A 144,179-nucleotide genomic window follows, 5' to 3' on the forward strand; every position below is an offset into this window, starting at 1 on the left:
GCACAGTAGTGGGGAGTCTGGAAAAATGGATTGTAAGTGGGCATCTTTTTATAGTAAATGTTGTAATTTCCATGCAGCTTCCCTTATCACCTCTAGATTTAGATTGTAGGTGGCTACTAGAGGCAACCGATTATATTCTTCTTTAGCTTTGTAATGTATAAAGTGATTCCTTGATATTCTAGTTGCTCTTGTTATTTGGTTTTGAATTTTCTTGGATGGTGGCCCAGATTCAAAAAGGTCTTTCTGAGGAGACCAAGGTGTTCATCCCTATCCATGGGGTTGGAACATATACTGTACAATTGTATCTGATGGAGACCATAGAGTTTTTATGTGTTTTGGATGGAAACTGTCCCATTTAAGATATGTAGGGCAGTAGATTGGCTTCTGATACAGGAATGTCTCTATTTAATTCTTCTGCAGCTTAATGATGGTGTCCAAAAAGTTAATTTCAGTACAGGAGTAGTTGAGTGTTAAGTTAACGGTAAGATAAAATTGATAAAACTATGCATGGAACGTCTTTAGCTGTGGCTCAGACTCCATCCAAATGATTGAAATGTCATCAATGTAGCGGTAGTAGGCAAGAGGCCTGATGGGACATGAGGACAAATATTCGCTTTGAAGCTTGGCCATGAAAAGATTTGCATACTGTGGGGCCATTTTACTTCCCATTGCTGTGCCAGTCTCCTGTAGATATATCTTGTTGTCAAATTCAAAGTAATTGCGTGTGAGGAAGAATTTTATAAGTTTCACCACAGAATCAGCATCAGTCCCTGTTTTTTCCAGGAAGAATTTGGACCGGAGTAGTCTTGAAAGCTTGCAATTTGTTGCCATCTTTTCAGTTAGCCATTAAAAGGTATCAACCACTGAGGACTCTCAATTCTAAATATTTTTCTATCCACTGGCTAACACAGTACCAAGATATACATCTTTCGTGGACCCTAAGAGGAAGAATTTGTATAGCTCACTCCATGCTTGCATGTGTTTCAGCATAGATGTTGAAAGCAAAAGATATATAGTCTGTTGGGAATTTACAGATAATACTGGCATTTAACAAGTCTCAAAAAGCCTACTGGTGTACATAAAGTACCGAAATATATAGGCACTTCAGGCTGTCTGAGCTCAAAAACGTAATTCTAAGCAGCTACGGGCAGCATAGCATTGCACTACATTTCATCCCAACTTTTGGAGTAGATTATTATTATTATTATTATTTATTTATATAGCACCATTAATTCCATGGTGCTGTACATGAGAAGGGGTTACATACAAATTACAGATATCACTTACAGTAAGCAAACTAACAAACTAACAATTACAACCCTTGCGGGCTTACATTCTAAAGGATGGTGGGGATGGAGACAATAGGTTGAGGGTTTTAGGAGCTCCGATGTTGATGAAGCGGTAGCTTCGGTAGTGGTGAGGAGGCAGCAGGGTCCGTGCAGGCTGTAGGCTTTCCTGAAGAGGTGAGTTTTCAGGTTCTGTCTGAAGGATCTGAATGTGGTTGATAGTCGGATGTGCTGGGGCAGAGAATTCCATAGGATGGTGGATATTCTGGAGAAGTCTTTGAGGCAGTTGCATGAGGAGCAAATAAGTGTGGAGGAGAGAAGGAGGTCTTGGGAGGACCGGAGATTACGTGAGGGAAGATATTGGGAGATTAGTTCAGAGTTATATGGAGGAGACAGGTTATGGATGGCTTTGTAGGCCTGTATTAGTAATTTGTATATAAGAAAAAACCTGGCAACTTATATATAGGCGGTGTATTATTCAAGTAACAAAAACGTTTTGGTCACCAATTTGACCTTCATCAGTTACTGTAAGCATAATATGATAACACTCAGTGAAAAGAAACCAGTGTAAAACAAAGAAAAATAAATAAAGCATATACAAATATTAATTACCAATAGATCAGATCAATAATATGACATGATAATGGAACTACAGAAAAAAACGTACAGGAAAAACTGATCTTGGCACAATAGTGGTGGAGAGAGAGGGAGGGTGGTAAAGTAGTGGAGGAGGGGTCACATACCGTATTGTAGATGGTGGTGGGGAAAATGTGCCAGAATAGGCAAGTCGTGATAAGCTTCTGTAATATAAGGGTAATAAAATATAAATAAAGAGCCAAGTGGCGTGATGTTATATATGGGAATGAGAACATACCCTTTGTTTGTAGGAAGAAGTGTGGTATAGGTAATGGTTAATCCAGCCTGATGGATAAAAAGCATTGGTGGTTAAGTATAGGCACCTACTGATAAATCAAGACGTAAGTATGGAGGCATCTTACCGAATGTATGGCGCTGCAGACGCAGTGTTCACCTCTTGTCTTGCGTCCTGTGTGAAGCCGCATGTGTTATATGCACCTGGAGACGCAGCTGGAAAAGACCGCGTATCGCCGACCGGAAGTGGGCGTGTCCGGCATAGTGCAATGTTACCTGGAGCCGGAAATGACATCACCAATATGGTGGTGCGTTCCAAAGTACAGCACTTGCGTACCAAAGTATAGCGCCTGCGTTCCGCTAATGATATGTGGCTATAGTAGGGTATGTGATAGGTGCTATAATCAGTGCCTAAATGAAATGTGCTATATGATAGGTGCTATAATCAGTGCCTAAATGAAATATACTATATGGGGCTGGAATAGGGATAAAAAGGGGGCAGATAATATTAATGACGGAATGTAAAAATCGTCAGGACCCCAAAAGAGATTTGAAGAAATGAAAGAAGAAACTGGAAAAAATAGTAATGGTACTCCATTGTTGAGCACATGCAGGAAGATTATGGTGAGCCGTCGGTGAATAGTGAGTACCCATAGGAGGACTGAGTCTGGGGATCAGTAAAGACAACTCTAAGAATTTAGAGAAGACATCATTAGAAGTCAGACATAATATAATATTATGTCATATTTAAATAAAGGCAAGTAAATCGTATTCCCTGTTTAACCCCTTCGGGGTTAAGGTTTCCAGTGTGTGGATCCAGAAGGCTTCACGCTTCTTTAGGAGTGAGATCCTGACGCCTTTTCCCCCCCCCGGTCATTGTGGTGAAACTGAATCGATTACTTGGTATTTTAGTTGTGAAATAGTATGCCCGTGTGTCACAAAATGATGAGGGATGGGATGAAGCAGATTTTTACACCGAATGGTGGATTTATGCTTGGACACTCTATCCCGTAACGATTGTGTGGTCTCCCCAATGTATAATAAGCTGCATGGGCACTTAATTAGGTAAATGACAAAAGATGACTCACATGTAGTGTTGAGCATTCCGATACCACAAGTATCGGGTATCGGCCGATACTTGCGGTATCGGAATTCCGATACCGAGTTCCGATACTTTTGTGGTATCGGGAATCGGTATCGGATCCATAGTGATGTGTAAAATAAAGAATTAAAATAAAAAATATTGATATATTCACCTCTCCGGCGGCCCCTGGACATCACCGCTGGTAACCGGCAGGCTTCTTTGTTGAAAATGAGCGCGTTTAGGACCTGAGAATGACGTCGCGGCTTCTGATTGGTCGCGTGCCGCTCATGTGACCGCCACGCGACCAATCACAAGCCGCGACGTCATTCTCAGGCACTAAACTCCTCATTCTAGGAATTTAGGACCTGCTAATGACGTCGGGGCTTCTGATTGGTCGCGTGGCGGTCACGTGAGCGGCACGCGACCAATCAGAAGCCGCGACGTCATTCTCAGGTCCTAAACACGCTCATTTTAAACAAAGAAACCTGCCGGTTACCCGCGGTGATGTCCAGGGGCCGCCGGAGAGGTGAATATATCAATATTTTTTATTTTAATTCTTTATTTTACACATTAATATGGCTCCCAGGGCCTGAAGGAGAGTTTCCTCTCCTTCAGACCCTGGGAACCACCAGGATACCTTCCGATACTTGGTGTCCCATTGACTTGTATTGGTATCGGATATCGGTATCGGAGATATCCGATACTTTTCGGGTATCGGCCGATACTATCCGATACCGATACTTTCAAGTATCGGACGTATCGCTCAACACTACTCACATGTGTAGTAGTCTTTAATCTGAAAACTTTTACCTGTATGGGGTTTTTGGATGGTGTACCCTTTTGTACATTGCTGCACTGCGCACAGTGTAGGCAGGGGAACGTGCCCATTCTGGGTTGTGATAGGGATCGGGGTTTTTTGGATTGTGTGGAACACACCAAATTATCCCTTAGGTTTTGAGGTCTCCTAAAGCATGGAAGAAATGGGAGTTTAAACTCCGGGACATTGGGGTATGCTGTAGTCAGTAGGTACTAATGTTTCCTAATATTTTTGTGGAGGATAGAGGTGAATGGATGGTAGGTGTGTACAAATGGAATATGTCTATTGTGATTGTCCTCCCGAGTTCGGGGGGGAGGATCTAATTGTTTGTTTAGAACCCTTGTGGGGTAGCCTCGATGGAGAAACTTAGATGTCATGTCCTGAAGGCGTTGGTCCCGTGTTATGCTTTTCGAAACAATACGATTGACGCGTTGATATTGGGATCTAGGTATAGAGCGTTTGACCGCTGGGGGGTGAAAACTCTGAGAGTGTAAGATGCTTTTACGATCAGTGGGTTTTATGTGGAGGTCAGTAGTTAGATGGCCACCCTCATCTTTAAGGACAACTGTGTCTAAAAAACTGACTGACCCAGCATCATGGGTCATCGTGAATTGTATGCCTGGCCATGCCCCATTCAAAAATTCAAAGAATGATTGGAGGGATTCCAACGTACCCCCATAGACAAAAAACATCATCTATATAGTGTGTCCAATAAAGGACAATTGAGATGAACAGAGGATGTTTATAGATAACTAACTCCTCAAAGTGAGCCATGTAGGTGTTAGCATAGGGGGTGCTACATTGGAACCCATAGCGGTCCCACGTGTTTGGAGAAACAACTGGTCCTGAAAAAGGAAGAAGTTGTTAAATAGGACCAATGTAAGAAGGTCCACACATAGGTAGATTTGATTAATATCCATACCAGCTGATGTTAAGAGGTGATGTACCGAGTTGATGCCCTCAACATGGGGAATCGAGGTATAGAGATCTTTGACATCCATCGTAACCAAAATGGTATGGGATGGTATAGTATCTAATGTGCGAATCCTATTCAAGAATGCCCCAGTGTCAAGAAGAAAAGATGGGGTGGATTGGATAATGGGTGTAAGAATCTTTTCTAAAAAGATGGAAATTCGGGACAGGATGGATTCAGTGGAGGCCAGTATGGGTCTCCCAGGGGGATTCTGAAGATTTTTATGAATCTTTGGTGGAGTGTAAAATACCGGTATGACCGGATTTCTTTTAGTTAGGAACTCCACAGTTCTGATGTCCAGAATCCCAAGTTGGGAGTTTTTTTGTAAAATGGCCTCTATTTTGACACGGATGTCGTTGGTGGGGTCCCTAGTACGTTTTGCATAAATGGATTCATCTTGTAATTGTCGTGTAATTTCTGATAGATAGCTGGATCTATCCATTACTACTAGGGCACCCCCTTATCGCTGATTTGATTATTAAATTCCCATCATCCCGAAGTGCCCTAAGGGCTTGATTCTCAACAATGGATAAGTTAGGAGGAAAGAAGAGTCTCCCCTTCTCAATGTCATCACGTACATCCTGAAAGGATTTTTGTATAAAATTGATAAAGGTCTCCACAGCATGCGACCCTTGGGGTGGACGGAAATTACTTTTGTTACGTAACCCTAATTGGGCAATAGACAGGGGATTGGGGGGTATGTTAGTGCTGGGAGATAGAGAGGGGAAAGTGGAAAAATGGACTTTTAATCTGAGAAGACGAAAGAAGCATTGTAAGTCCATTTGTAATTGGAATGTCCGACACTTAAAGGAGGGGCAAAAAGAGAGACCCTTCTGTAATACACTTAATTCCACAATACCCAACGACCTCGATGAAATGTTTACCACCAGCGATTCTGTACCTGGGTGCCAGGTTTTTTTTATATATGATTAAGATGTTGGAACCTACCTGGGCACCTCCTATTGAAGCTGTGCACGCATTTATTTGCTAAAAAGTATTAGTAATTTGAACTGGATACGCTGAGGGAATGGGAGCCAGTGTAGAGATTTGCAGAGGGGGGAAGTGGAGGAGCAGCGAGGAGAGAGATGAATTAGTCAGGCAGCAGAGTTAAGGATGGACTGGAGAGGTGCAAGGTTGTTAGCAGGGAGGCTACAGAAAAGGATGTTGATTGAAGGTTGAGGAAAGGACAGATTTTGGAGATATTTTTGAGCTGGAGGCGACAGGAGGTGGAAAGAGCTTGGATGTGCGGTTTGAAGGACAGGGCAGAGTCAAAGGTTACTCCGAGGCAACAGACTTCTGGTACGGGGGAAGACGTGATGTCGTTAATTGCGATAGATAGGTCAGATACGGAAGATCTATGAGATGGAGGAAAGATGATGAGTTCAGATTTGTCCACATTGAGTTTGAGGAAGCGAGAGGAGAAGAAGGAGGATATGGCTGATAGACACTCTGGGATTCTGGACAGCAGAGAGGAAATATCTGGACCAGAAAGGTAGGTCTGAGTGTCATCAGCATAAAGATGGTACTGGAATCCATGGGACTTTATGAGTTGTCCCAGGTCAAGTGTATAGATTGAGAAGAGTAGGGGTCCTAGAACAGAGCCTTGGGGGATTTCAACAGAGAGAGGGTGGGATGAGGAGGTAGTGTGGGAGTGGGACATGCTGAATGTGCGGTTGGAAAGGTATGAGGAGATCCAGGATAGGGCGAGGTCTTTGATGCCAAATGAGGAGAGGATCTGTAGTAGGAGGCAATGATCAACTGTGTCAAAAGCAGAGGACAGGTCTAGGATGAGGAGTACAGAGTATTGTCCGTTAGCTTTGGCTGTAAGTAGGTCATTAGTGATTTTGGTCAGGGCTGTCTCAGTTGAGTGATGGAGCGGAAATCAGATTGTAGTTTGTCAAATAGCAAATTAGATGAGAGGTGGGAGGAAAGTTCAGCGTGGATGTGCTGCTCAATGATTTTGGAGCGAATGGAAGCAGCAATATTGGGCGATAGCTGGACATAGCTGCTGGGTCGAGGGTTGGCTTTTTAAGGATAGGCGTGATTGTTACATGTTTGAAAGCAGAAGGAAAGGTGCCAGAAGTTAGTGATAGGATGAAGAAGTGGGTTAGGGATGGGATAAGTGTGGTGGGTAGGGGAGGAGGTGGGATGGGATGGGGTCAAGCGCACAGGTGGTGAGGTGCAATTTGGAGAGGAGACAATTAAGCCCCCTTCAGTAATCTTGGAGAGGGAGGTTATGGGGTTTGGGCATTGGTCTGGTATATAAAGGGATAGTGGTGGTTGAACAATGAAGACTTGCCTTGCTTGGTCGATCTTATTTTTAAAGTATGTGGCAAAGTCCTCAGCAGAGATGCGGGAGGTTGGAGGGGGCAATGGGTGGCGGAGGAGGAAGTTAAAGGTTTTGAATAACTGTTTATTGGTAATTGTTTTGACCTGTGTGACACCAAGCCACATGTTTCTATTGCTTTTAACAAAAATAGATACAGATTATGTCAAAAATATGGGGTGCCCAATAATTTGTGACTTTTTAAGGCAAAGAACTGGAGTTGGGGAAATGGAAACTTTTACTCTGTTTGTATATTGTATGATCATGTGACCAAAGATAAACTGAGATTATAACATTCATGTGTATTAAAAATTATTTTTCTATTTGTCGATCTTTAATCCCTTTACCCCCAAGGGAGGTTTGCATGTTAATTCCCGGTCCAATTTTTTGCAATTCTGACCACTGTCCCTTTATGAGGTTATAATTTTGGAGCGCTTCTACGGATACTGATGATTCTGACATTATTTTCTCATAAAATATTGTACTTTATGATAGTAGTAAAATTTCTTTGACATTACCTGCACTTACTTGCAAAAAAAATGGAAATTTGGCGAAAATTTCCAAAATTTTGCAATTTTCCAAATTTGAATTTTTATGCCCTTAAATCACAGAGATATGTCACACAAAATACTTAATAAGTAACATTTCCCACATATCTACTTTACATCAGCACAATTTTGGAACCAAATTTTTTTTTGTTAGTGAGTTATAAGGGTTAAAATTTGACCAGCAATTTTTCATTTTTGCAACACCATTTTTTTTAGGGACCACATCACATATGAAGTCACTTTCAGGGATCTATATGATGGAAAATACCCAAGTGTGACACCATTCTAAAAAATGCAAATCTAAAGGTACTCAAAACCACATTCAAGAAGTTTATTAACCCTTTAGGTGTTTCACAGGAATTTATGGAATGTTTAAAAAAATGAACATTTCATTTTTTTTTACAAAAAATTTACTTCAGCTCCAATTTGTTTCATTTTACCAAGGGTAACAGGAGAAATTGGACCCTAAAAGTTGTTGTCCAATATGACCTGAGTATGCTGATACCCTATATGTGGGGGTAAACCACTGTTTGGGTGCATGGCAGATCACCATTTGACTTTTCAATGCAATATTGACTGGAATTGAGATTGGACACCATGTCGCGTTTGGAGAGCCCCTGATGTGCCTAAACATTGAAACCCCCCACAATTGGCACCATTTTGGAAAGTAGATCCCCTGAGGAACTTATCTAGATTGTGGTGAGCACTTTGACCCACCAAGTGCTTCACAGCAGTTTATAATGTAGAGCACGTACAAATAAAAAAATCATATTTTTTCACAAAAATGATGTTTTTTCCCCCATTTTTTTATTTTCTCAAGGGTAGCAGAAGACACCGGACCTCAAAAGTTGTTGTGCAATTTGTCCAGAGTACTATAGTACCCCATATGTGGGGGTAAACCACTGTTTTGGCGCATTGCAGAGCTCAGAAGGGAAGGAGCGCCATTTGACTTTTCAATGCAAAATTGACTGGAATTGAGATTGGACACCATGTCGCGTTTGGAGAGCCCCTGATGTGCCTAAACATTGAGAACCCCCACAAGTGACACCATTTTGGAAAGTAGACCCCCTAAGGAACTTATCTAGATGTGTGTTGAGCACTTTGACCCACCAAGTGCTTCACAGAAGTTTATAATTTAGAGCCGTAAAAATAAAAAATAATATTTTTTCACAAAAATTATCTTTTTTCCCCCAGTTTTTTATTTTCCCAAGAGTAACAGAAGATACTGGACCCTAAAAGTTGTTGTGCAATTTCTTCTGAGAATGCTGATACCCCATATGTGGGGGTAAATCACTGTTTGGGTGCATGGCAGAGCTCGGAAGGGAAGGAGCGCCATTTGACTTCTCAATGCAAAATTGACTGGAATTAAAGGGAACCTGTCACCCCGTTTTTTCAAGAAGAGCTAAAAAATAGCGTTAAATAGGGGCAGAGCTGGGCTTTACATTAGTGTATTTTGGAGCCTTTATTCTCCACCTATGCTGCCGAAATACCTTTGTAAAGTCGCCATTTTGGGCTGTCACTCACGCTGGTCAGGTCATATGGGCTGTTTCTCCCCCAAATCTCCGTTGGTGGTGTTGTGGTGTGCGCATGTCCAAGTGGCAAATCCACTGCGCAGCTTCAAGGAAAATAGCCATTTATCGGTGGGCGCACCATCTTTGTGAGGCCGCGCGTGCGCAGATGGTTCTTCTCGGCTTCCCGGTGCTTCATGAAAATGGCAGCGGGATGCCGCGCATGCGAAGATGGAGATCGCGGCGGCCATTTTCCTGCAGCCGAGATGCGAACTCGGCTTCAGGAAAATGGTCGTCGAGATTGCCATCTGCGCACGCGCGGTATCCCGCTGCCATTTTCCTGAAGCCCCGGGAAGCCGAGAAGAACCATCTGCGCACGCGCGGCCTCACAAAGATGGCCTCGCCCACCGACAAACGGCTGAATAGCACAGATCGCGCTATTTTCCTTGAAGCTGCGCAGTGGATTCGCCACTTGGACATGCGCACACCACTACGCCACCAACGGAGATCTGGGGGAGAAACAGCGCTGTCACCACGCCCATATGACCTGACCAGCGTGAGTGACAGCCCAAAACGGCGACTTTACAAAGGTATTTCGGCAGCATAGGTGGGGAATAAAGGCTCCAAAATACACTAATGTAAACCCAGCTCTGCCCCTATTTAACGCTATTTTTAGCTCTTCTTAAAAAAACGGGGTGACAGGTTCCCTTTATGATGGGACGCTATGTCGCGTTAGGGAGAGCTACTGTTGTGCCTAAACTTTGAAACCCCCACAAGTGACACCATTTTGGAAAGAAGACCCCCTATAAAACTTATCTAGATGTGTTGTGAAAACTTTGAACCTCCAAGTGTTTCATTACAGTTTATAACGCAGAGCCGTGAAAATAAAAATAATTTTTTTTCCTCAAAAATTATTTTTTTACCCCCCAGTTTTGTATTTTCTCAAGGGTAACATGAAAAATTGGACCCCAAATGTTGTTGTCCAATTTGTCCTGAGTGTGCTGATACCTCATATGTGAGGGGAACCACCGTTTGGGTGCATGGCAGAGCTCGGAAGGAAGGCGCGCCGTTTGGAATGCAGACTTAGATGGATTGGTTTGCAGGCGTCACGTTGCATTTGCAGAGTCCCTGATGTACCTAAACAGTAGAAAACCCCCACAAGTGACCCCATATCGGAAACTAGTCCCCCCAAGGAAGGAACTTATCTAGATGTGTTGTGAGAACTTTGAACCCCCAAATGTTTCACTACAGTTGATAACGCAGAGCCACAAAAATAAAAAATCTTTTTTTCCACAAATATTATATTTTAGCCCCAGGTTTTGTATTTTCCCAAGGGTAACAGGAGAAATTGGACCACAAAAGTTGTTGTGCAATTTGTCCGGAGTACGCTGATACCCGATATGTTTGGGTAAACCTCTGTTTGGGCACACGGGAGAGCTCGGAAGGGAAGGAGCACTGTTTTACTTTTTCAAGCAGAATTGGCTGGAATTGAGATCAGACGCCATGTCTCATTTGGAGAGCCCCTGATGTGCCTAAACACTGGAAACCCCTCAATTCTAACTGAAACCCTAACCCTAATCCCAACCATGACCCTAACCACACCCCTAACCCTAATCCCAACCATAAATGTAATCCAAACTCTAACTTTAGCCCCAACCCTAACCCTAACTTTAGCCCCAACCCTAACTTTAGCCCCACCCTAACTTTAGACACAACCCTAACCCCAACCCTAACCCTAACCCCAACTCTAACTTTAGCCTCAACCTTAACCCTAACTTTAGCCCCAACCCTAACCCAACTTTAGCCCCAACCCTAACCCTAACACTAACTTTAGCCCCAACCCTAACTACAACCTTAATGGGAAAATGGAAATAAACACTTTTTTTAAATGTTATTATTTTTCCCTAACAAAGGGGGTGATGAAGGGGGGTTTGATTTACTTTTATAGCTTTTTTTGGTGGATTTTTATGATTGGCAGCCGTCACACACTAAAAGACGCTTTTTTTTGCAAAAAATAGTTTTTGTGTCTCCACATTTTGAGAGCTATAATTTTTCCATATTTTGGTTCACAGAGTCATATGAGGTCTTGTTTTTTGCTGGACGAATTGACATTTTTATTGGTACCATTTTCGGGCACTTGACATTTTTTGATCGCTTTTTATTAAGATTTTTGTGAGGTAGAATGAACAAAACCAAAAATTCATGATTTTCTTTTGGGGATGCGCTAATACCGTTCCACATTTGGTAAAATTGATAAAGCAGTTTTTTTCTTTGGGTCAGTACGATTACAGAGATACCTCATTTATATAATTTATTTATGTTTTGGCGCCTTTTTACGATAAAAAACTATTTTATATATAAAGTAATTATTTTTGCATCGCTTTATTCTGAGGACTATAACTTTTTTATTTTTTCATTGATGACGCGATATTGCGGCTCGTTTTTTGTGGGTCAAGATGATGTTTTCAGTGGTACCATGGTTATTTATATCCGTCTTTTTGATCGTGTGTTATTCCACTTTTTGTTTGGCATTATGATAATAAAGCGTCACTTTTTGCCTCGTTTTTCTTTTTTTTACGGTGATCACTGAAGGGGTTAAGTAGGGGGACAGTTTTATAGGTTGGGTCATTACGGACGTGGCAATACTAAATATGTGGACTTTTATTGTTTTTTTATTTAAAGAAATGTATTTATTGGAACTATATATATATATATACATATATATATATATATATATTTATTTATTTTTACTTTATTTAGGATTTTTTTTTTTTTTACACATGCAAATATTTTTTTTTTTTACTTTTTTACTTTGTCCCAGGGGGGGACATGACTATAGAGGCTCAGATTGCTGAATTGGAAGGCCCCCGCTGCCATTTTGTATCTGGGCCTGCAGGGAGGAGGAGGTAAGAGACCCTCAGAGCAATGCGATCACATCGCGTTGCTCCGAGGGTCTCAGGGAAGCATACAAGGAGCCACCTCCCTGCGCAATGCTTCCCTATGCCGCCTGAACGCTGCAATCATGTTTGATCGCAGTGTGCTGGGGTTAATGTGCCAGGAGTGGTCGGTGACAGCTCTTGGCACATAGTGCTGGATGTCAGCTGCGATAGTCAGCTGACACCAGGCCCCGATCGGCCGCGCTCCCCCTGTGAGCGCAGCTGATCGGTGATGACGTACAATCCCGTCTATGGTCATACGGGCCCATACCACCTAGATGGGATAGTACGTCCGATGTCAGAAAGGGGTTTAAATATTTTAGAAAAATGCAAGCTTTTATTTTACTATTTTTTCTACGCCTGCAAAATAAGAGTGAAAATTAGTTACAATAGCACTGTGGGCCTAATAACAGACCGTGGCCTGCTACATTATGCTTTTGTTCTCTTATTAAGCCTGGATGACTTAACAGGAATCTGGCACAAGGTTTTTGCTATCTCATCTGAGAGCCGCAAAATGAAGGAATAGAGACCCTGATTCTAGCGATGTATCACTTAGGCTAGTTTCACATTTGCTTTAGAATCCACAGCGTTTAATCCGCAACCGCAAATGCCGTAAAAACCGCATTGAAACGCGTACAAATGCAGCGTTTTTTAGATGCATACATTAACTCATGCATTTAAAAAACATGGCGTTTTCACGCTTTTCCATGCATTTTGCATGCGTTTGCGTTTTCTGTACGCATGTTGAAAAATTTAACAGGAACAAAATCTAGATAAACAGACACTGCCATTGGGACTACAGTGGGCGTGTATTATGGGATATCTATGTATAGACCCATTGGACTGCTGAAATCTTCACAGTTTGCTACTGTATCCTGTGTCATGATGGATCTTCGCATGGAGAGCTTTTATTTCAACCTGAATTTAAGCATCAAGCTGTTTCTTGCCTGTGCGTTTGCTTGGGAGCAACAAAGAAATAGAGAACGACAGAGAAGGACACGGCATCGGCGGTTTCGGAGACACCCCATTATTGAACTCCGGGAGAGCCGTGGAGCCTATCACATGCTATATGGCTAGCTTAATGCCAACCCGGACAAATTCCCGGAATATACCAGGATGTCTCAAGACTCTTTCCGGGAATTGCTTGGTCGTGTCCAAGGAGCCATCCGGAGACCGGACACCCAGCTCTATAGAGCGAGTTCCAGCAGAAGAACGTCTCCTAGTCACACTAAGGTACGTAATAATTCTAAACAAATGCCAGTCATAATTATTATTGGTCTACCATGTATTATTTGTATTTTCCTTTATGTCTGTAGCTAAACACCACCATAAATGGAATTGATAATATTGTAATATTATTATTTTTTTTTTTTCAGATTTCTGGCAACTGGAGAGTTCTTATCATCCCTCCAATTTCAGTACCGGCTTGGAATTTCCACCCTGCCTGGAATAGTTGCGGACATCTGCCGGGCTTTGTGGAATATTCTCCGGGATGAGTTTATACCCCTACCTACAGAGGATATGTGGATTGAAATTGCAAAAAAATTCTGGATTGTGCGTGATTTCCCCAACTGTTTGGGAGCGGTGAAAAAAATATTTTTCAGTTGTGCTCACGGCAATAGCAGATGTGGACTGTCGCTTCATCGCCATGGACATTGCAGCTTTTGGCCATGGCAACGACTCACAGACTTTCAAGAACTTTGATATGGGCCGACGTGTGTATGGAAGAAATTTTAATTTTCCACTGCCACGACCTCTCCCAAACACTCAAGGCCCACTCAAGGCCCACCGATGCCATTTGTTATGGTTGGGGATGAGGCCTTTCATATGTTTGAAAACCTATTGAAGCCATATTCCAGTCGGAACTTGAACCACACTAAAAGGATTTATAACTACAGACTGACCAGGGCCCGAAGAACAGTAGAGTGTACCTCTCAAAATCTCAAGTCTCAAAATGGCGCATTCTTGCGACAGCCATTAATCTAAAAATGGAGACAGTCAATGAGGTGGTCAAAACCTGTGTGGTTCTCCACAATTACATAATGGCTATGGAGCGACTCAACATTGAACTGGATGAACCATTTGCAAACCCATTGCCAGATTACCAGCATCACCCGCTGCGGTCAAGTGTTGAAGTTGGCCACATGCAGGACCAATTTGCTGCCTATTTTGATTCTGATATTGGACGTGTGGCATGGCAAAACAATATTGTGTAAAATTTCCAGTTGGGTTTGGGCCTGTACCAGTTATGTTTTAAATATTAATAATATTTTTTTGTTAATAAAATTCGTGTTGTGATATCTTGACTGACTCTCCTATGTATTTCCTCTAAAAACCACTTATGTTGTTTTTTGGAAAGGTAGTTGACATCATTACGTCCTGATTCTGTTCTGCAGTATCGATTGGATACAGACTGAAGATACGATAGAGGTATAATACAAAGCAGATCTACACTCATCAAGTCAGGTGTCATATATAATGAATTCATGATGCACAAATAAGAGCCTAATGAATTCACTATTTCTGACACCTGTCCAGGTGAGTATAGATATGCCTTGTATGACCTCCATCGTCTCTTCAGTTTGTGTGAAATAGATTACGTACACTGAAGAAAAAATGGAGGTTATATACGGCAGTTCTCTTCTCACCAGGTCAGGTGTAATAAATATTATTTTGAAATATGACCTGTTGAGTACAGTTCTGCTTTGTATTACCGCCATTTTCTCTTCAGTCTGCGACAAAGATTAATCAGACTAAAGAGATTATGGAGAAAATACAAGTAATTTTGTTTTTTGGGGCCACCTCATAGCTCTATACCAAACACACAAAGGTGCATTGTTCTACTTTATAACTATTGGAGTTATGAGTTGCCCAAAAAATAAAGTGTGCGGCGCAGTGTTTTATTCGGCGCACGGTGTGTGTTGCCGGCGGCGAAATACACAATTAACCAAACATTATTAGGGGCAAAAAACATTATTATTTATTTTTTAACAAACAAATTAATTTAACTACGCCTGCTTGGGGTAGAGTGGCGTAAATGGGGTGTGTGTAGCTGTGAGGCCTGGCTTAATGTGGACGACGCAGGGGTGGCAGGAGAAGGGGCAATTAAAGTAATGGGGTCTGGGAGTTCGGTGATGGGGCTTGATTCACGAGAGGGCAGAGACACACTGGAAGGGTGAGTCAAACCTGACATTACAGACACATTGTGAGGTGAGAGGGTAAGAATTGAGATAGTCTTTTGCTTTTTATTTTTTTGAGGATCAGCACTGCAGTCTGATGAGCCTCGGTGGGCTCATTTGTTGCGGCCTGGTCGTGGTGGCCGACCTGTCAGGGTCTGTGTGCCGCTGCATGGTTGTGGTGGTGGTGAAGGCTATGCCAGGGACCGGGTGTTGCTGCTGCATCCTGGTGGTGGTGAAAGCCATTCCAGGGTCTGGGTGCTGCTGCATGCTGGTGTTGAAAAGCATGCCAGGATATGGGTGCTGCTGCTGCATACTGTTGCTGAACATCATGACAGGATCCGGGTGCTGCTGCAGCTGAGACCTGGTGATGGTGGCCGACCTGTCCTGATCGGGTGCTGCTGCTGCATGGTGGTGGCACTGAAGGAGGTCCAAGCAGGAGCAGCAGTTGTCATGGTGGTTGCGGTGGGCTGTCCAACAGCACTCGGCATGGTGGTGGGGCTGTAGTGGTATCCAGCAGTGCTTGGAATGGAGGTGGCCGTGCAGTGGTATGTAGCAGAGCTCGGCATTGATGTCAAGCATGACAGTGTTGGCACAGGTGGATATGCCACCACTGTCTGCTGAAAATACCGACTCTGCTGCATAGCCTGCACGTAAGCATTATTGCAGGCCTGCATGACACTAAGTTGGAGATCAGGAGTAAGGTGTTCCGACATGCCCTGTTCAATCTGATTAAAAAAAAGATGTGCTGGCCTCTGGAGGTCAGCTTTCACTTGGTCAAGGCTTTTGGTGACCTCCTGTATACGTGTATTCATATGGCTAATGGCAGTATACAGTCGGTCACCCATCGCTTTGAGTCCATCATGAAAGACCGAGCTCAAGTGCAAAAACTTGGGCATGAGTGACCTGTCCGAGGCCCTCTGCCACTGCCGGGAAGAGCCCAAAAAAAGAGGCAGAGGACTGGGACAGGGGAACACCTGATGGACCAGCTTCCTGGTCTCCAGTCTATGTGGCAGGCCCATTTGCTGCAGCGCTGCTAGAAGGCTGAGACAGGTCCGTGGCTGTTTGTTGAAGGACCGCTCCAGAACCAGGGTCAAGAGTGCTGCTCCATGTGCTGTGAAAAAAGAAGAAAAAAACACACTACTACCAAACATTTACAATAGTAAAGCGCCAACTCCTGTGGGACAGAAAAATACAGATTAGGCAATCCAACACAACCCATTACACAACAAAAAATACTTACATTCTCTGGGCAAGGAACGGTCTCAAAAATGCTAGGATGCAGTGATAATTGTATTTGCGGATCCTTGCTCCAGAACCACTAGGAAGCCAGCTCTCTTGACGAAGGTCCTTGTTGAAGCGATCCTTCATGGAACGCCAATGTGTTTTGACTTTGAGCACTGTTGAAAAATATAAATAATGGTTAGACAATGCACTTTTGATCATGATCACTTAACTGTGTGTGATGAGAGAAACTCTCAGGAGTTTCTCTCATCACACACAGTTGTGTGGTCCCGGCCAAGGTCACTGCTGCAGCAGACCGCATTGCAATACTTACAAAATGCATTTCTGACCTGAGTTGGGGCGTTGTCCCAGCCATCCCACATCGCTTTGGCCACCTCATTCCATAGCCGCCGGATCGTCATGCTGTCCGAGTGCAGTGGAACCCGGGTGTCCCACAACGGGACTCGCTCATGGACAAAGGAGACGAGGAGGTCATATTCAATGAGGTCCTAATCCCATTCTGGAACCTAAAAAATAAATAAAGATATTAAAGTAGGAGACATTAACATAAGGAAAAGAAAGAAAACAAAGACAGAAAACTGGCATGAATATTGAAAGTCAAGAAAAACAGGAGTCAAGAAGAAAAAGGTAAAGAAAGAGGAAAGTAAAGAAAAGAACATTCAAGAATAGTAAAGTGAGGATACAATAAACAGTCAGCCACGTATACATACACGCTGCCGCCTTGCCACCCAGCTGTAGTTAGAAACACGTGTGCACAACCGTATGAGGTGCACGGGTAGGTTCCCAAACCATAATCAGCAAATAATACAAAACCCGGCACTCAAATTTGTGGTGTGAAGAAACGAAAGATTTATTATCCCAAATCAGAAAACGTTTCGGTCCCACAACTGGACCTTCATCAGTAATGTTTACTGGGACAATGTATAGATTCAAGTGGCTATATGGCCTGCCCGGAGGTTGCTACCAATATAGTATTGGATATCCAGAGAGAAAACTTACAGCCTATATGGGTGCTGTCATCGTGGCATCCACCGCTGAATAGCAAGACTTGCTATTCAGCGGTGGATGCCGCGATAACAGCACCCATATAGGCTGTAACTTTTCTCTCTGGATATCCAATACTATATTGGTAGCAACCTCCGGGCAGGCCATATAGCCACTTGAATCTATACATTGTCCCAGTAAACGTTACTGATGAAGGTCCAGTTGTGGGACCGAAACGTTTTCTGATTTGGGATAATAAATCTTTCGTTTCTTTACACCACAAAGTTGAGTGCCGGGTTTTGTATTATTTGCCACCCAGCTGTGACCCCGCTGCTCCTGCTCAGCCTCTACCGCAGTGGAAGAGGTGCTCTAAAAAAGGAAAAAAAAATTGTCATATGTGTAGATGTGACAGTGAATACTTGCCAATCTGAGGAGGTGAGTACTCACTTCACTGACATGTCCGGCTTGTGCAGGCCCAGGACGTTGCTCCTCAGAAGAAGAAGATGACATTCTGATGCATGCAGAAAGAAAAAATGCCAGAAATTAGGACATAAAGAGACAGAAAATAGAAAATAAATACATTGGCTAGGATATACTCACATTGTTCAGTGTCTTGTTTCCTCCAAGGTTCTTGCCTGCGTCTGCTCTGCTTCTCTGTCTGCTGGGTAGTGATCTGCAAATGCCCACTCCCTCCTTTTATCAGTTTGTATGTGGGGGGTGGCTGCTCAGTGTCTAGACATGTTTTCCTGTGGTGCAACGCATGCGTTCACAAACGCAAGCAAACGCATGTGCTTGCGAACGCATGCGTTCACATAGACCGTAATGGGTTTTTTGCCACATTCCTTCCGCTAACAACCACATACGTTTCTAGGCGGCAAATTGACGCCTCTAAAATTACTATGTGTAGCGTATACAGCGCCAAACCGTAGACGACGAAACAACGCATGCGTCGTCTAATGCGGCAAAATGCAACCGATCGCAGACACATGCGTCCTTAATGTTAACGATAGGAAAACACGACGCATGCGGATAATTGCAGCACAAACGCTGTGGACACAACGGCAAATGTGAAACCGGCCTTAGATTACTGGATGCAGCAGTTATGACCAGGGCTGTGGAGTCAGAGTCACGTGCACCATTCTTTCTGTGTTTCCAGTGATTGATAGGCTACTGTACACACATACAGCAGCCCTGCCCTGCTCTAGGCTCTGTTTAATTATGCACCTGTGTCTCAGCCTGTCTCACCCTTTATCTGTGGTGCTGGATGGGCAGTGTGGAGGTTGGACCTTAAATGTCTATGTCTGGACATGGTCAACCATTATTCTTACCTGCCCCTCTGACGCCATGAGAGTGATTCAGAAATGCTCCGGGTACAGTCTGCATTTAATGTGGTCTTGCTTTTAATTTATATAGGAGGCCTTTATGGCACAGCGAATATAAAAAACGTAGAGTGGGACTGCCCCATTATGAGATTGCCGTGAAGTGGTGGGGTAGCTCAAAGAATTGATCAATTGTTTGCTAAATGTCTCATTTTAAATACAGTTAGAAATCAATATGTGCTTTTGCACTTTATGTATTGCGTTCTGACCATAGGCAGCGCTGGCTTCTCCCATTTCTTGCTTCGATATTGGATCCGTGGCTGACCACCACTGTAGCCGTGCGCGGCTGGACACGTGCGCCATTCTTTCTGTGTTTCCTGTGATTGATTGGCTGCTGTACACACATACAGCAGCCCTGTCCTGCCCTAGGTTCTGTTTAATTATGCACCTTAGGGTTGAGCGAAACGGGTCGTTCATTTTCAAAAGTCGCCGACTTTTGGCAAAGTCGGGTTTCATGAAACCCGATCCGACCCCTGTGCGGGGTCGGCCATGCGGTACGCGACTTTCGCGCCAAAGTCGCGTTTCAATGACGCGAAAAGCGCCATTTCTCAGCCAATGAAGGTAAACGCAGAGTGTGGGCAGCGTGATGACATAGGTCCTGGTCCCCACCATCTTAGAGAAGGGCATTGCAGTGATTGGCTTGCTGTCTGCGGCGTCACAGGAGCTATAAAGGGGCGTTCCCGCCGACCGCCATGTTACTGCTGCTGATCTGAGCTTAGGGAGAGGTTGCTGCCGCTTCGTCAGAAGCAGGGATAGCATTAGGCAGGGTCCATTAACCACCAAACCGCTTGTGCTGTAGCGATTTCCACTGCCCAACACCACCTTCGGTGTGCAGGGACAGTGGAAGCTACATTTTTTTTTTCCCCTTAGCGCTGTAGCTAATTGGGCTGCCCTAGAAGGCTCCCTGATAGCTGCATTGCTGTGTGTACGCCGCTGTGCAAACCAACTGCTTTTTTCAAAGCACAAATCCTCTTGTTCCTTCCTTTCTGCACAGCTATCTTTTTTGTTTGTCCACACTTTTTATTTAATTTGTGCATCAGTCCACTCCTTATTGCTGCCTGCCATACCTGGCTGAGATTACTGCAGGGAGATAGTAATTGTTGGACACTCCCTGTTTTTTTTTTTTTTTTTGTGGGAGATTAAGATTGACATTTCTGCTAGAGTGCCATCCCTGTGTGTGCCATCTCTCACTCAGTGGGCCATAGAAAGCCTATTTATTTTTTTGCTTGATTTGGGTTATAAAATCTACCTGAAAAAATCACTACATCAATCAGTGGGAGAAAAATATTGGCCTCAGGGCTTGTGTGCCACTCTTGACTCCTCTGTGTGCCATCTCTCAGTCAGTGGGCCATAGAAAGCCTATTTATTTTTTTGCTTGATTTGGGTTCTAAAATCTACCTGAAAAAATCACTACATCAATCAGTGGGAGAAAAATATTGGCCTCAGGGCTTGTGTGCCACTCCTGACTCCTGTGTGCATCATCACTCACTCAGTGGGCCATAGAAAGCCCATTTTTTTTTTTTTTTGCTTTATTTGGGTTCTAAATTCTACCTGAAAAAATCAATAAATCAATCAGTGGGAGATTAATATTGGCCTTTGGGCTTGTGTGCCAGTCCTAAGCGTGCCATCTCTCTCTCTCAGATAGTGGGCCATAGAAAGCCTGTTTATAAATTTTCCCTGGAACAAAAAAAAAAAAGTGGGAGATTAATATTGGCCTCTGGGCTTGTGTGCCAGTCCTGAGCGTGCCATCTCTCTCACAAATAGTGGGCCATAGAAAGCCTATTTATTGTTTTGCTTGATTTGGGTTCTAAAATCTACCTGAAAAAATCACTACATCAATCAGTGGGAGAAAAATATTGGCCTCAGGGCTTGTGTGCCACTCCTGACTCATGTGTGCATCATCACTCACTCAGTGGGCCATAGAAAGCCCATTTTTTTTTTTTTTTTGCTTTATTTGCGTTCTAAATTCTACCTGAAAAAATCAATAAATCAATCAGTGGGAGATTAATATTGGCCTTTGGGCTTGTGTGCCAGTCCTAAGCGTGCCATCTCTCTCTCTCAGATAGTGGGCCATAGAAAGCCTATTTATTATTTTTTTTATTGGGTTTATAAATTTTCCCTGAAACAAAAAAAAAAAAAGTGGGAGATTAATATTGGCCTCTGGGCTTGTGTGCCAGTCCTGAGCGTGCCATCTCTCTCACAAATAGTGGGCCATAGAAAGCCTATTTATTTATTTTTTTTTGGTTTTATAAATTCTCCCTGAAAAAAAAAAGGGAGATTAATATTGGCCTTTGGGCTTGTGTGCCAGTCCTATGCGTGCCATCTCTCTCTCTCAGATAGTGGGCCATAGAAAGCCTATTTATTATTTTTTTTATTGGGTTTATAAATTTTCCCTGGAACAAAAAAAAAAAAGTGGGAGATTAATATTGGCCTCTGGGCTTGTGTGCCAGTCCTGAGCGTGCCATCTCTCTCACAAATAGTGGGCCATAGAAAGCCTATTTATTTTTTTTTTTGGGGTTTTATAAATTCTCCCTGAAAAAAAAAGGGAGATTAATATTGGCCTTTGGGCTTGTGTGCCAGTCCTAAGCGTGCCATCTCTCTCTCTCAGATAGTGGGCCATAGAAAGCCTATTTATTTATTTTTTTATTGGGTTTATAAATTTTCCCTGAAAAAAAAATAAAAAGTGGGAGATTAATATTGGCCTCTGGGCTTGTGTGCCAGTCCTGAGCGTGCCATCTCTCTCACAAATAGTGGGCCATAGAAAGCCTATTTATGTTTTTGGTTGATTTGGGTTCTAAATTCTACCTGAAAAAATCAATAAATCAATCAGTGGGAGATAAATATTGGCCTCTGGGCTTGTGTGCCACTCCTGACTCCTGTGTGCGTCATCTCTCACTCAGTGGGCCATAGAAAGCCTTTTTTTGTTTTATTTGTTTTCTAAATTCTCCCTGAAAAAATCATTTTATTTTATTTGGTTTCTAAATTCTTCCTGAAAAAAATCATTTTATTCTATTAGTTTTTTTTCCTAAAGTCTCCCTGAAAAAAAAACAAAAAACAAATCAGTGGGAGATTAATATTGCCCTTTCTGCTTGTGTGCCAGTCTTGACTCCTGGGTGTGCCATCTCTCTCTCTCTCTCTCCAATTGTGGGCCATAGAAAGCCTATTATTTTTTTAGCTTGATTTGGGTTCCAAAATCTACCCGAAAAAATCACTACATCAATCAGTGGGAGATAAATATTGGCCTCTGGGCTTGTGTGCCACTCCTGACTCCTGTGTGCGTCATCTCTCACTCAGTGGGCCATAGAAAGCCTTTTTTTGTTTTATTTGTTTTCTAAATTCTCCCTGAAAAAATCATTTTATTTTATTTGGTTTCTAAATTCTTCCTGAAAAAATCATTTTATTCTATTATTTTTTTTTCCTAAAGTCTCCCTGAAAAAAAAAAAAATCAAATCAGTGGGAGATTAATATTTACATTTGTGCTTCAGTGACAGTCCTGCGTGTGTGGCATCTCTCTCATTTGTTGCCACCAACAACAGAGTGTGTAACATTGTGCCTGATTTTCGTTGTGGTCTCACTCACCTGTAAAGTGGTAGCTAAATCATACTGAAGTTATAGCTCACCGTGTAAGTTGTGTGACAGCAACAAATACCGTTAGTTTGTTTACGTTTTTAAAACAATGAGGAAGTCTGGTGGAAGAAGTCGTGGCCGGGGGCGTTCATTGTCAGCTGGTAATGAGGGTAGTGGTAGTGGTGGAGCATCAGGTGGTCGTGGGAAAAAAAATATTGCACCTAAGTCTGGAGCTGTGGAGCCAGGTTCGTCGTCTGGCTACACAAGGCCTCGAACGCTCCCTTTTCTGGGAGTAGGAAAACCGCTTTTAAAGCTGGAGCAGCAAGAGCAAGTTTTGGCTTATCTTGCTGACTCAGCCTCTAGCTCTTTTGCCTCCTCTCGTGAAACTGGTAAATGTCAAAGCAGCGCGTCGTTAGTGGATGTTCACGGTCAGGGACAAGTCGCTTCCTTGTCCTCTTCAGCAAAAACAACAACAGAGAAGAATGCAGCAGGCGACACAACGGGTTACTCCATGGAGTTTTTTACACATACCGTCCCTGGCTTAGAAAGTGAAGCAGTTAACAGTCCATGCCCATTACAAGTTGAATCTGACATGGAGTGCACTGATGCACAGCCACAGCCAGACTACTATGCTGGTCCTTTGACTCAGACCACAACATTGCCCTCGCAGGGTAATGATCAAGAATCAGACCCTGATGAGACTATGTTGCCCCATCACGAACGCTATACCACCAACCGACACGGTGACACAGACGAAGTTGCACACGAGCTACAAGAAGAGGTAATAGATGACCCAGTTCTTGACCCCGATTGGCAGCCATTGGGGGAACAGGGTGCAGGCGGCAGCAGTTCTGAAGCGGAGGAGGAGGGGCCGCAGCAGGCATCAACATCGCAACAGGTTCCATCTGCCGGGCCCGTATCTTGCCCAAAACGCGTGGCAAAGCCAAAACCTGTTGGAGGACAGCGTGGCCATCCGGTTAAAGCTCAGTCTGCAATGCCTGAAAAGGTATCCGATGCTAGAAAGAGTGCAGTCTGGCATTTTTTTAAACAACATCCAATTGATCAGCGCAAAGTCATCTGTCAAAAATGTTCAACTACCTTAAGCAGAGGACAGAATCTGAAAAGTCTCAATACAAGTTGCATGCATAGACATTTAACCACCATGCATTTGCAAGCCTGGACTAACTACCAAACGTCCCTTAAGGTTGTAGCACCCTCGGCCAATGAAGCTAGTCAGCAATGCAACATCCCTTCCGGCAGTGTAGGGCCACCATTTTCCGCACCACCTGCAGTATCTGTGCAGGTTTCTTTGCCAGGCCAAAGCAGTCAGGGTCAGGGAATCACCAGTTTCGTAGTAGGAAACACTGCATCTAGGGCACCGGCGGCAACAATACCATCTCCCACCGTCTCTCAGTCTGCCATGTCCACCGGCACCCCCGCTAGTTCCACGATCTCCAGCTCTCCAGTCCAGCTCACCCTACATGAGACTATGGTTAGAAAAAGGAAGTACTTAGCCTCGCATCCGCGTACACAGGGTTTGAACGCCCACATAGCTAGACTAATCTCGTTAGAGATGATGCCCTACCGGTTAGTTGAAAGCGAAGCTTTCAAAGCCCTGATGGACTACGCTGTACCACGCTACGAGCTACCCAGTCGACACTTTTTTTCCAGAAAAGCCATCCCAGCCCTCCACCAGAATGTTAAAGAGCGCATCGTCCATGCACTCAGGCAATCTATGAGCACAAAGGTGCACCTGACAACAGATGCATGGACCAGTAGGCATGGCCAGGGACGTTACGTGTCCATCACGGCACACTGGGTGAATGTTGTGGATGCAGGGTCCACAGGGGACAGCAAGTTTGGGACAGTTCTGCCTAGCCCACGGTCTAGGAAACAGTTGGCTGTAGCCGTTCGCACCCCCTCCTCCTCCTCTTCGTCCTCCTGCAGAAGCGAGAGCTCGTCCACAGACCGCAGTCGCACAACCACTCCATCCGCAGCTGCCACTGTTGCACACCAGGTCTCCCATTATGGGGCAGCTACTGGCAAACGTCAGCAGGCTGTATTGGCTATGAAGTGTTTGGGCGACAACAGACACACCGCGGAAGTTCTGTCCGAGTTCTTGCAGAAAGAAACGCAGTCGTGGCTGGGCACTGTAGATCTTGAGGCAGGCAAGGTAGTGAGTGATAACGGAAGGAATATCATGGCTGCCATCTCCCTTTCCCAACTGAAACACATTCCTTGCCTGGCTCACACCTTAAACCTGGTGGTGCAGTGCTTCCTGAAAAGTTATCCGGGGTTATCCGACCTGCTCCTCAAAGTGCGTGGACTTTGCTCACATATCCGGCGTTCGCCCGTACACTCCAGCCGTATGCAGACCTATCAGCGTTCTTTGAACCTTCCCCAGCATTGCCTAATCATAGACGTTGCAACAAGGTGGAACTCAACACTGCACATGCTTCAGAGACTGTGCGAACAGAGGCGGGCTGTTATGTTTTTGTGGGAGGATACACATACACGGGCAGGCAGTAGGATGGCAGACATGGAGATGTCAGGTGTGCAGTGGTCGAAGATTCAAGACATGTGTCAAGTCCTTCAGTGTTTTGAGGAATGCACACGGCTGGTTAGTGCAGACAACGCCATAATAAGCATGAGCATCCCCCTAATGCGTCTGCTGATGCAAAGTTTGACGCACATAAAGGATCAGGCGTCTGCAGCTGAGGAAGAGGAAAGCCTTGATGACAGTCAGCCATTGTCTGGCCAGGGCAGTGTACAGGACGAGTTAGCGGGCGAAGAGGAGGAGGAGGACGAGGAGGATGATGGGGATGATTATATTTTTAATGAGGAAGCTTTTCTGGGGCCACTGGAAATTGGTGGCGCGGCAAGGCCGGTTTCTGGTTTTTGGAGGGACACAAGTGACGTGGATTTGCCTGAAACTGCCCCTCAACCAAGCACAACCGCAGATTTGAGAACTGGAACTTTGGCCCACATGGCGGATTATGCCTTACGTATCCTCAAAAGGGACACACGCATAACTAAAATGATGAATGATGACGATTACTGGTTGGCCTGCCTCCTTGATCCTCGCTATAAAGGCAAATTGCAAAATATAATGCCACATGAGAACTTGGAACTAATATGAGCAACCAAACAATCAACTCTTGTTGACCGTTTGCTTCTGGCATTCCCTGCACACAGCGCCCGTGATCGTTCTCACACGAGCTGCAGGGGCCAGCAGACCAGAGGAGTTAGAGGGGCAGAAATCAGAAGTGGCGTTGGCCAGAGGGGTTTTCTGACCAGGTTGTGGAGTGATTTTGACAACATTTGTCCAGTATGGTTACAAACTATTTTTCATCCCTTATCGATGTTCTCCCTCAACCGTCATTCCCATTTGATTACTGGGCATCAAAATTAGACACCTGGCCAGAATTGGCAGAATATGCATTGCAGGAGCTTGCTTGCCCGGCAGCTAGTGTCCTATCAGAAAGAGTATTCAGTGCTGCAGGTTCAATACTAACAGAAAAAAGGACTCGTCTGGCTACCCAAAATGTAGATGATCTAACCTTCATTAAAATGAACCACAACTGGATTTCGAAATCTTTTGCCCCACCTTGCCCGGCTGACACCTAGCTTTCCTATGAAAAGGTCTTGCCTGTGGACTATTCTGAATGCCTTTTCCAATCTCGTAATTTTCTGCACCTGATTGTCCAGCATACGACATGTTTTCACCTCACTAAATGGCCAAACTCCCCACACGGGGCCGTGGTATCGACACTTGGCGACAGCACCCGTGAGAGTGCTGTTTGTCTGAAGAGGTGGGTGTGCCCGCTTTTGGTTGACGGCACTGCCACTGGGTCCCTCCTACTACAATAAAGTGTCTCTGGCGGTGGTGGTGCGCACCCAACGTCAGACACACCGTTGTAATATGAGGGGCCCTGGGCCTGTACCGCCGGCCACAAGACAGTTTCCCCCCCCCCAGCTCAAACAGTGCTCTACCACTTGCAAAATTATCTCACAGCTCCACCAATGTTTAGTCTATGCGCTGACATCCTTCAATGCCTGCCACTGACAATACCATTGTATTGACATTTTTGTTATGTTAGGCCTTCGAAGCCTGTCTGCGGTCACTCCTTCCACTATGCCTCCACTGACCACACCACTGCTGCCCGTGTACCCCTGGAACCAATTTAAAATTGCCTACAGCCATGTGTTATTATTTTAGGCCTTCGATGCCTGTCTGCGGTCACTCCTTACAATATGCCTCCACTGACCACACCACTGCTGCCCGTGTACCCCTGGAACCAATTTAAAATTGCCTACAGCCAGCCCAATTTTTTTATTTTAGGCCTTCGATGCCTGTCTGCGGTCCGTTCTTTCTACTACTACTACACTGACCAGGCCACTGCTGCCCGTGTACCCCTGGAACCAATTTAAAATTGCCTACAGCCATGTGTTATTATTTTAGGCCTTCGATGCCTGTCTGTGGTCACTCCTTACAATATGCCTCCACTGACCACACCACTGCTGCCCGTGTACCCCTGGAACCAATTTAAAATTGCCTACAGCCAGCCCAATTTTTTTATTTTAGGCCTTCGATGCCTGTCTGCGGTCACTCCTTCCACTAGGCCTCCACTGACCACACCACTGCTGCCCGTGTACCCCTGGAACCAATTTAAAATTGCCTACAGCCATGTGTTATTATTTTAGGCCTTCGATGCCTGTCTGCGGTCACTCCTTACAATATGCCTCCACTGACACACCACTGCTGCCCGTGTACCCCTGGAACCAATTTAAAATTGCCTACAGCCAGCCCAATTTTTTTATTTTAGGCCTTCGATGCCTGTCTGCGGTCCGTTCTTTCTACTACTACTACACTGACCAGGCCACTGCTGCCCGTGTACCCCTGGAACCAATTTAAAATTGCCTACAGCCATGTGTTATTATTTTAGGCCTTCGATGCCTGTCTGCGGTCACTCCTTCCACTAGGCCTCCACTGACCACACCACTGCTGCCCGTGTACCCCTGGAACCAATTTAAAATTGCCTACAGCCAGCCCAATTTTTTTTATTTTAGGCCTTCGATGCCTGTCTGCGGTCCGTTCTTTCTACTACTACTACACTGACCAGGCCACTGCTGCCCGTGTTCCCCTGGAACCAATTTAAAATTGCCAACAGCAATGTGTTATTATGTTAGGCCTTCGATGCCTGTTTGCGGTCACTCCTTCCAATAGTTCTCCACTGACCAGACCAATGCTGGCCGTGTACCCCTGGAACCCAGCTGAAAGTGCATGGAGCCTCCTTTTTTTCTTTGTTTTATATTTAGAAAGCCCAGATGAACTACGCTGTGCAACGGTTCAAGCTACCCAGTCGACATTTCTTTTGCAAGAAAAGCCATCCCAGCCCTCCACCGGCATGAAAAAGTCTGCATTGTCATAGCACTCAGGCAATCAAACAGTAGAAAGGTGCACCTGACAAGAGACGCATGGACCAGTAGGCATGTCCACAAAAAGTTACGTGTCCATTACGGCGCACTGGGTTAATGTGTTGGATGCATGGTCCACAGGGGACAGCCTACAAAGTCTGTCTGCAGTCCCTAATTCCAATTTTCCACCGCTGACCACACCACTGCTGCCCGTGTACCCCTGGAACCAATTTTACAGTGTCTACAGCCTAATTTTGTTATGTTAGGCCTACTACGCCTGTCTGCGGTCCCTCCTTCCAATACTCGTCCACTGACCACACCACTGCTGCCCGTGGACCCCTGGAACCTATTTTTAATTGCATAGAGCATCCTTTTTTTAATAGTAGGCGTACAAAGTCTGTCTGCGGTCCACTATTGAAATTGTCCTCCACTGCCCAGAGCACTGCTGCTTGTGTAACCCTGTAACTTTTTTAAGCTGCAGTGAGCCACATTTTTGGGTTAAGTCCTACTACCTGTGTCTGTCTGCGCCACTCAATTCAGCTGTGTTCCTTTGAAAAAAGCTGAGCGTCAATAGTCTTGTTTTCAGCCTCTAGGAATTTTAAAACTGCATTGGGGGTACAACTTTGGTAGGGCCTACTAACGGTGTCTGCCTCCCCAAGGTGTGCCCCAGGTTTCCTCGCCATTGCTTCGATCTTAATGCTCTCGTTTAGTAGTTGTTGGAAACTACGCTGCATTAGGCCTACAAATTGGGTATGGGGTGTAGAGAGATGGTGTGTTCCACTCCAAGGTGTTCTCCAGGTTACCTTTCCTGAGCTCCGATCTTCCGGCTCTCGTTTAGTAGTTGTTGGAAACTACACTGCATTAGGCCTACAAATTGGGTATGGGGTGTAGAGAGATGGTGTGTTCCACTCCAAGGTGTTCCCCAGGTTTCCTCGCCAATGCTTCGATCTTCATGCTCTCGTTTAGTAGTTGTTGGAAACTACACTGCATTAGGCCTACAAATTGGGTATGGGGTGTAGAGAGATGGTGTGTTCCACTCCAAGGTGTTCTCCAGGTTGCCTTTCCTGAGCTTCGATCTTCCGGCTCTCGTTTAGTAGTTCTTGGAAACTACACTGCATTAGGCCTACAAATTGGGTATGGGGTGTAGAGAGATGGTGTGTTCCACTCCAAGGTGTTCTCCAGGTTGCCTTTCCTGAGCTTCGATCTTCCGGCTCTCGTTTAGTAGTTGTTGGAAACTACGCTGCATTAGGCCTACAAATTGGGTATGGGGTGTAGAGAGATGGTGTGTTCCACTCCAAGGTGTTCCCCAGGTTTCCTCGCCAATGCTTCGATCTTCATGCTCTCGTTTAGTAGTTGTTGGAAACTACACTGCATTAGGCCTACAAATTGGGTATGGGGTGTAGAGAGATGGTGTGTTCCACTCCAAGGTGTTCTCCAGGTTGCCTTTCCTGAGCTTCGATCTTCCGGCTCTCGTTTAGTAGTTGTTGGAAACTACGCTGCATTAGGCCTACAAATTGGGTATGGGGTGTAGAGAGATGGTGTGTTCCACTCCAAGGTGTTCTCCAGGTTGCCTTTCCTGAGCTTCGATCTTCATGCTCTCGTTTAGTAGTTGTTGGAAACTACACTGCATTAGGCCTACAAATTGGGTATGGGGTGTAGAGAGATGGTGTGTTCCACTCCAAGGTGTTCTCCAGGTTGCCTTTCCTGAGCTTCGATCTTCCGGCTCTCGTTTAGTAGTTCTTGGAAACTACACTGCATTAGGCCTACAAATTGGGTATGGGGTGTAGAGAGATGGTGTGTTCCACTCCAAGGTGTTCTCCAGGTTGCCTTTCCTGAGCTTCGATCTTCCGGCTCTCGTTTAGTAGTTGTTGGAATCTACGCTGCATTAGGCCTACAAATTGGGTATGGGGTGTAGAGAGATGGTGTGTTCCACTCCAAGGTGTTCTCCAGGTTGCCTTTCCTGAGCTTCGATCTTCCGGCTCTCAATTAGTAGTTGTTGGAAACTACGCTGCATTAGGCCTACAAATTGGGTATGGGGTGTAGAGAGATGGTGTGTTCCACTCCAAGGTGTTCTCCAGGTTGCCTTTCCTGAGCTTCGATCTTCCGGCTCTCAATTAGTAGTTGTTGGAAACTACGCTGCATTAGGCCTACAAATTGGGTATGGGGTGTAGAGAGATGGTGTGTTCCACTCCAAGGTGTTCTCCAGGTTACCTTTCCTGAGCTCCGATCTTCCGGCTCTCGTTTAGTAGTTGTTGGAAACTACACTGCATTAGGCCTACAAATTGGGTATGGGGTGTAGAGAGATGGTGTGTTCCACTCCAAGGTGTTCTCCAGGTTGCCTTTCCTGAGCTTCGATCTTCATGCTCTCGTTTAGTAGTTGTTGGAAACTACACTGCATTAGGCCTACAAATTGGGTATGGGGTGTAGAGAGATGGTGTGTTCCACTCCAAGGTGTTCTCCAGGTTGCCTTTCCTGAGCTTCGATCTTCCGGCTCTCGTTTAGTAGTTCTTGGAAACTACACTGCATTAGGCCTACAAATTGGGTATGGGGTGTAGAGAGATGGTGTGTTCCACTCCAAGGTGTTCTCCAGGTTGCCTTTCCTGAGCTTCGATCTTCCGGCTCTCGTTTAGTAGTTGTTGGAAACTACGCTGCATTAGGCCTACAAATTGGGTATGGGGTGTAGAGAGATGGTGTGTTCCACTCCAAGGTGTTCCCCAGGTTTCCTCGCCAATGCTTCGATCTTCATGCTCTCGTTTAGTAGTTGTTGGAAACTACACTGCATTAGGCCTACAAATTGGGTATGGGGTGTAGAGAGATGGTGTGTTCCACTCCAAGGTGTTCTCCAGGTTGCCTTTCCTGAGCTTCGATCTTCCGGCTCTCGTTTAGTAGTTCTTGGAAACTACACTGCATTAGGCCTACAAATTGGGTATGGGGTGTAGAGAGATGGTGTGTTCCACTCCAAGGTGTTCTCCAGGTTGCCTTTCCTGAGCTTCGATCTTCCGGCTCTCGTTTAGTAGTTGTTGGAAACTACGCTGCATTAGGCCTACAAATTGGGTATGGGGTGTAGAGAGATGGTGTGTTCCACTCCAAGGTGTTCCCCAGGTTTCCTCGCCAATGCTTCGATCTTTATGCTCTCGTTTAGTAGTTGTTGGAAACTACACTGCATTAGGCCTACAAATTGGGTATGGGGTGTAGAGAGATGGTGTGTTCCACTCCAAGGTGTTCTCCAGGTTGCCTTTCCTGAGCTTCGATCTTCCGGCTCTCGTTTAGTAGTTGTTGGAAACTACGCTGCATTAGGCCTACAAATTGGGTATGGGGTGTAGAGAGATGGTGTGTTACACTCCAAGGTGTTCTCCAGGTTGCCTTTCCTGAACTTCTATCTTCAGGCTCTCATTAAATTGTGGTTAAACGGAACAACTGCATTTGGCGTACTAGTTGGTTTGTGGCCTACTATCGGTGTCTGCCACTCCTTGCTGTTCTCCTGGTTTCCTGTCCTGACATTTCATTTTCAGGCTCTCGTTAAGTAGTTGTTAATGTTAGACTGCATTTGGCCTACTAGTTGGGTTGGGGCCTACTATCGGTGTCTGCCACTCCTTGCTGTTCTCCTCCACTGAACAAAGCTGTGCCGCCTGTTTACTACGGTTGCCAATTTTGAACTGCATTTCGACTACTTACTGATTTGGGCCTACTCTCTGTGTCAGCCTCTCATTCCAGTTGTCCTCCACTGCAATGCCCCCTGGTTAGTCCTGTGTTACCAATTTTGAACTGCATTTAGCCCACTTTATTCTTTGGGCCTATATCTGTGTTTCCTCCTCATCCTGCCCATTGCCCAGCCAGTGATAGATGAGTCTGCTGGTACATTGACCCATAACGCAAAATTCCCCGTGCACGCTACACAGCAAGATTGTGACCCTGCTGAAAGTCAGGTTCCTCTTCCCGCATACCATACCACCTTACACGGGGACAAAGAGGAAGGTGCAGATGAAAGTGCAGGTTCCTTCATCAGGTGGGGGGAGGAATACTAGTTGGCGACGTCACTGGCACAGGGCCTCTCATAGTACGCAAAAGTGTTGCTGCCGGTGGGAGGCGCCCCCGCCATGCAAACACACCGCTGTACTTTGAGGGGCCCTGTGCCAGTGCCAATGCCAACGAGTGGGCCCCCCCTGCTTGCTCAGGATCACAGCACTTGCAAAGTTGAAATACTTACCTCTCCCTGCTCCACTGCCGTGACGTGGTCCAGATTTACTGGGCCCACTAATTACTTGAACCAGCCCTACCCCCCACAACTTTAGCCAAATGACCCCCAATTTCAAATGCCTTCCAATTATTATAAGGTAAATTACGATTGACAAGCTTCTTTAACAAGAATGGATGTTTTTGCCATTAAAATGGGCAGTGTAGGTGTTTTCCTGGCCTCCACTCACTGCCGACTATGCTCCCCCATTGACTTGCATTGGGTTTCGTGTTTCGGGCGATACCCGACTTTTCGCGATAATCGGCCGATTCCACTCGACTCGACTTCTAAGATAGTCGGGTTTCGCGAAACATGGCTCGACTCTAAAAAGGTCAAGGTCGCTCAACCCTAATGCACCTGTGTCTCAGCCTGTCTCACCCTTTATCTGTGGTGCTGGATGGGCAGTGTTGAGGTTGGACCTGAAATGTCTATGTCTGGACCTGGTCAACCTTTATCCTTACCTGCCCCTCTGACACCATGAGAGTGATTCAGAAATGCTCCGGGTAGAGTCTGCATTTAATGTGGTCTTGCTTTTAATTTATTTAGGAGGCTTTTATGGCACAGCGAATATAAAAAACGTAGAGTAGGACTGCCCCATTATGAGATTGCCGTGAAGTGGCGGCGTAGCTCAAAGAATTGATCAATTGTTTGCTAAATGTCTCATTTTAAATACAGTTAGAAATCAATATGTGCATTTGCACTTTATGTATTGCGTTCTGACCATAGGCAGCGCTGGCTTCTCCCCTTTCTTGCTTCGATATTAGTTCCATGGCTGACCACCACTGTAGCCGTGCGCGCCTGGTCACGTGCGCCATTATTTCTGTGTTTCCTTTGATTGATAGGCTGCTGTAAACACTTACAGCAGCCCTGCCCTGCCCTAGGCTCTGTTTAATTATGCACCTGTGTCTCAGCCTGTCTCACCCTTTATCTGAGGTGCTGGATGGACAGTGTGGAGGTTGGAACTGAAATGTCTATGTCTGGACCTGGCAGGGGCGGATTATCAGAGGGTCAATATGGGTGGAAGCCCAGGGCCCAGTGGTGTGGGGAGGCCCGGGGCTACCTCACAGTTTGACCCTCTGATAATCCACCCGACTCGCCCAAGTGTGACTGCCCGCCGGCATTTGTGTGCCCCCGGACCCGGTGGGCAGAGAGAGGGGGCCCGCATCGGGCCCCTTCTCATCTGCTCACCGGGCCCCTTCTGGCGCTGCGGCAGTTTCCTATTGACGTGCGGGCGCGCGCCTGCAAGTCAATAGTTAACAGCTGCCAGCCAATTTGAGGCTGGCAGCTGAAGTCGGCCGAAGCGCACACGTCGCCGGCGTCTGACTTCATTGTCAGTGTGCGCTGCTGGAGCTCGCCGCTGGAGCGCACAGGTCAGGTGAGGAGACTGTTTGTTTTTTTCTTTTGTTTTTTTTATAACGGTGGACACACTGGGGCAGATGAATGCTGGAGGACACACTGGTGCAGATGAATGCTGGAGGACACACTGGGGCAGATGAATGCTGGAGGACACACTGGGGCAATGCTGGAGGACACACTGGGGCAATGCTGGAGGACACACTGGGGCAATGCTGGAGGACACACTGGGGCAATGCTGGAGGACACTGGTGCAATGCTGGAGGACACACTGGGGCAATGCTGGAGGGCACACTGGGGCAATGCTGAAGGGCACACTGGGGCAATCCTGGAGGACACACTGGGGCAATGCTGGAGGACACACTGGGGCAATGCTGGAGACACTGGGGCAGATTGCTGGAGACACTGGGGCAGATTGCTGGGGACACTGGGGCAGATTGCTGGAGACACTGGGGCAATGCTGGAGACACTGGGGCAATGCTGGAGACACTGGGGCAATGCTGGACACACTGGGGCAATGCTGGACACACTGGGACAGATTGCTGGACACACTGGGGCAATGCTGGAGGACACACTGTGGGCAATGCTGGACAATTGGACATACTGGGGCAGATTGCTGGACACACTGGTGGTAATATGCTGGACACACTGGGGGCAATATGCTGGAGACACTGTCTGGGGGCAATGCTGGACACACTGGGGCAGATTGCTGGACATACTGGGGCAGATTTCTGGACACACTGGGGGTAATATGCTGGACACACTGGGGCAGATTGCTGGACATACTGGGGGCAGGACTGGAGGCATGGGCAGAATGTAGACACGGGGCATGATTGGAGACACGGGGCCGAATGAAAGACATGGGGCAGAATTGGAGACACCAGGGGCAGGATTGGAGACAGATTGTGCAGGATCATGGGGCAGGATGAATACGATGGAGACAGATGGGGCAGGATGTGGAGATCATATGGGGTAGAATGGATACTCATGAGGGCAGGATGCGAGAACATGTGGCTGGAGCCAGGAATGAGACACACGGGGCCAGGGTGGGGAATATTATTACCATAGGGGCTAATTAAGGGATATTATTAATGCAGTGATGTATTTATTTTATTTTTTGAGTATACTGTTTTAAATGGGGGGCGGTCCTGTTACTGCGCAGAGTGACACTATATTGCCTTTTTTCCTTCATGTGGTGTAATGTAGAAGTTGTGAAAAATTAAGTAATGTGTTCTGCAAGCGGAGCTCGAGATAACTGTTATTTCCTGCAGAAATGAGTCCTGGCTGGAAGAAATGATGGCGGTCTGTGCTGGATGAAAGATGAAGGACTTCACTTAGAGACGTCACTGGTGAGTCAGTGTTGCCTATACACTGACAATATACACTGTATACTATATACAGAGCTCCTGTGTATAATACCACCAGTGATCTCTGTATTACCTCTACACAGACACTGCATACTAAGTACAGATCTCCTGTGAATACTGGCACTTATGGTGATAGTATTGTGTTATTTTTTTTTTCATTACTGATCAGTATTGTAGTATTCAGTCACTATGTGGTGGTAATATGTGGTCTGGAAATGGTGTTGTGGTATTTGTCCCTTGTATGTGCTATTTGGTCACCAAGTGGTGGTAATATGTGGTCTTGACATGGTGCGGTGGTATTTGTCCTTGTATGTGATATTATTCGATCACTGTGGTTGTAATTTGTGGTCTGGTCATGGTGCGGTGGTATTTGTTCCTTGTATGTGATATTATTGGTCAAAATATACCTAAATTGTATTGCAGATTTTAACAAATATTTAATAGGTTACAGTAGAGTAGGGCCCGGCCATTTTTCTGGAATAATCTGGTTCGGGTATATCATGACCCTGACCCCCGTCACATGACCCCCGTCACATGACCCCCATCACATGACCTCCATCACATGACCCCCATCACATGACCCCCGTCACATGACCGGGGGGGCCCACAGTGTCTGAACAGCCCGGGGCCCTGGCTACCCCTAATCCACCCCTGGGACCTGATCAACCTTTCAGAAATGCTCTGGGTAGAGTCTACATTTAATGTGGTCTTGCTTTTAATTTATTTAGGAAGCCATTATGGCACAGCGAATATAAAAAACGTAGAGAAGGACTGCCCCATTATGAGATTGACGTGAAGTGGCGGGGTAGCTCAAAGAATTGATCAATTGTTTGCTAAATGTCTCATTTTAAATACAGTTAGAAATCAATATGTGCATTTGCACTTTGTGTATTGCGTTCTGACCATAGGCAGTGCTGGCTTCTCCCCTTTCTTGCTTCGATATTCGTTCCGTGGTTGACCACCACTATAGCCGTGCGTGGCTGGTCACGTGCGCATTCTTTCTGTGTTTCCTGTGATTGATAGGCTGCTGTACACACATACAACAGCCCTGCCCTACCCTAGGCTCTGTTTAATTATGCACCTGTGTCTCAGCCTGTCTCACCCTTTATCTGTGGTGCTGGATGGGCAGTGTGGAGGTTGGACCTGAAATGTCTATGTCTGGACCTGGTCAACCTTTATCCTTACCTGCCCCTCTGATGCCATGGGAGTGATTCAGAAATGCTCCGGGTACAGTCTGCATTTAATGTGGTCTTGCTTTTAATGTATTTAGGAGGCCTTTATGGCACAGGGAATATAAAAAACATAGAGTAGGACTGCCCCATTATGGGATTGCCGTGAAGTGGCGGGGTAGCTCAAAGAATTGATCAATTGTTTGCTAAATGTCTCATTTTAAATACAGTTAGAAATCAATATGTGCATTTGCACTTTATGTATTGCGTTCTGACCATAGGCAGCGCTGGCTTCTCCCCTTTCTTGCAGTGATCTGCAAATGCCCACTCCCTCCTTTTAACAGTTTGTATGTGGGGGGTGGGTAATCAGTGTCTAGACATGTTTTCCTGTGATGCAACGCATGCGTTCACAAACGCAAGCAAACGCATGTGCTTGCGAACGCATGCGTTCACATAGACCGTAATGCGTTTTTTTGCAGCATTCCTTCCGCTAACAACCACATACGTTTCTAGGCGGCAAATTGATGCCTCTAAAATTACTTTATGTAGCGTTTACCGCGCCAAACCGCAGACGACAAAACAACGCATGCATCATCTAACGCGGCAAAATGCAACCGATCGCAGACACATGCGTCCCTAATGTTAAAGATAGGAATACACGACGCATGCGGATAATTGCAGCACAAACGCTGTGGACACAACGGCAAATGTGAAACCGGCCTTAGATTACTGGATGCAGCAGTTATGACCCGGGCTGTGGAGTCAGAGTCAATATAAACTGACTCTGACTCCTAAAATATATAATAAATTTGGTACAGTAGCTCAATGCAGAATGTGTTGTAATTTTTTTTATAAGAATTTTGGAAAGTTCTACGGATCTAGGCTTTTAGTTAAGATTAATCTGTTCTGCCCTTTTTATACATGGTCAGTATTAAGCGTAGTATGCCAGTGCTATGGAGTCGAAGTCAGGGAAATTGAAGAGTCAGTGTCAAAGGTTTGGCTTACAGTCTCCTTAGCCCTGGTTTTGACAGAGTTTTAAGATGCAGCCTATAACAGACCTCAAAAGCAGCCCCCGCCCACACCACAGCTTTCTGCGCACATTGTCTTTTGAAAGTAAGCTGCTTATCAGAGGAGGGGTGTGGTCAGACTCGGGCTCATGTGCACTATGGTCCAGGCAGTGATAACCTTCTGGCGAATATATTTTATTGTATAGAATCAATAGCATGCAGCATAGTAAGTGACAAACCCCTATTTCAGCTACAAAAAATGGATATACACAAAATTAGTGGTTTTAATGTTATGGCTGATTGGTGTATAATTTAACAGACTCAATTGCCTTAAATATATTTTGTGCTGACAAAATATAATATTCCTAAAGGAAGTTTTAAGTTATGTCTTTAAGATCCATAATAATATGTCTTACCACAAGTTTGTAATTAAACTATAGTTCCACAATAAAAGCAACTCTGCCGTGGATCTGCTTTCAAATCTATTTTTCCATTTTACTTGTTCCTTTTAGAAAATCAATACTCTTCTCACCTTTGTCAGCATTTCTTACCTCTGCTAAGTATCTCTCTCTTTCCTGTGACATAATCAATATACATATAGCTGAGCAATGAGTTATGAATAATACAAAAAGGAGAGAAAATGAATTGATTTGTATTAAATATTCAAAGTGGAAGTAGTTATTAAAACAAATATAGTTCATAACAGGCCAACTTTTAACCTCCGGGGTATTGAAACATGACATTATTTAGACTACTAAGGCAACCTAATTTAATTTAAGATCAACTGGTGCGCAGTTTTAAGCCATATTAAAACAGTAATATCACTTGGCCCATATACTATTCTTAATGACTGGACTGAGCTTTCCTTCTGCTCAGCTGAATAGCCATTACACTGATTGCACCTCTTGCATTCCATCACTTAATCCATATTCTGTCCTTGTTAATTCAGCAACCTTTAAACATTTGTGCTTCTATGATAAAGTTTTATTGTTAGTCAGCAGTTACTCGCTTTCTTCTCTTTAAAGAAAACTGTTGCCCAAATAAATAATAGTTGGTAAGGCTTTTTAGGCAGTTTCATTTGCTTTAATTACTTATAAAAGTGTTCACGGGATGTTTAATAAATTGGAATTGTTTTGGCAGGGCACATAACATTTTGTACATGACCTTTTATATTTTAGAAGAACAAGATTGACTATATTCAGCAAATGCAATAGAAAATAAATAAAATAAAAATAAAATAAAATAAAACACCTTAACACAGCTGGAAAGAACATAGTTAAAAAAGATACTTTTCTGCAAATCTGCATACACTCTGATGGCTCATGCAAATTAGCCCAAGTATGGCTTTGATTTGTATATAGAGATATGCATCTTTGTCTCCAGGAATTTTCACCCCTAAAACTAATGATTCTAAGGGTAGATGTATACAATATATTTTTTGAGTTTTTCAAGAGGAAGAAACCTAGGAAAAAGCGTATTTTTAAAATGGTAAGATCATTTCTTAAGACTGGAAATCCTACATTGGTTACGAGAAGCCCAAAATAATTGATCATAGGCACAGCAAGTCATTTTTAATTGTTTTTACAATTTGTAAGCACTATATCAGGGGCATATTAGGCTGAATACACCTGAAAAAGTGCACATACCCAAAGTGTCAACTAGGAATTAGACTTTCTAAAGCTCAAGATCAACCCAAGGTTTGATATATTTTATTTTCAGTTTTTTTTCAGATATTTTGAGACATTCAGACTTGCAAATTTTTAGGTTTAAAAAACACAAATGTCACAGAACAACTCCAAAGAAAAACAGTACTGTTAAGAGGCAGTACATACATTTCTATTATCATCATCACCATTGTATTTCATAATGTTTAAATAATAAGCAACAATGGATCTCAAATTGATAGGGTACAGCTAAAACAGCCAACGGAATAAATGTTAATTTTAAATTCCAGATCCAAGTTGTCCAATATAAAACCTCTTAAGTCTGGAATGTTGTCATGTCAATGCGCTTTGCACTTAGCTAGAGTCATGGTGTCCTATACAAAATTCTCAGTTTGTAGTTGTAGTGAGCACCTGAACCTAATAGAATGGTTTGTTTAGAAGTAAAAGTTTGTTTTATAGTTTGTTTTGCTGGAGTTTTACTTTGATTACTTTTACAAACTGATTAAAGGGTTTGTCCACTAGTCATATTATTCAATTACTATAGTTCTTCTTGTAAAATAAGCCGATAATCACCTCTGGTGTCTGTGCAGTTTCAGATGTGCTGGAGCTCTTTTTTCCCAGGCTAGCACGTCACGTAAGTGCTGCAGCCAATGAGCTGCTTCAATCTCCTATCCTTTGGACGTAAACAACAAAGTATAAGACAAGGGAAAAACAATGGGTATACATAAGTGTTAAATATAACCTACATTGTAAATAGTGTAACCCAATGGACTGAACTGTATTATTTTATAGGGACAGTTGGTGAAAATACTTGATGAAAAGAAGAGAGGAAGAACTGACCAAAACAGTCCCAGTCCAAAAGATGGTAATTACAAGAAATACTTTATTGAAACCAGGTAATAACAGGGGTGACAGAGCAATGCTAAAAGTTACTTGTAAAATATATATAAAAACAGGGATGCACACCCAAGATAGTAAAGTCGTTCTGGAGGAGAGCCACTATGGCTAGCACAATATAATTATAGTCATCATAGGAGTAAATGCAATAAATCAAAACAGTAGTATATAGATTCTATAGGGATAAATAAGGTGCAACTGCTGTAAGTCAGAGTATGTTAAACAACTTGGGAATGGTCCATATGTTGTAGGTAGAAATGTATTAGAAAATATATATATGTGAGACAGTGCTCATATTCTAATGGTAATGGACCTATTATAGTGAATCACCTAATAGTGTAAGCCATAAGGCAGTGGAATAGTAAGGATAGTAGACTTCATCTGAGCTCCTTCATCCGAGTGGCGTCCAGACGCAGGGTAACAGTATCCATGTCCCCTTACCTGCTTGAGAATACCAGACCCCAGCTGTCTGCTTCAGCTTGGTTTGTTGTTAAAAATGGGGGGACCAAAAGCCGTTTTTTAAATTATTTATTTAAACAATAAAAAAAATGTAGTGGGACCCCTCTATTCTTGATAACCAGCCTTGCTAAAGCTGAAAGCTGAGGGTTTCAGGCCACAGCTGTCAGTTTTGCTTGGCAGGTTATAAAAAATACAGGGGAATCCATGTAATTAAAAAAAGTATTTATTTATAGTGCAGGCTGATGAATACACCCATCAGAGGCACCTGCTCTTGCTGTTATCATAGAAAGCAGGCTTAGACTGAAGGGAGCAGTATAGTTAGCAAACGTTGAACAATCTGTAAAGCATAATAAACAGTATAAGACCAAAGGTCATGCACAAAAATATGGATGGATCATATAGAAAAATGGTGCAAAAATAGACCATACCACAAAAAATATATAAAAAATACAAAATTTTATTTAAAGAAAATTAGTAAGATACATAAAACATCAGCTGAACCAAATGATGGGACAGGTCACAGAATGGGTTAATCAAATATACGGTTATATGAAAAAGTTTGGGCACCCCTATTATTCTTAAGCTTAATGTTTTATAAAAATTGTTTTTTTTTTGCAACAGCTATTTCAGTTTCATATATCTAATAACTGTTGGACACAGTAATGTTTCTGCCTTGAAACGAGGTTTATTGTACTAACAGAAAATGTGCAATTTGCATTTAAAAAAAATTTGATAAAGAATCAAAATAAAAAATATTGATATACTTACCCTCGGACGCGCCCTGGTTCTCACCGGCAGCCTTCCTTCCTAAGAATGAGCGCCTGAAGGACCTTCGATGACGTCGCGGCTCTTGATTGGTCGCGTGAGCGGTTACATGGGCGTCACGCGACCAATCACAAGCCGCAACGTCATCTAAGGTCCTTCAGGTGCTGATTCTTAGGAAGGAAGGCTGTGGGTTAGAACCAGGGCGTGTCCGAGGGTGAGTATATACCTATTAGGAATATACTCACCCTCGGACGCACCCTCGGACACTTCCTTCCTAAGAATTAGCGCCTGAAGGACCTTAGATGACGTCGCAGCTTGTGATTGGTCACGTGACGCCCATGTGACCACTCACGCGACAAATCACAAGCCGCAACATCATCGAAGGCCCTTCAGGCACTCATTCTTAGGAAGGAAGGCTGCCGGTGAGAACCAGGGCGCGTCCAAGGGTGAGTATATCAATATTTTTTTATTTTTATTCTTTATTTTACACTTAAATATGAATTCCGATACCGATTCCCGATATCTTAAACATATCGGAACTCGGTATTGGAATTCCGATTCCAGATCAGAAGATTGCCGACCTCATGGCCGACCCCACACAGGGTCATGAAACCCGACTTTGCCAAAAGTCGGCGACTTCTGAATCTGGCTGACCCGTTTCGCTCAACCCTAGCCACAAGTATAAAAAACCTTACATTTGTCAAAATTTGTCAGGCATGAATAAGTGCTGACTTTCATTTATATATCGTCCATACCATCTACATATCCTACAGTCTGTTGTTTGTCTTCTACACCATCATGCTGCAACTAGTGCCAACGCCGGCGCTCAGCCAGACATCTATTCCCTTTCCATCGTGTCATCTATACAGTTTTACTGCTACCTCTCGGGCTGCTATTTCTGTCCCTAAGTTGCCAAATATATCCTTGCCTGCCACATCCTAATTGCAAATATGCTATTTCTGTTGCTGCTACTGTACTGCCTCGCCAACAACACATCTCTTGTCTGCCTGCCCAATGTGCATTATAATGGTAGACTGTACTACTGCTGCTGTGACTGCCATTGCTGGCCCTACACTGCCATACATCTCCTTGCCTGCTCCATCCATAAGCTCTACTGTGTAGCATTTGCCATTGCACCACACAGATACACGAGCCACACTTCTACTGGGTGGCTGCCCACTGTGTTTTATAGTGCATGGATCTAAAGCTGACAAGGCTACCATTGCTGTCCATATGCTGCCACACAACTTCTGGTAGTACACTGATTTATAGGGATGTAATGTACTGCCAATATGAAACTATCTTGAGCATTAAATTCAATATCATTCAAACTAGAAATAATAGAGTGTTAGGGTTGGCAGATTGCGCTAAATAAAATAAATAATAAAGCACAATTGTAACTCAGGGTCCACCATGCAGGGATGGAAAACCGCTGCTAGTGTACAATGACGGAACACACGGCGAACGATTACTTGAACACACTGAAACAAAAGATCTGCTCTGCAACTGAGCTGTGTCATTCGCACACAGAAACGAAAGAGATGCTCTGCATCAGAGCTGTGCCACTTGCACACCGAAACAAGAGATGCTCTGCAACAGGGCTGTGTCACTCTCACAAAGAAATGAAATAGCTGCTCTGCAACTGAGCTGTGTGTTGTGAATTCTGTGGTCAAGCTCCCTCCTGTGGTCATGAGTGGTACTTCGGCTGGTTCTGTCTATGAGCTTCCTCTGGTGGATGTGAGTGGGGCTGCGGCTTCTGAGTTTCCTTCCTCAGGTGACGAGGTTAAGTCGTTAGGTGCTGCTCTATTTAACTGCACCTAGTTCTTTGCTCCTGGCCTCCAGTCCATGTTCCAGTATTGGTCTTGCTTTCTCCTGGATCGTTCTTGTGGCCTGTCTGCTCTGCATAAGCTAAGTTCTGCTTGAGTTTCTTTTGTTTGCTATTTTTTCTGTCCAGCTTGCTATATTGGTTTTTCTTGCTTGCTGGAAGCTCTGAGACGCAGAGGGAGCACCTCCGTACCGTTAGTCGGTGCGGAGGGTCTTTTTGCCCCCTCTGCGTGGTTGTTTGTAGGTTTTTGTGCTGACCGCAAAGCTATCTTTCCTATCCTCGGTCTATTCAGTAAGTCGGGCCTCACTTTGCTAAAATCTATTTCATCCCTGTGTTTGTATTTTAATCTTAACTCACAGTCATTATATGTGGGGGGCTGCCTTTTCCTTTGGGGAATTTCTCTGAGGCAAGGTAGGCTTATTTTTCTATCTTCAAGGCTAGCTAGTTTCTCAGGCTGTGCTGAGGCGTCTAGGTCTGGTCAGGAACGCTCCACGGCTACCTTTAGTGTGGTATGATAGGATTAGGAATTGTGGTCAGCAGAGTTCCCACGTCTCAGAGCTCGTCCTATGTGATTAGCAACTATCAGGTCATTTTCTGTGCTCGTAACCACCAGGTCTATTGTGGTTCTGAATCACCTGTTCATAACAGTACTGGAGGTCCAAAGTACTAATGCTTCTCAATAGAGGGAAAAGAGAAGTTCTGAGACCATTTTTTTTTCTTTGCACTGTGTTTTGTCTTTCTTTTCCCCTTTACATCAGGGTGGTTCAGAACACAGGTGTAGACATGGACATTCAAGGTCTGTCCTCTTTGATGGATAATCTCGCTATAAGTGTACAGAACATTCAAGATTTAGTGGTTCAGAATCCTATGTTAGAACCTATAATTCCTATTCCTGAGTTATTTTCTGGAGATAGAGCTAAGTTTCTGAATTTCAAAAATAATTGTAAACTATTTCTGGCTTTGAAACCCCGCTACTCTGGTGACCCAGTTCAACAAGTTAAGATCATTATTTCTTTATTACGTGGCGACCCTCAAGACTGGGCATTTTCCCTTGCGCCAGGAGATCCTGCATTATGTGATATTGATGCGTTTTTTCTAGCGCTCGGGTTGCTTTATGATGAACCTAATTCAGTGGATCAGGCAGAGAAAATCTTGCTGGCTCTGTGTCAGGGTCAGGATGAGGTAGAGATATATTGTCAGAAATTTAGGAAGTGGTCTGTGCTCACTCAATGGAATGAATGTGCTCTGGCAGCAATTTTCAGAAAGGGTCTCTCTGAAGCCCTTAAGGATGTCATGGTGGGATTTCCTATGCCTGCTGGTCTGAATGAGTCTATGTCTTTGGCCATTCAGATCGATCGACGCTTGCGTGAGCGTAAAACTGTGCACCATTTGGCGGTATTACCTGAGTATAAACCTGAGCCCATGCAGTGCGATAGGACTTTGACCAGAGCTGAACGGCAAGAACACAGACGTCAGAATGGGCTGTGTTTTTACTGTGGTGATTCCACTCATGCTATCTCCGATTGTCCTAAGCGCACTAAGCGGTTCGCTAGGTCTGCCACCATTGGTACGGTACAGTCGAAATTTCTTTTGTCCGTTACTTTGATCTGCTCTTTGTCGTCCTATTCTGTCATGGCATTTGTGGATTCAGGCGCTGCCCTGAATTTGATGGACTTGGAGTATGCTAGGCGCTGTGGGTTTTTCTTGGAGCCCTTGCAGCATCCTATTCCATTGAGAGGAATTGATGCTACACCTTTGGCCAAGAATAAGCCTTATTACTGGACCCAGCTGACCATGTGCATGGCTCCTGCGCATCAGGAGGATATTCGCTTTTTGGTGTTGCATAATCTGCATGATGTGGTCGTGTTGGGGTTGCCATGGCTACAAGTGCATAACCCAGTATTGGATTGGAAATCTATGTCAGTGTCCAGCTGGGGTTGTCAGGGGGTACATGGTGATGTTCCATTTCTGTCTATTTCATCATCCACCCCTTCTGAGGTCCCAGAGTTCTTGTCGGATTACTGGGATGTATTTGATGAGCCCAAGTCCAGTGCCCTACCTCCGCATAGGGATTGTGATTGTGCTATCGATTTGATTCCTGGTAGTAAATTTCCTAAAGGTCGACTGTTTAATTTGTTTGTGCCTGAGCACGCCGCTATGCGGAGTTACGTAAAAAAATCCTTGGAGAAGGGTCATATTCGCCCGTCGTCGTCGCCATTGGGAGCAGGGTTTTTTTTTGTGGCCAAGAAGGATGGTTCACTGAGACCTTGTATTGATTACCGCCTTCTAAATAAAATCACGGTCAAATTTCAGTACCCCTTGCCGCTGCTGTCTGATTTGTTTGCTCGGATTAAGGGGGCTAGTTAGTTCACCAAGATAGATCTTCGTGGTGCGTATAATCTTGTGCGTATTAAACAGGGCGATGAATGGAAAACAGCATTTAATACGCCCGAGGGCCATTTTGAGTACCTGGTTATGCCATTCGGGCTTTCTAATGCTCCATCAGTGTTTCAGTCCTTTATGCATGACATCTTCCGAGAGTACCTGGATAAATTCCTGATTGTATACTTGGATGATATTTTGGTCTTCTTGGATGATTGGGAGTCTCACGTGAAGCAGGTCAGAATGGTGTTCCAGGTCCTGCGTGCAAATTCTTTGTTTGTGAAGGGGTCAAAGTGTCTCTTTGGTGTTCTGAAGGTTTCGTTTTTGGGTTTCATTTTTTTCCCTTCTACTATCGAGATGGACCCTGTTAAAGTTCAGGCCATTTATGATTGGACTCAGCCGACATCTCTGAAGAGTCTGCAAAAGTTCCTGGGCTTTGCTAATTTTTATCGTCGCTTCATCAATAATTTTTCTAGTATTGCTAAACCGTTGACTGATTTAACCAAGAATGGTGCTGATGTGGTCAATTGGTCTTCTGCTGCTGTGGAAGCTTTTCAAGAGTTGAAGCGTCGTTTTTCTTCTGCCCCTGTGTTGTGCCAACCAGATGTTTCGCTCCCGTTCCAGGTCGAGGTTGATGCTTCTGTGATTGGAGCAGGGGCTGTTTTGTCGCAAAGAAGTTCTGATGGCTCGGTGATGAAACCATGCGCCTTCTTTTCCAGGAAGTTTTCGCCTGCTGAGCGTAATTATGATGTTGGCAATCGAGAGTTGCTGACCATGAAGTGGGCATTCGAGGAGTGGCATCATTGGCTTGAAGGAGCTAAGCATCGCGTGGTGGTCTTGACTGATCACAAGAACTTGACTTATCTTGAGTCTGCCAAACGGTTGAATCCTAGACAGGCTCGTTGGTCGCTGTTTTTCTCCCGTTTTGACTTTGTGGTTTCGTACCTTCCGGGCTCTAAAAATGTGAAGGCGGATGCCCTGTCCAGGAGTTTTGTGCCCGACTCTCCGGGTTTGTCTGAGCCGGCGGGTATTCTCAAAGAGGGGGTAATTTTGTCTGCCATCTCCCCTGATTTGCGGCGGGTGCTGCAAAAATTTCAGGCTAATAGACCTGACCGTTGCCCAGCGGAGAAACTGTTTGTCCCTGATAAATGGACGAGTAGAGTTATCTCTGAGGTTCATTGTTTGGTGTTGGCTGGTCATCCTGGAATCTTTGGTACCAGAGATTTGGTGGCTAGATGCTTTTGGTGGCCGTCACGGGATGTGGGTTCGTTTGTGCAGTCCTGTGGGATTTGTGCTCGGGCTAAGCCCTGCTGTTCTCGTGCCAGTGGGTTGCTTTTGTCCTTGCCAGTCCCGAAGAGGCCATGGACACATATCTCTATGGATTTTATTTTGGATCTCCCCGTCTCTCAAAAAATGTCGGTCATTTGGGTTGTTTGTGATCGCTTCTCTAAGATGGTCCATTTGGTACCCTTGTCTAAATTGCCTTCCTCCTCTGATTTGGTGCCATTGTTTTTCCAGCATGTGGTTCGTTTACATGGCATTCCGGAGAACATCGTTTCTGACAGATGTTCCCAGTTTGTTTCGAGGTTTTGGCGAGCCTTTTGTGCTAGGATGGGCATTGATTTGTCTTTTTCCTCGGCTTTCCATCCTCAGACAAATGGCCAGACTGAACGAACCAATCAGACCTTGGAAACATATCTGAGATGTTTTGTTTCTGCCGATCAGGATGATTGGGTGTCCTTTTTGCCTTTGGCTGAGTTCGCCCTTAATAATCGGGCCAGCTCGGCTACTTTGGTTTCGCCGTTTTTCTGCAATTCTGGTTTCCATCCTCGTTTCTCTTCAGGGCAGGTTGAGTCTTCTGGCTGTCCTGGTGTGGATACTGTGGTGGATAGGTTGCAGCAGATTTGGACTCATGTGGTGGACAATTTGACATTGTCTCAGGAGAAGGCTCAACGTGTCGCTAACCGCAGGCGCTGTGTGGGTCCCCGACTTCGTGTTGGGGATTTGGTTTGTTTGTCATCTCGTTATATTCCTATGAAAGTTTCCTCTCCTAAGTTTAAGCCTCGTTTCATTGGTCCGTATAGGATTTCTGAGGTTCTTAATCCTGAGTCTTTTCGTTTGACCCTTCCAGCTTCTTTTTCCATGCATAACGTATTCCATAGGTCATTGTTGCGGAGATACGTGGCACCTGTGGTTCCATCCGTTGATCCTCCTGCCCCGGTTTTGGTTGAGGGGGAGTTGGAGTATATAGTGGAGAAGATTTTGGATTCTCGTATTTCGAGACGGAAACTCCAGTACCTGGTTAAGTGGAAGGGTTATGGTCAGGAAGATAATTCCTGGGTCTTTGCCTCTGATGTTCATGCGGCCGATCTGGTTCGTGCCTTTCATTTGGCTCATCCTGGTCGGCCTGGGGGCTCTGATGAGGGTTCGGTGACCCCTCCTCAAGGGGGGGGGTAGTGTTGTGAATTCTGTGGTCAAGCTCCCTCCTGTGGTCATGAGTGGTACTTCGGCTGGTTCTGTCTATGAGCTTCCTCTGGTGGATGTGAGTGGGGCTGCGGCTTCTGAGTTTCCTTCCTCAGGTGACGAGGTTAAGTCGTTAGGTGCTGCTCTATTTAACTCCACCTAGTTCTTTGTTCCTGGCCTCCAGTCTATGTTCCAGTATTGGTCTTGCTTTCTCCTGGATCGTTCTTGTGGCCTGTCTGCTCTGCATAAGCTAAGTTCTGCTTGAGTTTCTTTTGTTTGCTATTTTGGTTTTTCTTGCTTGCTGGAAGCTCTGAGATGCAGAGGGAGCACCTCCGTACCGTTAGTCAGTGCGGAGGGTCTTTTTGCCCCCTCTGCGTGGTTGTTTGTAGGTTTTTGTGCTGACCGCAAAGCTATCTTTCCTATCCTCGGTCTATTCAGTAAGTCAGGCCTCACTTTGCTAAAATCTATTTCATCCCTGTGTTTGTATTTTAATCTTAACTCACAGTCATTATATGTGGGGGGCTGCCTTTTCCTTTGGGGAATTTCTCTGAGGCAAGGTAGGCTTATTTTTCTATCTTCAGGGCTAGCTAGTTTCTCAGGCTGTGCCGAGGTGTCTAGGTCTGGTCAGGAACGCTCCACGGCTACCTTTAGTGTGGTATGATAGGATTAGGAATTGTGGTCAGCAGAGTTCCCACGTCTCAGAGCTCGTCCTATGTGATTAGCAACTATCAGGTCATTTTCTGTGCTCGTAACCACCAGGTCTATTGTGGTTCTAAATCACCTGTTCATAACAGCTGTGTCACTCGCACATAGAAACAAAAGAGATGCTCTGTAACGGAGCTGTGCCATTCGCAAACAGAAACGAAAGGGATGCTCTGAAACGGAGATGTATCACTCACACACAGAAACTAAAGAGATGCTCTGCAATTGAGCTGTGTCACTCGCACACAGAAACGGAACAGATGCTCTGAGCTTAACACCCTGATTAGGGATGTGCTTGCTCTGGATCTCTACTGTGCTAACTGCACACATGTAGGAACCAGATGCTACGCCAAGCTGCTAATTATCCCCACTGACGCTAGCTGCTTGCCTAAGTGTACAGTCCCAAAGTTAGACAGACATACAACACTTGCAGGCAGAGTGGTAGAGTCTCCTCTCACATAGCCAAACATAAATGATACTAGCACAACCGCAGGCATCACTGGGAGCCATTAATACCCAAAGCTCCACTCCAAACACTCACGCTGCCATCGCCCGTGGGTCAATCTTGAACAACTGTATCACCAGAGCAGGCAATATCCAAGCACCAATGAGAAGGTGCCACATCACAGACATGCTCAGTAAAGTGATTTCCGGCGATGTTTGCCAATCTTGATAGCCGCCACAAGCTGGAAGGCATGGATGTGTTTTTGCTGCTCGGCCAATGGTCTAGACGGTACATAAATCCTGCCTGGGGGTACCTTGGCCTTGTGACACAGACTCTCACAAAAACTACCCAATTTTTGTATGCTCCCAGTTTCCCAATCATCCTGGGGAGAATGGAGGCACAGCCATGGCATCCCCAGAAGTACCTCATCCATAACCTTAGAGATAACAAGGAAGGATACTGTTTCCTGATGTTTTGGAAACATGGTGAGGGTCAAACGTATGGTCTGATGGGAAATCGGGGTTGGTAAACTGGACCCATTGGCTACCCGAACAGACAATGGCTTAGGAAGCATTACTAATGGAATTGCGTGCTGTTGGTCAAAAGTAGCGGACATAAAATTTCCCTCAGCCCCAAGCAAGCCTCAGAAGTGAGACTAGTAGACCCAAATGACAAAGAAACCCCTAAGGCCAATTTGGGAGACACATCAACTGGAACTAGTGAGCCTTTCCCTAAGGCCACTTGATGCTGTGACTCCCTCAGACACTTAGGACATTTAATAGCATAATGGCCGACTTGCCAGCAAGCAAAACAAGTCGGTTGTGATTATAAAGAGTGGGTGACAGATTCCGCTTGGGAGACATCCATGGGTTCTACTGAGTTGTCAGCCTGAATTCGAGGACATACAGGATTGATGAAGTTTGGAGCCAATAGAAAGCCAGATTTACTCTGAATTCACTCCAAACCCCGCTCAGCATGCTGCATGGCCAAAGCATCCCTGACATGATCTGCCAACCCCCCCCCCAAAAAATAGGTATCATGACCTTTTCAGGCCACTCCAATTCAGAAGCCAGTGTACGGAATTGGATGGCAAATTGACTGACCATGGACAAACCCTGAGTTAAAGACAGGAATTGCGGTGCAGTACCATGGGTAACTTGTGGCCCCAAAAGACCTTTTTCAAGGGATTCAAAAAATGAAAGGCATAACAAATCAGTTGATCCTCTCGCTCCTATAATGGCGTAGCCCACTCCAATGCCCTACCTGTCAAAAGAGAAATCACGAACCCCACTTTGGTTGGCTCAGTTTGGAATCGTGAAGCCAGTAACTTCAGGTGGACTGAGCACTGATTCATGAACCCTCTGCAGGCCTTGCTGTCCCTAGAAAATTTTCTGGTAGCGAAAAATGGGGTACAGGTGCCACAGCTGAAGCCATAGAGACTGCTTGGCTAGCTGCCTGATTTGCCGTGGCATCAATATCAACAGCTGAAGTCGCTGCTCAAGAGTGGAAAATCTGCTCTCCAGACCCTGGCACTAGTATACTGTTAGGGTTGGTGGATTGCGCTAAATAAATAAAAAGGCGCAATCACAACCCTGGGTCCACCATGCAGAGATGGAAAACTGCTGCAAGAGTATAATAACGGAACACACGGCAAACAATTATTTGAACACACAGAAATCAAACAGCTGCTTTGCATCTGAGCTGTGTCACTTGTGCACCGAAACAAAAGAGTTGCTCTGCAACTGCGCTGTGTCTTTTGCACATGGAAACAAAAGAGATGCTCTGCAACAGAGCTGTGCCATTCGCACACAGAAACTAAATAGATGCTCTGCAACAGAGCTGTGTCACTCGCCAATTACCCTCACTGACGCTAGCTGCCTTCCTAAGTGTACAGTCCCAAAATTAGACAGACATAACACTTGCAGGCAGAGTGGTTGAGTCTCCTCTCACATAGCCGAACATAAATAAAACTGTTGAGACTGCTTGGCTAGCTGCCTGAATTGCCATGGCAGCAACATCAACAACTGAAGTCGCCCGCTCAAGAGTGGACAATCTGCTCTCCAGCTGTTGAATGTACCGCTGAAGTCGCTGCTCGTCCATCATTGCTAGCCAGACCCTGACTCTAGTATAGTTTTAGGGTTGGCAGATTGCACTAAATTAAATAAATAATAAAGCGCAATTGCAACCCGGGGTGGACAAATCCAAAAAAAAATTAGGAAATGACCATGGCAGACATAAGTAAACAAAAAAAATCTCACTCATCGTAACCCATATGTGGAAGTGCCTAAGAAAGCAGCCTCAACACGCGTTTCGCGTGGGCTTCCCCCAAGTACTCCCCCCGAGGAAAGTAACATGAAACGCGCGTTGGGGTTGCTTACTTTTGCACTTCCATATATGGGTTACCATGGGTGAGTTTTTTGTTTATTTATGTTTGCCATGGTCAGTTCCTATTTTTTTTAGGATGCTCACCTGTACATACTATATGAACATTGCATTATACAGTGGACACTTTCCTTGTATATTTATGATTATTGTCATTGACCTCTGGGAGTTTAAAAATGTTTTGAGGTGTTTTTTGTTTTCCAATAATGTATTGTTATTAGGCCTCAATGATGTTTGCACATCTTGTATCCTCTACCCTATACTGTGTTTTGTGGATTTGTGCTAAAGTATTTTTTGACACTGTGCGCCATTCCCCTATATCATTTTATTTCTTTATGCAATTTATTGTTAAGATTTTTATACAATTTGTAATAAAATTATATATTTTTACATCTTGGACTTTGTACTCCATGTCTCTTGTAGAATATTATCTTGAGTATAATATTATTATAGATGTTTTAGCAGATGTCAAATCACAAGAAGAACTCTACAGTGCAATAATGTAATGTAAGAAACACAAAAAAGCCCCAACAAAATATGTGATTATCCAGTATGGTTTTCCAACAGACAGGCACAACAATGAACCAGACAGAAATTCACACGTATGCTGTTTCCACCTGATGAATCAGGTTCCAATAAACAATTTGTGTGTGATGTGTGCACTAAAAGCAGGGATATATACAAGCGCTGATAAATAGGAGGAAATAAGAATTTATTAAGGAATGAATCTTTCAAAAATGTCCTACTATTTGGCCACACTTCTTATATATCTGTTTTTATTATACACATCAATCTCAAATTCTAAAAATCCAAAATTACAGCATACAGTGTTTAGAATGTTAAAAATCTTAATAATCTTTTTTAGTCACAGTGTGAAAAAAATAAATAAAAAAGGGGTTGATTACATCTAAAACATACCAAAGAAAATAAAAAGAGATGGAAGTAATACATCTAGTATTAATAAAGACATGCATAATGAATATTGTAATACTTTACATTAAGGAATAATAAAAATTGTGAAACATATTCAGATGGTAATCATTTAAATCACTATGAGGTCATGCTCTGACCAGTCAGTATTGCAGAGCATACAAGGGATAGGTATAGGTTAATGTCATCATTAATTACTTAGAGGCTAACTTGTGTATCTAACCCTAATATGGAAGAAAACAATGTAAAATATTCCATCTCATGGGTTTTCATTTAAAGTGCAATAAAGTGTGGAAGGGATAATGCCAATGAAATATTTCAATAATATTCAGATATCTGCACATGGTGTATAGCGTTATCAGTCCCTGATAAGTCTAAAAAGTACACATGACATGCAAGTGCATAACCTTAATGGTCCCTAATTAGTACAAAAAATACACATGACATACTGTAAATAATAAGTGAGACACACGCCAAGATGTGATATCTAAGGCTAGGTTCACATTGCGTTATGTGAACCCGTTAAATGGACTACGTTACACCGCGGCATAACGCGGTGTAATGTAGTCTGTTAACGCCGCCATTGCTTGTAATGGCGAACGCATCGCATCAGGCATCTGCGCTAGCAGGATCGGCAAACGCGATCCCTTTTGGGACATTGCGTTAGCGCAGTCCGTAGTGCTATGTGCTAAACGGACTGCCCTAACGCAATGTGAACCTAGCCTTAATCTTATCTTAATTAATTTTCCAAGAGGTGATGACCTGACTCATGACATCACTCACAAATTGTTACTTTTTTGTGGGCAAGTTCTATGCAGCAGACTATTATTTAAAGTTGAAACTTCACATACATTTTTGGGGTGCATTCATACCCATTTTTACTGACTTGACTAGTTAAAAGTATTGCTGCCAGATGTTGAATTTAACTTCATATTGCTATGATGGTTTTCTTTTGAAGCACCATGTATTGCAACATCAAGCAATAATAGATTCAACTCCTCTTATAGGCATTACAAAAAATGTAACAAATAGTTAAAACTGTCTAAAAATCTACATAGATCCCTAAAAAGGTTGCAGGTAAATCACAAAATTATTAAATTATAGAATTATTATTAAATTAATATAAAATAATGAAAATGTATAGCACAAATAAAATACATAGCAATCATAAAGTTGCATCTATCCCCAAATTCTACCAATAAAAGTGACACTTCACTCCAAAAAACAAGCTCTTGGTTGATAAAAAAAAAAGAAAAAAGATGTGTGCAGCAGAATTGGGCGACAGAAACCAATCACTATAAAAAGAGGTTTTCATTTTTTAAAAGCAGTCAAATTTAAGCAATAAATAAAAACTTGATATCAAAGTAATCATAAAGACCTGCAGGGTATAATTAACATGTAATTTGTACCACACATTAAAAGGAGCAAAAGTTGAAAGTTAGGCGCAACAATGGTGGAATTATATTCACACTGCAAAGATTTATTTTCCTGTTTTCTTTACATCAAAGTAAATTTTTTATTCAGAACTACACCTCGTCCAGCAAAATACATCTCATTTAGTTATAAGGTGATGTAAAAAACAACACTTGGAAGATTGTGAAGAAATAATGAAACAGCAAATATTAAAAATTCGCAGAGGCAGATGCTAAAAAATAAAATGTACAATTGGAACCTATAGTAATCTGCAGGCACCGTTATATTTTGCTCAATAGAACTTCCTTTACACTTGTGTTTGAGTATGAAGAAGGATAAAATCTAAATGTTAAAAGTACATTTAGGCCTCAATGTGAATGAACTTCTGTGATATACTGTAAGGCTATTAAATATAAAATCAAGGAAACTGTAAAACTGATTTTATTTCTACTTACTGCATCACATATACACTATTTGGTATAGTATTTATAGAAAATCAATGTAAAAATAATGTATTTTACTCTAAAATGATATGGCTAGAGTAATACTATATTATTATTATTATAGTTTATGAATCAATATAGTATACTTTATGAATCAATATAGTTAGCAGTTAACACAAAGAAATGACCGAGTTAAGGTTTGTTGATGTTTCTGTCTAGACATTGACTAACCTCACCTGACATTATAATCTACCAATGGTTGTCTATATAGGTCTCGGAGATAATTATGACTCAACTAGCTAATTCTTGCTAAATCTTACTTTCAAAGTTTTTAGCATTTTTGGATCAGGTTAAAACCAAGATTTAACTTTTAGCAAAATTTAAAGCCATAAACGGACCCCTATTACGTTTTCATACTTCTGGAAAGGAAGCTGTGGCTTAAACTATACTTTACAATGATGTTGACTTGTGTTTTCAAGGACATTATTTGTTCTTTACCACAAATTCTGGTTCCATCTCTAAATCTTGAGCTTAGCAGCTCAGTGCAATTACAATGAAGATTATATTTCTTTACTCAAATTGAGAATAATAATCCTAAAGATTCACAATTCAGTAGATGATCCTTCATTGCTCATAAAAAAACCCTTAGGACTGAAAAACAATAGTTGATGTAATTAAATAATGAAGATTAATTTTATTAGCTAAATTACCTATCATAAAAATGGCCACAGCCTCTACTTTTAGAACTACAGTATTTCTCTTGCACTCTATAAGCACAGTAAAAGCCATTTCCAAATATAATGGTCTCCTTACCCAAACTCAAGTGTCTCATATTTGCCCCAGCACTGATTGATAGCTGGTTCTGAAGTATATCAGTGTAGAACCAGCTGCAAGTCAGTGTCAGGGCATGCCTGTAGCCACTGCTCACGGTATATAAAGTGATGGTTGTAGCTGCTCTGGACTCATCTTCATGACTGAAAGCTGGCAGCACCCAGGATAAATGAAATTAATTTTCCCCTGGGTATTGGACTCTGTGGCCAGGAAAGCTTCAGCACACAACTTACCTGCAGATTAACCCAATATCTGCAGATTAATAACATTGTAGGACATAAGAGATTTCTTTTCAACATATTTTTTCAATATTATGCATGATTATTATAAATACGGTAGGAGGTACCAGGTAAACGGTGCTCCAACAATATCAGATGTAATCAAATGGAAAAATTAACAAAAAAGTACCAAAAGAATAAAATTAAATAAAAATGTATTTAAAAACACAACACATTCGGCGATATCAAGCCTTCTTTAGCTTTATTTTATTTTTTTTTTCTTTTGGAACTTTTTATGGTAATTTTTCCATTTGATTACATTGTTAACCTGTAGAAGGATGGATATAGCAGAAACGTGTTATATTTTTATGTAAATTATTATTCCATTTTATTCTTAAAATTGTTTTCGAATTGTTTTTCCATTTGATCACAACTGCTATAGTTGGAGTGCCCTTCACCTGGTATCTTAAATATCATTAAAGGGAACCTGTCACCTGAATTTGGCGGGACTGGTTTTTGGTCATATGGGCGGAGTTTTCAGGTGTTTGATTCACCCTTTCCTTACCCGCTGGCTGCATGCTGGCCGCAATATTGGATTGAAGTTCATTCTCTGTCCTCTGTAGTACACGCCTGCGCAAGGCAAGAGTACTATGTGTACTACGTGCACGTGTACGTGTAAGGCGTGTACTACGGAGGACAGAGAATGAACTTCAATCCAATATTGCGGCCAGCATGCAGCCAGTGGGTAAGGAAAGGGTGAATCAAACACCTGAAAACTCCGCCCATATGACCGAAAACCGGTCCCGCCAAATTCAGGTGACAGGTTCCCTTTAAGCACTACTAGTGCTCTCTTGTATGAAATTCCATCAGCATACCAGGTTGGCTGCACTTTATTGGATTTATTTAATGTAATTTAAGAGGTTGTGCACAAATATGCACAAAAACTTCAGGTAAGTAAATTCCTTGCTTTTGACTTTAACCTCCGCTTTTTTAAACTTACTACTGTCATAAAGTGTCATCTCTGCTCATTTTTCCATTAACCCCTTCCCAACCTTTGACGCACCGTATGCATCATGAAAACCTGTGCCATTCAGACCTGTGACGCAGCATATGCGTCATGGCCGGATTGGGCTCCTGCAGGCCGGGTGAAAGGGTTAACTGTAATTTCACCTGGCCTGCAGGGACAGGAGGAGTTGTACTTTAGCCCAGGGGGGTGGCTTCACCCCCTCATGGCTACGATCGCTCTGATTGGCTGTTGAAAGTGAAACTGCCAATCAGAGCGATTTGTAATATTTCACCTAAAAAACTGGTGAAATATTACAATCCAGCCATGGCCGATGCTGCAATCTCATCGGCCATGGCTGGAAACACTGATGTGCCCCCACCCCACCGATCGCCCCCCCAGCCCTCCGATCTGTGGTCCGCTCCCCTCCGTCCTGTGCTCCGCTCCCCCGTCCTCCTGTCCGCTCCCCCGTGCTCCAATCCCACCCCCCGTGCTCCAATCCCACCCCCCTGCACTCCGATCCACCCCCGCACTCCGATCCACCCCCCCGCACTGCGATCCACCGCCCTGCACTGCGATCCACCCCCCGCACTGCGATCCACCACCCCCACACTGCGATCCACCCCCCATGCTCCGATCAACCTCCCCGTGCTCCCCCCCACCCCATCATACTTACCGAGCCTCATGGGGTCCATCCATTTTCTTTCCTGGGCGCCGCCATCTTCCAAAATGGCGGGCGCATGCGCATTGCTCCCGCCGAATCTGCCGGCCGGCAGATTCGTTTCAAGTGCATTTTGATCACTGTGATAAAACCTCACAGTGATCAAAATAAAATAAAATACTAAATGACCCCCCCCCTTTGTCACCCCCATAGGTAGGGACAATAATAAAATAAAGAAAAAAATTTTTTTTCTTCCACTAAGGTTGGGATTAGAACTAGGGTTAGGGTTAGGGTTAGGGTTTCAGTATGTGCACACGTATTCTGGTCCTCTGTGGATTTTTCCACAGCGGATTTGATAAATCCGCAGTGCTAAACCGCTGCAGATTTATCGCGGATTTACCACGGTTTTTCTGCGCATTTCACTGCGGTTTTACAATTGCGGTTTACTATTGGAGCAGTTGTAAAACCGCTGCGGAATCCGCAGAAAGAAGTGACATGCTGCGGAAAAACTGCACGGAAACGCAGGGGTTTACATTCCGCAGCATGTCACTTGTGTACAGCGATTTTTGTTTCCCATAGGTTTACATTGAACTGTACATTGATTCGCAGCATTTTCCGCAGTGTGTGCACATACCTTTAGAATTAGGCTATGTGCACACGGTGCGGATTTGGCTGCGGATCCGCAGCGGATTGGCCGCTGCGGATTCGCAGCAGAGTTCCATCAGGTTTACAGTACCAAGTAAACCTATGGAAAACCAAATTCGCTGTGCCCATGGTGCAGAAAATACAGCGCGGAAACGCTGCGTTGTATTTTCCACAGCATGTCAATTCTTTGTGCGGATTCCGCAGCGTTTTACACCTGTTCCTCAATAGGAATCTGCAGGTGAAATCCGCACAAAAAACACTGGAAATCTGCCATAAATCCACAGGTAAAACGCAGTGCCTTTTACCCACGGATTTTTCAAAAATGGTGCGGAAAAATCTCACACGAATCCGCAACGTGGGCACATAGCCTTAGGGTTTGGGTTGGAATTAGGGTTGTGGTTAGGGTTGTGATTAGGGTTATGGCTACAGTTGGATTAGGGTTAAGGGTGTGTTGGGGTTAGTGTTGGAGGTAGAATTGAGGGGTTTCCACTGTTTAGGCACATCAGGGGTCTCCAAACGCAACATGGCGCCACCATTGATTCCAGCCAATCTTGTATTCAAAATGTCAAATGGTGCTCCCTCACTTCCACATATGTGGTACCAGCATACTCAGGACAAACTGTGCAACAATTATTGGGGTCCAATTTCTCCTGTTACCCTTGTGAAAATAAAAAAATTGCTTGCTAAAACATCATTTTTGAGGAAAGAAAAATGATTTTTTATTTTCACGGCTCTGCGTTGTAAACGTCTGTGAAGCACTTGGGGGTTCAAAGTGCTCATAACATATCTAGATAAGTTCCTTGGGGGGTCTAGTTTCCAAAATGGGGTCACTTGTGGGGAGTTTCTACTGTTTAGGGGCTCTGCAAACGCAACATGACGCCGCAGACCATTCCATCAAAGTCTGCATTTCGAAAGTCACTACTTCCCTTCTGAGCCCCGACGTGTGCCCAAACATTGGTTTACCCCCACACATGGGGTATCAGCGTACTCAGGAGAAACTGGACAACAACTTTTGGGGTCCAATTTCTCCTGTAACCATTGGGAAAATAAAAAATTCTGGGCTAAAAAATTATTTTTGAGGAAAGAAAACGTATTTATTATTTTCACGGCTCTGCGTTATAAACTTCTGTGAAGCACTTGGGGGTTCAAAGTGCTCACCACACATCTAGATAAGTTCCTTAAGGGGTCTAGTTTCCAAAATGGTGTCACTTGTGGGGGTTTCAATGTTTAGGCATCAGGGGCTCTCCAAACCCAACATGGCGTCCCATCTCAATTCCAGTCAATTTGTGCCCAGTTTTTTCCCACATATGGGGTACCAGCGTACTCAGAACAAATTGGACAGCAATTTTTGGGGTCCAATTTCTCCTGTTACCCTTGGGAAAATAAAAAATTGAGGGCTGAAAGATCATTTTTTTAAGAAAAAAAATGAATTTTTTATTTTCACGCCGGGCATCATAGACTTTAGTGAAGCACTTGGAGGTTTAAAATTCTCGCGACACACCTAGATAAGTTCCTTAGGGGGTCAAGTTTCCAAAATGGGGTCACTTGTGGGGAGTTTCTACTGTTTAGCCACATCAGGGGATCACTAAATGGAACATGATGCCCGCAGACAATTCCATCAAAGTCTGCATTCCAAAACGTCACTACTTCCCTTCCGAGCCCCGAAGTGTGCCCAAACAGTAGTTTTCTCCCACATATGGGGTATAACCATACTCAGAAGAAACTGGACAACAACTTTTGGGGTCCAATTTCTCCTGTAACCATTGGGAAAATAAAAAATTCTGGGCTAAAAAATTATTTTTGAGGAAAGAAAACGTATTTATTGTTTTCACGGCTCTGCGTTATAAACTTCTGTGAAGCACTTGGGGGTTCAAAATGCCCACCACACATCTAGATAAGTTCCTTAAGGGGTCTAGTTTCCAAAATGGTATCACTTGTGGGGGTTTCAATGTTTAGGCACATCAGGGGCTCTCCAAACGCAACATGGCGTCCCATCTCAATTCCAGTCAATTTGTGCCCAGTTTTTTCCCACATATGGGGTACCAGCGTACTCAGAACAAATTGGACAGCAATTTTGGGGGTCCAATTTCTCCTGTTACCCTTGGGAAAATAAATAATTGGGGGCTGAAAGATCATTTTTGTGGGAAAAAAATAGAATTTTTTATTTTCACGCCGGGCATCATAGTATTTAGTGAAGCACTTGGAGGTTCAAAATTCTCACGACACACCTAGATAAGTTCCTTAGGGGGTCAAGTTTCCAAAATGGGGTCACTTGTGGGGAGTTTCTACTGTTTAGGCACATCAGGGGCTCCATAAATGGAACATGATGCCCGCAGACAATTCCATCAAAGTCTGCATTCCAAAACGTCACTACTTCCCTTCCGAGCCCCGAAGTGTGCCCAAACAGTAGTTTTCTCCCACATATGGGGTATCACCATACTCAGAAGAAACTGGACAACAACTATTGGGGTCAAATTTCTCCTGTTTCCCTCAGGAAAATTAAAAAATTCTGGGCTAAAAAATTATTTTTGAGGAAAGAAAACGTATTTATTATTTTCACTGCTATGTGTTATAAACTTCTGTGAAGCACTTGGGGGTTCAAAGTGCTCACCACACATCTAGATAAGTTCCTTTGGGGGTCTAGTTTCCACAATGGGGTCACTTGTGGGGGGTTTCTACTCTTTAGCCACAACAGGGGCTCTGCAAACACAACGTGATGCCCGCAGAGCATTCCATCAAAGTCTGCATTTCTATACATCACTACTTCCCTTCCAAACCCCGACGTGTGCCAAAACAGTGGTTTACTTCCACATATGGGGTATCAGCGTATTCAGGACAAACTGGACAACAACATTTGGGGTCCAATTTCTCCTATTACCCTTGGCAAAATAGGAAATTCCAGGCTAAAAAATAATTTTTGAGAATAGAAAAATTATTTTTTATTTTCATGGCTCTGCGTTATAAACTTCTGTGAAGCACCTGGGGGTTTAAAGTGCTCAACATACATCTAGATAAGTTCCTTGGGGGGTCTAGTTTCCAAAATGGGGTCACTTGTGGGGGATCTCCAATGTTTAGGCACACAGGGGCTCTCCAAACGCGACATGGTGTCCGCTAACAATTGGAGCTAATTTTCCATTCAAAAAGTCAAATGGAGCGCCTTCCCTTCCGAGCCCTGCCAAGTGCCCAAACAGTGGTTTACCCCCACATGTGAGGTATCGGCGTACTCGGGAGAAATTGCCCAACAATTTTTATGATCCATTTTATCCTATTGACCATGTGAAAATGAAAAAATTGACGCGAAAAGAAATTTTTGTGAAAAAAAAGGACTTTTTCATTTTTACGGATCAATTTGTGAAGCACCTGAGGGTTTAAAGTGCTCACTAGGCATCTAGATAAGTTCCTTGGGGCATCTAGTTTCCAAAATGGGGTCACTTGTGGGGGAGCTCCAATTTTTAGGCACACGGGGGCTCTCCAAACACGACATGGTGTCCGCTAAAGAGTGCAGCCAATTTTTCATTCAAAAAGTCAAATGGCGCTCCTTCCCTTCCAAGCCCTGCCGTGCGCCCAAACAGTGGTTTACCCCCACATATGCGGTATCAGGGTACTCAGGACAAATTGGACAACAACTTTCGTGGTTCAGTTTCTCCTTTTACCATTGGAAAAATAAAAAAATTGTTGCTAAAAGATCATTTTTGTGACTAAAAAGTTAAATGTTCATTTTTTCCTTCCATGTTGCTTCTGCTGCTGTGAAGCACCTGAAGGGTTAATAAACTTCTTGAATGTGGTTTTGTGCACCTTGAGGGGTGCAGTTTTAGAATGGTGTCAATTTTGGGTATTTTCAGCCATATAGACCCCTCAAACTGACTTCAAATGTGAGGTGGTCCCTAAAAAAAATGGTTTTGTAAATTTCGTTGTAAAAATGAGAAATCGCTGGTCAAATTTTAACCCTTATAACTTCCTAGCAAAAAAAAATGTTGTTTCCAAAATTGTGCTGATGTAAAGTAGACATGTGGGAAATGTTATTTATTCACTATTTTGTGTCACATAACTCTCTGGTTTAACAGAATAAAAATTCAAAATGTGAAAATTGTGAAATTTTAAAATTTTTTGCCAAATTTCCCTTTTTATCACAAATAAACGCAGAATTTATTGACCTAAATTTACCACTAACATGAAGCCCAATATGTCAAGAAAAAACATTCTCAGAACCGCTAGGATCCATTGAAGCGTTCCTGAGTTATTACCTCATAAAGGTACACTGGTCAGAATTGCAAAAAACGGCCAGGTCAATAAGGTCAAAATAGGCTGGGTCATGAAGGGGTTAACGGAATTGCACTATTGGTATATCTATATTAAATAGGAATCCTGAAATAGAGCAGCTTTAATACTCACCACTGAGCATAGTAGTAGACTATTTATGTTTCCTGTTGAGTATAGAAAAAAACAAATGACTAGGGTACAACTAGAGTTTGGATGTAAGGTGCCAGTGAACGGAATCAATAATCCCATAGATACGAAAAGTCTATAATCACTGCACTCATAACAGGAGATTTGCTTCAAGTAAATATTCACGGGGGTTCACGATACTTTATTATTCCTAACAGGACATACCTAGCAAATATATCTTTTTCCAAATTGGATGTACAAGTACGACTTGTTGAAGCACCAATATAACGGATAACGGTATGTCTATTTATTCATTTCTTGTTCTCTACATCTCACCACACTGTACAACTACATCATGTATGAATTTTGTCAACCCTTTTCGCCTAGCCTCCTATTGATGCTCCTTACACCAACGATATGTGTTTCTTTATTCAACTGTAATCAGTTACTAAACAAACTCTTTTGTTATTTAATTCTTCCTGACATGCTTTCATCCTCTCTGTAAATATGTAATATATGCCTTGAATTTCAGTGTTTCACTGTATATATTGTACATTATATATATTTTTTCAATTTTTTTCAGCGACATTGTGATCAAGGCCACAGTGTGGCAGAAACATCAAAATTGCCTGTCGCTTATCACCTATAAATATTCACTTGAAGCAAATATCCTGTAATGAGTGCAGAGATTATAGACTTTACTTTCCTGTTGAGTATAGACTGTTTTTAAAGAGCCATCTCCTTACCAAAGACATCCTGATAGGAAATTTAGATTGTGAGCCTCATCAGGGACAGTGATGATAATGCGTGCAAACTGTAAAGCGCTGCGGAATATGTTAGTGCTGTATAAAAAATAAACATTATTATTACCAATGCAAACAGGATTTCAAAGAAACCGAGAAAAGTAACTGACATTCAAATATAACACAAGATTCACCACTGACAATAGGTTTCGGTTACAGCTTAGATGCTTCCTAATTGTGCACAATAACCTGCAAGTCACAGAACAAACTTTTTCGTAGAAGTCAGTGGGTATCTCCATATTGCAGGATTCTCCTTGACATTTGACTGCTGTAAAGCCCATATTGAAATGTATTTAAAAGTAGCTCAGGCAATAATATTGACTATAATCATAAAAAAGATCCAGGGGGATAAAGTAAAACTGTTACATGATTCAGATGTGCTGGCCATGGGCAACTTTAATCAGAAACTGTTAGGCATTCAGTTCCTGATGCTGCACAGGAGGAATCTTGAGCCATGTCCACTGCGGTCTCCCATTCTTCTCCTGCCACAGTGGAGCCTGCTCAGCAGAGATGTCAGTCCCAGTGTCTGGCCAGGACAGATACTGCACGTTTGGTTACTACTGCTCTTATAGGTTCAGCCATTATAACTAATGATGTTCGGCGGCGAGCTCCTGGGGAAGACCTCTCATTGGAGGTCGGAAGTCACACACTCAGGTCCTGTAGCAGCTCCTATTCGTCCACTAGGAAGGTTCTGAACTGCTACAGCTATAAAAGGCCATGCGTTAGTATCGTTTGTGTTTGGTATCCAGTGGACACTCTGCCACACTGTATACAAGTGGTGTGAGTCTGTTTAGCCTTCGAGCTGTACACTCAGGCAGGCAGCTAGCGTCAGTGGGGGCGATTAGCCTTGGCTTAGCATCTCGTTCCTTCATGTGTGCGGTTAGCACAGAAGGGTTCCAGAGCAAGCACAACTTTTAGTTAGGGTTTTAATCACTGTGTACAGCGTGACTCTGTGAGCCAACAGCGCTCGCTTTCATTTCACACGAGGTGAAGTTTAACCAACGTGTGAGCTCAGTGTCCATCTGCCATTACTTGGAGCAGGTATCTCTGCACAGTGGACCCCGGGCTGCGAACGCACCTCATATCTATCACCCTATTACTTGGTGCGTTCCGCTAGCCCTAACAGAAACTTGCTTTGTTATTACAAACATAAATATTGTAATTTTCAAACTTTGTTATTAACATACCAAATATTTTTCTTTGGTTTCCAAAATTACAATCCAAACAGTCCCTAGCTTCCTTAGAGCTCAGGAAAAGTGCTCACTTTATAAATCACTCAAAGCCTAACAAGGTAGAGGTGAGCCTTTTCTCAACTTCCCAACATAAAGCCCACTACATCTTAGCTTCTTTGGAAAAATCTGGAAAATAGACCTTAAAATCATTAAAACATTAGATCATTTTTCTCTCTGGAATATTTTAACAGTAGATTGTTATCATGGCAGGACAAGAGTTTATTTAAAATTGATCTAGGGCCTTCCCCAGAGGGTGCCAATTTAACCACTTAATGACCGCCGATATGCCCTTTAACTGCAGTAGTTAAGGGTAGTTAAACCACAGCACCGTTAATTAACAGGGCTGTGGAAAAAGTGTATAGCGCCCCCCAGAGTCAGATTTTCTCCGGGGTCTCAGCTGCCTGGGGTAGCCGAGACCCCAGAGAACATGATTTGGTCAGTTCTTACTGACCCTTAGGTTGCGATTGCCGGTATTAACTGTTTATCGGCGACAGCAAAAAAAAAAGTCTGCTGTGCTATTTAATTTCTCTGTCCTCTGATGTGATTGCAGAACAGAGGACAGAGAAATGGGGTCCCTGATCCCACCTGGTACTTCCCAGTGCTCCTCGTGCTTCCCCCCATGGGTGCCACCATCTTCTTCTGGAAAAAAAATGGCAGGCGCATGCACAGTGCGCCCGCCGAGATCTGCCATTTAATTTCTCTGTCCTCCAATGTGATCGCACATCATAGGACAGAGAAATAGGGTCCCCGATCTCCCCCCCAATACTTACCAGTGAGTTGGGCTAAAGTTAAGGTTAGTGTTGGGGATAAAGTTAGGGTTAGGTTTAGGGTTGGGGATAAAGTTAGGGTTAAGGTTAGGGTTGTGGCTAAAGTTAGGGTTAGGGTTGAGGCTAAAGTTAAGGTTGGGGCTAAAGTTAGGGTTAGAGTTGGTATTAGGGTTTGGATTAGGGTTAGGGTTGAGATTAGGGTTTGGGCTGGTGATTATGGTTAGGTTTGGGATTAGGGTTAGGTTTGGATTAGGGTTAGGTTTGGATTAGAGTTAGGCTTGAGATTAGGGTTATAGTTAGGGTTGGGATTAGGGTTAGGGGTGTGTTGGGGTTGGGGTTGTGAATAGGATCGTGGATAGGGTTGGGATTAGGGTTAGGGGTGTGTTGGGGTTAGAATTGGGGGGTTTCCACTGTTTAGGTTCAGGGGGTCTCCAAACTCGACATGGCGTCACCATTGATTCCAGCCAATTTTGAGTTCAAAAAGTCAAATGGTGCTCGATCCCTTGTGAGCTCTGCCTTGCACCCAAACAGTGGTTTACCTCCACATATGAAGCATCAGGGTACTCAGGACAAAATGGAGAACTTTTGGGGTCCAGTTTCTCCTGTTACCCTTGGGAAAATAAAAAATTGTGTGCTAAAATATAATTTTTGTGGAATAAATGATTTTTTTATTTCACGGCTCTGCATTATAAATTTCTGTGAAGCACTTGGGCATTCAAAGTGCTCACGACACATTTAGATAAGCTCCTTGGGGGATCTAGTTTCCAAAGTGAGGTCGCTTGTGGGGGGTTTCTACTGTTTAGGCACATCAAGGGCTCTGTAAATGCAACATGATGCCCCTAGACCATTCCATCAAAGTCTACATTCCAAAACATCACTACTTCCCTTCCGAGCCCCGACGTGTGCCCAAACAGTAGTTTTCTCCCCCATATGGCATACACATATAGCATACTCAGGAAAAATTGGACAACAACTATTAGGTTCTAATTTATACTGTTTCCCTTGGGAAAATAAAATAGTGAGAGCAAAAAAATAAGATTTTTATTTTTAGAGCTCTGCATTATAAACTTCTGTGAAGCACTTGGGCAGTGAAGGTGTTAGGTGTTGAGATCCCGCCTCTGCACAGGGTGAATCTCGAACCATCTCCACTGCGGTCTCCCATTCTTCTCCAGCCACAGTGGAGTCTGCTCAGCTGAGACATTGGTCCCAGCGTCTAGCTCAGGCTGATACTGGATAACTGGTTACTGCTGCCTTTCCAGCTTCTGCCATTGTAGCCAGTATTGGGCAGCGGCAAGCAGATGTGTTTGGGACTAAGTTCTGCTCTTCCCTTTCTGAGCATGCCCAGGGCAAGATCCCTCATTGGAGATCAAGGGTCATATGCTTAGATGCTGCAGCAAATCCCATTGGTCCTTCAGGAAGGTCCTGAAGATGTTCTTCTTCTGTGGCTTACGCCCATTGGTCCTTCTGGGAAGGTCCTGTTCTTGCTGCAGCTATAAAAGGTTCACATGGCCGCACGGCCATGCGCTAGTGTACATTTGGAATCGTATGTGTGTTGATGAGTGCAAGTCGTTCTTTAAAATCCCCTCCCTTGTGTATGACTGTTCGCAAAAGGTGGATGCTTGCAGTCTAGTGCCCGACTAAGCTGTCAAAATAAAGACACACTATACAGCGTCTATTGGTTTAACCACCAGTGCGGCGACATGCACTTATAGAGCGCTTTCCTATACCAAGTCTGGGTGATTAGTGGCGTCCGCCAAAGCGGCACAGCACGCACTCTTGTGCTTTAAGTTATATTTACTGTTACTTTGACACCCCAGTTGCAGTGTCGAGCGCAGGGTGAAGTTGACCCGTGTGTGTATCCACATTGTACCACCATATAGTCCATCATTACTCAGCAGCAGGTTCCATCTCTGCACGGTGGACCCCAGGCTGCGAACGTACCTTATACCATCTTTCTTATAATTTGGTGCGTTCCGCTAGCCCTAACAGAAAGTGCTCACCACTAGGCTTGAGCGAAACGGATCGGACAAATTCAAAAGTTGCCGACTTTTGGCAAAGTCGGGTTTCATGAAACCCGACCCGATCCTAGTGTGGGATCGGCCTTGCGGTCAGCGATCTTCGCACCAAAGTCGCGTTTCGTATGACGTGTTTGGCGCCATTTTTTCAGCCAATGAAGGAGCGTGGGCAGAGTGATGACAAAGGTCTTAGGGGCGTGGATGCTTATCGCCATCTTCTCGCTTGTGCGCTGTAGCGATTTGCAATGTGTAACACCAACTTTTCTGTTCAGGGACGGATGGGATAGAGAGAGAGAGAGAGAGAGAGAGAGAGAGAGGAAAAAAAATGACTTTTCGCCATAATCGGCCGATTTCACTCGACTCAACTTTTGAGATAGTCGGGTTTTGCAAAACCCGACTCGACCCTAAAAGAGTAAAAGTCGCTCAACCCTACTCACCACACATCTAGACAAGTTCTTTAAGGGGTCTAGTTTCCAAAAAAGTGTCACTTGTGGGGGATTTCCACTATTTAGGCACATTAGGGCTCCCCAAAAGCTATATGGCGTCCGATCTCAATTCCAGCCAATTCTGCATTGAAAAAGTTAAACGGCACTCCTTTTCCAAGCTCTGCTGTGCGCCCAAACAGTGGTTTACCCCACATATGGGTTATCAACATATTCATCATATTCAGGAGAAATTGCTCAACAAATGTTGTGGTCCATTTTCTCTTTTTACACTTGTGAAAATAAAATAAATTGGTTCTGAAGTAAAATGTTCGTAAAAAAAGTAAAATGTTAATTTTTTCCTGCTTCAGCTCCCGTGAAGCACGTAAAGGGTTAATACATTTCTTGAATGTGGTTTTGAGCATCTTGAGGGTGTAGTTTTTAGAATGCTGTCACATTTGGGTATTTCCTGTATTGTACACCACACAAAGTGTCTTTAATTGTAAGATGGTACCTAAAAGAAATGGTTTTATAAATTTTGTTGTAAAAATGAGAAATCGTTGGTCAACTTTTAACCCTTATAACATCCTAACAAAAAAAAATTTGATTCCAAAATTGTGCTGATTTAAAGTAGACATGTGGTAAATGTTATTTATTATCTATTTTGTGTGACATATCTCTATGATTTAAGGGCATAAAAACTCAAATTTTGAAAATTGCTAAATTTTAAAAATTTTCACCATATTTCCATTTTTTCATAAATAAATGTAAGTGTGGCACCCCTAGGGGTATTTGCCACAAAAATAGTTACTGACACTAGACACAAATACTAAAATAGCAAAACTGCACTACCACCTCCGGCCAGAAGGGGGAGCTCCAGAGACTCCCCTTAATCCATTCTGGTCTGAGAGAAGAAATGGCAGTTGGGCTAAGGAGCTGAAAGTGAGAGGTCATACAGCTAAATTTCTAACAGCCCTATGACGGTTTCCAGGCCCAAATCACCGGCCTGAGGAGAAGAGGGACAGAGAAAAGGGACATTGTGAGAACCGGGTAGCATTAATCACTACCCAGAACAGGCGCAAAGACGGATACCGGATCCGTGGCTGTATTCATTATATATAATACAGCAACCAGAAAAACGTGAGGTGATATCAGCTTCACTAGGGCCGGACGCAGCAACAGACACAGAGTTCAGCGGTACTCCCTGAGGGGGTAAGCCGATAAAAGGACTCGGGTTGCCCGTCGAACCAGGACCCGGTGGGGACAGATTGGGCCGGCAGCCAGTTCACATACAGCAGCAGGGCCACACAGCAATTGCGCACAATAAGAGGCGAAGACCCCGGCAGGGTCAAAGTAACTCAGAGTTCCCATACAGACTCCGGTGACAGGACTGGTTGTAAATCCTTTTATGTTAAAGTAAACTGGTTAAACGTTTCAGTGCCTCAGTCTTTCATTTGGACAATAGCCATCTATTCAGGATCGGGATCATTGCCGCTGGGAGAACCTGCTGCTGATCAAGTAAGTGCCTGTCCCCTCACGATACCCCTTACACTGTGCATTGCCTGAGGCCACAGCACCGGGTCAAGCCACCCGTGACATCCCCCTCAAGAGACAGACTCCATTGGTCCGGTGCTGGGTATCCCGGTCTCTTGGGCGTCACATAGGTAATATAGAAGAAATTTGACTACTACCATGAAGTACGATATGTCACAAAAATATCCTCAGAATCAGCAGGATCCATTATAGCATGAGTTATAACCTCATAAAGTGACAGTGGTCAGAAGTGTAAAAATTGGCCTGGTCATTAAGCTGCAAATTGGCTCTGTCACTAAGGGGTTAAAGGAATTCTATGTGCCCTTTTAATTTTAATTAAAGGAGAAAAGGAGACAACATTAAAAAGTTCATGTAACCATGTCTTCATATTCTTCACCAGGTCTTCACCACTTTGATAAAAATAAAAAATAAAAAATAGTGTAGGGAGAGCTGCTGCTGAGATAGAGTCAGAATCGTTCTTTTAATAGTTAGTTAGTGTGGGTCTGCTAGTGTTAAGTCCACAAATCCTGATAAATCTAACAGTCCTTTTAGGGCTAATTCGGGGGTACATAGATTGCAGCACTAGGTAGGCAGGGAAGTCTATGTGCACATCAGTGGAAGGGCTGCAGGCACTGTATGTGAGTACATATATCTCACTGCATACCCCAAAAAGCTCCATTACTGTCTGCTGCTGCTTATTTTATATATACCTAGCTGCAGTTATCCGTGGCATTTTTTTTTCAGCTTATACCTGCTCATTTTATTATAAAGCAATCCATAGCCCCCTTTTTTCTACATTTATTTGCTCTGTCACGCTGCAGACTACAGCCACGTCACTGCAATACAAGAGCGTGCAAATCTAGAATGTAGAAAAAAAAAATTTGACCCTGGCATCAGATGTCAGTGCGCCAAAAATGTGTCCTTTTTTGGTACTATCTCATATTTTGTAGCGTCTTACAACATTTTTTATACCATTTTGATGCCCCAAAAATCTGAAGCTGGCCCAAAAATATTTATCTACAGTTCTTATATTTATCACTGTGAGTTGTACGCCAAACGCATCGCATATCATTGCACTTAATATCTTAAAATTTTAGTACCCCAATATTATTTTTGGGTGTCATAGCCTTTTTTTGGCAAAATGTTGGTGTGGCAAAAAAAGGCCACATTTTAATCAGTCTGTTATCTCTGGCTGATGCTTGGTGTATCAGTGGTGTCAAAATCCGTGCTCTGCAGGCATACGTTGCATTCTTCTGTCTGCTACCTTTGGTCTACTCAGTATTTATTGTTTAAAAAATTTAAAAAAAAAATTTAAAAATTATTCAGTCTGCTATCTCCATCACACTCTGTGGTGTAAAAATCTTCTGTTTGCAGGCATAGGTTGCATTGATCTTTCTACTAGCTTTGGTGTACTCAGTATTTATTGTTTTACAAAAAAAAGAAAGAAAGAAAAAAAATGTATACAGTCTGTTATATCACGCTGAGGCCTGGTGTACCTGTGATGGAAAAATTGTTGCTTCACAGGCATAAGTTGCATAGTTCTGTCTGCTAGCCTTGTTCAACTCATTTTTATTTTATTTTTTAAAAAATCAGAAAAAAACAAAAAAATGTATACACTGTTATGTTACGCTGGGGCCTGGTGTATCTGTGGTGGAAAAATCGTAGCTCCGCAGGCATAAGTTGCATAGTTCTGACTGCTAGCCTTGTTCTACTCTGTTTTTCTTTTTTCAAAAATTCACCAAAAAAACCCCAAAAATGTCTTTGACTTCAACCAACACAGCCTGATTCATCTTGATGTGCATTTGCTGTGTGATCTTGAACAGGTTCTGCAGAAGAGCGTTCGCCGCATCCTAAATTCTCCGGGTGTACAAGAGCAGCCAATAATTCATATTTCGGGGGCTGATCAGGAACAACCAATCAGCAAACTGTGGATTATATTCAGCAGATTTGTCTTTTTGCATGATGTATTCCTGGAGGTGCGATTCTCGCTTCGAACTTTAGCAGTTTGGTATTGATATTTAGCCCCCAGTCACGTAGCTCCTTCTGAATGCTCTCATCCATGTGTATGTAGTTCAAGAATGTCCCAACTTGCCGCTCCCTCTGTTCTGTTGGTAAGCAGGTGTGAACAGCCAGGTCTTTTATGTTGAAGTCGTTTCTCATTCTGTCGGTCAGACCTGTTAGGTTACATTAGGTTACAGAACTCTGCCACCAGTACGATGGCTCTGTCTGTGAATCCCGGCTTGGGCCTCCGGGGGATGTTCACGATTAGCGGCTGGATCATGTCTTTCACTTGTTCATTGTATTGGTTCTTATAGTAGCCCACAATACTGATCTCTCTTCCGTCTGACTTCTTGAAGGTGGACGCTGTAGTTATGTTCCATGCGATCTCGTCTATACGGTAGTGTTTTAGTGTTGGACTTGATGATGACGATCTGTCCGATCAACTCCTTGCAGCAGGTGTCCTGGAAACTCTGAGGGCTACATGAGGAGTAGAGGCTGCTCATGATGTCGTGCACAGTCTCGTTCCTGAGGACTTTATGGCTGACGTCAAAGCTCAACATGATGCTGGGCTCGTACTGGAGGATGGAGGTGGAAAACCCCAGGTAGATGGTGAGTTGGTGGGCTCTGACTTCGGTGGCATCGCTTGGGTTATATTAGTTGCGTTCTATCTGCTTCATATCCATTATCTTCAGGAGTTTTCAGAAAATGATTATAGAAATGGAAGCAGGTGGGCGAGGTCGGTGAAAGCTCGTTGGTCAGGGAGATTGGTTATCCGTACTTTCTTTCCATTTCGAGTTTGGCTGAACACCGCGGTGACCTTATTCACTCTTTTTGGTAAAAACAGCATGGTTCCATCAAACGCCTGGGTCTTCCCGATGGTTTCTCCATGCTGGTACAGGAGGCCATGCCGCAAACGCTTGGACTCCATGGCCGGTCTGAAATAAACGTGATACTGGTACAGGGCCAACTGTGGTCAAGACACCAGCTTTATGTGGTTGGTCACAAGAACAAGCTTGGTTCCAGAGGCACTAGCTTTTGATTTTTGGACATGTTCAATAGTCTGCCAGGTGTTCACCCCGACATCATGGAAGTCACGCCTACGGCCACCCTGTTTCCCAATAGACACTTCTGCAAGTCCAGCTGACACCTGCAGAACCTCGGGAGATGGTCTCTCTGCTGCGGCTGCCAGTGGACCTCTCTGGTGCCTTCTTCCGATGAGCAAAGGCTCAGGTGCTGGCTGCTGAGATCTGACTGCTGGCCGATGTCCCTGGGGCAGCTATACCTGTCCAGGTGGTCTTTGTGGGGCCTGCTCCTGCACGGAATCTTGCTCGTCAGCTCATCTTTTACTTCATACACAAACCACACACTATTGTGTATTTTTGCCTATTTTTTAATGAGGCCTTAATCAATGTTTACTCATTCTCCACCACTAGATCACCATGGTGAACATGTTGTATGCTGCTACAGCCATTCAATTTTTGGGCAAGGGTGTCTATGATACTACCCATAGTGTATGGGCATTACAAGTCTAGGAGACACGCTCCTTTACATTGGGCCTAGTTTCTAATGAGGCCTTCCCCACCTCTCTTCATTTTACACCACTTGATCACCAGGGTTCACGTGTTCCGTGCTGCTGCAGACAGTCATGTTTTTGGCAACGGTGTCTGTGATCCCAATTAAATATTTTTTACAAATGTTTCCCCCATGGGGAAATGTTTTTCAGCCTATACACTTAGTGTATGGGCCTTACAAGTCTAGGAGACCCACTGGTTTAAATTGGACCTAGTTTTTAATCAGGCCTTCTTCCACCTCTCATCATTTTCCATCACTAGATTACCAGGGTTCACGTGTTCTGTACTGCTACAGACAGTCAATTTTTTGGCAAGGGTGTCTATAATCTCCATTAAGTATTTTTTAAAATTTACCCCCCATGGGGAAATGTTTGTTAGCCATGCACTTAGCGCATGGGCATTACGAGTCTAGGAGACCGGCTCCCTTGTAATAGGACAGTTTTTTTTATGAGGCCCTCATCCATGTTTCTTTCAAGGGAGATTGGGGTGCGTGCAAATTTGGGTCAAGGTGGCCCTTGCATTCAATGCATAAGGAAACAGTATGGCAGGACCAACTAAAGAATGTGAAGTGGGTTTTCCTGTGGCCATTCAGGCCATACAGTACCTGGGTTCAAAGGCCTATTGGGGAGCATATAACTTGGTAGCAGGGCAGACCTTGCAGTTAATACATAAGAAAACAGTATGGGAGGACCAACTGAAGAACGTGAAGTGGGTTTTCCTGTGGCCATCCAGTACCTGGGTTCAAAGGCTTATTAGGGTGCACATGACTTGGTGGCAGGGTAGGCCTTGTAGATAATACATAAGAAACAAAACAAACTGATGGATGCTTGTGAAAAACTAAGTTTAAAGAGGAGTGCACATCCATAACTATAAACACACCCGTGGCACAAGCTTCTTCATCCTCACCCATGCATATTACCAATAATATCCAAATGTCAGTTGAAAATTATTTGTTGTAGTGTAACGAAGGAATGGCACTAAACATAGATAACCACGACCCTGGGAAACACCAGATTTCCTCTTTACAAGATATGGACAATGACGGTATTGATTACGACTTTGAAATTTACCACATCCAGACAAAGAAGATGAAGATCAGAGCTGCTAAAAATGTGCAAAAAATGCTGTGAATGTCTGAAAAATCATTTTCTCTTGGGCAAACTTTCCCTCTTACTAAAGTGGTACCGAATGATGCATACACAGCTCTCATGTTTATTTAGCGTGAGATGGTTGAAAGATGATGTATTCTGTTTTGTCCATGTCCACTTTTTGAAAGCGAGTAGAAAAGAAGGATGAAATAGCGGGAAGATGTGTGATTTTGGTCAGTAAGGAGGTGATGTCAGGTACAGATAGGTAGATCTGTGTGTCATCGGCGTACTGATAAAATTGCAAACCATGCCATTACATCAGCTGTCCCAGGCCGAAGGTGTAGATGGAGAAGAGTAGGGGTCCTAGAACTGAGCCTTGGGGAACACGACAGACTGGGGTCAAGGTGAGGAGGTGATGTGGGAGAAGGAGACACTGAGTGTCCCCATAACAGCCTGGTTGTTTTTTAAAGACTCTGCCGATAACCCCATAAAGGCCATTTGCACCACCGGCCTTGCCCTCATCAGCAGGGGTAGTAAAACTCCCTTCCTAACCACCACAAGCATGATCAGGCACATGGCAGAAAAGCACTCGACTTTGTTTGTTGAACACAAGGCTCCATGAAAAGTTTCTGCGGGTGATACCACTGCGTCTTCGATGTGCGTGCAAGCCAATCCCCTGTCCATGGTGCATGCAAAGATGCCTCATGCCCTGTATCTGCAGTTGTACACAAACTCAACTAGTCAATGGACTACTGAACTATTTCAAAAACTTAACACAAATGTATTTATTTAGAGCAAAATTATATCTGATCAGTGTGCCTTCAAAGCTACGAATTTTCCATCAAAGATACAACAGGCCTCAGCCTGACATAACAGACTGTACACAATTTTTTTTTGTTTTTTAGAGAATTAAAAAAAAAAAAAAGAGTGGAACAAGGCTAGCAGACAGAACTATGAACTTATGCTTGCGAAGCTACAATTTTTCAAACACAGATACACCAGGCCTCAGCCTGACATATTTTTTTTTGGGGGGGTGAATTTTTCAAAAAAAACAAAAAAACAAAAAAGGAGCACAAGGCTACAAGGCTAGTACACAAAACTATGATACTTATGCCTGTGAAACTACGATCTTTCCACCACCGATACACCAGGCCGCAGCCACAGATAACTGACTGTCTTTCTTTTTTTCTCTTGTATGCGAAATTTGGCAAAAAATTAAAAATGAGTACGACAATGCTAGCAGACAGAACTTATGCCTGTGAAGCTACAATTTTTCCACCACAGATACAACAGGCCTCAGAATGACCTAACAGATTGTATAATTTTTTTTTGGAGGAGGGTGTTGGAGAATTTAAAAAAAAATTTAAAAGTGTAACAAGGCTAGCAGACAGAACTATGGAACTTATGCCTGCGAAGCTACGATTTTTCAGACACAGGTACACCAGGCCTCAGCCTGACATACTAGACTGTATAATTTTTTTGGGGGGGTGGGTGGAGAATTATTAAAATTAAAAAAATGAGTGGAACAAGGCTAGCAGACAGAACTATGAAACTTATGCCTGTGAAGCTACGATTTTTCGCCGATACACCAGCCGTCAGCCTCAGATAACAGAATGATGTAAATGTGGCCTTGATTTTCTTAGCACAACTAAATTGTGTCAATAATTTGGCTATGACACACAAAAAAGTTTTTTTTTGGCGCACTCACATCTGGTGTCTGGGACCCAAAAAAAAAGGAAGATTTGCACGTTCTTAGATTTCAATAACCTGGCTCCAGTAGGCAGCGTGAACAAGCAAATAAATGTTAAAATAAGTGGGCAATGGATTGCTTTAGAATAAAAGGAGCAGGTATCAGATGAAGAAAAAAAAGCTACAGAAAACTGCAGCTAGGTATACATTAAATAAGCAGCAGACAGTAATGGAGCTTTTGGAGGTATGCAGTGAGAGCTATTTACTCACATACAGTGCCTGCAGGCCTTGCACTGATGTGGATATGCGCACATAGACTCCCCTGCCTACCTAGTGCTGCAATCTCGGGACCCCCGAATTAGCCCTAAAAAGGACTGTTGTTTTCTCAGGAGTTGTGGACTGAACAGTTGCAGACCTACACTAACTCTTAAAAGCAAGATTCTAAAGAGCGCCAGAATTGAAGGGCGGAGACCCGAGCTTCCGCCGAATAATCCTGGAAATACTCGGTGCTCGCTGAGTACACCGAGTATAGTCATACTCAGACGAGTAACAAGTAGTGTCGAGCACGTTCACTCATCACTCCTTTTGAGCTTTATACTGTGCACCAAAAGTAGTTTTTTACAACATACGGGGTACCAGTGTACTCAGAAGAAATGGCACAAACAAATTTTATTGTGCAATTTCTCCTGCTACCCTTGTGAAGAAAAAAAATAAATTTTGGGTAAAAAAATGTGATTTTTCTATTTACATGTCTCTGCTTTATGAACTTATGTGAAGCAAATAAGGGTTCAGTTTTCACACCACACATCTATATGCATTTCTTGAGGGGTGTAGTTTCCAAAATGGGGTCACTTGTCAGGAGTTTCCACTCTGTATGCACGCCATAGGCTCTCCAAACCTGACATGGTGTATGCTTTCAATTGCAGCCATTTTTGTGTTCCAAAGTCAAACAGCGATCCATCCCTTGAAAGCCCTACCATGCACCCACGCAGTAATATTCCCCCCATATATAGCTTATTGGTGTAGTGAGCAGAAATTGCACACAAAATTCTGGGGTCCATATTTTCCTTTTACACTTGTGAAAATAAAAAAATTTGGGGATATCAAACATTTTTATGGGATTAATTTGATTTTTTATTTTCTTGGCTCTACGTTATAAACTTCTGTGAAGCACGTGGTGTTTAAAGGTGCTCACCAAACATCTAAATACATTCCTTGAGAGGTTTACTTTACAAAATGGGGTCACTTATGGGGGTTTCCACTGTTTGGCAAATCAGGGAGCTGTCCAGACACGACTTGACGTCAGCTCTCAATTTCAGCCATTTTTGAGTTAAAAAAGTCCATCAGTGCTACTTCCCTTACGAGCCCAGGCATGCATCCAAACAATTAAAAACCAAAAACGCACCATAAAACCAACCATATGTCCAATACAAAATATTTTTTATTAGTATAAAATTCTAGTAATTGTATACCTTTTTGCTGTTGCTTTGATTATTATTTTAGTTTGAAACTTGGGCTGGAAACATGGGCTGAAAGGTGGCAGATGAGGTTTAACAATGATAAATGTAAGGTTATACACATGGGAAGAAGGAATCAATATCACCATTACACACTGAACGGGAAACCACTGGGTAAATCTGACAGGGAGAAGGACTTGGGGATCCTAGTTAATAATAAACTTACCTGGAGCAGCCAGTGCCAGGCAGCAGCTGCCAAGGCAAACAGGATCATGGGGTGCATTAAATGAGGTCTGGATACACATGATGAGAGCATTATACTGCCTCTGTACAAATCCCTAGTTAGACCGCACATGGAGTACTGTGTCCAGTTTTGGGCACCGGTGCTCAGGAAGGATATAATGGAACTAGAGAGAGTACAAAGGAGGGCAACAAAATTAATAAAGGGGATGGGAGAACTACAATACCTAGATAGATTAGCGAAATTAGGATTATTTAGTCTAGAAAAAAGACGACTGAGGGGCGATCTAATAACCATGTATAAGTATATAAGGGGACAATACAAATATCTCGCTGAGGATTTGTTTATACCAAGGAAGGTGACGGGCACAAGGGGGCAGTCTTTGCGTCTGGAGGAGAAAAGGTTTTTCCACCAACATAGAAGAGGATTCTTTACTGTTAGGGCAGTGAGAATCTGGAATTGCTTGCCTGAGGAGGTGGTGATGGCGAACTCAGTCGAGGGGTTCAAGAGAGGCCTGGATGTCTTCCTGGAGCAGAACAATATTGTATCATACAATTATTAGGTTCTGTAGAAGGACGTAAATCTGGGGATTTATTATGATGGAATATAGGCTGAACTGGATGGACAAATGTCTTTTTTCGGCCTTACTAACTATGTTACTATGTTACTATGTTTTACTTATAGGGTAACAATTTTTTAAAATCACATATGAATACTTATTCGTTATACACATTTTTTGAGATTTTTCTCTTGTCCGCTCACATAACTGGGTTGTGATCTCTTTAAAATTTGTATGACTTCATATTTTTGTGGTTTACATAGCTATATCCATAACAAATCATCTCCTGGATATGGGATTTGGATGTTTCGCCCCCAGCAGTTCGCCCCCAGCAGTTCACCCCCAGCAGTTCGCCCCTGGGTACATTTTGCCCCCGAACATTTTGTCCCTAGCATTTAACCCCCAGGATGTTTCGGCACCGCACATTTCACCCCCGCTCATTTTGCCCCCAGCAGTTCACCCCCAGCAGTTCGCCCCCAACAGTTCGCCCCTGGGTACATTTCGTCCTCAGCATTTGGCCCCAGGATGTTTCGCCCCCGCACATTTCACCCCTGCACATTTCGCACCCCAGCAGTACGCCCACAGCATTTCGCCCCTGGGTACATTTCGCCTTCGCACATTTCAACCCCAGCATTTGGCCCCCCCGGATGTTTCGCCCCCCAGCAGTTCACCCCCAGATGTTTGTACCCTTGTGATTCATGAATTCCCATCCATCATCAATGTTTCGCCCCCAGCAGTTTGCCCCCGGTAGTTCGCCCCCAGATGTTTGTACCCTTGTCATTCATGAAGTCCTGTCCGTCATCAGTCTTTCGCCCCCAGCAGAATGCCCCTGGCAGTTCGCCCCAGATGTTTGTACCCTTTTGGTTCATGAATTCCCGTCTGTCATCAATGTTTCACCCCCAGCAGTTCGCCCCGGTAGTTCACCCTCAGATGTTTATACCCTTGTGGTTCATGAATTCCTGTCCATCATCAACCTTTTGCCCCCAGCAGAACGCCCCCGGCATTTCGCCCCCGGATGTTTGTACCCTTGTGATTCATGAATTCCCATCCATCATCAAGGTTTTGCCCCAGCAGTTCGCCCCCGGTAGTTCGCCCCCAGATGGATGTACTCTCGTCATTCATGAAATCCTGTCCATCATCAATCTTTCACCCCCAGCAGAACGCCCCCTGCTGTTCGCCCCAGGATGTTTGTACCCTTGTGGTTCATGAATTCCCGTCCGTCATCAATGTTTCACCCCCAGCAGTTCGCCCCCGGTAGTTCACCCCCAGATGTTTGTACCCTTGTGGCTCATGAATTCCTGTCCATCATCAATCTTTCACCCCCAACAGAACGCCCCCGGCAGTTCGCCCCCGGATGTTTGTACCCTTGTGGTTCATGAATTCCTGTCCGTCATCAATGTTTTGCCCCAAGCATTTCGCCCCGGGTAGTTCTCCCCCAGATGTTTGTATTCTTGTGGTTCATGAATTCCTGTCCATCATCAATCTTTCGCCCCCAGCAGAACGCCCCCGACAGTTTGCCCCAGGATGTTTGTACCCTTGTGGTTCATGAAGTCCTGTCCATCATCAATGTTTCATCCCCAGCAATTCGCCCCCGGATGTTTGTACCCTTGTGGTTCTTGAATTCCTGTCCGTCATCGATCCACATGCCACAAAAGTACTGTACAGAGTGCTGCACATTTGTGACATGTTAAATCAACTGTTTCCATCTGTTAACCTCACAACTGATTGCATTATAGTGTCAGAGCATTTTGCCCGCAAATTTAACAAGACATTTTCCAAAACTTTTCTAAAACGTTTTTGTGTTACAAAAACATAACACGAAAAAAATAAACAGATTAAAAAAATGTAGTATGAATGAGGCCTGATTTAGGTGGGGAATGTAAACCACTCTAAAATCAAAACATTTTGTGAATTTTTACCTGACCTGCTTGTTTGCAAGTTTTGTTGCAGATGTAACAATTTTCATGTCAGGTTTTCTCCTGCAAGTTACCTTAGACTAGCTTTTATTCCATCTTTACATCAGAATATAGCAGTGTCTAAAATCTCTACAAATAGAGAGGTGTACCAGCACAAAAAAATCAGTCAGCTTCCACAGCAATTCACTTTCTACACGTTTGAATTGAGTGCTATCCAAATGTGGGAAGAAGAAGTTGGTCTACGAGAATCAAATTTACGTATTTTTCAAACAAATGGCTGAATATGTCCATTCCATCTGAGTGTGTGAAAAACGGTCGACTTGCAAGGGACGTGTTTGGACCAATGAAGCGGTGAAAGTAACCAATCCCCACAACCACGCAGAACAAGCAGCAAGACCTGAAGCAATCCGATTTGTCAATGAGGCGGTCACCAGGGCAAGGACAACACAGAAGACACCACAACAGATTCTCACAGAAGTCATTTCAGGAGCCCATTCTAATGTTGTAGCACTTCTCCCAAAGAAAGCATCACTGAAGAGAACAATACGATTATCAAGGCAACTTGGCAGTATTCTAAGGTTGCCCCAAACCCTTGATCAGCATGTTATTCCCCAGGAATTCCATGGGATCAATATTGATGGCATTCAGCAGCAGTTCCTTCTGCATGACTCTGGTAAGCATTTAACATTTCCATTATGCAGAATTATTGCAAAGTTTATGTTGCACAAATGTGAACATTTATATACTACAAAGAGCTTATATAGAATACTATGTGATTTTTTTTGCCTTAAAGGGAAACTTTGAGGATAGTATAATGTAGGATGAGACCTACTGATTCCCACTATGCCTCACTTGTTTAGTTGCAGTTTAATTCTCTGCTCAGCTTCAAAGTAGAAGTCCTGCCTTTAAGATATAGTGGTCTACCATGTTCATAAGCAGAGTGGTAACCTTGTCCACCAACCATGATTTGCAGGTATCCAGCCATTGTCAATCACAGCCAGAGGACAAGGTTGTCGCATCAAACCCGCATCAGTATATGTTAATTTTAGTGTAGAATTTTCTACTATAAATTAGCTGCAGATTGTCTGCTGCACCTACTTAGTGCATGTGAATGGATCTTAAAGGGAACCTGTCACCTGTCACCCAATTTTTCACCTATAAGCTGTGGCCATTGGCATCAGGGGCTTATCTACAGCATTCTGTAATGCATTCTGTAATGCTGTAGATAAGCCCCCGATGTATCCTGAAAGATGAGAAAAAGAGGTTAGATTATACTCACCCAGGGGCGGTCCTGGTTCTGTTCTGGTCCGATGGGTGTCCGGTCCGGGGCCTCCCATCTTCTTACGATGACGTCCTCTTCTTGTCTTCACGCTGCGGCTCTGGCACAGGCGTACTTTTCCTGCTCTGATGGGGGCAGAGCAAAGTACTGCAGTGCGCAGGCACCTGGAAAGGTCAGAGAGGCCCGGCGCCTGCGCACTGCAGTACAATCTTCATCTACTGGCCAAAAGTAAAGAGTGGTTTGCTGATGGCATTTTTTCCACTACGCTATCCCTGTTCAAGCATCTTTATACAAGTCATGTAGTCCACAGCGGCCTTGTTGTTCCTGTAGTGTACACCTTACTGACGGACAAGAGCTGTTCAACATACCAGAGATTGCTACAAGAACTGAAGAACATGCAACCTGGACTGCAGCCACACAACCTGATGATGGATTTTGAACTAGCTGCAGGCATTTGAGAATGAATTCCTCAACCTCAAGAAGACCGGTTGCTTCTTCCACCTATCACAGTAAGTTTGGCGTAAAGTTCAAAATGAAGGACTCAAGGTGCAATATTCCAAGTGACCATGAATTTGCTCGTTGGATACGCATGATACCTGCCCTTGCCTTTCTACCAACACAGAATGTTGTGCCTTCATTTGAAGAGTTAGTGGAAAATCCTGAATTTCCACAAGAAACCATACCCATTGCCAACTATTTTGAAGATACCTATATTGGCCAAATGACTCGCAGAGGACGTCAGGCACTTTTGTTTCTAGTTGAACTTTGGAATATGTATGAACGAACATTAAATGATCAACGGCGAACAAATAATAATGTTGAAGGATGGCACCGTAGCTTTCAAGAAACATGTGGTACTCTTTTCCCAAATATATACCGGTTCATTAACTGTCTGAAACATCAGCAAGAGCTTCACAGTTTAGAAATTATTCAGAAAATAGGAAATCCCACCACTGCAAGAAAGAAAAAATACGCTGCAATTTCAGCAAGGGTTAAAGGTTTTGTGCAAGATTTCAGCAATAGAAGCATGATAGATTATCTGAGAGGCATCGCCTACAGCTTTGAATTTTAGTTGATGGTCATATATTTAGCTGTAAAATAATTCAAACATTAACACCTGCAATTTTTCTTTTCTTTCCTCTTTTTCTCTAACCCTTCCCCCTCTATACCATTTATGTTTCTTGTTTAACAGTTTTAATTTATACAGTTAAAGCATAACTCTAAAAAAAACAACAAGTTTTGCTATGTAATAGTACCTGTGGCACTAATCTTCTTTTCCAATGGAGAACCCCTTCCAGCAACTTCACTTCTGTGTGAAAAGTCCCATCCAAGTTCCAGCAGCAGCTCCATGTGTTGTGCAAGATTTCAGTGGCTAATAAGGAGGTCATTTCGCCTTAGTAGCAGAAATTGTGGATCGACTCTAGGGGGCATGGCTACACGGGACGTGCAACTGTCATTCCTCTTTCAGACTGCTGGCGATTATCACAGCAGTTTCAAACCGCGGCCGTAGTCGCCAGAAAAACCACTACATAGCACTCGATTTGCCCCATGCAAGTCAATGGGCTCAAATCGCGGGAAAACTGTGCAGCAAAAGCCGAACGGTTTTCCATTTTAAAACATGTTCTATCTTCCTGGCGATTACCGCCGTGGTTTTAAACTGCCACGGTAATCGCCAGGAAAACAGCAAGTCTGAAAGAGGCATCAATGTGCTCCCTATGATGTATACAGGGCTGCTGGTTCACAGCCCCCTGCAAAGCTCCCCAATGCCCTATGTGCTCAGTCCTTTACTGGCTTTACATAGGGGAAGCCTTCCTCTTGTCCAGGACTTAGCACATGAGGGAAGGGGAAAGGGGAACTTTCCAGAGGGCTGTGATCGAACAGCCCTGAATGTATCACAGGAAGCCTGAATCCACCCACAATTTCTGCTACCAAGGGGCCCGACTTCCTTAGTAACCACTGAAATCCTGCAGCACATAGAGCCTGCTGCTGTAACTCGGATGCAACTTTTCACACAAAGCTAAATAAAATGTAAAAAATATTATATTTAAAAAAATAAACTAAAGATGCTGGAAGGGGTTCTCCATTGGAAAAGATCAGTGACCCAGGTACTATAACATAGCAAAAGTTTTTGGGCTTTTTTTAGAGTTACGCTTTAAATATATTGTTCTGCAATGTTGGTTGGTTTGACCAATTATTAATAATTTTTGGTCTGTTTGTAAAGTTACTTATCTAGAAAACTCAAAGTTTTGGATTTAAAATAAAACTGTAACTTGATCACATTTATACATCTTAGGCTGGTTTCACATTTGCGTTTTTTGCCGCTGCGTTTTAGCGCAAAAAAACGCATGCGTTTTTTTTCTATACTTAAGATTAAAAACGCATGCATTTTTTTGCATGCGTTTTGCCGCGTTTTGACGACGCATGCGTCGTTTCTATGCTTGCGTTTTTTTGCGGAAATGCAACATGTAGTAATTTCTAGAGGCGTTTTTTTCTGCAAAAAAATGTATTGCTGTCTATGTAAATGCATGCGCTTTTAAGCACATGCGTTTGCTTGTGTTTTTAAACGCATGCGTTTTTATAGAAAAACACAAAAATACACACTGAAAAGCCACCCCCCAACCCTAACCCTAAAGGGATCCTAACCCTAACCCTAACCCTAACCCTAGGGATCCTAACCCTAACCCTAACCCTAGGGATCTGTTATGAACTGGTGGTTCAGAAACACAATGGACCTGGTGGTTATTAGCACACAAAATGACCTGAAAGTTACTAATCACATAGGACGAGCTCTGAGACGTGGGAACTCTGCTGACCGCAATCCCTAATCCTATCACACCACACTAGAGGTAGCCGTGGAGCGCTCCTGACCAGACCTAGGTGCCTCGGGCACAGCCTGAGAAACTAGCTAGCCCTGAAGATAGAAAAATAAGCCTACCTTGCCTCAGAGAAATTCCCCAAAGGAAAAGGCAGCCCCCCACATATAATGACTGTGAGTAAAGATGAAAATACAAACAAAGAGATGAAATAGATTTTAGCAAAGTGAGGCCCGACTTACTGAACAGACCGAGGATAGGGAAGATAGCATTGCGGTCAGCACAAAAACCTACAAACAACCACGCAGAGGGCGCAAAAAGACCCTCCGCACCGACTAACGGTACGGAGGTGCTCCCTCTGCGTCCCAGAGCTTCCAGCAAGCAAGACAAACCAATATAGCAAGCTGGACAGAAAAAAATAGCAAACAAAAGTAACACAAGCAGAACTTAGCTTATGCAGGGCAGACAGGCCACAAGAACGATCCAGGAGAAAGCAAGACCAATACTGGAACATGGACTGGAGGCCAGGAACAAAGAACTAGGTGGAGTTAAATAGAGCAGCACCTAACGACTTAACCTCGTCACCTGAGGAAGGAAACTCAGAAGCCGCAGCCCCACTCACATCCACCAAAGGAAGCTCATAGACAGAACCAGCCAAAGTACCACTCATGACCACAGGAGGGAGCTTGACCACAGAATTCACAACAGTTACCCCCCCTTGAGGAGGGGTCACCGAACCCTCACCAGAGCCCCCAGGCCGACCAGGATGAGCCAAATGAAAGGCACGAACCAGATCGGCAGCATGAACATCAGAGGCCAAGACCCAGGAATTATCATCCTGACCATAACCCTTCCACTTAACCAGGTACTGGAGTTTCCGTCTCGAAATACGAGAATCCAAAATCTTCTCCACTATATACTCCAACTCCCCCTCAACCAAAACCGGGGCAGGAGGATCAACGGATGGAACCACAGGTGCCACGTATCTCCGCAACAATGACCTATGGAATACATTATGGATGGAAAAAGAAGCTGGAAGGGTCAAACAAAAAGACACAGGATTAAGAACCTCAGAAATCCTATATGGACCAATGAAACGAGGCTTAATCTTAGGAGAGGAAACTTTCATAGGAATATAACGAGACGACAACCAAACCAAATCCCCAACACGAAGTCGGGGACCCACACAGCGCCTGCGGTTAGCGAAACGTTGAGCCCTCTCCTGGGACAATGTCAAATTGTCCACTACATGAGTCCAAATCTGCTGCAACCTATCCACCACAGTATCCACACCAGGACAGTCTGAAGACTCAACCTGCCCTGAAGAGAAACGAGGATGGAAACCAGAATGGCAGAAAAACGGCGAAACCAAAGTAGCCGAGCTGGCCCGATTATTAAGGGCGAACTCAGCCAAAGGCAAAAATTACACCCAATCATCCTGATCAGCAGAAACAAAACATCTCAGATATGTTTCCAAGGTCTGATTGGTTCGTTCAGTTTGGCCATTTGTCTGAGGATGGAAAGCCGAGGAAAAAGACAAATCAATGCCCATCCTAGCACAAAAGGCTCGCCAAAACCTCGAAACAAACTGGGAACCTCTGTCAGAAACGATGTTCTCCGGAATGCCATGTAAACGAACCACATGCTGGAAAAACAATGGCACCAAATCAGAGGAGGAAGGCAATTTAGACAAGGGTACCAAATGGACCATCTTAGAGAAGCGATCACAAACCACCCAAATGACCGACATCTTTTGAGAGACGGGGAGATCCAAAATAAAATCCATAGAGATATGTGTCCAGGGCCTCTTCGGGACCGGCAAGGGCAAAAGCAACCCACTGGCACGAGAACAGCAGGGCTTAGCCCGAGCACAAATCCCACAGGACTGCACAAACGAACGCACATCCCGCGACAGAGACGGCCACCAAAAGGATCTAGCCACCAAATCTCTGGTACCAAAGATTCAAGGATGGCCAGCCAACACCGAACAATGAACCTCAGAGATAACTCTACTTGTCCATTTATCAGGGACAAACATTTTCTCCGCTGGCAACGGTCAGGTCTATTAGCCTGAAATTTTTGCAGCACCCGCCGCAAATCAAGGGAGATGGCAGACAAAATTACCCCCTTTTTGAGAATACCCGCCAGCTCAGGCAAACCCGGAGAGTCGGGCACAAAACTCCTAGACAGGGCATCCGCCTTCACATTTTTAGAGCCCGGAAGGTACGAAACCACAAAGTCAAAACGGGAGAAAAACAGCGACCAACGAGCCTGTCTAGGATCCAACCGTTTGGCAGACTCGAGATAAGTCAAGTTCTTGTGATCAGTCAAGACCATCACGCGATGCTTAGCTCCTTCAAGCCAATGACGCCACTCCTCGAATGCCCACTTCATGGCCAGCAACTCTCGATTGCCAACATCATAATTACGCTCAGCAGGCGAAAACTTCCTGGAAAAGAAGGCACATGGTTTCATCACCGAGCCATCAGAACTTCTTTGCAACAAAACAGCCCCTGCTCCAATCTCAGAAGCATCAACCTCGACCTGGAACAGGAGCAAAACATCTGGTTGGCACAACAGAGGGGCAGAAGAAAAACGACGCTTCAACTCCTGAAAAGCTTCCACAGCAGCAGAAGACCAATTGACCACATCAGCACCCTTCTTGGTTAAATCAGTCAACGGTTTTGCAACACTAGAAAAATTATTGATGATGCGACGATAAAAATTAGCAAAGCCCAGGAACTTTTGCAGACTCTTCAGAGATGTCGGCTGAGTCCAATCATAAATGGCCTGAACTTTAACAGGGTCCATCTCGATAGTAGAAGGGGAAAAAATGAAACCCAAAAATGAAACCTTCTGAACACCAAAGAGACACTTTGAGCCCTTCACAAACAAAGAATTAGCACGCAGGACCTGGAACACCATTCTATCCTGCTTCACGTGAGACTCCCAATCATCTGAGAAGACCAAAATATCATCCAAGTATACAATCAGGAATTTATCCAGGTACTCTCGGAAGATGTCATGCATAAAGGACTGAAACACTGATGGAGCATTAGAAAGCCCGAATGGCATAACCAGGTACTCAAAATGGCCCTCGGGCGTATTAAATGCTGTTTTCCATTCATCGCCCTGTTTAATACGCACAAGATTATACGCACCACGAAGATCTATCTTGGTGAACCAACTAGCCCCCTTAATCCGAGCAAACAAATCAGACAGCAGCGGCAAGGGGTACTGAAATTTGACTGTGATTTTATTTAGAAGGCGGTAATCAATACAAGATCTCAGCGAACCATCCTTCTTGGCCACAAAAAAGAACCCTGCTTCCAATGGCGACGACGACGGGCGAATATGACCCTTCTCCAAGGATTCCTTTACGTAACTCCGCATAGCGGCGTGCTCAGGCACAGACAAATTAAACAGTCGACCTTTAGGAAACTTACTACCAGGAATCAAATCGATAGCACAATCGCAATCCCTATGCGGAGGTAGGGCACTGGACTTGGGCTCATCAAATACATCCCGGTAATCCGACAAGAACTCTGGGACCTCAGAAGGGGTGGATGATGAAATAGACAGAAATGGAACATCACCATGTACCCCCTGACAACCCCAGCTGGACACAGACATTGATTTCCAATCCAATACTGGGTTATGGACTTGTAGACATGGCAACCCCAACACGACCACATCATGCAGATTATGCAACACCAAAAAGCGAATATCCTCCTGATGCGCAGGAGCCATGCACATGGTCAGTTGGGTCCAGTACTGAGGCTTATTCTTGGCCAAAGGCGTAGCATCAATTCCTCTCAATGGAATAGGATACTGCAAGGGCTCCAAGAAAAACCCACAGCGCCTAGCAAACTCCAAATCCATCAAATTCAGGGCAGCGCCTGAATCCACAAATGCCATGACAGAATAGGATGACAAAGAGCAGATCAAAGTAACGGACAAAAGAAATTTCGACTGTACCGTACCAATGGTGGCAGACATAGCGAACCGCTTAGTGCGCTTAGGACAATCGGAGATAGCATGAGTGGAATCACCACAGTAAAAACACATCCCATTCCGACGTCTGTGTTCTTGCCGTTCAGCTCTGGTCAAAGTCCTATCACATTGCATAGGCTCAGGTTTATGCTCAGATAATACCGCCAAATGGTGCACAGTTTTACGCTCACGCAAGCGTCGATCGATCTGAATGGCCAAAGACATAGACTCATTCAGACCAGCAGGCATAGGAAATCCCACCATGACATCCTTAAGGGCTTCAGAGAGACCCTTTCTGAAAATTGCTGCCAGCGCACATTCATTCCATTGAGTGAGCACAGACCACTTCCTAAACTTCTGACAATATATCTCTACCTCATCCTGACCCTGACACAGAGCCAGCAAATTTTTCTCTGCCTGATCCACTGAATTAGGTTCATCATAAAGCAATCCGAGCGCCAGAAAAAACGCATCAATATTACATAATGCAGGATCTCCTGGCGCAAGGGAAAATGCCCAGTCTTGAGGGTCGCCACGTAATAAAGAAATAATGATCTTAACTTGTTGAACTGGGTCACCAGAGGAGCGGAGTTTCAAAGTCAGACACAGTTTACAATTATTTTTAAAACTCAGAAACTTAGCTCTATCTCCAGAAAACAAATCAGGAATAGGAATTCTTGGTTCTAACATAGAATTCTGAACCACAAAGTCTTGAATATTTTGTACTCTTGCAGTGAGATGATCCACACAAGAAGACAGACCTTTAATGTCCATCACTACACCTGTGTCCTGAACCACCCAAATGTCTAGGGGAAAAGAAAGACAAAACACAGTGCAGAGAAAAAAAAATGGTCTCAGAACTTCTCTTTTCCCTCTATTGAGAAGCATTAGTACTTTGGGCCTCCAGTACTGTTATGAACTGGTGGTTCAGAAACACAATGGACCTGTTGGTTATTAGCACACAAAATGACCTGAAAGTTACTAATCACATAGGACGAGCTCTGAGACGTGGGAACTCTGCTGACCGCAATCCCTAATCCTATCACACCACACTAGAGGTAGCCGTGGAGCGCTCCTGACCAGACCTAGGCGCCTCGGGCACAGCCTGAGAAACTAGCTAGCCCTGAAGATAGAAAAATAAGCCTACCTTGCCTCAGAGAAATTCCCCAAAGGAAAAGGCAGCCCCCCACATATAATGACTGTGAGTAAAGATGAAAATACAAACAAAGAGATGAAATAGATTTTAGCAAAGTGAGGCCCGACTTACTGAACAGACCGAGGATAGGGAAGATAGCTTTGCGGTCAGCACAAAAACCTACAAACAACCACGCAGAGGGCGCAAAAAGACCCTCCGCACCGACTAACGGTACGGAGGTGCTCCATCTGCGTCCCAGAGCTTCCAGCAAGCAAGACAAACCAATATAGCAAGCTGGACAGAAAAAATAGCAAACAAAAGTAACACAAGCAGAACTTAGCTTATGCAGGGCAGACAGGCCACAAGAACGATCCAGGAGAAAGCAAGACCAATACTGGAACATTGACTGGAGGCCAGGAACAAAGAACTAGGTGGAGTTAAATAGAGCAGCACCTAACGACTTAACCTCGTCACCTGAGGAAGGAAACTCAGAAGCCGCAGCCCCACTCACATCCACCAGAGGAAGCTCATAGACAGAACCAGCCGAAGTACCACTCATGACCACAGGAGGGAGCTTGACCACAGAATTCACAACAGGGATCCTAACCCTAACCCCAACCCTAGCTATTTCTGTTTATAGTGGGTTTTCTAGTTGATTTTGATGATTGGCAGCTGTCACACACTTCTCATCATGCATTTCAAAAACGCAAACGCAGGAAAAAACGCATGTAAACACATCAAAACGCCGCATTTTTTTACCACATGCAAATACGCATGTGTCTAAAAAACGCAGCGTTTGCACGCGTTTACATGCGTTTTTTCACCACATGCATTTGCGTTAAAAACGCTGCATTTTTAAACGCAAATGTGAACCTAGCCTTAGACCCAAAATATGATTAGTGAGAGAGAAATGAACCTGCCAGATTCAGCACCCCCAAACTATCATCTCCATTGAACTCACTGGGTATGGAGACTCAGAGGAGTGGAGGATCTGTCCGCCACATCCTCATCACTAACCAGATAGTAAAAAGAAAATGTATATATTGCTACTTACCCCTTTGCTGAGGTACCGGCAGACGCGGAGGGTCCTCTTCCTTGCACTTCCACATTGTGTGAATAGGTCATCCTACCCAAGGGAATCCCTTTCAGGATTCCTTGCTAGGGATTCCCTTGGTCAAGAAGACTCTCCACACAGGTTGGGACCTCAGCAAAAGGGAGAGAAGTAATTTTTATTTTCTGATGAGCAAACTCCGAACATTGCCTGTTTGGGGTTGGTGTGGTTGAACCCGAGCAGGCAATGTTCGATATAAACCCTGAATTTTCCAGATCTGGTTTGCTCATCACTAGATACAGTATGATATGTAATGGATAACAAAACGAAGCCATTAAGTGTAACACCACTATTACATGACAGTAAAATGATGGTCACTTGTCTTAGATCAGTGGTTTCAAACTCATATTCACCAAGAGCAACACTAATTTAATGGTTGTCCCCAAAGAGGTAGAAGAAAAAGCCGGTCATAGGAGCGCAGAAAAAAGGACTCTGACACCAGGTTGAGTTGAGCCGTCTTCTTCAGGTGGACCACCTGAAGAAGACGGTGTATGCCATTGAAACACATTGTGGCTCAACTCAATCTGGTGTCAGAGTCCATTTTTCTGTGCTCCTAGGACCGGCTTTTTCTTAGATAACCAGTTATTATATCCTCTATTGGGGTGCCCGGCTGGAGCTGCGGGGACTCGGCTGTCTACCTTCCCCTTCCTGGGACTACTGCCAGCGCTCTACTTACAAACTGCCAACTATTGATCTATATATGCAATTCCTTGGTGACAGGAGAGGCATCCTGCCCCCTGGATTGACTGATCAATGGGATCCAGGGAAGATGAAAAGACAGCCAGAAGCAGGAGAAGACATCACGGGGAACTGCTAGACTGTTCTCCGTGACCCAAGGAGCTGCAGCTGCGAAAGGTAAGTATGTCCATATTTTTGTTCAAGAGATACTACTCCTTTAAGGCCAGCCAGAAGAGACACTGGATAAGCTGCTGAAAAGGCAGCCACAGGAATCCCCAGCAATTGGGTTCCTGTATATTTTACCCTCAGGTATGTTCAGCCCTAGATGTTTTGATCCCTGCATGTTGACCCCAAAAGTTGAGGGTGAAACATTTGGGGTAAAAATGTTAGGTGCGAAACATCAGATGGCGACACATCCAGGGACAAAATGCTGTAGGAGAAATATTCGGGGGTGAAACATATGGGGGTGAACTGCTGGGGGCAAACTGCTGGGGGCAAAACATTGATGACGGACGGGAATTCATGAACCACAAGGGTGCAAACATCCAGGGGTGAACTGCTGGGGGTGAAACATTGATGACGTATGGGAATTCATGAACCACAAAGGGTACAAACATCCAGGGGCGAACTGCCGGGGGCAAACTTCTGGGGGCGAAACATTGATGATAGCAAGGAATTCATGAACCACAATGGTACAAACATCTGGGGGCGAACGGCTGGGGGTGAAATATTGATGATGGATGGGAATTCATGAACCAAAAGGGTACAAACATCCGGGGGCGAACTGCTGGGGGTGAAACATCTGGGGGCCCAATGCTGGGGAAACATTGATGATGGATGGAAATTCATGAACCACAAGGGTGCAAACATCTGGGGCGAACTGCCGGGGCAAAACATTGAGGGGTGAACTGCCGGGGGCAAAACATCCAGGGGCCAAATGGTGGGGATGAAATATGCGGGGGCAAAATGTACCCAGGGGCGAACTGCTGGGAGCCAACTGCTGGGGACGAAATGTGTGGGGGTGAAATGTGTGGGTGCAAAACATCCTGGAGGCCAAATGCTGGGGACGAAATGTGCGGGGGCAAAATGTACCCAGGGACGAACTGCTGGGGGTGAACTGCTGGGGGAGAATGGCTGGGGGTGAACTGCTGGGGGCAAAATGTGCAGGGGTGAAATGTGCAGGGGCAAAACATCCTGGGGGCCAAAGGCTGGGGACCAAATGTGCAGGAGCGAAATGTACTCAGGGGCGAACTGCTGGGGGCAAACTGCTGGGGGCAAAACATCCTAGAACCCCTGTATATACGTCCTTGCTTTTCTACGCATATAGTATTCCTATACCATGTAGATTAAGGCACTGTTGCCTACAATTTGTATCTGTATTGGTTTTCCCCTATATATTGTCTCTTCTTACTAGAATTTTATATTAATAAAAATTATTTTATATTGGACATATGGTAGGTTTTGTGGTGCGTTTTTGGTTTTTAACTGAGAATTTTCCAACTGCCCACCTTTTTTATACTCGTCCAGCTTATCAGTAGCCTATAATATCCATCTTGTATTATCTCCCTACTACTACTGTGAGCTCTCCTTTGGTTTTTTATTGATGCATCCAAACAGTAGTTTTCCCCCACATATGGGGAATTAATATAAAATATGATGTCCATTTTCTCCTGTTTCCCTTGTGAAGATAAAAAATGTGGGTTAAAAAAACATTTTGTGGGAAAAATGTGATTTTTATGGCTCTCTTTTATATACTTCTGTAAACCAACTAGGGGTTGAAGGTGCTCACCACACATCTAGAAACTTTCCTTGAGAGGTCTAGTTTCCAAAATGAGCTCACTTGTGATGGATGTCCACTGTTTAGGCACGTCAGGGGCTCTGCAAACGCAACATGGCGTATGCTTTCTATTATGCCCATTTTTGCTTTAAAAAAGTCAAACATTGTTCATACCCTTCTGAGCCCTGCCATGCGCTCAAACAGTAGTTTTCCCCCACATACGGGGTATCTGTATACTCAGGAGAAATTTCACAACAAATTTTGAGGTCCATTTTCTCCTGTTACCCTTGTGAAAATAAAAAAGTGTGGCTAAAGTAACATTATGGCGAAAAAAGTAACATGTTCATTTTTTCCTTCCACATTGTGTGATGCAGTGACCCCTGTGACAGCTAGGGGGCGCTGTGAGTGCTCTTTGGGATGTGCATGGAGGGATATCTATTGTGATAATCGTGGTGAAACAGTGACTGGCTGTGTTGTGAATGGCTGATATGTGTCGCAGAGGGAGTCTGCGTAGTAAGTCTGATGCAATGTTGTTGTTCTGGGACCTGTAGTCCCTAAAGTGTGTATATGTATGGTGTAGCTGTAAGGGAGACTTACTAGGCTAGTTGTGTGAGATGGGTGGGACAAACTAGCCACACTTCCACACTCCCATCCAGGGGAGTGGTTAAGGGTATATAATGTGACCAGGGTGTGGGTCACAGGGGTCCTGTGTATGGTCGCTGTGAGTGACCTGTGTGTTCCTGTGTGGTTCCAGCGGAAGGTCCTGGGGAGCCTGTGTGTTGGGAGGTCCTGGGAGTAGGACCGGATCCAAGAATAGCACACTGAACTACCTGTGTTGAATTACCTGGGAGTAGGAGTTCTGAATAGCACATGGTGGGGCTTTGGACCTGGTGAGCCGGGTGTGTTGGATTTCCTGGGAGTAGGAGTCCTGAATAGCACACTGTACAATCCTGTGTTGAATTTCCTGGGAGTAGGAGTTCTGAATAGCACATGGTGGGGCTTTGGACTTGCGGGTGGCCTGGGGTGTTGGACGAGGTCCTGAATAGCACCTGGACAGGTCACATGTGCGGTTCATGTGGGGAAGCAACCATCCTTCGGTGGGTCTGGACTAACTAAGATATGCCGCCAGGCAAGTTGGTGATCCCTGTGAGGCAGCTTTCCCGGAGGAGTGGACTGACGAGGAGTCAGCAGGTCGAACAAGAGCTCCCATCAGGTACCTATACAGACTGTTTTTGCTTATGATGTTCCATGAACTGTGTGGTCTCCCACGATGACTGAACGGAGTGAGGTTTGGCGTGTTTAGAGACTGCGACCCAGTGTCATATGCTCTGTATGTGACTTGGGACATTGGTGAAGTGTAAGGCGTACAGACACCCATGGTAACTGGGCGAAGTGAGAGGTCCAGCATGTTTAGTGTCTGTGAGACAAAGCCGTAAACGTGAGTTAAAGCCGTAAATGAATTGTTAAGACAAAGCTGCAAGTTAATATCACCAGTTGGTGCCCATTCTGTTCTATGGAATGTATATTATTAACTGCATAACCCGGTTTATGACACTTTAATAAACTGTATGGACTGTTTTGTGTTCAAAAATCGTGCCTGACTACGTTGATCCCGTGCCAAGCGAGTGTCCCCCAATACACTTAGTGAGAGCAATCTTACAATTGTTATAATTCCTGTAAAGCACCTTAAGGGTTTATAAATGTCTTGGATGTGGTTTGAGAAGTTTGAGGATTGTAGCTTTTAGAATGATGTCACTTTTGGTATTTTCTGTCATTTAGGCCCCCAAAGTTACTTCACATGTAATGTGGTCCCTAAAAAAAAAAGAGAAATTGCTGATTAACTTTTAACCCTTCTAACTTCCTGGTATGTATATGCCCCCAATCCAGGTACACATGCCCCCCCATTCTGATATGTATTATGCCCATCCTGGTATACATGGCACCTTCATTCCCCATCCTGGTATATATGGCCACCTCATCCTCCATCCTGGTATACATGGCACTATCATCCCCATACTTGTACACATGGCCACCTCATCCACATCCTGGTATAAATGGACTCCTCCTCCCCATCCTAGTATGCATGGCCCCCTAATCCACATCACTCTGCACACATAAAAAATTAATCCATTCTACGTGCCTTCCTTCCACTCTCTCACAGCATCATGTTCTGATGCCAGCAGCTGATTTCAGCTTGTAAGCAGCACATGGCAGTGCCGAGGTCAGCTGCCGGAATAATCACTGCTCCCCACACCCAGGATCATGGGTTTGCGGAGCAGCGAATATTCATTTTCTTTTAACAGCCAGCACAGGTGTCAGCAGCAGCAGGTTCGTGACTCCTGTTACCAGCTTGTCCGCAGCTGCTGCTTCCTCACCCCCCCATCCACAGCCACAGGCTGGTACATCCAAACTGTAAGACGCCTCCCCATTTCCTCCAGAAATTTTAACCTATAGTCTGAAAAATACGTATATCTCAAAATGTGTGCTGATGTAAAGTAGACACATGGTAAATGCTATTCATTAACTATTTGTGTGACATAATTATTTGGTTTAAGGGCATACGAATTAAAATTTCTATATTTTCACAAATAGACACAAGTCTTATCAAACAAATTTTACCAAGGTCATGAAGTACAATATGTCACGAGAAAACATTCTCAGTATCACTGGGTCCCATTGAAGGGTTCCAGAGTTATTGCCTCATAAAGTGACAATGGACAGATTTAAAAAATGAGATTTGGTCATTAATGTGCAAAGTGGCTCGGTCCTTAAAGGGTTAATACAAACACATTATAGAGTTTAACACTTAATAACAAGATAACATATTTTTTTTCTTAGTGTGGCATTAAGCAAATGAGTATAAATCTTTAAAACAAATACTGAATTTTCATGAAACATATTGTCAACAGAAAATTACAGGGTAAGAAAATGTAATTACGGTAATAAGATTTTCACATGTCTTGAATGACTGTAAACTTGAGTTATGTTCTTGAAAGGCACAGTACTTCATGATTTTTGTAGGTTTATAGTGACTTTCTACAGATATGCAGTCAAGTAAATTATTCATTTTACTGCCAGAGCAATTTCATAATTTGATAAATTAAATCTCAATTATAAAGAAAACAACAATAATATTATAACAAACTACCCATATATTTTCTAAAATCAGACAACTACTAAAGTAAGTGAAAGGTTAAAGGGAATCTGCCACCACATTTGTGCTATCTAACCTATTAATATGGACATACAGGTTATAAACTTCTGAAAAAAGTCATGCTGTGAGAGTTGATTTCTAGGATAGGCAGAGGGTTGAGTTATTGGGGTTACAATATTTTTAAGTTTAGTTATATTGTTGTAGAAAATGTATGGTAATGCAGGTGCATTACTGGTGTCCCGCTCAGCATTCCATCTGGATGTAGCAGAGTCAGGGAATGTCATGGGACCTCATCATTATGGATTAAAGGCAGACAGGTGAGGATTACTTTGATTTTTTATTTTCTATTTTATCTTAATGAATGGGTAAAAGAGGGGACTTGTCTTACTTTTGACTATGGGGTTAGTAATAGGTGTGTCTGATAGACACCTCTCCATTACTAACCCTTGGACTTGATGTCAGTGGAAATAAAACAGCTGGCATCAGCCCCAAAACCATTACTCCGCTTGCCAATTCACAAGGACAAGCAGGAAGAGCTGAGGAAAAGCATCAGAAATGGTGCATCTAATAGATGCACCATTTCTGGGGCTACTGATGGCTGGTGTTATTAGACTGGGAGGGAGCCAATATCCATGACCCCTTCCAGTCTATTAATATCAGCCGCATCTGTCTGCATAGCCTTTGCTGGTGATCAAATTTAGGGGGACCCCACATCATTCTGTTTTGGGTCCCATATTTTAATAACCATTTAAGGCTATGTAGACAACTGTGAGTTGATATTGATAGACTGGGAATCTTTAAAGATATTGAGCCCTTCCAAGAATAATAACATCAGCTCACAGCTGTCTGGTTTTCTTACTAATATGATTGTCATTTGGTTTTCAATCAATAGATAGATATTTACACATGACATTGATAAGAGTAGTCTATATTAATTTACATTGTCTTTGGACTGTGTGTTGTATAGCCTCACACCATTCTATTTATTCTATCCAGCCTGTTGGGTAAACTAATTGACTCAATGTTTACTGACTAATTTAAGATATTTAAGTAATTTTTCTATCCACATTTGACTGCAGGGTAATTGTCCCGCTCTTACCCACATTTTACTTCCTTTTGCAGCCCCCTAGCCCTTACTACAACCATTTTACAGCCATTTTACAGCACCAAAGATTGGGTCCCAATTGACTTGTATTCAGCTCGGGGTCAAGTTTGGGGTCAAATTCAAACACGAACCGAACTTTTAACTGTATATTAGTCAAACCTGCCAAACCCAAACATTCACAGGTCTGCACATCACTTGTGTGACAGATTGTTTTGAAGTAAAACTAAATGACAGTTTCCCTTTAACCTGAGCTTGAGATCTCGAGTTCTTCAAAAGCCTCTAGTAATTGTGTTGTCTTGTGATGAGGACATGTTGTAATTTAAATCTTTACTTTTATTCAAAGATTCAAATTCTGATAACCTGTTTGACTTATCTTTCTATTAATCACCTTAATGACTGAAACTATCACAGGTACCATAAACAACTATGCTGAATCTATAAGGCCCTTTCGATACCAGGACAATCTCTTCTCCCTATAACCAATATATATCTCCTAAAAGTAGATATTTAGTTCACTTCATAATCACAGGCAGCTTTACAATTGTTGTAAAGAAAAAATCATTATCTATCCTTTTTATTAATAAAACGTTTGCAAAAATCGGAGCATGAGGCCTACAACATCTTCCATCATGCATAAGCCTTCAAAAATTACAACTCGTGTCTTAGCAGGTAGCGAGGTTTATTGAGTTGGACTTTGATGAAAATTTGATGAAGATTAGAATCAGTTTAGTTTTTAGTGTGTTAATACTTGACTGCATAAAAGACATGTTGCAAATATTTTTCAAATAGTTTTTAAATCAGTGTTTGAAAGTAATTTAATTAATTACTTAGTGATTTATTATAATCCACGCAGTGTTAGGGTTGGCGGAACGCACCAAATATATAGTTTATTAAATGGAATTGGTGCGTTCGCAACCCGGGATCCACCGTGCAGGAAAGTACCTGCTGCTAAGTAAGACGGACTATATGGCGGTACTATAAGTATACATACAAGGGTTAACTTCACCCTGCGTGAAGGAAGCGATCCTGTTGCCTCACAGGACCGCGGTACCGCACATAGAGCGCGAGCAATAAGTCAGCAAACACAACCCCAACTAGGATTGAAGTCCGATTAGACCACTGCTGGCACAACACCGCAACTGGGTGTGTAAGGAAACTATTGAAATAGTAAATAAAGGCACGAGAGTGCGTGCGGTGCCGCACTGACGGACGCCACTAACCACCCAGGCTTGGGAAAGGAAAGCGCAGAGGAAGCGCACGGCGCCGTACTGGCGGACACAGCAACTGGACGCTGTGATGTGTGTTACGTGCTGTTGGATAAGTCGGGCACTAGAAAGCAAACATACACCTTCCGCGAACAGACATTCAATAGGGAGGGTTATTTAAAGAGCGACTTTCACTCACAACACACACACATATTTACAAGACAATACTAGCGCATGGCCGTGCGGTCATGCGCAGTTTATATAGTTGCAGCACAGGAAGCTGCTACTGAAGTTTTTGCCCTTTCAGGACCTTCCAGGAGGACCAATGGAAAGTGCTGCAGTACCTGAGCATGTTTTGCCCTTTCAGGACCTTCCAGGAGGACCAATGGAATGTACTGCAGTACCTGAGCATGTGACCGAACATGTGGCCATCGACCTCCAATGGGAGACCCTGCCCTGGGCATGCTTAGTGTGAGTAAATAAGGACTTAGTCCCAGAGAGGCTTGCTCGCCGCAGATCAGTGCAGGGTACCATAGGAAAGCCAGAAAAGGCAGTAGTGACTCTATGCACCGAATCAGCCTCAGCGAGATGCTGGGAGCGACGTCTCCGCTGAGCAGAACCCACTGCGGCCGATACCGAATGGGAGACCGCAGCAGACACGGATCGAGATTCCCCCTGTGCAGCAGAGGAAACTCGACTCCTAACATTACCCCCCTCCTAGAGCCCCCCCTCCTTGAGCCTCACTACGCTCAAAAGCTGCAATAAGCAGCGGAGCCCGAATGTGCTCCACAGGCTCCCAGGTTCTATCCTCTGGGCCGTGACCCTTCCAGTCCACCAGATAAAATTTCTTGCCACGTACCACCTTGCACCCCACAATTGCATTCACCTCAAACTCATCCGTGGATGAACCCGATGTCCCAGCAGATGACTCAGAAAACCGGGACAAATGAAAGGGCTTTAAGAGGGAAACGTGAAAAGTATCGGTAATACCAAGGCGTGGAGGAATAGCCAAACGGTAGACCACAGGGTTGACCTGTTCCAGAACCTTAAACGGGCCAATGTAGCGAGGAGCAAACTTAGTGGACTCAACTCGCAGCCTGATGTTACGGGCGGAGAGCCACACTAAGTCGCCAGGAGCAAAGACCGGAGCAGGGCGCCGGTGTGTATCAGCCGAAACCCTCATTCTCTCCTTGGAGGCCCGGATGGCATCCTGTGTGTGGTCCCAGATGTCACGTGCCTCCACCGCCCAGTCTGCCACCCTAGAATCGGTGGATGACACGGGCATGGGCACAGGGACACGCGGATGTTGGCCGTAATTAAGGAGAAAAGGAGTTTGACCAGTGGAATCGGCTACGGCGTTGTTCAAGGCAAATTCCGCCCAAGGTAGCAAAGATGCCCAGTCATCCTTCCTAGCAGAGACGAAATGTCGCAAATATGTCACCAGAGTCTGGTTTGTTCTCTCCACCAACCCATTCATCTCGGGATGGTATGCAGAGGAGAGGTTTAACTCTATGCTGAGTAAACGGCAGAGCTCTCTCCAAAACCGAGACGCGAACTGGGGACCTGATCACTGACAATCTTATCAGGCATACCATGCAATCGGAAAACGTGCTTAATGAACAACACCGCCAAGGCCCGTGCTGAGGGTAACCGAGGAAGCGGCACCAAATGCACCATTTTAGAGAAATGGTCGGTGACAACCCAAATAATGGAGCAGCCACGTGACTTGGGTAGGCCCACCACAAAGTCCATCCTGACCATCTCCCAGGGCCTGTCTGCCACCGGTAGAGGGTAAAGCAACCCAGCAGGCCGTTGCCGAGGAGACCGATTCTGGGCGCAAGTAACGCATGCCTGAATATAGTCCCTGACATCTCGGGCCATATGCGGCCACCAGTATGTTCTCATCAAAAGCTCAGATGTCCTCTTGGTCCCAAAATGCCCACCCTGGAGGAGTGAGCCCAAGAGAGAACCTCCGGTCGCAAGTTAGCTGGTACGAAAGTCTTGCCCGGGGGCACAGACTCTAGCGAAACCGGAGCTACAGTTCTCAGGCTCTCAGAAGGGACAATAAGCCGAGGCTACTCCTCCTCCGATGACACTACGGAGCGGGAGAGAGCGTCAGCACGAACGTTCTTCTCCCCGGAGAGGAAATGGAGAGTAAAATGGAACAGGGAGAAGAACAGGGACCATCTAGCCTGGCGAGAATTCAGCCGCTGGGCCGTTTGCAGATACACCAAGTTCTTGTGGTCAGTGAAGACTTGGAAGGGAAAGCGAGCTCCCTCCAAGAGATGTCTCCACTCCGAAAAAGCCAACTTCATGGCCAGCAACTCCCTGTCCCCAATGGAATAATTCCTCTCCGCTGGTGTGAAGGTCTTGGAGAAGAAGAAGCAAGGATGCTTCCGACCTTGAGCATCCTTTTGGAAAAGGACTGCTCCAGCACCAACGGATGAGGCATCCACCTCCAAGATAAATGGCTTATCAACATCGGGGCGATGTAGGATGTGAGCGCTAGCGAAGTGTGACTTGATCGAGAGAAAGGCTTTGGAGACCTCCTCTGACCACAACTTGGGATTTGCTCCCTTCTTGGTGAGGGCAACCAAGGGAGCTACCAAAGTTGAGAAGTGTGGAATGAACTGGCGATAATAATTAATGAACCCCATAAAGCGCTGCACCGCTTTAAGAGAATGGGGTTCCTGCCAGTCCTTTACAGCCTGTAGCTTGGCAGGATCCATAGCCAAACCCTGGGCAGGGATGATATAACCAAGGAAAGGCAAGGACTCCTGCTCAAACACACACTTCTCCAACTTGGCGTAGAGGGAGTTTGCCCGTAAGAGGTCGAAGACTTTGCGAACATCTCTCCGATGGGAGTCAATATCTGGAGAGAAGATGAGAATATCATCCAGATAGACTACGACCGAGGTGGTGAGCATATCCCGGAAGATGTCGTTCACAAAGTTTTGGAAAACGGCTGGGGCATTACAGAGCCCAAAGGGCATCACCAGATATTCATAGTGCCCATCCCTGGTGTTAAAAGCCGTCTTCCATTCATCCACCTCACGGATGCGAATCAGGTTGTAGGCACCCCACAGATCTAACTTCGTAAATACCCTCGCTCCCCGTAGCCTATCAAACAGCTCAGATATCAGGGGTAATGGGTACTTGTTCTTAACGGTGATGGTGTTAAGACCCCTGTAGTCTATGCATGGACGTAAGTCTCCAGTCTTCTTCTGTACGAAGAAGAACCCAGCCCCTGCCGGTGACACTGACTTCCTAATGAATCCTCTTACCAGATTCTCTTGGATGTACTGAGACATTGCCTCCGTCTCCGGGAGAGATAACGGATAGACTCGACCCCGGGGAAGCTCAGCACCAGGCAAGAGGTCAATAGGACAGTCATAGGGGCGGTGAGGCGGAAGGGTCTCCGCAGCTCTTTTGGAGAACACGTCTGCATAGGGCCAATAGTGCTTGGGGAGAGAGGAAAGATCTGCGGGTACCTGTGTAGTTACAACCTGAACGCAGTCCCTCAGACACCTACCCTCGCAGGATTTACTCCATCCCAAAATTCTCCCAGAGGACCACTCAATATGGGGAGAATGGTAGCGAAGCCATGGTATCCCCAACAGGACCTCATCAATTCCCTCAGGAATGACTAACAGGGAGATTATCTCCTGATGTGATGGAGACACAGAAAGCGTGAAAGGAATGGTTTGGTGGGTAATCTGTGAGGGTAGTGTTGACCCATTTACCACTCGAACGGTCACAGGCTTGGCGAGCATCACCAAGGGTATTGCATGACACTGGGCAAAAGAGGAAGACATAAAATTACCCTCTGCCCCAGAATCCACGCATAGCTCGACCATAAGAGTGGATGGGCCTATGGTAATTGTCCCCTTGAAGGACAACTTTGAGGCAAACGTCGCCGTGTCTAGTGTACCTCCTCCAACTGCCACTAAACGCTGACGTTTCCCCGACCGCTGAGGACCCTTGGAGGCAAGATGTCCTGACTGCCGGTAAACATGACGGACCTTATGTGCACGGGCGGACTGAGACTTGGATCCCGCTCGTGTCACCTCTAAGGCCTCATGTGACTCGGACGCCTGGACTGGAGATTCCAAAGGTTTGGCGAAGGTGGGAGCCAGCCGAAACCTCTGCCTACACTGGGCTCGCTCCAACCTTCGCTCGTGAAAACGAAGGTCTATGCGAGTAGATATGGCTATGAGCTCCTCCAGTGTGGCGGGAATCTCCCTAGTGGCCAAAGCGTCTTTCACATGGTCAGCCAGCCCCCTCCAAAATACGGGAATGAGGGTTTTATCTGACCATTCCAACTCAGACGCTAATGTCCGGAAGAGAACAGCAAAATGGCTGACCATGGTTGAACCCTGAGTCAAAGCCAGCAGCTGGAGCGCTGTATCATGGGTGACTTGACGTCCTAAAGAGACCTGTTTCAGAGAGTCCAGAAACCGAGGAACACTCCGCACCACATGATCGTTGCGCTCCCACAGCGGCGTAGCCCACTCCAACGCTCTGTCCGACAAGAGGGAGATTATGAATCCCACCTTTGCCCGCTCAGTAGGGAAACATGCAGCCAGGAGCTCGAGGTGTATACCACATTGGCTCACGAAACCCCTACAGGACTTACTGTCCCCAGAGTATCTCTCAGGCAAAGGAAGGTGAGATAGGGTCGGAACAGAGGTGGCAGTGGGTAAAGCTGCTGCAGCCACGCTAGCAGCCTGAACAGCTATTGCGGTAACATCCACCGCCGAGGTTGCACGCTCAAGAGACGCCAACCGGCCCTCCAGCAGCTGGATGTACCCCTGCAATCGCTGTTCATCCGCCATTACTTAGCCAGATCCTGGCGCTAGTATTCTGTTAGGGTTGGCGGAACGCACCAAATATATAGTTTATTAAATGGAATTGGTGCGTTCGCAACCCGGGATCCACCGTGCAGGAAAGTACCTGCTGCTAAGTAAGACGGACTATATGGCGGTACTATAAGTATACATACAAGGGTTAACTTCACCCTGCGTGAAGGAAGCGATCCTGTTGCGTCACAGGACCGCGGTACCGCACATAGAGCGCGAGCAATAAGTCAGCGAACACAACCCCAACTAGGATTGAAGTCCGATTAGACCACTGCTGGCACAACACCGCAACTGGGTGTGTAAGGAAACTATTGAAATAGTAAATAAAGGCACGAGAGTGCGTGCGGTGCTGCACTGACGGACGCCACTAACCACCCAGGCTTGCGTAAGGAAAGCGCAGAGGAAGCGCACGGCGCCGTACTGGCGGACACAGCAACTGGACGCTGTGATGTGTGTTACGTGCTGTTGGATAAGTCGGGCGCTAGATAGCAAACATACACCTTCCGCGAACAGACATTCAATAGGGAGGGTTATTTAAAGAGCGACTTTCACGCACAACACACACACATATTTACAAGACAATACTAGCGCATAGCCGTGCGGTCATGCGCAGTTTATATAGTTGCAGCACAGGAAGCTGCTACTGAAGATTTTGCCCTTTCAGGACCTTCCAGGAGGACCAATGGAAAGTGCTGCAGTACCTGAGCATGTTTTGCCCTTTCAGGACCTTCCAGGAGGATCAATGGAATGTACTGCAGTACCTGAGCATGTGACCGAACATGTGGCCCTCGACCTCCAATGGGAGACCCTGCCCTGGGCATGCTCAGTGTGAGTAAATAAGGACTTAGTCCCAGAGAGGCTTGCTCGCCGCAGATCAGTGCAGGGTACCATAGGAAAGCCAGAAAAGGCAGTAGTGACCCTATGCACCGAATCAGCCTCAGCGAGATGCTGGGAGCGACATCTCCGCTGAGCAGAGCCCACTATGGCCGATACCGAATGGGAGACCGCATCAGACACGGATCGAGATTCCCCCTGTGCAGCAGAGGAAACTCGACTCCTAACACGCAGTCCCTGGCTTACATACATCCGACTTTCATACAACCCTAAGTTACGAACGTCGAATATTAAAAAAAATGCTAATATACCTCTCCACCTTTTTGGTTTACGTCTTTTCACAATCGCATGTCAAATTCCTGGTCATTTCACTACATAGCAGGACACCCAGCCCGAAGCTCACTGCATGTGATAGGTCGCTTCATCATTGCTATCTTATGATGCACAGTAAGCTCCAGTCTGGATGCGATCAGAAGTCCTGATTTACATTAAAGAGTTCAGAGAAGTGACACTTCCAACAATGTAGAACATCATAATAACAATAATAGCTTCTCCAGACACCAACTCCTGGTTTTTACTTACAAATACCGATGTAAAATACTGACCAAATGCTGATACTGTGACCATAGCATAAGAGATACATGTCCCAATTATTTAATCTGCCTCCTGCTTGCAGGAGCTGACATGAAGAAACATTTCTTAAGCAATAATTGGTGACGACAGGCTGAAGCAGCATCACACAGATTTCACAGGCTGCAGTACAAGTCAAGGCCAGACTTATCTATTACTACTGCCAGAGATAGAATTTAGAGGAATAAGAAGAAGCAATGATGAGACTCTGGCCCAATGTAAAGCCTGAGGCATCAAAGAAATTTTAGTGTGCATAAAAGAAATAGCATGGAGCTGTGATTTATTGTAATTGCCCTTTAATTTGATGCAATGGTACTTTTACCATTTTTCACTAATATTTTCCTATGTTAGAAACATTATGCACAATGGGACACTTTAACATGGGCACTAAAGGTGTGTTTACCTATTTTTATTTTAAACTTCTTGCATTTAACAGTTTTGCAATTTAGTAAGTCTTTAATACAATACAATATTGTGTTATAATACCTACAATAGATTAGAACCCCACTGTACACCAGTTTGTTTGATTAATAAATCAATTTTGTAAGTTAAAATGGAGCAAGAACATAATCCTTGATATTGTTGTTGTGTATGACTTCAAAGATCACACATTGTCTTTCACTGTATTTTACCTGCAGCTAGAATTGTCTAGTCACATAGCCTAAAGCAAATTTAGTGCTGCCCTGTAGTCAATGACACACATGAATTGGCTATATATAATGTCAAAGTGTTGTAAAAATACAGAAGGTAAAATGTAATTGGTCTGGATTGCAGCTCCATGGGGTAAAGAAAATACTTCAGTTAGTAATTTACTAAGTCATTGTGCAGAGTTTCCTATTTCTTAACTTCGCTGGTTATAATTCATTTGAAGATGGTAAAAATTGTTCTGGGGACTTTTTTAAAGCAATGGACAGCTTAATGAAGACTGATCTCTCCTTTTCGAATCCAGCCTGCAAGGTAGAGTTTGATATAAAACAGAAAGTGAAGCCCTGAGGATACACAGCAAAACAGAAAGAGTAACATAGCTCAGCGTGTTTGTGGGAAATCCAATTATTTGTCTCAAGCTTAGAATTCAGAAGTGGATTCAGAAACTCCTAAAGCAATTATGATTTGCACTAAGAAGACAAACTGACTCTAAGGCCAGAAGATAAATGTTTGTATTGTTTCTGGCTCTTGTGTGGCACTAGTGAGACCACCAGGGAATTAGCCATTTAACTCTATGAAAAGAGAGCAACAAGCTAAGTGTGGAAAAAAAAATGTATTCATTTTAAAGATAGTGTTTTTTGGGGGGGCGCATGCGCGGGACCTGGCTGAGTCGGACATGACCGGCTGAGCTCCACATCCCAACAAGCCAATTTAACCCCACAAAGCACCGGGATCACAGCGAAAACTACGGCTGCAGCGGGGACTCACCACAGGGCACCGCAGGAGAGATTATGCCGAAGAAAGGGAGCGCAGGACAGTCGGCAAACCGCACAATAGAGGAGCTCCTTCTAAACAGCAGCGTGGGCAAGATGGTCGCCGCAGCAGCTCCCTCCTCAGCCTCCCTCACAACGGTAAGCAGCGGCGCTGAAATAGAGGAACCTAGCACAGCAGGGGAGGCAGTGGTTCCCACAGCAGCCTTAGGGTACCGTCACACTATACGATTTACCTACGATCACGACCAGCGATATGACCTGGCCGTGATCGTAGGTAAATCGTAGTGTGGTCGCTGGGGAGCTGTCACACAGACAGCTCTCCAGCGACCAACGATGCCGAGGTCCCTGGGTAACCAGGGTAAACATCGGGTAACTAAGCGCAGGACCGCGCTTAGTTACCCGATGTTTACCCTGGTTACAAGCGTTAAACTAAAAAAAAACCAAACAGCACATACTTACATTCTGGTGTCCGTCAGGTCCCTTGCCGTCTGCTTCCCGCACTCAGTGACTGCCGGCCGTAAAGTGAAAGTGAAAGCACAGCCGCTGTGCTCTGCTTTCACTTTACGGCCGGCAGTCACAGTGCGGGAAGCAGACGGCAAGGGACATGACGGACACCAGAATGTAAGTATGTGCTGTTTGTTTTTTTTTAGTTTAACGCTTGTAACCAGGGTAAACATCGGGTAACTAAGCGCGGTCCTGCGCTTAGTTACCCAATGTTTACCCTGGTTACAAGCGAACGCATCGCTGGATCGCATCGCTAGATCGCTAGATCGGTGTCACACACACCGATCTAGCGATGACAGCGGGAGATCCAGCGATGAAAGAAAGTTCTAAACGATCTGCTACGACGTACGATTCTCAGCAGGATCCCTGATCGCTGCTGCGTGTCAGACACAGCGATATCGTAACGATATCGCTGGAACGTCACGAATCGTACCGTCGTAGCGATCGAAATGTTATAGTGTGACGGTACCCTTACTAAAGACATTACAAGAAACATTCCGCTCTGAGCTGAAATCAGCTATGCATAACGTTACCTCACAGATTCAGGAGATAATGCAGCGTACTTCCAACCTAGAGGATAAGATGGAGGCGGCAGTAGAGGCCCTGGAGGAGGACCAGGAGACCATTAAAATCCACACTGAATGCATAATGGATCTGGAGCTAAAGTGTGAGGACTTTGAGAACAGGTCCCGTAGAGGCAATATACGCATTAGAGGCCTCCCAGAGTCTATCCTAGCTCTTAAAGACACTGCTGCAGCGCTGTTTAAAGCACTACTCCCAGATGTGGACCCCACACTACTTCACATTACAAGGATCCACAGAGCCTTGGGCAGACCGAGAACGTCTGAATTTCCCAGGGATGTTGTGCTTAAAATGCACTATGAAGAGTCAAGAGACCTAATCCTGTCAGCAACCAGAGAAATGTCCTCCCTACCTGGGCTGCCAAATTCAGTGCGACTTTTTGCTGATTTATCACCCTCTACGCTTGCGAGGAGAAGGTCACTTAAACCGGTCACAGCAGCACTTCAGGCAGTAAATGTCAAGTACTGATGGGGGTTCCCGTTCGCACTATTATTTACCCATGGTGGCGAGTTGTTTATATGCCGGTCATTAGAGGAAGGAACAAAAGCTCTTGAACGTGCTGGAATACCAATCCTGGAAACCATGCCTCCTCAACCGAGACGAAAATCGCGCCCGCAGAGAGAATGGACACAGACTCCTAGAACCAGGAGCCAGAATGCGCAGGTCACTTGAATCACTCCTAAGACCACATGGTGAATTCCTCCATGATTAGAGCTATAGTGCCATAGCTCTGGTGCCTTGGTTCTACAATAGGCTCCCCTGGATAGTTAACAGCAGAGTCAGCCTGCTGTAGTTGAAAGTTACAATTGTAGTTGGTTATAATCTACACTCAGTATATGATCCACCCATACTTATTTTATAACTAGCAAGGGTTAGGCTGTTGGGCTCCAGTACATGCTGCCTGACTGGGCCGACTTCTGGAATTCTTTTTATTATGGGACCCCGGAACACTGCCTTAAAAGGGTATTTTACCCAAATGTTTAATTGTTCTTTGTCTAATGTCTTTGTCTCCCCTTGTGTTGTCTTTTCCCTTTCGTTTCTCTACAGATATGAATATGCTCCACTGCTCTACTTATCTCTGACGCGACTTCCCGGTAAGTTAACGAGATCGGGCAATAGTCACTGGCGGATCATTAGCGGTAACAAATTTCGCACCTATGTGTAGAGTTTTGTCCCATAATGTACATGGGTTTAACTCACCCATGAAGCGTAAAAAGGCATTTCTAGACTATCACAAACACAAACCAGAAATCATATGCTTACAGGAAACCCAATTCTCTAAAACTTCTAGCCCTAAGTACTTTGACTCCAACTACTCTCGCTTTTATCTGGCAGCATGGGAACGTAAGACTAGAGGAGTTGCCATACTACTTAAAAATAGCTTACCATTTCAGGTGGAGGGCACTGTTGAGGACCCGGAGGGCAGATTCATTATCATATATGGTAACTTGCAAGGACAAAGCATCTGCATAATAAACAGTTACATGCCCACTGCAACTCAGACGCTAGTATTTAAATCAATACTATCCAAGATATCGGTAATTCCCTATCAACATTTGATCTGGTGTGGGGACTTTAACTTCACTTTGAACCCTGCTCTTGACTGCACGGCAGCAAAGCGATCAGACATATCCAAGAGAGACAGACGAAGGATAATTAAGTTGATGAGTGAGAATAGACTAGTTGATGTATGAAGGGAGATGAATGGTTCCACAAAAGGATATAACTTTTTGTCCACTGTACATAAAACTTACTCGAGAATAGACTTACACATAGCCACAGCAAACACATTGCCGGGGGTTCTGTTCTCCCGCCATGTTCCGTCCTCTTGGTCGGATCACGATGCAGTCCTCTCGGTATACAAGTTTAACGTAAGCACATCCAAACTGTTCAGATGGCGGCTAAATAACTCTTTATTGACAGACCCAGAAATGGCGACGACCATCAGCAATGAACTTAAGCTCTACTTCCAAATGAACGTTAATGAAGAGTCATCCCCGGGAAACATATGGCTAGCGCATAAGAAATATATCACGGGCACCATAATTAAGCTGGCAACAGCTAGGAAAAAAAACAGATCGGAACTACAAATCAAACTAGAAAACAAATTACTAAATCTTGAACAAGCAAACCAGCAGTCCTCATCGCGGTATCTGATCAAGCAGATACAAGATGTCAAACTCCAGTTAAATACCGTCCTCACACATAGAACAGAACGTGCCCTAGCATGGACAAGGGCCTCTTTTTATAGGCTGGCAAACAAGCCAAGCAAATTACTAGCATGACAATTGCGCCAAAAAGAGTCCTTAAATACTATCCACTCAATTAAAAATAGTAACGGACATGTCTCTGCCCATCCCGAAGATATTTATAGAGAGTTCCATAATTTTTATCAAAATTTATACTCATCACCCAAGCCCCCTCCCCCACACTCTCTGCAAACCTTCCTCCAGCACCTGTCACTCCCTAAACTTAATGAATCTTCTACCCAATTACTGCAGGCTGAGATATCAAACGAAGATGTGGAGCTAATAATCCAAAAACTGAAAACTGACAAAGCCCCCGGGCCTGACGGTCTTACAGCGCCATACTATAAAAAATTTAAAGAAACTCTCACGCCACACATTACAAAATTTTGTAATGCACTTTTAAATGGTACCCAAATGCCCCCAGAATTCTATATAGCTCATGTTGCAGTAATTCCCAAACCCAAAAAGGATCATCTGTTAACTAAAAATTACCGACCTATCTCGTTACTTAATGTTGACTTAAAGATATTCACATCCATTATCACAGATAGAATCAGAAAGTACTCCCTTCCCTTGTAAACAGAGACCAAGTTGGGTTTATACCGAGGAGACAGGGGCCGGATAATATAAGACGTAACCTAGATATAATACACTCGGCAACCAATTCTCAGCGGCCTATTATGCTTCTGGCCTTAGACATTGAAAAGGCTTTTGACACAGTGTCATGGCGATACCTTTTCAAAGTACTATCTTTATTCGGTCTGCCCCACAAACTAGTCAACTGCCTAGCTTTACTATGCGATAAACCAACTGCATATCTTAAGCACCCGTCGCTGCAACCCTCCCCAATAAACATAATGAGAGGAACTAGACAGGGATGCCCTCTCTCGCCAGCTTTGTTCATCTTGGCAATGGAACCTCTCGCCGAAGCCATAAGGAAAAACACTGACATCTTGGGACCTGCTGAGTTGGGGATCAATATAAAGTTAGTCTGTTTGCCGACGATTTGCTTCTAACCCTCAATAACCCCCATACCACCCTTCCAAATTTATTCTCACTACTTCGCAACTTTGAGTCGGTATCAGGGCTTAAAATAAATATAGATAAGTCAGAGGCCCTCTTCCTGAACACATCTGAAAAAGATCGAGCATATCTAGTGTCGCAATTTGGATTTGAAAAAAAAACACTATCTAACCTATTTGGGGATTAACCTCATGTCTAGCAGATCTACCTTATATAAATGGAACTATACCCCCCTTATAAAGAATTTTCAACGAGATCTGACTAAATGGTCGTCACTGACACTTTCATGGCTAGGCAGAATAAACGCCATAAAAATGGTCTCTCTCCCAAGGTTTCTATACCTGTTCCGCTATCTCCCCATTCCAGTTCCCTTGAGAGTATTACGCGATATACACTCTATGGTTTCCAAATTTATATGGCAGGAGAAAAAGCCTAGGATCAAACAACAGATCATGTTTATTCACCGAAAAAAAGGAGGATTCTCCTTACCTAATTTCATAAATTATTTTAAAGCGGCCCAGATTGCCCAGCTAACCAGAATATGCTCAACTGTAGATAAACCTAGGTGGGTCCAACTGGAGTCATTTCTATTGAAACCTTACTCTCTGATGGGCCTGCTGTGGACTGAAGCTAAGCTCCCTAAACATATTGCTAATATCTCGCCTTTTGCGGCTCAGTCTCTGCTCCTCTGGAGGAAGGAGAGGTTTAAGAATGAGCTGCAAACCAAGAACACGCCACTAAATTCATTATTTTGTAACCCAGTCTTCCCCCCGGGTCTTGACTCCCAACCCTTTTCCTGGTGGATTCTGAGAGGAATAACTACAATAAAACATCTCTGCTCCCTGTTAAACATAGTCCTATCTAAACAGGAGTTCATTAAAAAGTATGACCCGCCAGTTCGGGAAGCATTCCGTATTAACTAAATCTTTGATTTTGTTAGAAAGTGTGTACCGGGTGGGAGGCCTTTCCGAGTCACTGGATTTGAGCAAAAATGTTCAAGTGATCCACTGGGCGGGGGAGTTATCTCTTATTTATACTCTTCCTTTGCTAATATACAGGAGGAGAAAAAGCTTAGATTTATGCAACAGTGGGAAGAGGATCTGGGGTTTGACATCTCGCTGAGGGAATGGCAGAGCTGTTGTAACGCCTTGTCAAGAGGCTCCCACCAGGTATCTCTAGTTGAGTCTTCCCTCAGAGTTCTACACAGAACATACCTGGTCCCTACGAGGCTGCATGCCATATATCCTCAGGTTTCTGACAAATGTTTTAGAGGCTGTGACGCACCTGGAGATATGGGTCACATATGGTGGGCCTGCCCGGTGGTGTCTGATCTATGGCAGGAGGTAAAGCTCTTGGTGGATAGGATGTATGGAAAAGAGATACCAATGAACCCATTGACCTTCCTTCTAGGATTAAAACCGCAGGGTTTATCCAAAAATTTTACACAGACTGGTGGTTCTGTTGGGAATGGCGACCAAAATACATATAGCGTCAAAATGGAGGTCTCCTTCGCTCTCAATATCTCTTGTCAAAGATAGAATGAACACTATCATGATATATGAGCATATCCAAGCGACGAGAACCGATAACTGGAATTCCTTTTTTCAAATCTGGTCGCCATGGCTGAAACTACATCCGGATGATCAAATGAAGTTGGCTCTCACCCTTTCTCCGTGAGGCGTTGACTCCTTTCTTCCTCTTTGGGACTGAGGGTACCTGATCTGGCCGATGTTGATGTCCGTCTGATACTTGTCGATACGAGAGAAATTTTTTGTAATATTGTAGAGTGGTTTTATATTGTTCATGATCTTGAGCATAACCCCTTTTGTTTCTGTCTTGTCTTTGTCTTGTCTTGTCTTAAATTAATCAACATTTATAACCCCTTCAAATAATACCATGTTATTGTTGATATTTATGTGACTTATGTACATTCAATACTCCTATGTTGGGAGATCTTTGTGATATCTTTCAAATAAAAAATTATTGAAACAAAAAAGTTAGTGTTTTTTTTTTCAATCAGTGATGTTTACATATTAAGGATACTTGTGCACATTAAAATATTAAAGAGCATCATGAAAATGCTATGATATATATAGCTACAGTTGTGCTAAAAAAGTTTACATACTCCAGCAGAATTTTTGCTTTCTTGGCCTTTTTTTCAGAGAATATGAATGAAAACAACAAAACTTTTTCTCCACTCATGGTTAGTGTTTGGGTGAAGCCATTTACTATCAAACTACTTTGTGTTCTCTTTTTAAATCATAACCACAACATAGTGGTATGCGTTGAAAACAATAAAACATAAAAATGATCAATGTAAATCAAAATTTTTATCCCAAGAAGGTCTGATTTTTGAATAACAATCAAAATCAAAGTGAAAAATCCAATTACACGATGATCCAACTTCAGTGGAAATGCCTCAAGACAAGGAAATGATACTCAGTAGTGTGTGTGGCCTCCACGTGCTTGTATAACATCCCAAAAATGCCTGGGCATGGTCCTGATGTGGTGGCGGATGTTCTACTGAGGGATATTCTCCCCAATCTGGAGTAAAGCATCAATTAACTCCAGGACAGTGTCTGGTGCAATGTGGCGTTGGTGGACATGATGTTCGAGATGTGTTTGATTGGATTCTGGTCCTGGGAATGAGCAGGCCAGTACATATCATCAATGACTTCATCATGCAGGAACGTCTGACACACTTCAGCTACATGATACTTAGTATTTTCATATTTAGAATTGAGAGTCCTCAGTGGTTGATACCTTTTAATGGCTAACTGAAAAGATGGTAACAAATTGCAAGCTTTCGAGACTACACAGGTCTCTTCATCAGGCAAAGACTAAAACAAATTCTGAAGAATCACATATTTATGCACAACATAGTATAGGAAAAAAAAACATGGATAAGCCAGGTGACACAGGTTAGTTTCACTGAAAAAATGACACTTATCATACATATTGTATGACCTGCTTTGTGTGAAATTTTGTTAGCTTGAAATAAAAAAAAAAATTAGCCTGATACAGGTGTACAAATTTGGTTGTTGAGAAATTGACTACTGTCATATACAGTGGGGAAAACATTTTCAGTCAGACACCAATTGTGCATGTTCTCCCACTTAAAAAGATGAGAGAGGCATGTCATTGACATCATAAGTAGACCACAACTATGAGAGTCAAAATGAGAAAACAAATCCAGAATATTACCTTGTCTGATTTAGCAAGATTTATTTTGCAAATTATGGTAGAAAATAAGTATGTGGGCATTAACAAAAGTTAATCTTAATACTTAATTATGTATCCTTTGTTGGCAATGACAGTGGTCAAACATTTTCTGTAAGTCTTCACAAGGTTGGCACACACTGTTGGTGGTACGTTGGCCCATTCCTCCATGCAGATCTCCTCTAGAGTAGGGTTGAGCGAAACGGATCGTTCATTTTCAAAAGTCGCCGACTTTTGGCAAAGTCGGGTTTCATGAAACCCGACCCGACCCCTGTGTGGGGTCGGCCATGCGGTACGAGACTTTCACGCCAAAGTCGCGTTTCAATGACGCGAAAAGCGCCATTTCTCAGCCAATGAAGGTGGATGCAGAGTGTGGGCAGCGTGATGACATAGGTCCTGGTCCCCACCATCTTAGTGAAGGGCATTGCAGTGATTGGCTTGCTGTCTTCGGCATCACAGGGGCTATAAAGAGGCGTTCTCGCCGACCGCCATCTTACTGCTGCTGATCTGAGCCTAGGAAGAGGTTGCTGCCGCTTCGTCAGAAGCAGGGATAGCGTTAGGCAGGGTTTATTAACCACCAAACCGCTTGTGCTGTAGCGATTTCCACTGTCCAACACCACCTTTTGTTTGCAGGGACAGTGGAAGATACATTTTTTTTCCTCAGCGCTGTAGCTCATTGGGCTGCCCTAGAAGGCTCCCTGATAGCTGCATTGCTGTGTGCAAACCAACTGCTTTTTTTCAAAGCACAAATCCTGTTGTTCCTTCCTTTCTGAACAGCTATCTTTTTTGTTTGACCACACTTTTTATTTAATTTGTGCATCAGTCCACTCCTTATTGCTGCCTGCCATACCTGGCTGAGATTACTGCAGGAAGATAGTAATTGTAGGACAGTCCCTTTTTTTTTTTTTTAATTCTCCCTAAAAAAATAAGTTGTGGGAGATTAAGATTGGCATTTCTGCTAGAGTGCCATCCCTGTGTGTGCCATCTCTCTCACATAGTGGGCTGTTGTGAATTCTGTTGTCAAACTCTCTCCTGTGGTCTGAATGGTACTTCGGCGAGTTCTGTCTATGGGCTCCCTCTGGTGGCTGTGAGTGAAGCTGCTGCTTCTGAGGTTCCTTACACAGGTGACGTGGTTTATCCTTTGGTTGACTGCTCTATTTAACTCCTCTCAGATCGTTACTCTATGCCAGCTGTCAATGTTTTTGCATTGGTTCAGTTCGCTCCTGGATCTCTCTGGTGACCTGCCTTCTCCTGCAGAAGCTAAGTTCCTGATTGTCATTATTTGTTCAATGTTTTCTTGTCCAGCTGGTTTTCATGATTTTGTCTTGCTAGCTGGAAGCTCTGGGATGCAGAGTGGCCCCTCCGCACCGTGAGTCGGTGCGGAGGTCTTTTTTGCACATTCTGCGTGGTCTTTTGTAGGTTTTTGTGCTGATCGCAAAGTTACCTTTCCTATCCTCTGTCTATTTAGTAAGTCTGGCCTCCCTTTGCTGAAACCTGTTTCATTTCTGCGTTTGTGACTTTCATCTTTACTCACAGTCAATATATGTGGGGGGCTTCCTTTACCTTTGGGGAATTTCTCTGAGGCAAGGTATGCTTTGTTTCTGCTGATCAGGATGATTGGGTGTCTTTCTTGCCTTTGGCTGAGTTCGCCCTAAATAATCGGGCCAGCTCGGCTACTTTAGTTTCTCCTTTTTTCTGTAATTCTGGTTTCCATCCTCGTTTTTCTTCAGGGCAGGTTGAGCCTTCGGAATGTCCTGGTGTGGATGCGGTGGTGGACAGGTTGCAGCAGATTTGGACTCATGTGGTGGACAATTTGACATTGTCAAAGGAGAAGGCTCAACGTTTCGCTAATCGCCGGCGCTGTGTTGGTCCTCGACTTCGTGTTGGGGATTTGGTTTGGTTGTCATCTCGTCACGTTCCTATGAAGGTTTCCTCTCCTAAGTTTAAGCCTCGTTTCATTAGACCATATAAGATTTCTGAAGTTCTTAATCCTGTGTCATTTCGTCTGGATCTTCCAGCTTCTTTTGCCATCCATAATGTGTTCCATAGGTCGTTGTTGCGGAGATACGTGGCGCCTATGGTTCCCTCCGTTGATCCTCCTGCCCCGGTGTTGGTCGAGGGGGAGTTGGAGTATGTGGTGGAGAAGATTTTGGATTCTCGTGTTTCGAGATGGAAACTCCAGTACCTGGTCAAGTGGAAGGGTTATGGTCAGGAAGATAATTCCTGGGTTTTTGCCTCTGATGTTCATGCTGCCGATCTTGTTCGTGTCTTTCATTTGGCTCATCCTGATCGGCCTGGGGGATCTGGTGACGGTTCGGTGACCCCTCCTCAAGGGGGGGGGTACTGTTGTGAATTCTGTTGTCGAACTCCCTCTGTCATGATTCCAATGGCAGGGAATCACAAAAGGACAAGCACCAACGAGCTCTAGGGTGATGGAACCTGAGCTGACCGCGACCCTAAACCTGAACACACAAATAACAATAGCCGGGGAACGTGCCTACGTTGATCCTAGACGTCTCGCACCAGCCGAAGATCTAACTTCCCCTATTAGAAGAAACACAGACCTCTCTTGCCTCCAGAGAAATACCCCACAGAAATAGCAGCCCCCCACATATAATGACGGTGAAATGAGAGGAAGGCACATACACAGTATGAAAACAGATTCAGCAAAATGAGGCCCGCTAAAACTAGATAGCAGAGGATACAAAAGTAAACTGCGCGGTCAGCAAAAAACCCTTCAAAAAACCATCCTGTAATTACTTGAACTCATGTTCCAACTCATGGAACATGAGGAGCAATTACAGCCCACTAGAGCAACCAGCAGCAAAGAAACAATTATATGCAAGCTGGACAAGACAAAAATAAAGCAAAACGTGGAACAAGAAAATCAAAAACTTAGCTTGTCCTGAAGATTACTGAAGCCAGAAGCTGAGGTAACAAAACACTCTGATAACCTTGATAGCCGGCGGGGAAATGACAAGAAAGCCCGGTTAAATAGGAAACTCCCAAATCCTAATAGAACAGGTGGACACCAGAGACAGCAGAACACAAATCACCCAGTACCATCAGTAACCACCAGAGGGAGCCCAAAAACAGAACTCACAACAGTACCCCCCCTTGAGGAGGGGTCACCGAACCCTCACGAGAACCACCAGGGCGACCAGGATGAGCCCTATGAAAAGCGCGGACCAAATCATCAGCATGAACATCAGAGGCAACCACCCAAGAATTATCCTCCTGACCATAACCCTTCCACTTGACCAAATATTGGAGTTTCCGTCTGGAAACACGAGAATCCAAGATCTTCTCCACAACATACTCCAATTCTCCCTCCACCAGCACCGGAGCAGGAGGCTCAAGCGAAGGAACAACAGGTACCTCATACCTCCGCAACAACGACCAATGGAACACATTATGAATAGCAAACGATGCCGGGAGATCCAAACGAAACGACACAGAGTTAAGAATTTCCAAGATCCTATAAGGACCGATGAACCGAGGCTTGAACTTAGGAGAAGAGACCTTCATAGGAACAAAACGAGAAGACAACCACACCAAGTCCCCAACACGAAGTCGAGGACCCACGCGGCGACGGCGATTAGCAAACTGCTGAGCCTTCTCCTGGAACAACTTCAAATTGTCCACCACATGACTCCAAATCCGATGCAACCCATCCACCACCATGTCCACTCAGGACAATCAGAAGGCTCCACCTGACCAGAGGAAAAACGAGGATGAAACCCCGAATTACAAAAGAAAGGAGAAACCAAGGTAGCAGAGCTAGCCCGATTATTAAGGGCAAACTCGGCCAGCGGCAAAAAGGTAACCCAGTCATCCTGATCAGCAGAAACAAAACACCTCAAATAAGTTTCCAAGGTCTGATTAGTTCGCTCCATCTGGCCATTCGTCTGAGGATGGAATGCAGACGAAAAGGACAAATCAATGCCCATCTTAGCACAGAACGTCCGCCAAAATCTAGACACAAACTGGGATTCCCTGTCAGAAACGATGTTCTCCGGAATCCCATGCAAACGAACCACGTTCTGGAAAAACAGAGGGACCAACTAAGAGGAGGAAGGCAACTTAGGCAAGCGTACAAGATGAACCATTTTAGAAAAGCGGTCACACACAACCCAGATGACGGACATTTTTTGAGAGACAGGGAGATCCGAAATAAAGTCCATGGAAATGTGCATCCAAGGCCTCTTCGGGATAGGCAAAGGTGACAACAATCCACTGGCTCGAGAACAGCAAGGCTTAGCCCGAGCACAAACCTCACAAGACTGCACAAAAGAACGCACATCCCTCGACAAGGAAGGCCACCAAAAAGACCTGGCCACCAAGTCTCTAGTACCAAATATTCCAGGATGACCTGCCAACGCAGAAGAATGGACCTCGGAGATGACTTTACTGGTCCAACTATCCGGAACAAACAGTCTCTCAGGCGGACAACGATCAGGTTTACCCGCCTGAAACTCCTGCAAAGCACGTCGCAAGTCTGGGAAGACGGCCGACAAAATCACCCCATCCCTAAGGATACCAGTGGGCTCAGAATTTCCAGGGGAGTCAGGCACAAAACTCCTAGAAAGAGCATCCGCCTTCACATTCTTTGAACCTGGCAGGTATGAAACCACAAAATTGAAACGAGAGAAAAACAGTGACCAACGAGCCTGTCTAGGATTCAGACGCCTGGCAGACTCAAGGTAAATCAGATTTTTGTGATCAGTCAAGACCACCACACGATGTCTAGCACCCTCCAGCCAATGACGCCACTCCTCAAATGCCCACTTCATGGCCAAAAGTTTCAGATTACCCACATCATAATTCCGCTCAGCGGGCGAAAATTTTCTAGAAAAGAACGCACATGGCTTCATCCACCGAGCAATCGGAGCTTCTCTGTGACAAAACCGCCCCCGCTCCAATCTCGGAAGCATCAACCTCAACTTGGAAAGGAAGCGAAACATCAGGCTGACGCAACACAGGAGCAGAAGAAAACCGGCGTTTAAGTTCCTGAAAGGCCTCCACAGCCGCAGGAGACCAATCAGCAACATCAGCACCCTTCTTAGTCAAATCCGTCAAAGGCTTAACAACACTAGAAAAATTAGTTATAAAACGACGATAGAAATTAGCAAAGCCCAAGAACTTCTGCAGACTCTTAAGAGATGCAGGCTGCGTCCAGTCACAAATAGCCCGAACCTTGACGGGATCCATCTCAATAGTAGAAGGGGAAAAAATATACCCCAAGAAAGAAATCTTCTGGACTCCAAAGAGACACTTTGAGCCCTTTACACACAAGGAATTAGCCCGCAGGACCTGATACACCTTCCTGACCTGCTGAACATGAGACTCCCAGTCATCAGAAAAAAACAAAATATCATCCAAATACACAATCATAAATTTATCCAGATATTCACGGAAAATATCGTGCATAAAGGACTGGAAGACTGAAGGAGCATTAGAAAGTCCGAAAGGCATTACCAAATACTCAAAATGGCCCTCAGGCGTATTAAATGCGGTTTTCCACTCATCACCTTGCTTTATTCGTATAAGATTATACGCACCCCGAAGATCAATCTTAGTGAACCATTTAGCCCCCTTAATGCGAGCAAACAAATCAGTCAACAAAGGCAAAGGATACTAATATTTTACGGTAATCTTATTCAAAAGACGATAATCTATACAAGGCCTCAAGGACCCATCTTTTTTGGCCACGAAAAAAAAACCTGCTCCCAAAGGGGACGAAGATGGACGGATATGTCCCTTTTCCAAGGACTCCTTAACATAATCCCGCATAGCAGTATGCTCTGGCACTGACAGATTGAACAAACGACCTTTAGGAAATTTACTACCAGGAATAAAATCTATAGCACAATCGCAATCCCTGTGAGGAGGAAGCGAACTGAGCTTAGGCTCCTCAAAAACATCCCGATAATCAGACAAAAATACAGGAACCTCAGAAGGAGTAGATGAAGCGATAGAAATCGGAGGTGCATCACCATGAACCCCCTGACATCCCCAGCTTAACACAGACATTGTTTTCCAGTCAAGGACTGGATTATGAGTTTGTAACCATGGCAGACCAAGTACTAGAACATCATGTAAATTATACAATACCAGGAAGCGAATCACCTCCTGATGAACGGGAGTCATACGCATGGTCACTTGTGTCCAGTACTGAGGTTTATTCATAGCTAAAGGTGTAGAGTCAATTCCCTTCAAAGGAATAGGGACTTCCAGAGGCTCAAGACTAAACCCACATCGCTTGGCAAATGACCAATCCATAGGACTCAGGGCAGCGCCTGAATCTACATAGGCATCGACGGAAATGGATGATAATGAGCAAATCAGAGTCACAGACAGAATGAACTTAGACTGTAACGTACTAATGGCAACAGACTTATCAACCTTTTTTGTGCGTTTAGAGCATGCTGATATAACATGAGCTGAATCGCCACAATAAAAGCACAACAAATTTTTCCGCCTATAGTTTTGCCGTTCACTTCTAGACTGAACTCTATCACATTGCATTGTCTCAAGTGCCTGTTCAGGAGACACCGCCAAATGGTGCACAGGTTTGCACTCCCGTAAACGCCGATCAATCTGAATAGCCATAGTCATAGACTCATTCAGACCCGTAGGCGCAGGGAACCCCACCATAACATCTTTAATAGCCTCAGAAAGGCCATCTTTGAACTTTGCAGCCAGGGCGCACTCATTCCACTGAGTAAGCACTGACCATTTCCGAAATTTTTGACAATATATTTCTGCTTCATCTTGCCCCTGAGAGAGAGCCAATAAAGCTTTTTCAGCCTGAATCTCTAGGTTAGGTTCCTCATAGAGCAAACCCAATGCCAGAAAAAACGCATCCACATTAAGCAACGCAGGATCCCCTGGTGCCAATGCAAATGCCCAATTTTGAGGGTCACCCCGCAGGAAAGATATAATAATCTTAACCTGCTGAGCAGGGTCTCCAGAAGAGCGAGATTTCAAAGAAAGGAACAGCTTGCAATTGTTCCTAAAATTCAGAAAACTAGATCTATCTCCAGCAAAGAACTCTGGAATAGGAATTCTAGGTTCAGACATAGGAACATGTACAACAAAATCTTGTATATTTTGAACCTTAGCAGCAAGATTATTCAAGCTGGAAGCTAAACTCTGGATGTCCATGATAAACAGCTAAGGTCAGAGCCATTCAAGGATTAAGAGGAGGAAAAAAAAAAAATCAGCCAGGCGGCAATTAAGGCTAGGCAGCAACCTCAGAGGAGAGAAAAAAAAAAAAAAAAAACTTCCTCAGACTACTTTTCCTCCTACTTCAGCCCAAACATTTTGGCCGGCTATACTGTCATGATTCCAATGGCAGGGAATCACAAAAGGACAAGCACCAACGAGCTCTAGGGTGATGGAACCTGAGCTGACCGCGACCCTAAACCTGAACACACAAATAACAATAGCCGGGGAACGTGCCTACGTTGATCCTAGACGTCTCGCACCAGCCGAAGATCTAACTTCCCCTATTAGAAGAAACACAGACCTCTCTTGCCTCCAGAGAAATACCCCACAGAAATAGCAGCCCCCCACATATAATGACGGTGAAATGAGAGGAAGGCACATACACAGTATGAAAACAGATTCAGCAAAATGAGGCCCGCTAAAACTAGATAGCAGAGGATACAAAAGTAAACTGCGCGGTCAGCAAAAAACCCTTCAAAAAACCATCCTGTAATTACTTGAACTCATGTTCCAACTCATGGAACATGAGGAGCAATTACAGCCCACTAGAGCAACCAGCAGCAAAGAAACAAATATATGCAAGCTGGACAAGACAAAAATAAAGCAAAACGTGGAACAAGAAAATCAAAAACTTAGCTTGTCCTGAAGATTACTGAAGCCAGAAGCTGAGGTAACAAAACACTCTGATAACCTTGATAGCCGGCGGGGAAATGACAAGAAAGCCAGGTTAAATAGGAAACTCCCAAATCCTAATAGAACAGGTGGACACCAGAGACAGCAGAACACAAATCACCCAGTACCATCAGTAACCACCAGAGGGAGCCCAAAAACAGAACTCACAACATCCCTCCTGTGGTTGGAATGGTACTTCGGCGAGTTCTGTCTATGGGCTCCTTCTGGTGGCTGTGAGTCAACCTGCTGCTTCTGAGGTTCCTTACACAGGTGACGTGGTTTATCCTTTGGTTGACTGCTCTCTTTAACGCCTCTCAGATCGTTACTCTATGCCAGCTGTCAATGTTTTTGCATTGGTTCAGTTCGCTCCTGGATCTCTCTGGTCACCTGCAGAAGCTAAGATCCTGATAGTCATTATTTGTTCAATGTTTTCTTGTCCAGCTGGTTTTCATGCTTTTGTCTTGCTAGCTGGAAGCTCTGGGATGCAGAGTGGCCCCTCCGCACCGTGAGTCGGTGCGGAGGTCTTTTTTGCATACTCTGCGTGGTCTTTTGTAGGTTTTTGTGCTGATCGCAAAGTTACCTTTCCTATCCACTGTCTATTTAGTAAGTCTGGCTCCATTTGCTGAAACCTGTTTCATTTCTGCGTTTGTGACTTTCATCTTTACTCACAGTCAATATATGTGGGGGGTTTCCTTTACCTTTGGGGAATTTCTCTGAGGCAAGGTAGGCTTTATTTTCTATCTCTAGGGCTAGATAGTTCTTAGGCTGTGACGAGGTGCCTAGGTCTGGTCAGGAGCGCTCTACGGCTATTTCTAGTGTGTGTGATAGGATTAGGGCTTGCAGTCAGCAGAGCTCCCACATCCCAGAGCTCGTCCTGTATGAGGTTTAACTATCATGTAATTCCGGGTGCTCCTAACCATCAGGTAATAACAGTGGGCCATAGAAAGCCATTTTTTTTTCTTTTTTTTTTATTGGGTTTATAAATTCTCCCTGAAAAAAAAAACAGTGGGAGATTAATATTGGCCTTTGGGCTTGTGTGCCAGTCCTGAGTGTGCCATCTCTCTCTCAAATAGTGGGCCATAGAAAGCCTATTTTTTTTTTAATTTGGTTTCTAAATTCTCCCTGACAAAATATCAAAAAACCGTGGGAGATTAATATTGGCCTTTCTGCTTGTGTGCCATTCCTGACTCCAGAGTGTGCCATCTCTCTCTCTCAAATAGTGGGCCATAGAAAGCCTATTTTTTTTTATATTTGGTTTCTAAATTCTCCCTGAAAAAAAAAAACAGTGGTAGATTAATATTGGCCTTTCTGCTTGTGTGCCAGTCCTGACTCCTGAGTGTGTCATCTCTCTCTCAAATAGTGGGCCATGGAAAGCCAATTTTTTTTTATTTGGTTTCTAAATTCTCCCTGAAAAAATCAAAAAAACAGTGAGAAATTAATATTGGCCTTTCTGCTTGTGTGCCAGTCCTGACTTCTGAGTGTGCCATCTCTCTCTCTCAAATAATGGGCCATAGAAAGCCTATTTTTTATATATATTTGGTTTCTAAATTCTCCCTGAAAAAATGAAAAAAAAAACAGTGGGAGATTAATATTGGCCTTTCTGCTTGTGTGCCAGTTCTGACTCCTGAGTGTGCCAACTCTCTCTCAAATAGTGGGCCATAGAAAGCCTATTTATTTATTTTTTATTTGGTTTCTAAATTCTCCCTGAAAAAATAAAAAAAAAACAGTGGGAGATTAAAATTGGCCTTTCTACTTGTGTGCCAGTCCTGACTCCTGAGTGTGCCAACTCTCTCTCTCAAATAGTGGGCCATAGAAAGCCTATTTATTTATTTTTTATTTGGTTTCTAAATTCTCCCTGAAAAAATAGCAAAAACAGTGGGAGATTAATATTGGCCTTTCTGCTTGTGTGCCAGTCCTGACTCCTGAGTGTGCCATCTCTCTCTCAAATAGTGGGCCATAGAAAGCCTATTTTTTTTTAATTTGGTTTCTAAATTCTCCCTGAAAAAATTAAAAAAAACAGTGAAAGATTAATATTGGCCTTTCTGCTTGTGTGCCAATCCTGACTCCTGAGCGTGCCATCTCTCTCTCTCAAATAGTGGGCCATAGAAAGCCTATTTTTTTATATATTTGGTTTCTGAATTCTCCCTGAAAAAAAAAAAAAAAACAGTTGGAGATTAATATTGGCCTTTCTGCTTGTGTGCCAGTCCTGACTCCTGAGTGTGCCATCTCTCTCTCAAATAGTGGGCCATAGAAAGCTTATTTATTTATTTTTTATTTGGTTTCTAATTTCTCCCTGAAAAAATAAAAAAAAAACAGTGGGAGATTAATATTGGCCTTTCTGCTTGTGTGCCAGTCCTGACTCCTGAGTGTGCCATCTCTCTCTCAAATAGTGGGCCATAGAAAGCCTATGTTAGGGGTCGAGTTCCCGCTTCTGCACAGGGGGAATCTCAAGCCACCTCCGCTGCGGTCTCTCATTCTTGTCCAGCCGCAGTGGAGTCTGCTCAGCAAGGACGTCGGTCCCAGCGTCTTGCTCATTCTCACTCTGTTCTGAGAGTTACTGCTGCTTCTCCAGTCTCTGCTATTAAAGTCTGTGCTGGTCAGCAGCGAGCGGACTTCTCTGGGACTAAGTCCTTGTCTGCACGTACTGAGCATGCCCAGCGTAAGGTCTCCCGTTGGAGATCGAGGGTCATGTGCTCAGGCTCTGAAGCACATTCCATTGGTCCTCTTGGCAGGTCCTAGAAGGGCAAAAGTGCTGTGGCCACTTCCTGTGCTGCTGCTATATAAACTGCGCATGACCGCATGGCCATGCGCTAGTATTGTCAAACAATTGCTAATGTGTGTATGTTGTGAGTGCAAGTCGTCCTTGGATACCCCTACCCTATAGTATGACTGTTCGCGGAAGGTGTATGGCTGCTACCTAGCGTCCGACTTATCCTACAGCACTAGTCACACATTATAGCGTCCAGTTGCTGTGACCGCCAGTACGGCGCCGTGCACTTCCTCTGTGCTTTCCTTACCCAAGCCTGGGTGGTTAGTGGCGTTCCTCAGTGCGGCACTGCATGCTCTTCTGTTTCATTTCACACCCAGTTGCGGTGTTGCGCCAGCAAGGGTCTAATCGGACTTCAATCCCAGTTGGGGTTGAGTTCGCTGACTACTTGCTTGAGCTTTAGGTGCGGTACCGCGGTCCTGTGCCTTAACAGGATTGCTTCTTTCACGCTGGGTGAGGTTAACCCACGCGTGTATACTCTAGTGTACCGCCATATAGTCTGCTAATTGCTAGCAGCAGGTTTTCACCTGCACGGTGGACCCCGGACTGCGAACGCATCTATACCATCTGTCTTGGTGCGATCCGCCAGTCCTAACAGCCTATTTATTTTTTATTTAATTTGTTTTTCTAAATTCTCCCTGATATAATAAAAAAAAACAGTGGGAGATTAATATTGGCCTTTCTGCTTGTGTGCCACTCCTGACTCCTGAGTGTGCCATCTCTCTGTCAAATAGTGGGCCATAGAAAGCCTATTTTTTTATTTGGTTTCTAAATTCTCCCTGAAAAAATAAAAAAAAACAGTGGGAGATTAATATTGGCCTTTCTGCTTGTGTGCCAGTCCTGACTGCTGAGTGTGCCATCTCTCTCTCAAATAGTGGGCCATAGAAAGCCTATTTATTTTTTTTTATTTGGTTTCTAAATTCTCCCTGAAAAATAAAAAAAAACAGTGGGAGATTGATATTGGCCTTTCTCATTGTCTGCCAGTCCTGACTTCTGAGTGTGCCATCTCTCTCTCTCAAATAGTGGGCCATAGAAAGCCTATTTTTTTTTTATTTGGTTTCTAAATTCTCCCTGGAAAAATAAAAAAAAACAGTGGGAGATTAATATTGGCCTTTCTACTTGTGTGCCAGTCCTGACTCCTGAGTGTGCCATCTCTCTCTCTCAAATAGTGGGCCATAGAAAGCCTATTTTTTTATATTTGGTTTCTGAATTCTCCCTGAAAAAATAAAAAAAAAACAGTGGGAGATTAATATTGGCCTTTCTGCTTGTGTGCCAGTCCTGACTCCTGAGTGTGCCATCTCTCTCTCAAATAGTGGGCCATAGAAAGCCTATTTATTTATTTTTATTTGGTTTCTAAATTCTCCCTGAAAAAATAAAAAAAAACAGTGAAAGATTAATATTGGCCTTTCTGCTTGTGTGCCACTCCTGACTCCTGAGTGTGCCATCTCTCTCTCAAATAGTGGGCCATAGAAAACCTATTTTTTTTTATTTGGTTTCTAAATTCTCCCTGAAAAAATAAAAAAAACACTGGGAGCTTAATATTGGCCTTTCTGCTTGTGTGCCAGTCCTGACTGCTGAGTGTGCCTTCTCTCTCTCAAATAGTGGGCCATAGAAAGCCTATTTTTTTATATTTGGTTTCTGAATTCTCCCTGAAAAAATAAAAAAAAACAGTGGGAGATTAATATTGGCCTTTCTGCTTGTGTGCCAGTCCTGACTCCTGAGTGTGCCATCTCTCTCTCAAATAGTGGGCCATAGAAAGCCTATTTATTTATTTTTATTTGGTTTCTAAATTCTCCCTGAAAAAATAAAAAAAAACAGTGAAAGATTAATATTGGCCTTTCTGCTTGTGTGCCACTCCTGACTCCTGAGTGTGCCATCTCTCTCTCAAATAGTGGGCCATAGAAAGCCTATTTTTTTTTATTTGGTTTCTAAATTCTCCCTGAAAAAATAAAAAAAACACTGGGAGCTTAATATTGGCCTTTCTGCTTGTGTGCCAGTCCTGACTGCTGAGTGTGCCTTCTCTCTCTCAAATAGTGGGCCATAGAAAGCCTATTTATTTTTTTTTATTTGGTTTCTAAATTCTCCCTGAAAAAAAAAAAAACAGTGGGAGATTAATATTTGCCTTTCTCATTGTCTGCCAGTCCTGACTTCTGAGTGTGCCATCTCTCTCTCTCAAATAGTGGGCCATAGAAAGCCTATTTTTTTATATTTGGTTTCTAAATTCTCCCTGAAAAAATGAAAAAAAAAAAACCAGTGGGGGGAGATTAATATTGGCCTTTCTGCTTGTGTGCCAGTCCTGACTCCTGAGTGTGCCATCTCTCTCTCAAATAGTGGGCCATAGAAAGCCTATTTATTTATTTTTTATTTGGTTTCTAAATTCTCCCTGAAAAAATAAAAAAAAACAGTGGGATATTAATATTGGCCTTTCTACATGTGTGCCAGTCCTGACTCCTGAGTGTGCCATCTCTCTTTCAAATAGTGGGCCATAGAAAGCCTTTTTTTTTTTTTATTTGGTTTCTAAATTCTCCTTGAAAAAATAAAAAAAAACAGTGGGAGATTAATATTGGCCTTTCTGCTTGTGTGTCAGTCCTGACTCCTGAGTGTGCCATCTCTCTCTCAAATAGTGGGCCATAGAAAGCCTATTTTTTTTATATTTGGTTTCTGAATTCTCCCTGAAAAAATAAAAAAAAACAGTGGGAGATTAATATTGGCCTTTCTGCTTGTGTGCCAGTCCTGACTCCTGAGTGTGCTATCTCTCTCTCAAATAGTGGGCCATAGAAAGCCTATTTATTTTTTTTATTTGGTTTCTAAATTCTCCCTGAAAAAATAAAAAAAAAACAGTGAAAGATTAATATTGGCCTTTCTGCTTGTGTGCCAGTCCTGACTCCTGAGTGTGCCATCTCTCTCTCAAATAGTGGGCCACAGAAAGCCTATTTATTTATTTTTTATTTGGTTTCTAAATTCTCCCTGAAAAAATAAAAAAAAAACAGTGGGAGATTAATATTGGCCTTTCTGCTTGTGTGCCAGTCCTGACTCCTGAGTGTGCCATCTCTCTCTCAAATAGTGGGCCACAGAAAGCCTATTTATTTTTTTTTATTTGGTTTCTAAATTCTCCCTGAAAAAATAAAAAAAAAACAGTGGGAGATTAATATTGGCCTTTCTGCTTGTGTGCCAGTCCTGACTCCTGAGTGTGCCATCTCTCTCTCAAATAGTGGGCCACAGAAAGCCTATTTATTTTTTTTTATTTGGTTTCTAAATTCTCCCTGAAAAAATAAAAAAAAAACAGTGGGAGATCAATATTGGCCTTTCTCATTGTCTGCCAGTCCTGACTTCTGAGTGTGCCATCTCTCTGTTAGGAGTCAAGTTTCCTCTGCTGCACAGGGGGAATCTTGATCCGTCTCCGCTGCGGTCTCCCATTCTCCTCCAGCCGCAGTGGAGTCTGCTCAGCAGGGACGTCGATCCCAGCGTCTCGCTCAGTTCAACTCTGTGCGAAGAGTTGCTGCTGCTTCTCCAGTCTCTGCCATTAAAGTCAGTGCTGGTCAGCAGCGAGCGGACTTCTCTGGGACTAAGTCCTTGTCTGCACGTACTGAGCATGCCCAGGGTAAGATCTCCCATTGGAGATCGAGGGTCATGTGCTCAGGCTCTGCAGCACATTCCATTGGTCCTCTTGGCAGGTCTTGGAAGGGCAAAAGTGCTGTAGCCACTTCCTGTGCTGCAACTATATAAACTGCGCATAACTGCTCGGCCATACGCTAGTATTGTCTCATAATGTTATATGTGTGTGTGTAGATGAATGTATGTCGATGGATGAAAGCTCCTAAATATCCCTCCCTAGAGTTGTTGTCTGCTCGCGGATGTTGGTAGCTATCTAGCGCCCGACTAATCATCTGCACGATACACACATTACAGCGTCCTCTTGCTGTGTCCGCCTGTACGGCGCCGTGCGCTTGCCTTGCGCTTTCCATACCCAAGCCAGTGTGGTTGGTGGCGTCCGTCAGTGCGGCATTGCTCGCACTCCTGTGCATTTATATATTCTTAGTTTCCTTACACACCCAGTTGTGGTGTAGTGCCAGCGAGGGTCTAATCGGACTTCAATCCCAGTTGGGGTTAAGTACGCTGACTACTCGCTCGCGCTTTAGGTGCGGTACCGCGATCCTGTGATGCAACAGGATTGCTCCCTTCATGCTGGGTGAGGTTGAACCCACGTGTATATACTTTAGTGTACCGCCATATAGTCTGTATTTACTAGCAGCAGGTTTTCACCTGCACGGTGGACCCCGGACTGCGAACGCATCTATACCACCTTTCTTGGTGCGTTCCGCCAGTCCTAACAGAATACTAGCGCCAGGGTCTGGCTAGTAAATGATGGACGATCAGCGTTCACAGCGGTACATCCAGCAGCTGGAGGGAAGGTTGGCGGCTCTTGAGTGTTCAACTTCAGCTGTGGATGTCACTGCTGTCGCTGTTCAGGCTGCTAGTGTTGCTGCAGCCACCTTGTCCACTGCCGCTCCTGTCCCGACTCTAACTCGCCTCCCGCTTCCAGAGAAATTCTCTGGTGACAGTAAGTCTTGTAGGGGTTTCGTGAGTCAGTGCTCTATCCATCTCGAGCTTCTGGCCTCTCGTTTCCCTACAGAGTGGGCTAAGGTGGGATTTATAGTGTCTCTTCTGTCGGACAGAGCGTTGCAGTGGGCTACGCCGCTGTGGGAGCGTGGCGATCATGTGGTGCAGAGTGCTCCGTTGTTTCTGAGCACTCTGAAGCAGGTCTTTTTGGGACCTCGTGTCACCCATGATACGGCGCTCCAATTGTTGGCATTGACTCAGGGCTCGTCCTTGGTCAGTCATTTTGCCGTCCACTTCCGCACCTTAGCATCTGAGCTGGAGTGGTCGGATAAAGCCCTCATTCCAATATTTTGGAGGGGGCTGGCTGACCACGTTAAGGACGCCCTGGCCACTAGGGAGATTCCCGCCACACTGGAGGAATTAATTTCTCTATCCACTCGTATTGATCTCCGTTTTCACGTGCGGAGGTTAGAGCGAGCCCAGTGTAGGCAGAGGTTTCGGCTGGCTCCCACCTTCGCCAAACCTTTGGAATCTCCAGACCAGGCTCCTGAGCCCCATGAGCCTGTGGTAGAGTCTCGAGCAGGATCTAAGTCCCGGACCGCTCGTGCACTCCAGATTTGTCATCTTTGCCAACAGTCTGGACATCTTGCCTCCAGATGTCTCCAGCGGTCGAGGAAACGTCAGCGTCTATTGGTAGTTGGTGGAGGTGCACTAGACACGGTGACGTTTGCCTCCAAATTGTCCTTTAAGGGGACAATAACATTGGGCTCATCCTCTCACTCGGTGGAACTCTGCGTGGATTCTGGGGCGGAGGGCAATTTTATGTCTTCAGCCTTCGCCCAACGTCACGCAATTCCTCTGGTCATGCTATCTCAACCAGTAACGGTACGAGTGGTGAATGGGTCGACACTGCCCACACAGATTACACATCAAACTATCCCTTTTACTCTGTCCATGTCACCATCTCATCAGGAGATTATATCTCTACTCGTCATTCCTGAGGGAATTGATGAGGTTCTCTTGGGGATACCTTGGTTACGGTACCACTCTCCTCACATCGAGTGGTCCTCAGGCAGAATTCTGGGATGGGGTGTATCTTGTGGGGACAGGTGTCATCGAGAGTGCGTTCAGGTTACTACTACAGAGGTACCCGCAGATCTCTCCTCTCTCCCCAAGCAATATTAGTCTTATGCAGACGTATTCTCCAAAAAGGCAGCGGAGACCCTTCCGCCCCATCGCCCCTATGACTGTCCTATTGATCTCTTGCCTGGTGCTGAGCCTCCCCGGGGTCGAGTCTATCCATTATCTCTCCTGGAAATGGAGGCAATGTCTCAGTACATACAAGAGAATCTGGCAAGATGGTTCATCAGGAAGTCAGTGTCACCTGCTGGGGCAGGGTTCTTTTTCGTGCAGAAGAAGAATGGAGAACTACGTCCATGCATAGACTACAGGGGTCTTAATGCTATCACAGTTAAGAACAAGTACCCTTTGCCGTTGATATCTGAGCTTTTCGATAGGCTTCGGGGAGCTAGAGTGTTTACTAAACTAGATCTGCGGGGTGCTTATAACCTGATTCGCATCCGTGAGGGGGACGAGTGGAAAACGGCATTTAACACCAGAGATGGGCACTATGAGTATCTGGTGATGCCCTTTGGGCTCTGTAATGCACCTGCCGTTTTCCAAGACTTTGTCAACGACATCTTCCGGGATATGCTTTCCACCTCGGTTGTAGTCTATCTGGATGATATTCTCATCTTTTCTCCAAATATTGACTCCCACCGGAGAGATGTTGGCAGAGTCTTCGACCTCCTACGGGCAAACTCTCTTTACGCAAAGTTGGAGAAGTGTGTGTTTGAGCAGGAGTCCTTACCTTTCCTGGGCTATATCATCTCCGCCCAGGGATTGGCTATGGATCCTGCCAAACTACAGGCTGTGATGGACTGGCAAGAGCCCCATTCTCTTAAAGCGGTGCAGCGCTTTATGGGGTTCATAAACTATTACCGCCAGTTCATTCCCCACTTCTCAACTCTGGTAGCTCCCTTGGTAGCCCTCACCAAGAAGGGAGCGAATCCCAAATTGTGGTCGGAAGAGGTCTCCAAGGCCTTCACTTCAATTAAGTCCCACTTTGCTAGCGCTCCCATCTTACATCGTCCCGATGTGGATAAGCCATTCCTACAGGAGGTGGATGCCTCGTCCGTTGGTGCTGGAGCAGTCCTCTACCAAAAGGATGCTCAAGGTCGGAAGCATCCATGCTTCTTCTTCTCCAAGACCTTCACGCCAGCGGAGAGGAACTACTCCATCGGGGACAGGGAGTTGCTAGCAATGAAGTTGGCCTTTTCGGAGTGGAGACACCTTCTGGAAGGTGCGCGGTTTCCCTTCCAAGTTTACACGGACCACAAAAATTTGGTCTATTTGCAGACAGCTCAGCGGCTAAATTCTCGCCAGGCCAGATGGTCCCTGTTCTTCTCCCGGTTCCACTTTTCCCTTCATTATCTCGCCGGGGAAAAAATATCCGTGCTGACGCTCTCTCTCGCTCCCTTATGTCAACTGAGGAGGAGGAAGAGGAACCTCGGCTTATTGTCCCTTCCGAGAGCCTGAGAACCATGGCGCCGGTTTCGCTAGAGTCTGTGCCTCCGGGCAAGACTTTTGTGCCCATTAATTTGCGACCGGAGGTTCTCTCTTGGGCTCATTCGTCCAGAGTGGGTGGACACTTTGGGACAAAGAGGACATCTGAGCTACTGGCGAGGACGTACTGGTGGCCGCATATGGTCCGGGAGGTCAGGATTATGTTCTGGCGTGTGTCTCCTGCGCCAAAAATAAATCTCCGCGTCAAAGGCCAGCTGGTTTGCTCTATCCCTTGCCGGTGGCAGATAGGCCCTGGGAGATGGTCGGGATGGACTTTGTTGTGGGTTTGCCCAAGTCTCGCGGCTGTACCATCATTTGGGTCATCACCGATCATTTCTCAAAAATGGTGCATTTGGTGCCGCTGCCGCGGTTACCTTCTGCACAGGCCTTGGCAGCGTTGTTCATTAGACATATCTTCCGCCTGCATGGTATGCCAGACAAAATTGTCAGTGACCGGGGTCCCCAGTTTGCGTCTCGGTTCTGGAGAGAGCTCTGTCATCTTCTCAGTATTGAGTTGAATCTCTCTTCCGCTTATCATCCCGAGACGAATGGGTTGGTAGAGAGGGCCAACCAGACCTTGGTCACATACCTGCGACATTTTGTTTCAGCCAGGCAGGATGACTGGGCATCCTTGCTATCATGGGCAGAGTTTGCACTGAACAAAGCCGTAGCCGACTCCACTGGACAAACCCCATTCCTCCTCAACTATGGTCAGCATCCACGGGTACCTGTGTCTATGCCCGTGTCTTCCACCCACTCCAGGGTGGCAGACTGGGCTGTGGAGGCACAGGATATTTGGGACCGCACTCAGGATGCCATTCGGGCCTCTAAGGAGAGAATGAGGTCCTCCACTGATGCTCATCGGCGTCCCGCTCCGACTTTTGCTCCTGGCGACTTGGTGTGGCTCTCCGCCCGTAACATCAGGCTGCAAGTTGAGTCCACTAAATTTGCTCCTCGCTACTTGGGCCCATTCAAGGTCCTCGAGCAGGTTAATCCTGTGGTCTATCGTTTGGCCCTTCCGCCACGCCTTGGTATCACCGACACCTTTCATGTGTCCCTCTTGAAACCCGTGTATATGTCCCGGTTTCCGAGTCATCTGCTGGGACATCGGGTTCGTCTACGGACGATTATGAGGTGAACGCTATTTTGGGGTGCAAGGTGGTGCGTGGTAAAAAAATTTATTTGGTGGACTGGAAGGGTTATGGCCCCGAGGACAGGTCCTGGGAGCCTGTTGAGCACATTCGGGCTCCGCAGCTCATTGCTGCCTTCGAACGTAGCGAGACCCAAGGAGGGGGGGCCGTAGGAGGGGGGGTAATGTTAGGAGTCGAGTTTCCTCTGCTGCACAGGGGGAATCTCGATCCGTCTCTGCTGCGGTCTCCCATTCTCCTCCAGCCGCAGTGGAGTCTGCTCAGCAGGGACGTCGATCCCAGCGTCTCGCTCAGTCTGACTCTGTGCGAAGAGTTGCTGCTGCTTCTCCAGTCTCTGCCATTAAAGTCAGTGCTGGTCAGCAGCGAGCGGACTTCTCTGGGACTAAGTCCTTGTCTGCACGTACTGAGCATGCCCAGGGTAAGATCTCCCGTTGGAGATCGAGGGTCATGTGCTCAGGCTCTGCAGCACATTCCATTGGTCCTCTTGGCAGGTCTTGGAAGGGCAAAAGTGCTGTAGCCACTTCCTGTGCTGCAACTATATAAACTGCGCATGACCGCACGGCCACGCGCTAGTATTGTCTCATAATGTTATATGTGTGTGTGTAGATGAATGTATGTCGATGGATGAAAGCTCCTAAATATCCCTCCCTAGAGTTGTTGTCTGCTCGCGGATGTTGGTAGCTATCTAGCGCCCGACTAATCATCTGCACGATACACACATTACAGCGTCCTCTTGCTGTGTCCACCTGTACGGCGCCGTGCGCTTGCCTTGCGCTTTCCATACCCAAGCCAGTGTGGTTGGTGGCGTCCGTCAGTGCGGCATTGCTCGCACTCCTGTGCATTTATATATTTATTCTTAGTTTCCTTACACACCCAGTTGTGGTGTAGTGCCAGCGAGGGTCTAATCGGACTTCAATCCCAGTTGGGCTTAAGTACGCTGACTACTCGCTCGCGCTTTAGGTGCGGTACCGCGATCCTGTGACGCAACAGGATTGCTCCCTTCATGCTGGGTGAGGTTGAACCCACGTGTATATACTTTAGTGTACCGCCATATAGTCTGTATTTACTAGCAGCAGGTTTTCACCTGCACGGTGGACCCCGGACGGCGAACGCATCTATACCACCTTTCTTGGTGCGTTCCGCCAGTCCTAACACTCTCTCTCTCAAATAGTGGGCCATAGAAAGCCTTTTTTTATTTGGTTTCTAAATTCTCCATGAAAAAATGAAAAAAAAAACCAGTGGGAGATTAATATTGGCCTTTCTGCTTGTGTGCCAGTCCTGACTCCTGAGTGTGCCATGTCTCTCTCAAATAGTGGGCCATAGAAAGCCTATTTATTTATTTTTTATTTGGTTTCTAAATTCTCCCTGAAAAAATAAAAAAAAACAGTGGGATATTAATATTGGCCTTTCTACTTGTGTGCCAGTCCTGACTCCTGAGTGTGCCATCTCTCTCTCAAATAGTGGGCCATAGAAAGCCTATTTATTTATTTTTTATTTGGTTTCTAAATTCTCCCTGAAAAAATAAAAAAAAACAGTGGGAGATTAATATTGGCCTTTCTGCTTGTGTGCCAGTCCTGACTCCTGAGTGTGCCATCTCTCTCTCAAATAGTGGGCCATAGAAAGCCTATTTTTTTAAAGTTTGGTTTCTAAATTCTCCCTGAAAAAATAAAAAAAAACAGTGGGAGATTAATATTGGCCTTTCTGCTTGTGTGCCAGTCCTGACTCCTGAGTGTGCCATCTCTCTCTCTCAAATAGTGGGCCATAGAAAGCCTATTTTTTATATTTGGTTTCTGAATTCTCCCTGAAAAAATAAAAAAAAACCAGTGGGAGATTAATATTGGCCTTTCTGCTTGTGTGCCAGTCCTGACTCCTGAGTGTGCCATCTCTCTCTCAAATAGTGGGCCATAGAAAGCCTATTTTTTTTTTTAATTTGGTTTCTAAATTCTCCCTGAAAAAATAAAAAAAAACAGTGAAAGATTAATATTGGCCTTTCTGCTTGTGTGCCAGTCCTGACTCTTGAGTGTGCCATCTCTCTCTCAAATAGTGGGCCATAGAAAGCCTATTTATTTTTATTTTATTTGGTTTCTAAATTCTCCCTGAAAAAATAAAAAAAAAACAGTGGGAGATTAATATTGGCCTTTCTGCTTGTGTGCCAGTCCTGACTGCTGAGTGTGCCATCTCTCTCTCAAATAGTGGGCCATAGAAAGCCTATTTTTTTTTATTTGGTTTCTAAATTCTCCCTGAAAAAATAAAAAAAAAACAGTGGGAGATTAATATTGACATTTGTGCTTGAGTGACAGTCCTGCGTGTGTGGCATCTCTCTCATTTGGTGCCACAGAAAACAGAGTGTGTAACATTGTGCCTGATTTTCCTTGCGGTCTCACCCACCTGTAAAGGGATATCTAAATCATACTGAAGTTATAGCTCACCGTGTAAGTTGTTTGACAGCAACAAAAATCATTACTTTGGTTACGTTTTTAAAACAATGAGGAAGTCTGGTGGAAGAGGTCGTGGCCGTGGGCGTTCATTGCCAGCTGGTAATGATGGTAGTGGTAGTGGAGCATCAGGTGGTCGTGGGAGAAAAATTATAGCACCTAAGTCTGGAGCTGTGGAGCCAGGTTCGTCGTCTGGCTACACAAGGCCTCGAATGCTCCCTTTTCTGGGAGTAGGAAAACAGCTTTTAAAGCCGGAGCAGCAAGAGCAAGTTTTGGCTTACCTTGCTGACTCAGCCTCTAGCTCTTTTGCCTCCTCTTTTGAAACTGGTAAATGTAAAAGCAGCGCATCGTTAGTGGATGTTCACGGTCAGGGACAAGTTGCTTCCTTGTCCTCTTCAGCAAAAACAACAACAGAGAAGGATGCAGCAGGCGACACAACGGGTTACTCCATGGAGCTCTTTACACATACCGTCCCTGGCTTAGAAAGTGAAACAGTTAACAGGCCATGCCCATTACTAGTTGAATCGGACATGGAGTGCACTGATGCACAGCCACAGCCAGACTACTATGCTGTTCCTTTGACTCAGACCACAACATTGCCCTCTCAGGGTACTGATCCAGAATCAGACCCTGATGAGACTATGTTGCCCCGTCACGAACGCTAATACCACCGACTTACACGGTGACACAGACGAAGTTGCACACAAGATAGAAGAGGAGGTTATAGATGACCCAGTTGTTGACCCGGCAGCCATTGGGGGAACAGGGTGCAGGCGGCAGTAGTTCTGAAATGGAGGAGGAGGGGCCGCAGCAGGTATCAACATCGCAACAGGTTCCATCTGCCGGGCCCGTATCTGGCACAAAACGCGTGGCAAAGCCAAAACCTGTTGGAGGACAGCGTGGCCATCCGGTTAAAGCTCAGTCTGCAATGCCTGAAAAGGGATCCGATGCTCGAAAGAGTGCAGTCTGGCATTTTTTTAAACAACATCCAATTGATCAGCGCAAAGTCATCTGTCAAAAATGTTCAACTACCTTAAGCAGAGGTCAGAATCTGAAAAGTCTCAATACAAGTTGCATGCATAGACATTTAACCACCATGCATTTTCAAGCCTGGACTAACTACCAAACGTCCCTTAAGGTTGTAGCACCCTCGGCCAATGAAGCTAGTCAGCAACGCTACATCCCTTCCGTCACTGTAAGGCCACCATTTTCCGCACCACCTGCAGTATCTGTGCAGGTTTCTTTGCCAGGCCAAAGCAGTCAGGGTCAGGGAATCACCAATTTCGTAGTAGGAAACACTGCATCTAGGGCACCGGCGGCAACAATACCGTCTCCAACCGTCTCTCAGTCTGCCATGTCCACCGGCACACCCGCTAGTTCCACGATCTCCAGCTCTCCAGTCCAGCTCACTCTACATGAGACTTTCGTTAGAAAAAGGAAGTACTTATCCTCGCATCCGCGTACACAGGGTTTGAATGCCCACATAGCTAGACTAATCTCGTTAGAGGTGATGCCCTACGGGTTAGTTGAAAGCGAAGCTTTCAAAGCCCTGATGGACTACGCTGAATCATGCTACGAGCTACCCAGTCGACACTTCTTTTCGAGAAAAGCCATCCCAGGCCTCCACCAGCATGTTAAAGAGCGCATTGTCCATGCACTCAGGCAATCTGTGAGTACAAAGGTGCACCTGACAACAGATGCATGGACCAGTAGGCATGGCCAGGGACGTTACGTGTCCATCACGGCACACTGGGTGAATGTGGTGGATGCAGGGTCCACAGGGGACATCAATTTCGGGACAGTTCTGCCTAGCCCACGGTCTAGGAAACAGTTGGCTGTAGGCGTTCACACCCCCTCCTCCTCCTCCTCGACCTCCTGCAGAAGCGAGAGCTCGTCCACAGACCGCAGTAACCCAACCACTCCATCCGCAGCTGCCACTGTTGCACACCAGTTGTCCCATTATGGGGCAGCTACTGGCAAGCATCAGCAGGCTGTATTGGCTATGAAGTGTTTGGGCGACAACAGACACACCGCGGAAGTTCTGTCCGAGTTCTTGCAGAAAGAAACGCAGTCATGGCTGGGCACAGTAGATCTTGAGGCAGGCAAGGTAGTAAGTGATAACGAAAGGAATTTCATGGCTGCCATCTCCCTTTCCCAACTCAAACACATTCCTTGCCTGGCTCACACCTTAAACCTGGTGGTGCAGTGCTTCCTGAAAAGTTATCCGGGGTTATCCGACCTGCTCCTCAAAGTGCGCGGACTTTGCTCACATATCCGCCGTTCGCCCGTACACTCAAGCCGTATGCAGACCTATCAGCGGTCTGTGAACCTTCCCCTGCATCGCCTAATCATAGACGTTGCAACAAGGTGGAACTTAACACTGCACATGCTTCAGAGACTGTGCGAACAGAGGCGGGCTGTTATGTTTTTGTGGGAGGATACAGATACACGGGCAGGCAGTAGGATGGCAGACATGGAGTTGTCAGGTGTGCAGTGGTCGAAGATACAAGACATGTGTCAAGTCCTTTAGTGTTTTGAGGATGCACATGACTGGTTAGTGCAGACAACGCCATAATAAGCATGAGCATCCCCCTAATGCGTCTGCTGATGCAAAGTTTGATGCACATAAAGGATCAGGCGTCTGCACCAGAGGAAGAGGAAAGCCTTGATGACAGTCAGCCATTGTCTGGTCAGGGCAGTGTACAGGACGAGGTAGCGGGCGAAGAGGAGGAGGAGGACGAGGAGGATGATGGGGATGAGTATATTTTTAATGAGGAAGCTTTTCCGGGGCCACTGGAAATTGGTGGCGTGGCAAGGCCGGGTTCTGGTTTTTTGAGGGACACAAGTGGCGTACATTTGCCTGAAACTGCCCCTCAACCAAGCACAACCGCAGATTTGACAACATGAACTTTGGCCCACATGGCGGATTATGCCTTACGTATCCTCAAAAGGGACACACGCATTACTAAAATGATGAACGATGACGATCACTGGTTGGCCTGCCTCCTTGATCCTCGCTATAAAGGCAAATTGCAAAATATTATGCCACATGAGAACTTGGAACTAATATTAGCAACCAAACAATCAACTCTTGTTGACCGTTTGCTTCAGGCATTCACAGCACACAGCGCCCGTGATCGTTCTCACACGAGCTGCAGGGGGCAGCAGACCAGAGGTGATAGAGGTGCAGAAATCAGAAGTGGCGTTGGACAGAGGGGTTTTCTGACCAGGTTGTGGAGTGATTTTGCAATGACCGCAGATAGGACAGGTACTTCAGCATCAATTCAAAGGGACAGGAGACAACATTTGTCCAGTATGGTTACTAACTATTTTTCATCCCTTATCAATGTTCTCCCTCAACCGTCATTCCCATTTGATTTCTGGGCATCCAAATTAGACACCTGGCCAGAATTGGCAGAATATGCATTGCAGGAGCTTGCTTGCCCGGCAGCTAGTGTCCTATCAGAAAGAGTATTCAGTGCTGCAGGTTCGATATTAACCGAAAAAAGGACTCGTCTGGCTACCCAAAATGTTGATGATCTAACCTTTATTAAAATGAACCACAACTGGATTTCGAATTCTTTTGCCCCACCTTGCCCGTCCGACACCTAGCTTTCCTATGAAAAGGTCTTGCCTGTGGACTACTCTGAATGACTTTTCCAATCTCGTAATTTGCAGCAGCTGATTGTCCAGCATACGACATGTTTACACCTCCCTAAATGGCCAAACTCCCTACACGGGGCCGTGGTATCGCCACTTGGCGCAAGCACCCGTGAGAGTGCTGCTTGTCTGAAGAGGTGGGTGTGCCCGCTTTTGGTCGACGGCACTGCCACTGGGTCCCTCATAGTACAATAAAGTGTCTCTGGCGGTGGTGGTGCGCACCCAACGTCAGACACACTGTTGTAACATGAGGGGCCCTGGGCCTGTACCGCCGGCCACAAGAGAGTTCCCCCACCCCCAGCTCAAACATTGCTCTACCACTTGCACAATTATCTCTCACAGTTCCACCAATGTTTAGTCTATGCGCTGACATCCTTAAATTCCTGCCACTGACAATACCATTGTGTTGACATGTATGATGGTACTTAACATAGTCAGGGGCAGTGTCCTATATTTACCCAAGTAAATACTTTGCGCCAAATTACTAGGTCTGAAACTACGCAGAGGAGCCCACCCCTGTACCTAATGATTGCACCTTTTTGTGTTTTCGTTTTGTTGTAATGCGAGACATTAACATGTATTTATTGTTTGGAAATAGCAAAGAAGAAAAAAAGCCAGCTCACCAAGTAGCCACCGCAGGAGCATGGAACCCAACGCTGATCCACGCGGTCATCTCATGAAGAAAAGAAAAAATCGTTCCAGCTCCAAATAGTAAAATCCAAATTTAAACTTTATTAAGCCAATATAAAAACAACGGTGGACATATGCTCTACATGTGCATATCAGGACACGAGCTCGTGTCCTGATATGCACATGTAGAGCATATGTCCACCGTTGTTTTTATATTGGCTTAATAAAGTTGGAATTTGGATTTTACTATTTGGAGCTGGAACGATTTTTTCATTTATTGTTTGGGACTACTAACTGGCAGACACTCATTACAATCGGCCTCCGCTGACAACACTAATGCTGCCTGTGTACACCTGCAAGAGAATTCCAAGTGTCTACAGCCAAATTTTTTTATGTTAGGCCTACTACGCCTGTCTGCGGTCCCTCCTTCCACTAGTCCTCCACTGACCAGAACACTGCTGCCCGTGTACCCCTGGAAACAAATTTAAAGTGCCTACAGCCCAATTTTATTATGTTAGGCCTTCTAAGCCTGTCTGCGGTCCCTCCTTACACTTGTTCTCCACTGACCAGACCACTGCTTCCCGTGTACCCCTGGAACCAATTTTAAAGTGCCTACAGCCCAATTTTATTATGTTAGGCATTCGAAGCCTGTCTGCGGTCCCTCCTTCCACTAGTCCTCCACTGACCAGACCACTGCTGCCCGTGTACCCCTGGAACCAATTTTAAAGTGCCTACAGCCATATTTTATTATGTTAGGCCTACTACGCCTGTCTGTGGTCCCTCCTTCCACTAGGCCTCCACTGACCAGACCACTGCTGCCCGTGTACTCCTAGAACCAATTTTAAAGTGCCTACAGCCATATTTTATTATGTTAGGCCTACTACGCCTGTCTGCGGTCCCTCCTTACACTTGTTCTCCACTGACCAGACCACTGCTTCCCGTGTACCCCTGGAACCAATTTTAAAGTGCCTACAGCCCAATTTTATTATGTTAGGCCTTCGAAGCCTGTCTGCGGTCCCTCCTTACACTTGTCCTCCACTGACCAGACCACTGCTGCCCGTGTACCCCTGGAACCAATTTTAAAGTGCCTACAGCCATATTTTATTATGTTAGGCCTACTACGCCTGTCTGCGGTCCCTCCTTACACTTGTCCTCCACTGACCAGACCACTGCTTCCCGTGTACCCCTGGAACCAATTTTAAAGTGCCTACAGCCATATTTTATTATGTTATGCCTACTACGCCTGTCTGCGGTCCCTCCTTACACTTGTCCTCCACTGACCAGACCACTGCTGCCCGTGTACCCCTGGAACCAATTTTAAAGTGCCTACAGCCCAATTTTATTATGTTAGGCCTTCGAAGCCTGTCTGCGGTCCCTCCTTCCACTAGTCCTCCACTGACCAGACCACTGCTGCCCGTGTACCCCTGGAACCAATTTTAAAGTGCCTACAGCCATATTTTATTATGTTAGGCCTACTACGCCTGTCTGCGGTCCCTCCTTACACTTGTCCTCCACTGACCAGACCACTGCTGCCCGTGTACCCCTGGAACCAATTATAAAGTGCCTACAGCCCAATTGTATTATGTTAGGCCTTCTAAGCCTGTCTGCGGTCCCTCCTTTCAATAGTTCTCCACTGACCAGACCAATGCTGGCCGTGTACCCCTGGAACCCAGCTGAAAGTGCATGGAGCCTACTTTTTTTCTTTGTTTTATATTTATAAAGCCCAGATGAACTACGCTGTACCACGGTTCAAGCTACCCAGTCGACACTTCTTTTGCGAGAAAAGCCATCCCAGCCCTCCACCGGCATGAAAAAGTCTGCATTGTCATAGCACTCAGGCAATCAAACAGTAGAAAGGTGCACCTGACAAGAGACGCATGGACCAGTAGGTATGTCCACAAAAAGTTACGTGTCCATTACGGCGCACTGGGTTAATGTGTTGGATGCATGGTCCACAGGGGACAGCCTACAAAGTCTGTCTGCAGTCCCTAATTCAAATTGTCCTCCGCTGACCACACCACTGCTGCCCGTGTACCCCTGGAACCAATTTTAAAGTGCCTACAGCCTAATTTTGTTATGTTAGGCCTACTACGCCTGTCTGCGGTCCCTCCTTCCAATACTTCTCCACTGACCACACCACTGCTGCCCGTGGACCCCTGGAACCTATTTTTAATTGCATAGAGCATCCTTTTTTTAATAGTAGGCGTACAAAGTCTGTCTGCGGTCCATAATTGAAATTGTCCTCCACTGACCAGACAAATGCTGCCTGTGTACCCCTGTAACCTTTTTTAAACTGCATTGAGCCACATTTTTGGTTTAAGGCCTACTACCTGTGTCTGTCTGCGCCACTCAATACAGTTGTCCTCCTTTGAAAAAAGCTGAGCATCAATAGTCTGGTTTTCAGCCTCTAGGAATTTGAAAACTGCATTGGGGCTACTACTTCGGTAAGGCCTACTAACGGTGTCTGCCGCTCCAAGGTGTTCCCCAGGTTTCCTCGCCATTGCTTCAATCTTCTGACTCTCGTTTAGTAGTTGTTGAAAACTACACTGCATTAGGCCTACAAATTGGGTATGGGGTGTAGAGACGGTGTGTTCCACTCCAAGGTGTTCCCCAGGTTTTGTCTCCATTGCTTCGATCTTCTTAAGTAGTTGTTGAAAACAACAGTGCATTAGGCCTACTAGTTGGGTTGGGGCCTTCTATCTGTGTCTGCCGCTCCTTGCTGTTCTCCTACAGTGAACAAAGCTGTGCCGCCGGTTTACTACTGTTGCCAATTTTGAACTGCATTTAGAATACTTACTGATTTGGGCCTACTCTCTGTGTCAGCCTCTCATTCCAGTTGTCCTCCACTGAACAAAGCAATGCCCCCTGGTTAGTCCTGTTACCAATTTTGAACTGCATTTAGCCCACTTTATTCTTTGGGCCCATATCTGTTTCCCCCTCATCCTGCCCATTGCCCAGCCAGTGAGATTTGAGTCTGCTGGTACATTGACCCATAACGCAACATTCCCCGTGCACGCTACACTGCAAGATTGTGACCCTGCTGAAAGTCAGGTCCCCCTTCCCGCATATCATACCACATTACACGGGGACAAAGAGGAAGGTGCAGATGAAGGTGCAGGTTCCTTTATCAGGTGGGGGGAGGAATACTCGTTGGCGACGTCACTGGCACAGGGCCTCTCATAGTACGCAAAAGTGTTGCTGCCGGTGGGAGGCGCCCGCGCCGTGCAAACACACCGCTGTACTTTGAGGGGCCCTGTGCCAGTGCCAATGCCAACGAGTGGGCCCCCCCTGCTTGCTCAGGATCACAGCACTTGCAAAGTTGAAATACTTACCTCTCCCTGCTCCACTGCGGTGACGTGGTCCAGATGTCCTGGGCCCACTAATTGCTTGAACCAGCCCTACCCCCCACAACTTTAGCCAAATGACCCCCAATTTCAAATGCCTTACACTTATTATAAGCTAAATTACGATTGACAAGCTTCAGTAGCAAGAATGGATGTTTTTGCCAATACAATGGGCTCGGTACATGTTTTCCTGGCCTCTACTCACTGCCGACTATGCTCCCCCATTGACTTGCATTGGGTTTCGTGTTTCGGTCGATCCCCGACTTTTCGCGATAATCGATTCCACTCGACTCGACTTTTGAGATAGTCGGGTTTCGCGAAACCCGGCTCGACTCTAAAAAGGTCAAGGTCGCTCAACTCTACTCTAGAGCAGTGATGTTTTGGGCCTGTCGCTGGGCAACAAGGACTTTCAACTCTCTCCAAAGGTTTTCTATGGGAGTGATATCTGTAGACTGGCTAGGCCACTACAGGACCTTCATATGATTCTTACAAAGCCACTACTTTGTTGCCCTGGTGGTGTGCTTGGAATCATTATCATGCTGAAAGACCCATCCACATTTCATTTTCAATGCCCTTGATGATAGAAGGAGGTTTGGACTCAAAATCTCATGATACATGGCCCCATTCATTCTTTCATGTACATGGATCAGTCATCCTGGTCCCTTTGCAGAGGAAAAGCCCCAAAGCATGATGTTGTCACCCCCATGCTTCACAGTAGGTATGGCGTTCTTTGGATGCAACTCAGCATTCTGTCTCCTCCAATAACGACGAGTTTTGTTTCTACCAAACAGCTCTACTTTGGTTTCATCAGACCATATGACATTCTCCCAATACTCTTCAGGATAATCCAAATGCTCTCTAGCAAACTTCAGATGGGCCCGGACATGTACTGGCTTAAGCAGGGGGACACGTCTGGCACTGCAGGATCTGAGTTCCTGGTGGCACAACGTGTTACTGTGTCTCAGATCTTTGCAGGTCATTTTACTAGGTCCCCCCATGTGGTTCTAGGATTTTTGCTCACCATTCTTGTGATCATTTTGACCCCACAGGGTGATATCTTGCGTGGAGCCCCAGATCGAGGGAGATTATCAGTGGTCTTGTATGTCTTCCAATATCTTATTATTGCTCCCACAGTTGATGTCATCACACCAAGCTGCTTGCCTATTGCAGATTCAGTCTTCCCAGCCTGGTGCAGGGCTACAATTTTGCTTCTGGTGTCCTTCGACTGCTCTTTGGTCTTCACCATGGTGGAGTTCGGAGTGTGACTGTTTGCGGTTGTGGACAGGTGTCTTTTAAACTGATAACAAGTTCAAACAGGTGTCATTACTACAGGTAATTAGTAGAGGACAGAGGAGCCTCTTAACCCCTTCATGACCTTGGGATTTTTCATTTTTCCGTGTTCGTTTTTCACTCCTCTCCTTCCCAGAGCCATAACTTTTTTACTTTTACGTCAATTTGGCCATGTGAGGGTTTATTTTTTGCGGGACGAGTTGTACTTTTGAACGACATCATTGGTTTTAGCATGTCTTGTACTAGAAAACGGGGAAAAAATTCCAAGTGCGGTGAAATTGCAAAAAAAGTGCAATCCCACACTTGTTTTTTGTTTGGCTTTTTTGCTAGGTTCACTAAATGCTAAAACTGACCTGCCATTATGATTCTCCAGGTCAGTATGAGTTCATAGACACCTAACATGACTAGGTTTTTTTTTACCTAAGTGGTGAACAAAAATTCCAAACTTTGCTAAAAAAAGAAAAAATTGCGCCATTTTCCGATACCTGTAGCATCTCCATTTTTCATGTTCTAGGGTCGGATGAGGGCTTATTTTTTGCGTGCCGAGATGACGTTTTTAATGATAGCATTTTGGTGCAGATACGTTCTTTTGATCGCCCGTTATTGCATATTAATGCAATGTTGCGGCGACCAAAAAAAGTAATTCTGGCGTTTTGAATTTTTTTCTCGCTACGCTGTTTAGCGATCAGGTTAATGCTTTTTTTTAGTTGACAGATCGGGCGATTCTGAGTGCGGCGATACCAAATATGCATAGATTTGAAATTTTTTTTATTGATTTATTTTGATTGGGGCGAAAGGGGGGTGATTTAAACTTTTATGTTTTTTATTTTTTTCACATTTTTTTTTACTTTTTTTTTTTTACTTTTGCCATGCTTCAATAGCCTCCATGGGAGGCTAGAAGCAGGCACAGCACGATCACCTCTGCTACATAGCAGCGATCTGCTGTTCGCTGCTATGTAGCTGAAAATCAGGTGTGCTGTGAGCGCCGACCACAGGGTGGCGCTCACAGCTGCCGGCGATCAGTAACCATAGAGGTCTCAAGGACCTCTATGGTTACAATTCTGAAGCATCGCCGACCCCCAATCATGTGACGGGGTCGGCGATGACGTCATTTCTGGCCGCCCGGCCGGAAGTGGTAGTTAAATGCCGCTGTCTGCGTTTGACAGCGGCATTTAACTAGTTAATAGGTGCGGGC

The 144,179-nt window shown here is 44.7% G+C and overlaps 1 pseudogene; it reads right to left on the reverse strand.

Annotated features, from left to right (window-relative positions):
• Positions 1-70,260: 70,260 nt before the first annotated feature.
• LOC138643347 (piwi-like protein 1) lies at positions 70,261-111,209 on the reverse strand (annotated as a pseudogene).
• Positions 111,210-144,179: the final 32,970 nt, after the last annotated feature.

This window comes from Ranitomeya imitator, chromosome 6, assembly GCF_032444005.1.
Source record: "Ranitomeya imitator isolate aRanImi1 chromosome 6, aRanImi1.pri, whole genome shotgun sequence".
Taxonomy (NCBI): domain Eukaryota; kingdom Metazoa; phylum Chordata; class Amphibia; order Anura; family Dendrobatidae; genus Ranitomeya; species Ranitomeya imitator.